The 121,054-nt window shown below is 44.0% G+C and overlaps 2 protein-coding genes and 1 long non-coding RNA gene across 4 annotated transcripts; 2 read left to right on the forward strand and 1 right to left on the reverse strand.

Moving 5' to 3' along the window:
* The first annotated feature begins 10,710 nt into the window (after nucleotides 1-10,710).
* On the forward strand, nucleotides 10,711-46,831 carry UBXN4 (UBX domain protein 4). Of its 2 annotated transcripts, XM_040971507.1 has the most exons (14): nucleotides 10,711-10,967; nucleotides 17,575-17,677; nucleotides 18,452-18,480; nucleotides 19,306-19,424; nucleotides 20,134-20,308; nucleotides 24,656-24,749; nucleotides 29,090-29,092; nucleotides 30,941-30,995; nucleotides 32,309-32,473; nucleotides 34,320-34,447; nucleotides 37,387-37,489; nucleotides 41,535-41,666; nucleotides 42,285-42,484; nucleotides 44,648-46,831. In XM_040971507.1, exons 1-14 carry the CDS (start codon nucleotides 10,886-10,888, stop codon nucleotides 44,784-44,786), a joined length of 1,527 nt encoding a protein of 508 aa, XP_040827441.1. In that variant the 5' UTR covers nucleotides 10,711-10,885; the 3' UTR covers nucleotides 44,787-46,831. The 2 variants fall into 2 exon arrangements, with proteins under 2 accessions (XP_040827441.1, XP_040827440.1); XM_040971506.1 differs by lacking the exon at nucleotides 29,090-29,092.
* Nucleotides 46,832-47,193: 362 nt separating this feature from the next.
* On the forward strand, nucleotides 47,194-51,989 carry LOC121150569. The gene is made up of 2 exons (XR_005882992.1): nucleotides 47,194-48,385; nucleotides 51,931-51,989. It is a non-coding gene; the product is annotated as an uncharacterized LOC121150569 (long non-coding RNA).
* Nucleotides 49,545-101,514, reverse strand: LOC121150568 (lactase-phlorizin hydrolase-like). Its single transcript, XM_040971509.1, has 17 exons — nucleotides 100,875-101,514; nucleotides 90,578-90,657; nucleotides 88,380-88,463; nucleotides 85,742-85,844; nucleotides 84,519-84,597; nucleotides 79,895-80,621; nucleotides 70,686-71,331; nucleotides 66,573-68,123; nucleotides 65,691-65,959; nucleotides 63,697-63,987; nucleotides 63,170-63,368; nucleotides 57,442-57,644; nucleotides 55,919-56,028; nucleotides 53,870-54,004; nucleotides 51,204-51,427; nucleotides 50,403-50,633; nucleotides 49,545-49,792 (listed from the first exon to the last, which is right to left on the reverse strand). The coding sequence occupies exons 1-17, from the start codon at nucleotides 101,512-101,514 to the stop codon at nucleotides 49,572-49,574; spliced, it is 5,793 nt and encodes a 1,930-aa protein (XP_040827443.1). The 3' UTR covers nucleotides 49,545-49,571.
* Between the last annotated feature and the right edge of the window lie 19,540 nt (nucleotides 101,515-121,054).

Genomic DNA, 121,054 nt, shown 5'->3' on the forward strand with positions numbered 1-121,054 from the left:
CTTGCTTCCAGCCAAAATTAAGGATTGTCTTTGAGAACTAGAGCACCAGATATTGCCATACTCTGCTGCAGATGTGCAGTTGCTCTGGGGCATTTGCAAAGCCCTGCTTGGTCCTCAGTGACCTCTGGACCTGCTCACAAAGTGATGAGTATTTGCCCCAGAATCAGAAGTTAGAACTTGCTGAAAACCATGGCCAAGTGAAGTTATAGACTGTGAAACCCCCTCCCTTCCAAGGCCTGTTGAGTTTTGCTGCAGGGATTTTGAGCTCCAGAGGACATGTATTTAGAGTCATGTTACAGCAACAGTTCTTCCCTGATGCATGGGAGTAGCACAAACCACAGCCTCCTGGTCCTTTCAATTAATTTCTCTGAATACTCCTGCAAGAGGAATCTTAGTAAACCCAAGTTTTTTCTAGACTTCTGATTTACACTATAGGAGTTGAATACCACAAATAAGAAACTGGAACTGAGATGGATCAGAGACTTGTGGAATCAGTCAGCTCTTTGCCTCCACACCCCATTCATTCTCTATCAATTGCTGGGACTAATTCCCACCACCACCATTTTACAAAAATATTTACACACTTCCTAGTCTACTTTCTGCTCTTTTGATCCCCTAGTCTGATTTTAGGTCTGTAAGAATGCTAGGTACCTGTAAGAACTAAAGAAATATTCACGAGATGAACTTTTGAACTTCCTGAATTACACAGCTTTAGACATTATGCAGCACTTGCAAGAACCCAATATTTTGGATTTTCCCCAAGTATTAACCAAAGCTAAGGGCAGTGTGACCATGGAACCTGCCATCACTGTCGGGTACAGGGACTGATAACAGTCTGGACAGGTCCAGACTGTAGCACTCGCATGTGCATCCTAAAACAGGGTGTGGGGCAGGCCAGTCAGAAAAGTTCACCAGCTCATACAAGGCAAAGATGAAAGGGCATACTATGAGGCACTGGCCTAACATCCACTGGCATCTGTAAGATCTGGGTCTGGTAGTGGATCAAGTGGAGGAATGTGGGAAATCCCTACTGGGTCATAACTCCTGCTGGTGATCATATGGTCCAGGCCTAGGAGTTGGGCTGGCTGGGCAAAGTATCTCCGAAACTGTTGGCTAATGTGTGGGTTGGTTATGGAAGGGCGTGGACCAGGCAAGGCCAAGCAAATCTTAGCTCACCAGCAAAACAGAAATCGGGCTGGAGTACAGGTCATGTGGAGCTAGGATCTTACACTTACTGGTTTACATGAACCAGAGGAGAATAGGCTGAGAAGGGCCAGGTTCCATCACCCGCTAGTGATTATCAAGATGGGAGCAGGCTGGGTTAGGCCAGGCTACAGCATCTGAGGCAAAGGTCAAGACAGATGAGGGGCTATGCTAAGCTGGGTCACAGCAAACACTGGCATGCGCACAATCTATAGCTGGGAACAGGTCTGGTTGGGGAATTAAGGGGACCCCTGGCTGGGTTGGGGTTCCCACAGGTGAGCTGGGGTGCCAGAGTATGAGCCACATTCTGTTCTGAATATGGCTGCAGTGTTCCTTGGCCCCAATCATGAAGAGATTTGCAGATTCCATAGTATGATCATGGACTGCATGTGTCAAAGCTAAGCTTCCTCAGTGGCTCAGAGCAGTGGCTCAGAGCAGTGGACAGCATATTCAAGTGCACATGGAGGATATGGCAGTACGGCAGAACCTGCAGAGAACACCTGGTACCACAACAGAGGATGAAAAACAACAAATTGATCAACTACCCCAGCCTTGTGTTGGCAGTGAAAATCTGGGCAAAGGGAGACTCTAAGGTGGACTATGTCAGCCAGCAGATTCTAGAGAGATTTCATCATGCTTGGAATGGCAAGAGGGGCAGCAATTTAGAACTGTTGAACTATCAAAACCAGTTGAGCAGTGTCCTTGGACTATGCCCCACGTCAGGGACCCTGGGATGAGTGGGAGACTGGATGGGGCTTCTCACTTTATCTCCTCCCTTACCCTAGTAAGAGAAAAAAAACGAGAGAGAGAGAGTGTAGAAACAATTTACCCACATTCCTGGAGCCCTTGACCATTTGCACCCTAATCAACTATGTAAAGATTATAAAAAATAATATAATAATTTTTTTTAAAAAAAAAAACCCTAGGAGTCAAGAATTTGGGTGAGACTCAAAAAAAGTGGCTTAGTCTTCCCCAATTAGTAACCTACCCTCTTGCTCAAGAGCCTGGCTCCAGCCCGGCCCAGCACTGTTATAGCTATTTGAGGAGTGAATAAGTGTGTAGGGTATCTATCCACTTCCCTTAGTAACTGTCAAGTAAGTTTTTAAAAGGGAGACAGACAGACACACCCAATGTAATGGCCTTTTAACACTTGGTTTTGGAAGTCCCAGAATGTCATTTCTGTTGCCTTCCACTGGTCAAAATAATGCTTAGTCTATGGTCAAGAAAAAACCGCCTTGGTGAGGGAAGTTGTGAAAAAGGGGTTCAGGATAACAAAATAATGATTGTCCCTATCTTTGGGAATAATTTACTAAAGCACAAATGCACAATAAACTATCTCTGACTCTACCTTTAAGCCAAACCACATTGGCGATCTCTTCATCTCCATTGCCACCACCTCACTCGATGCTGTCAGTGTCGTTAACCATAAACCATATATGCTGGAATACCTTTCCTTACCAGCTACTCATGTCTTCACAATAACCTAAATGATCTAAGAGATAACCATTCATGTCATTCCATTGTCAAAAATCTCCAATGGCTTTCTGCTACTACAATAGCAAGCTTATTTAATCTACTGCAAGGCCAAGTGACAAAGAGATCTTCTATCCACTGACTCCCTGAGTGCTACAACTGCCAAGGCTCATGGATGGCAAGGGCCCTACCACTTAATTATTTTTGGCTGCTTTCCAGGATGCATCAGCAGGAAACTGGATTGAAAGAGGAAGCAAGGACCCAAACTGGAAATGTAAAAGGAGATACAGGCATCCCAGATGGCAGCTTGACCTGACATGTGACAATGCCTACCTGCATCCAAACTTTTTATCTTGGCTCCTGGTGGGGAGTTCACATATGAGAAAATCTAAGAAGCAACAGAGAATTTGCTGTGCAGTTTCAAGAGATTTCAAAATCGCTTACTTACCCCTCCCCAGAAGTCATGAATAAATGTCCTTGAATGAATTTACTCTTCTGCTTACACTAGCTAGAGGTAAGTTCTGTCTGCAATTAAGCTCTCCTATGCACAGCTGTTATCGTCCAACCAGAGACTCCATTATGTTTTCCAAAATTTGGGACTCCTGTTCCCCTTGGGTCTTTTCTAAATACCATCTGTAATTCGAGTCTTTTCTTAAAGATTGATTTTTGACTGGAAAGGCAACTTTACAGAGAGGATCTTCCATCCACTGTTTAACTCTCCAAATGGCTAAAATGTCCAGAATTGAGCAGATCCTAAGCCAGGAGCCTCCTCCGGGCCTTCCATGCAGGTGCAGGGTCCCAAGGCTTTGGGCTAATCTTTACTACTTCCCCAGGACCATGATCTGATATGTTGCAAAGTCCTAAACCTAAATTAGGAATGCTTCCAGGATTAGTTAATACTAATAGCAAGGACTCCCTTTCTTCCTCCCCCACCAACCTATGTATGCCAACTTATCCTGATGGACTAATTCTCATGATACCTACTGCAGTTCTGGGTGTCAGCTTGCCAGTGAAAGCAGTCAGAAGCCAGAAGGAGAATATCTGTCCTGTGGTTTTCCCAGAAGATTGCTTTTCATCTCTTGTTGGTTAGAATTGTACCATATTCCTCTACCTAAAATATTACTAGATTGAAGGAGTATTATAATTCATGAAAACCATCAGGATATGCCCCTCTTAAGGTAGATACTCAGGCCCTTCTGTAGGATAAGGCTTCCTGTTAGGGCAGAACCAACAGAAAAAGTTGGCAGGGAAAAAAAGTGGTAGGTAGTGGTAAGCAGTCAAGACTGTTATAATCACTTTCTAGTTTAAAAGGCAGAGAGATCTGTCATGTACTGGTTCACTCTCCAAATGCCTACAACATCTGGGAGCTGGGTTAGGCCAAAGCCATGTGACAGGGACACAGCCACTTGAGCCATCACCTACTGCTGTCTCCCACAGTGTACATTAGTCAGAAATTGAACGTGGGAGTGCAGCCTGGGCTCAAACCCAGGCATTCTGATTCCGGATACAAATATTTCAAGCAGTGTATCAAACATCTGTTCTGTCACAATGACTTCCATGCCTTTGGTGTTAGTGCCTGAAATGTGACTAGTGTTTCACAAATGTTTATAAAATGGGTGAGTGAAGCATAAATGGATTATATCATGGCCTCTTAATTTCTTAAACTGTTCCTTTATATTCTGATTGCCGTTCTTGGTTTCTATCTCCTGTCATTCAGTCCTTAATAACTTCCATAGTTTCTTAACTAGTAAACTTGGTTTATTTTCTTTCCCTCTCTTGCACTCCCTCTCTACATATCCTATGTATGCTTTATCCATGAAGATTTCTCTAACTACTCAAGTCTACTGGGATGAAAATCATAATGCCAAATGCTTAGTAAATAGACATATACTAGGCATTGTACTTTAGGAATTAATGTTTTTAGTTAGAACAATCCAGCTCACAGGGGCTACAATGTTCAACTGAAAAGACCAGTGGCAGAGGCTTCAGGCCTAACTGAAACCAATATCTGCCACAATAGAGGTGATTCTCTCTCTTCATGTATAGGCTCTTCTTTCCTCTCTGCTGGCCTTATTTAGACAGACTCTCTCCTCCAGCTGACAAGATATCATCAGTATTTTATTTCCTATTTCCTGAGAAACTGCAGGGGGTTCCTCCGGAGACCCCGAGATCCTGGGGCAATCTCCCATACCCCTCATGGTCCAGAGGACAAAAAAATAGCTGTCTACCATTTACAGTCTTTTATAAAGTAGTGCTTGGGGCTTCAGCATGGGTGTAGCCAGCTGGGAAGTTTGTGATACCTTTGTAAACCTCATGTGGAGCTTAAAATCCCTGTATCTTCATGGATTCTCACTTTTTTTGGTCAGATGGAACAGGTACATCCTGGGACACAGGGTGTTTTGACAGGTAAAGCGATAGCATTAAATTTGGGGGCTTGCAGGGACTTCCAACTCACTCAGAACTAAACTGGCTGCCAAGTACCACCACGTCAAGTAGAATGAACATGAAGTGTGGCAAGCCGCTGAAACTTGAGAATTGCTTTCACATGTAACTTACCACCTGCCCTAGACATTTATTCCTCCCACCTCTAATGCTTCACTTCTTGGTTAATTTTGTACTCATTCTTTGGCTCTCAGATCAATTATTAATTCCCTCAGGTAGGGTGCTTTACCTCCACGGATTCCTATTTCAGACCTCCAGAGGAGATAATTTCTTCCAGTAATAAACTCTAATAACCTGCATTTGGACTTCAAAGTATTAATCACAATGATAATTAAAGTAGTAATTGGCTAATTAGGTTGCTTCATGTTTCTTTATCCATCAGGCTCAGGACCAAGAAATCATCTATGGCACTTCTCTAATACATGCACCCCTCCTGCACCCCCCGTGCTTTTCTCATCCATATCTGTTCAGGGATTCAGTGACAAAATGACTTGGCCCAGACCAGTCAAATGCTTTGAATCTCGAAAGGTGCTTAGATATCCTTACTTGGCATGATTTTGGCCCTCAGCGTTATCTTCAGGGAAGGAACACAGTGCTTTCTCACAAATGCCTACCAAGTTCTCTAAAATTGAATGTCACCAATGTATCTTGGGTCAAGAATCTTCATGGACCCCAGCAGTGGTCAGAAAAAATAGGTTGGCCAATTTGGATCAAATGGTTCCCTCTGGGGAGGATAGTATTTTTTTATTATTATTAATTGCATTGCATTATGTGACACAGTGTTATGGGCACTGGGATTCCCCCCAACCCTCCTCGAACCCTCTCCCTATGGTGGATTTCTCCACCTTGCTGCATTACCATAGTTCAAATTCAGTTAAGGTTCTTTCATTGGAAGTATTTATCAAGCGTAAGGTCCAGCATCATCTTATCCTGGTGGGTTCAACGATTTCTTGGTGAGACCATCTCTGGTCTGAAAGTAAAGCCGGCAAAGTATCATCCCAATCAATTAAAAGCCCCGACATAACATCAACAACCATTTACAACCTTATGGCATTAATTGACATGGTATTGATTAACAATAGGTTAATAGGAAAATGTGGGTCCTTAACTATATCCTGTGACTTCTTCATAGACATTTCAATTTTGGTTTATATTCAACTGGATTCCATACACCTCAAAATGGCTATAGATTACTATTCAGCTGTCTTGTCTGTTTTTATTTTAGTATTTAGTTGTTTATAGTGTTGAAACATGATTTTGCTGAACTTAATTGTTTTTCAGATGGTCTGAATTGGCTTATAACTATAGCAAGATATGTGTCATCATGTTTAGGTAAAAAGCATTTTTTTTTGGAGGGGTGTGCGGAGAAATCCCCAATACTCCAGTGAGGCGTAACTAATCTTTGTGTCCCACCTAGTGAGGTATAAGTGAATCCATGCTGACCCTTTCATGTCTGATTCTAAGCTTTCCTTGGTGTTGTCTGTCCATTCTAGGTTTTTTTGGTTGTTTGTATGTTTGTTCGTTTGTTTTGAGGGGTTTCTGGAGTGATCCTAATGATGATCGCAAGAGAGGGTGGGGACCCAGAGCCAGAGCTAGGTGAGGACCAGAGAAAGCTCCCCTCCCTAGTCCCGAAGAAAGTTTATTATTCTTCTGTTTCTGCAGACTGCTTAGGGTCCCTGGTTGTCGTTCCGATGACGCTGGTTTCTACACGGCAGAGTTTGGACTTCTTCCATCCCCTGTGGAGGCTCTAGATGGGGATGAGTGACCTCAGAGTTCTCGGCCTCCGAAGGCACTCCTATTCCCCATGGTCTCCTTGGCAGTTGGGATGTAGTCCTTGGTGTCTGTACTGATAGTCCTTGGTGAGCATCTGGGAGTCTTCAGGGTTGGGATACGAGCCTCCTCCTGTCCACCCGCTCCACTCTGGGGTCCCACCCCTGCTCCATACGCACGACCTCCTGTTAAGAGGCTGTCAGGATCGCTCCCGATTCCCCCCTTATGCCTGTGTAGCTTTACTATTGTCTAGTGCCGACTCGAGTCTGTTGTCTATGAGTTATCAGGTTTGATTCTGATAGCCTATATTTCACGTCTTCCTCTCACTTTTTAGGGAGATGGAAGATTTTTCTGCATTCCCTCCCCATTACAGAATAACATAAGGTGTTAAGAGTGTTTTAGGTTTTACAGTTCTTTGATGTAGATCATAAGCAGTCTTACTCACATTAATTGTTGTTTTATAGATTACAATGCATTATCTTATTGCATTGGCTACAGGCTGTCAGAGATTGCAATAATATTACAATATACAGGTATTATTTTCCAGATTAACAACTTTTCATCTCAGATGAAGGCAAACGTGGTATTTAAGCTTTTAGTACTCCACAGACCACAGCTACTGAGAGTGACGACTTGGAGGAGGACGGCAGTGCTGTGATCATAAAGTGAAGGACCCCACACCAGACAGCAGAAACACTACATGTCCATAATTCACACCTGAGCGCATCACGTGTTTAAAATCTTGCATTGGTATCAGTAGCACTAGCTGCATTATAGCGATGCTTGGAGAAATTAAACAACCAGCATCAGGTTTCGATCTGCAGAAACTGCTCTAAACTTAGTACCCCTTTCATAATTGCATGTAACACAGTTTACAATGCACTATGTGCCTAAAAAGGTCTGCTATTCTTTCATGCAGGCATTTTATTAGAATTCCTGAAGCTATCCAAATGGTAGCCATTAGCTATGTGCAACTAAATTAACTAAAACTGAGTAAAACAGAAATTTGGTTTCTCTGTTACACTAGCCATGTTTCAAGGACTTAATAACCACAAGTGGCTTTGCTGAGAATTCTATCAGCACTTTCCTAGAAAACTAGGATTAGATTGTGTATGTTTGCTGTCCAATAGAATCTTATTGCAGTAGACACTACTGAATACGTGCCAGCATTGAGTTCAGTTCAGGACCTGGCTTTTCAACTAGGAATTTAACCCTGTCCTAATGCCCTGTGCTCCCTGACCTTCCAGGGTCATAATGTCCTTCTACACCTGGTCTCTTCATATCCATCCAGTTTGCCACCAGCCAACCCATGTGTGATGCTGTCATGGAGAAACATGTTTTAGATGCCACTCTTCTGTTTACAATTCTTTGGGGACTATACACTATCTTGACAAATATCTGTAATCCTGAACATGACTTCCCAAGCCCTGGATTATTTGATGCTTTCCTATCTTTGTGGCCTCATTTGCACCACACTCTTTCTTGTCACCTGAGCATTTGTTTCAAGTTCAAGTGCCCAGTGTGTGCTTGCTTTGGAGCCTCCACAGTACTGCTGCTTCTGTCTGGAATGGCCTTCCACCTGGTTAGATTTCCCCTCATGTCATTTCCTCCTGAAGGCCTTTTGTGACCTGGCTGCTCCACGTTTGAATTCATGATCACACGCTTCTACAACACTGATCCCATGACCACATGCCTATGCTTTCCTTCCTGTGGCGTTCATGGTCACTCACAATCACTGCTTCAATGTTTACTTTCAACTGTGTAGTCACAAAGGTGGGGAGGACCCCATATGCCTCACCACAGCACTGCCAGGCACAGTGCCTAGTGCCTAGGGGCAACATTTGATGAGTGAAGGGTTACAAATGATTCTTTCAACACTTCATTGTTCTCCCTTCTCAAAAAAAACTCTTAGATTTGATATAGTTTTTAGATACAATTGTAAGAATTTAATTCCTTCCTTTTTCTCTCTTTGTCTGCAACCCCTTCCTCCCCAGTTTTAGTTTTTGAGATAACAACCTTTAATTTTACAATATAAAGTGCTTCAATCAATAAGAAATTCAACTAAAGGGCCCAGCGCTGTAGTGTAACAGTTAAAGTCCTCGCCTTGAATATGCGAGGATCCCATATGGGCGCCGGTTCTAATCCTGACAGCCCTGCTTTCCATTGAGCTCCCTGCCTGTGGCCTGGGAAAGCAGTCGAGGATGGCCCAAAGTTTTGTGACCCTACACCCATGTGGGAGACCCAGAAGAGCTGCTGGCTCCTGGCTTCGGATGGGCTCAACTCCAGCCATTGGGGCCACTTGGGGAGTGAATCATCGGACGAAAGATCTTCCTCTCTGTCTCTCCTCTCCTCTTTGTATATCTGCTTTTCCAATAAAAATAAAGAAATCTAAAAAATTCAACTAAAAACAAAAGGACCCTAGTTTAGTGGAAATATAGACAACACCTGTGAACAACTGATTCACAAAATGAGCATTTCACCCACTTATATTCTTTTTATTTTTTTTAAATGATCTTATTTTATTTTTATTGGAAAGTCCGATATTAAGAGAAGAGGAGAGACAAAGAGGAAAATCTTCCTTCTACTGCTTCACTCCCCAAATGGCTACAATGACTGGAGCTGAGTCAATCCGAAGCCAGGAGCCAGGAGGAGCCTCTTCCAGGTGTCCCTCGTGGGTGCAGGGTCCCACGGCTTTGGGCCATCCTCAGCTGCTTTCCCAGGCCACAGGCAGGGAGCTGGATGGGAAGTGGGGCTGCCAGGATTAGAACCGGTGCCCATATGGGATTGTGAAGCAAGGCAAGGACTTCCAAGGCAAGGACTTCAGCTACTAGGCTGCTATTGCACCGGGCTAATTGGAAAGTTATATATACAGAGAGGAGAGCAGAGAGGAAGATCTTCCATCTGATGATTCACTCCCCAAGCAGCCACAATGGCCAGAGCTGGGCTGATTGGAAGCTGGAAACCAAGGAGCCTCTTCTGGGTCTCCCATGCAGTATAGGATCCCCAGGCCTGGGACCATCCTCTACCACTTTCCCAGGCCACAAGCAGGGAGCTGGATGGGAAGTGCAGCAGCTGAGATAGGAACCTGTGTCCACATGGGATCTCAGCACACACAAAGTGGGGATTTAGTCACTGAGCCATTGTGCCAGGCCCTACTTTGCTTTTACATTAACATGAAAAATGGCTGGAAATGGAATCATGATTTTTTTGCCTTGTTTTTACTTTAGAAAACACCTGTAAAATTCATTCGGGAATGATCTATACTCAGTGTCTAGGAAACTGAAAGCCTGCATTTTACCAGCATCTGCCATCAATGCACGTGGTCTGTAGGGTAATCCAGAAAGGAACTGTGGCTGGTTTTATTCTGTCTTTTCTACAGGATTGGGCTCAGTTCAATAAAAACCAAAGCCTGTAAATAAATTCCTAAAATGCCCATTTAGTTTCAAGTGGGGACGAAATCCTCCCCTTTCTAGGACTCCAGTGAGGCCAAGAACACAGATGGCGTTTCCCTTCCTCCAGCCCTTCTTCATGGATCGCCATCGTGACTGTCCGTAATGCCCTGCTTTCCACAATACGAAGCCAAACAAGCCTGAGAAGACTACAATATCCATCATGCCTCTTGCCAGCAGCACCAAGCGTGCCGAGGCGGTTACTCATCCTTCCACTTCCCGGTAGGCGGGGCTTCCGGTCGGGAGCGCGCACGCACCGACTTGCCGACGAGACAAGGGGCTGGGTCCCCGAGCGGCCTGGACGCGTTGGCGTCACGTCGCTCGGCGCGGCCCTCACGCGCTTGCGCACGTCTCAGCGAGCGGCTGGCGGGCGGCGCGCCGCTGCGGAGCCGGAGCCGGAGCCGGAGCCGGATCCCGAGGCGCGGGCCGGTCCAGCCGGGCTTGGCGGTGTCGACGGGGCCTCAGGGCCCGGCGAAGAGGGAGCGCGGGGCCAGCTCCCGGACCGCGACGGCTGACTGTGACCGAGCGTCCGGGGTCCAACCGAAGCGATGTTGTGGTTCCAGGGCGCCATTCCGGCCGCCATCGCGTCGGCAAAGAGGAGCGGCGCGGTGTTCGTGGTGTTCGTGGCAGGTGAAGGCGGCGGGAGTCCGGGGTGCGGCTGGCTGGGACGACGGCCTCTCGGAACTGCCTCGCCCCGTGTTTACCTCAGCCCCGCGGTCGGCCGGCTCCGCGTCCCCGGGCGCGGACGGCCGCCGCTTCCCCGTAGCCGGACGGGCGGACGCCCCGACGACCGGCCCCTCCAGGCCTCGGGCGGCCGCGGCCTTGGCTTCTCGGCGCCGGCCGGGCCTGCAGCGGCCCGCCGGGCTCGGTCCCCGGCACGCCGTGGCCTGCCTCCCTCCCCACCCCCACCCGAGGACCGACCTAACGCCCGTGGATTCCTCCCGGGTGGGTGCGGGGTGGGAACGGGCCCTCGGCCTAGCGGTTGGACTTCGTGATTAGTCAGGAAGAAAGCTGTGTCATCGGGGAACCACAAAGAGAAACCACCTGATGGTTGCGGTGGCAGCTGTTAGAGCGTTTGTAAACTTCAGGATGGGGTGGGGAGGTTAGGGAGTGTGAGTGTGTGAGTGTGCAGGAATTACTTTGTTCCAAGTAGGTTTGTCTCCTTCATCGGTCTAAAAGTAGTAGACTTTCAGCTGAAGTCCATGTAGTTTCGAGAACGCGTGCCAACTCATTTGCCCCTGTGTTGCTCCGTGTTTTAACTGGCCTTAAGAAAAACTTTCCGTCTCTGCTGCGGCTGTGGTTGCTGTTAATGGGAGGTGTGCGTCTTCAGCTGTTTGTGTTTAATCTCGGCTTAGTTAGAACGCGTTTCACGAGGTGAAAATGGCTCTCTTAATTTTATACGATGGCAGTGGAATACAAGTTGCTGAGATGTTTAACATTGAACTTGAAATTTACAGTTAAGCTGACTTTTTGGCTAAGTGCTGTGTAATCGCACGGTTTGAGTAGCTTCATGTTCTGAGGTGCTGTTTTGGTGCTGTAGTCTCCTTAAAGAAAAAAATCCCTGCTGCCGTGTAAGAGGAAATGAATTGGTTAAAAGTGAAGGCTAAATGATGTTATGCGGTTAAAATTTGCAGTAATGGGTTGATAATATTTAAATGACATTGCTCACATATAATCTGAATTGATCCTGCTGTATTTCTTAAGGGATAGCGAAACAGTCTCCTTACATAGTCATTTAAGTTGGTGAAGAAATCAGAAAATCTAAGATTGTGGTAGTTTTTTGGTTTTTGATGTTAATATTTGATGGTGCCCAGACATGATTAAAACGTATTTTGGGGCTAATCATTTGGAAAGAAGAAATGCCAGATTTAATTATCAAATATTTGGAAAGCAGCAGGATGAGTTTATTAAAATAATTAAAACTTAGAGGTCTTACACCTTGTATTTTGGACTTTTTGTGTGTGAGTTCTTAAGTTGACTTTTTATTGGTGGGCATGTGTTACTTGTATTTAGAATTAATTAATAAATGACAGTTAAATGTTTACAGGAGACTGTTAGCCATAGAACAAAGGAGTCTGTCCCGGAACTTGTTCCTGAAAACAGCTTTTCTAGAGTTGTAGCTAGTTAATCTCCCAAGACCAGGTAGGGTTAATGCCACTGTAGGAATCTACATTATACTCCTAAAACTGTAATACAGACCATTTAGAGCTTTATGATTTTCTTCCTACCTTTTTTTGTTGCTTTCTTGAAAGAGAGGCACACAGAGACCGGCAGTCTGCTGGTTTACTCCCCACAGGGCTGCAGCAACTGGGCGGGCGGTGCAAAGCCAAGGGCTCCTTCCAGGGCTCAGTACATGGGTGTAGGACTCAAGCACATGGGCTGTCAATATTTGCCTTGCTCATAACTTTGAAGCATATAAGAGAACATAGTTGCATGTGGTTTTTATTTTTATGTGTTTATGTTCTTAAAGATTTAGTTATTTAAAGGCATTAAAAAGAGGGAGGAAGGGAGGGAAGGAGATAGCTCATATGCTGGTTCACTCCTCAAATGTCTAATGGCCAGGTGGAACCCAGTAGCCTGAAACTCCATCCAGTCTGCCATGTGGGTGGCAGGGGACCAAGTGCTTGGGGACCTGATTGTGTAAACCAGAAGTCTGGAGTCCTCTTGGTCTCTTTACTCTTTAGTCTTGTCTTGGCTCCCGTAGATCACACAGATCCTTCCCTCACACAGATTCCTTCTGCTTGGTGATGTCCTCTGGTTGCTGTATGTATGCATTAGCTTTTTCATCCTTCATGACTTGCTTTCAGTGTCATTTCAGAGAGGACTTCCCTGATCGTTGTAAAGATACCCCGTCATTATTTTTCATGTTTCCCACCAGAACCGTTTTTGTGTCATTGGATTTTAAGCGACATTGAAAGTAGACAGTGTCTCATTTATTCGGTATTTAGTATCTAGCCCAGTCCTAGAAAATGAGTGTGAAATAGAGACTATATGAAAGGATGAATAAAAAGGGTTTTCATTCTTCACAGCTATGATTGTAGTAATGTTGTTCCTGTGTGGAATGATAGCTGGCTCATTTACTTGGAATTTTATATCTGTCCCTACTGTATGGGCTCTGAAGAAACATTTAGAATGATCTCATTGCAAGTGACAGTTTTCCCTCACTTTGTATTTCTCAGTATTATTTTTTTTAATGATCACTGAATTATTTAAGATTTGATTTATTATTTATTAGAAAGTCAGATATACAGAGAGGAAGGTCTCTTGTCTGCTGATTCCTTCCCCAAGTGGCCATAATGGCAGGAGCTAAACCAATCCAGAGCCAGGAGCCTCTTCTGAGTTGTGCATGTGGGTGCAGGGTCCCTAGGTTTTGGGCCATCCTCAGCTGCTTTCCCAGGCCACAGGCAGGGTGCTGGATGGGAAGTGAAGTGCTGGGATTAGGACTGGCATCCATATGGGATCCTGGCTCGTGCAAGGCAAGGACTTTAGCCTCTAGGCCAGCCTGCTGGGCACTGTGTTTGTCAATATGTGGGCATCTGTTAATGGGGAACCCTTTTGATTTTCGTCTGTGGATGCACTGTAGTTCTGTTTTCCTGTGACCAAATTTATAAAACTCGTATTCATGAGTCTCGTCTCATGAAAAGTATATATATTCAGCATTACAGTCAAGTATTGTCAGAAAATTATATGAGACATTTAGCTTTTCTTTCCACAAAGTAAGAAGTGCCTACTATATGCAGAGAGCTATTGTGGAAATTTCAGTCTTAGTAGTAGATAAAATGACACAGTCCTTGCATTGTGAGAGCTTCGTTGACGTTGATGGAGACAGAGTGAACACAGTTAAAAACCATAGTAGAATAAAAGATACAAGTAGTACAGGAAAAAAAAAAGGGAGGTGGGAGATAGGGGGGTATCTACAGGATATCAGTATACAGTAGGTGGTTAGGGAAAACTTCCTGAGAAGATGTTTTCTGAGCAAAGAGTTAAGGGAATTTAAACTAAGCCATATTGATAACTGTGGAAGGACATTCCAGACAGAGCAAACAATTATTTTTTAAAAAAGATTTATTTATTTTATTGAAAAGGCAGATATACAGAGATGAGGAGAGATAGGAAGACCTTCCTTCCAATGATTCACACTCCAAATGACCACAGTGGCCGGTGCTGTGCCAATCCAAAGCCAGGAGCCAGGAACTTCTTTCCAGGTCTCCCACGCAGGTACAGGGTCTCAAGGTGTTGGGGGGCCATCCTCAACTGCTTTCCCAGGCCACAAACAGGGAGCTGGATGGGAAGTGGAGCTGCCGGAATTAGAACCGGCGCCCATATAGGATCCCGGGGCATTCAAGGTGAGGACCTTAACCATTGTGCTGTCATGCCAGGCCCCGAGGGAACAATTATTACAGAGACCTTACAGGTGGATTGTGTTTAGTAGTGTAGGAATAAAAACGAACAGTGGAAAAATTCAAAATAGGTGATAAACTGCCTATAGCCATGTAAATTTTGCTCTTAAAGATTTATTTTATTGGAAAGTTAGATATACATAGAGGAGGAGAGATGGAGAGGAAAATCTTTTGCTTGCTGATTCACGCCAAGGTGGCTGCAGTTGCTGGCATTCAGCTGATCCGAAGCCAGGAGCTTCTTTCAGGTCTCCCACGTGGGTACAGGGTCCCAAGGCTTTGGGCAGTCCTTGACTGCTTTCCTAGGCCGCAAACAGGAAGCTAGATGGGAAACCTGGCAGCTGGCACACAAACTGGTGCCCAAATCAAATCCCAGCATGTGCAAGGCGAGGACTTTAGCCGTTAGGCTGTATTGTGCTGGCCGACAATGTAGATTCTTTTTTTTTTTTTTAATCTTTACATAATTGATTAGGGCACATAGGGTCAAGGGCTACAGGCAAGTGGGTAAGACCATTGTTTCCACATTATTATTTTTTTTTTTCTAGACCTGGGGTAATAGAATAAAAGGAGGAGCCCCACCCAGCCTCCCAGCCATCCCATGTGTAGATTCTTACAAGTGACTTGTTTTGAGGAATCAGGGAGAACAGGGTTTTTAAGGGTGCTGCTATGTTAAGAAAATATTCAGCAGCAACACCATTTAGGAAATATTTGAATCATCTTGGTGAGATATGGTAGTTTGGATCGGGTTGGTAACGTTGGAAATACAGTAAATAGTTATATTTTTAATGCATTATGGAGATAAGCCAACTGAGAACAAGAATAACAGGTTTTTGGTCTGAAAATAGAAAGAATGATATACAGTAAGCAGATATCCGGGGTAGGAAAGTAAAGCCTGTATTGAACTGAGGGAAACAAGGTGCCTGCTGGTACCTGTTATGGCTTTTTTGCTTCTGATCCACCCGCCTGCCAACACCACAGAAAAAGCTGCAACAGAAAAGGCCTGTTTGAGCGCTTGCCACCAACATTGAGGCCAAATGAAGTTCTTGGTTTGGCTTGGCCCAGCACTGCCTGGTATCACTATTTGGGGAATGAATTTATGGAAGTTAGATCTCTTACTGTTTTCTTTAAGAATTATTTATTTTTATTTGAAAGGTAGATTTCACAGAGATAATACAAGACGAAGAAAATCCTCTATCCAATGGTTCATTTCCTAAATGGCTGCAATGGTCAAAGCTGAGCTGATCTGAAGCTGGGAGCCAGGAACCTCCTCTAGGTCCTCCATGTGGGTGCAGGATCCCAAGGCCCCGGGCTATCCTCTGCTGCTTTCCTAGGCATTAAGCAGAAACCTGGATAGGAAGTGGTACAGTCAGGCACAAACCTGCACCCATCTGGGATGCCAGCACCACAGTGTAGAAGATTAGCTTGTTGTAACGCTGTATTGCCCCCGTTTTTATAAATGTATGTTGCTTGAAAGTCAGATCTTCCATCCACTGGTTTACTTCCTAAATATTCACAGCAGCCACAGCTGGGCTAGTCTAAAGCTGGGAGTTAGGAGCTTCTTCTAGATCTTCCACGTGGGAGACCTGGAAGATGCTTCTGGCTTTAGCTTGACCAGCCCCATCTGTTGCAGTCATTCGGACAGTTAACCAGTGAATAGAAGACACCTCTCTGTCTCCCTCTCTCTGTCACTAGATTTATTTGAAAGGTAGAGTAATAGAGAGGGACTGACATATCTTCCATCTACTGTTTCACTGCCTATGTACCTGCAAAAGCCAGGGCTGGCCCTCGTTGAAGCCAGAAGCCAGGAACTTCAGTTGGCTCTCATAAATGGGTGGCAGTTGTGTTAACAGAATGCTGAATTGGAAGTATGGAGTAGCCAGGACTTGAAATGGCACTCTGATTGAAGATGTGGGCATTCCAGTTGGTGGATTAGCCTGCTGTTCTACAGTGCCTGCCTCTGATTTCATAAAACAAAAAAATGTGTCCTGAAACCATCTTTGAAAATTTGTAAACTAGCTTGGGTTGTTCATTTCTGAGAGAACATGTGTCTCTGCTAACCTCAGAAATACTTCTCAGTGACTTAGTCACATTTCCTTTTGCCTACCAGTAAGTGCTTATGCAAAGTCGCATGGCTCTAAATTTGAAGCAGTGCCTTCATAGAATTTTTTCAACATTTTTGTTTGTTGTGGAATAATGTACAGTGTATGAAATGACCGCATGTGAAATGACAACTTGATGACTTTTTACATATGGAAATTACTGTATATCTGCAATCTAGATCACCGTACAGGACATTTTAGCACTGTAGAAAATATTCCCTTTCCCAGTCAGTAACATTGTTCTCCTTCAGCAAGTTAGCCACTAAGCTAAATTCTTTCACCACAACTTTTAAAATTAGCACTCTACAGTAAAGATGAGGCCAAAACTAAAGTCAGGGTTATACCTGCCTTATTCTACCCCGGAGAAATTTTGGAAAATGAATTACATTGTGGAGACATTGAATTTAAAACCAAGATGGCACATTAAGGAAGAGTATACTACTTTATTTCCTAAACTTATGTGTGCAAAAGCCAAAATAGATGCTACGCATTCCTTCCCATCATTTCTTATTTTAACATTTTTGTACCATAATTTAAAAATCATCTTTCAGAAAATATGTGCTATCATCTAACTAGTACTTTTTTTTACTTCTATTATGTGAAAAGTGTATGCGGTTATATTTCATTTTGTGCAAAATTTAGTTTTAAAAATTGATAGAAAATAGTGTTTGTGGGATTGAGCCTTACTGGAAGTTTCAGCTTTTAGGGAAGAGAATCAACAGTCTTTGAAATATTTTACAGGTGATGATGAGCAGTCTACACAGATGGCTGAAAGTTGGGAAGATGAGAAAGTGACAGAAGCATCTTCAAACCGTTTTGTTGCTATTAAAATTGATACCAAAAGGTTTGCTTATGTTTTAACACTCATTGCTTTGTATTTCTGTAATCATGATCTTTGTCTGTAGAATTACTCAATTTTTATTAGTAGGCATTTTGAATTCTTTTATAAAAGTATATTACATTATTGCAGGCATAGGAAGTTGCAGTCATTGTATGTTATTAGGGGATAAGATTATATTCAGGCATATTTAATGTTCTGTTGAGAAAGCAACGTGACAGATTTTTAACTCCTTTTAAAGGTCCTAAATGCAGACACCAAAGGCTGTGGGTTGTGATTGCAAAAGGTTCTTTTAGATACAAATTGTTATAAAACAGTGAAAAAGAAAATTCTTTTTTCTTCTCCCAGTTGATTGCTGCATATGAACTGGGAATTTCAGAATAATATTTCTTTATTAGTAAATTTTTTACTCATTTGTTTAAAAGGCAGAGGAAGAAAGAGGGAAAGAGAGATCTTCCATCTGCTGGTTCACTCCCCAGATGGCCACAATGGCTAGGGCTGGGCCAGACTGAAGCCACGAGCCTCATCAGGTTCTCATGTGGGTAGGGGCCCCATGCACTTGGCCCAGCCTCTGTTGCTTTCCTGGGTTCATTAGCAGGGAGCTAAATCAGAAGTGGAGCAACCTGGGGTTAAACTGGTATCCCTATATGATGCTGATGCTATAGACTGAGACTTCACCCACTGTGCCAAGCCCCCAGTACAGAAAATTGTATACATTTAGCTTAGTATGTGGGAAGCAGTTGGATTCACCTAATAATTCTGTTTAATTTTGTTTTACAGTGAAGCCTGCCTGCAGTTCTCACAAATCTGTATCCTTTCAATGAAGAACTGGCTGTTTATGTGAGAGAGTGTGTGTGTGTGTGTGTTTACTGCTTATTTCCCTTCTGGTTAACTCATGAAGTTTAGATGTGTATTCATTTTTCTTTAGGAAGTCATGTTTTCTTGCTAATGGATACTTGATACTGCTGTTGGTTTTTGAGTTGATGTTTTGTAAATCATGAGGGGATAAGGAAATGTATCTAATGAGCAATATGTTGGAACAGTTTGGTTAGAATGTTAGAAAGTAGATGCCAGGGCCCTGCGCTGTGGCCTAGTGACTAAAGTCCACACTTTGAACCCATATGGGCACTGGTTCTAATCCTGGCAGCCCTGCTTCCCATCCACCTCCCTGCTTGTGGCCTGAGAAAGCAGTCAAGGATGGCCCAAAGCTTGGGACCATGCACCCATGTGGGAGACCTGGAGGAGGTTCCTGGCTCCTGGCTTCAGATCAGTGTAGCACCAGCCGTTGCAATCATTTGGAGTGAATCATCGGACAGAAGATCTTCCTCTCTGTCTCTCCCTGTCTCTGTATATCTGACTTTCCAATAAAATAAATAAATCTTTTAAAAAGGAAAAAAAAAGTAGTAGATGCCAAGTGGCAGCTTGTAGCAAGATGGATATTAAAGAAAGTTATGATCAGAATGTGTTCTTTACTCAAGGGTGGTATGCAATAGGATTATTTTACATAGACTACAGCCATGTTAGGGTAGTATGAATTATTTTATAAACATTAACAGATTACATTATGAAAGGGATAATTTTTAAAATTTTCCTTCTGCTTTGCATGGATTGTTAACCTTAATTAAACTGTGCAGATCCAGTGGTCTGTGTTCCATCCAGTTTTTTTATTGGAGACAGTGGGATTCCCTTGGAAGTAATTGCAGGAAGCATTTCTGCAGACGAGCTTGTTACAAGAATTCACAAAGTCCTACAGGTGAGAAGGAACAGAACTGCTCTTTGCATAATTAAGGAAATATGGGATGTCAAGAATTTAATGGTAGAGTGTTTTTAGAGAATTTCTATAGTGTTATGCTGTTATAGTAAATACCATCTTCCTGAACTAAAAAATTGCATTATGAAGTTGCACAGATGCCTATACCTAATAGGAGATACTTGAAGATGTTTATGAAGAGTAAAATTAAAGACAAGTTTATTTTGCTGCAAACACCTCTGACATTTTTAATTTTCTACAAACTTTTAGAAGCATCTCATACCTGAGTGATCCACAGCTCTTACCTCTTGCCTTACTCTATTAATACACTTCACCATTGCTCTGTTGTAGGAGTGTAACTGTCATATCAAGTCCCTAACTTTAAATGCTTTAAAATCTTTACACAATAATTTCTTATTTCTATCCATTTTTAGCAGATGGCTGTTATATAGCCTTTTAACTTTTTCTTTATATTCTGATTTGAAGAGAAATCAGTACTGTGCGTAAACTTTTTATTGCACTTGTTAGCTTTAGTTGAATGCTACAATACAGTTCTGATATTTATTGCATTTCTTAGATTCCTGTACTTGTGACAGTTTAATACTTTTCTTACAGCTTATAAAATGGGCTTAACTCTTTATTTTGATCTTATATGCCATGATAGATTTAGATTCCTGTCTTTTCGTGAAGCTCTGGTTTGTTTCCTTCCTAGATGCACTCACTGAAAGGTGAAGCATCGATGGCTAACAGCAGCCAGTCAGAAGGCTCAGTCTCTGCTCCGTCTGCCTCGTGTGAACCTGGTAACACTTTGGATAACTCTCAGTCCAGAAATGCGGAGCATTGTGAAACATCATCCAGTTCTAATACAAACTCAGATACGGCAGCAGGTACTGTAAAATACGGCTTTTTGGCTGCAAGAGAAATATTCCCAGGGTGGGAGTTTGGCACAGTCGTTAGGATGCTGTTGGGAATGCTTGCATCTTGTTTCGGAGACACTGAATTTGGTATCCCAGCACTGCTTCTTACATAGCTTCTTACTAGTGAGCAGAGTGACAGGAGGCAGGTGATAGCTTAAAAACTTGGGTCCCTGCAGTCCGTATGGCAGCTGCTCTGAGCTCTGCTCTGCTGACTTTTGCCATATCCACTTCAGCCACTGTGGAATTTGAAGCTGTGCATTAATGATCACTGTCACTCTTCGCATGATTTTCACTTAAAATTGGATAATTTTTTAAATGAAAAAGGCCTTTCTTCTTTTCACTGTAAACGTTTTCTATCAGTATTTTTCTAGGATAAATATTTTGTGGTTCTTTTCTCATTTAACTTATTATTTAGATTTTTTAAAAATGCATTTATTTTTATTGGAAAGTCAGATATACAGAGAGGAGGAGAGACAGGAAGATCTTCCATCTGATAGTTCACACACAAATGGCTGCAACGGCTGGAGCTGAGCAAATCCAGAGCCAGAAGCCAGGTGCCTCCTCCAGTTCTCCTATGCCGGTACAGGGTCTCAAAGCTTTGGGCCGTCCTCGACTGCTTTTCCAGGCCACAAGCAGGAAGCTGGATGGAAGTAGTGCAGCTGGGACACAAACTGGTACCCAGATGGGATCCTGGTGTGTCCGTGGTGATGACTTTACCCACTATGCTACTGCACTGGGCCCAATTTAATGTGAATTTTAAAGGTTATCTCCAAAGTGTTAGTGGCAAAGAGGATAAAGTGACTGTACCCTTCATTACCAAGTAATCAAAACCACAAGAGTTGATTTATAATTTCTGCTAATGTACTGTTTTTCAAATATCAAGACAGTGATTTTGTAAGTCTCTCCAAGTTTAGAGTTGTGAACAATTTTTCTTTCAAAAATTTGTGTATTCAAGACACTGGGCCCAGCGCGGTAGCCTAGCAGCTAAAGTCCTCTCCTTGCATGCACCAGGATCCCATATGTGCACCAGTTCTAATCCTGGCAGCCCCACTTCCCTCTGGCTGGTACAGTAGCAGAGGACATCCCACAGCCTTGACCCTGCACCCACATGGGAGACCCGGAAGAAACTCCCAGTTCTTGGCTTTGGATGGCTGAGCTCGGGGCCACTTGGGGACTGAATCAGCAGATGGAAGATTCTTACCTCTGTGTCCTTTCCTTCTGTATATCTGACTTTCAAATAAAAATAAATTAAAAAGAGAGTGATGGAGAGGGAGGGAGGGAGATCACCTGCTGCCTCTTGGGGTGTACATCTGTACAAAGTTGGAATCCAGACAGAGGTAGAACTTAAGCGCATGCGCTCTGATTGGGATGTGGGTGTTGCAAAAGGGGTCACAACACCTGAGCCACATACTCAAGATAAGTAAAAAAAGGCAAAACCCCCACAAATCCGTAGTCCCTTATCAAAGCTAGACAGTTTTACTGTATCTGTTATTCTGTTTGAATTATGGCTTTATGTATTGCTATTGGTTGATAAAGGACTGTTAGGAGTAGGTTTTTGTTTTTTAAAATAATTTTATCTGGTAATCTTTAAATAGTTTTTTAGGGCACAAGGGTCGAGGGCTACAGGCAAGTGGGTAAGACCATTGTTTCCACATTATTTTTTTTCCTGTATCTGGGGTAAGGGAGGAGATAAAGGCAAAAGTTCCACCCAGCCTTTCACCCATCCCGGGGTCCCCAGTGTGGGCATGCTCTGAGGTCAGGAGTAGGCTTTTTTTGTGTTGTGTGTGATTTCCAATAGTATGAAGGTTTCACATCCTCATAGTATTATGTAAATATTCCTCTCTTCCTTTTATTTTCATTAAATATTTTAGCAAGAATTCCTTTAAAAATGCGTACGTCATGATGCATATTTCCGTTAGGAGACGCATTCTACCTAATAATCCAGCTGACTCTTTAAACCTAGAGACAGAATTTTCCCTGATTTTCATTATGTTTGGATTTTATATTATTAAGTTTTCTGGAAGGCAAAGTTACAGAGAGATCGGGAAAGACACATTTTTCTGCTAGTCTGCTCCCCACATGACCGAAGCGGCCAGGGCTGGGCCAGCCCATAGCTAAGAGACAGAAGCCTCTCCTTTCTTCTCGTATTGTTGCAGGGGTCCGAACGCTTAGAGGCACAAGCAGGGAGCTGGATCAATAGTGGTGCCTCTGGGCCTCAAATCTGTATCCGTATGGAATGCAGGCAGCACTGGTGCAAGTTTTGCCAGCCAGCCATGCTAAAAAGCTAGTCCCTGGTTAAGATTTTATCAATTGTTTGGGGTTTATTGAGATTTTTTTTCTTACTCTAGAACTTCCCATTTGGTAATTATCAATTAAATATGACTACAATAAGCTGTTTCACTCAGTTGTGGGTTACCCATAAAGTTAGGAATGTATAGTGTATACTTTTGAGTCATTTATAAAGTACCAGAGAGACAAATCTGTTATAGAAATAGAAAGCTTCCTTTTTGACGTATGTTAATTTGTTTTTATCACTCAGTGATCCACTTCATTCTGCTATCCATATTTTGTTCCCTTGTAGATATCTGCAGAAGTTTTATTTATACCAGGTGGTTGATTTCCTCCCTAATGCACAGTGGCTGCCAGAGGCTATCAGTTGTTATCCAAGAGTTGTAATCAGTGCTGTGCTGGTAAATGTTTTAACAGAAAGTTCTGTGGAAGCTAAAAGCCTTTATATGTAGTATTTGCTGATTTCTATTGTGGCTGTTTTCAAGCTAAGTAAGTGATACACTGGATGCAGACATAGGAATAGATGTGCACCTTTGACTAGAATTATTTCTGCTGCTGGGATAACTAAAGCACTTACTATGTGCTGGTCTGTTGTTGTTTTAAGATTTATTTTTATTGGAAAGGTGGATATACAGAGAGGAAGAACTTAAATCTGATGGTTCACTCCCCAAGTGAGCACAACGCCTGGAGCTCAGCCAATCTAAAGCTAGGAACTGGAGCCTCTTCCCAGATTACAAGCAGGGAGCTGGATGGGAAACAGGGCTGCTGGGATTAGAACTGCTGCCCATATGGGATGCTGGCACGTTCAAAGCAAGGACTTTAACCACTACGCTATCACGCCATGCCCGATATGTGCTGGTCTTACTAGTGTTCTAAATATTTTAATTTTATTAATTGTTTTCCTCATAACAACCAGATGAGGTTTAATTATCCCCATTTTGAAGATGAGGCACAGAGAGATTAAAGAATTTACTGAAGTGGCCAAGCAAATCTTGGACCCAGGCATTGTGGCTCCAAAGTCCTTATTCTTCGATACATGTTAATTTTTGTTTTATTTTTATTGGAAAGGCAGATTTACAGAAAGAAGGGGTGACAGAAAGATCTTCTATCCACTGGTTCACTCCCCAAATGGCTGCAATGTCCAGACTGATCCAAAACCAGGAGCAGGTGCTTCTTCTGGGTGACCTAATGGGTGCAGGGTCTTAAGGTGGTGGTACGTTTTCCACTCCTTTCCCAAGCCATAAGCAGGGAGCTGGAAGGGAAGTGGAACAGCCGGGAGGTGAACTGGTACCCATATGGGATGCTGGTGCTGGAGTTAGAGGATTAGCCAATTGAACCCGTGCTCTGGGCTCCATGCATGTTACTTATAAAGAACAGGTGTCCAAAGTATGTAACAAAGTTTTGAATGAAAATTACCAGGTCTCTTCTATCCTCTTCTATTCTCTTCAGGAATCCTTATTACTGTACAGCTAAAGAAAATATTTTCTCTGAAGAATTACTCTGAGTAGCAGCAATAGATCCCTTCATAGTCCAAGATGATTCTAGAAGCATACCTACATCAGATTTGGCTCTAAGATACAGTAGGCATGGCAACATGTGTTTGTTTCAGTTAGGAGTGAGTACAAGTAGAAATTTAGACCTTTACCCACTGCAGCTTCCTTATAGATGCTCACTAGCTACGTGTAGCTGGTGACTAATATTTTGGACAGTATAGGTAAAGGGCAGTGCTACTCTAGAGGGAAGCTTAGTATTGGCCAAATGTTTTGCCACATAGCTATTTCTGCTTGTTGCGCCATTGACTTTGGGTGGCTGGGGTAACTGCCTTTTTTTCATTCATACACCATTTTGTCTAGATCCTAACTTCAGAAAGCTTAATAATAGCTCATTTCTTATCTGCTGCTCTGTGCTGGGGTAAGCATGTAATATTCAAGAAATAGGATTATTAATAGATGTCATAACCCAGAAGATTTCTATCTTAAAAATTACATTAAATGCAGTATTCTTATTTCTTTTTACTTATTAATTAAGGAGGAGAAAGTTCAGGCCATGCTGCTGCCTCTCGGGAGCCTACTGTATGTTCAAGTCAGAGACCTGCAGAGGATCTCACCGTGAGAGTTGAAAGGTTTGCTCTTACCTTTGCACTTATTTTGTTAAAAAAGTGGTTTTCAGTTTATTTATTTACGTATCAGAATTAAAAAGGGAGAGACAGATCTTCCATTTTTCTGGTTCACTCCCCAGATGGGCACAGTGGCAAAGGATGGGTCAGGCTGAGGCCAGGAACTTCACCAGGTCTCATCTGTGGGGTGGCAGGACCCCAAGTATTTGGGCTGTCTGCCACTGCTTTTTTAGACCATTAATAGGGACTTGGAGCAGAAATGGAGCAGCCAGAATTCGAACTGGCACCCATCTGGGATGCCAGCTTTGCAGGTAATAACTTTACCTGCTACACTGAAGTGCTTATTTTATTAATTAGAATAAAAGCAAGAATAACACAAATGGAGTTTCAGAATTCTGTGTTTTTGATAATTTGACCAAGTTGTTTATATCTATAAAAGTTACTTCTAACAGCAGAGCTTCTCTGTTCGTGTGAAGTGGTCAGTCAGCTTTAAGTCTGATGTAGTTTGGTCTATGTGTTTTTCCGTCTGTTCCTTGTTTTATGTCTCTATGCAGTAAGGATGATACGCTCCAAAAGGCAAGAACTTCAGTTCATTTTATGAATCTTTACTGAGCTTAGGTTTTACTGCATAAATGGGCATCTATTGAGCGTTACTTTTATTTAGTTGAAGTGTCATATACATAGTTTTAATTCTTGGCAGTCTCTAGTTTTTTTTTATAGAGCAGTAATTAATCAGAGAGGTTTGTCGTATGATTATTTTTCCTATTCTCTTTGTTTTTATATACATTTGGAATAAAAGTTTCTCCCTTGATACAAATGCTGACAATCCTGAAACAGCTTGCCACTTCCTTAAGGATAAGGTTCAAATTCCTTTTATCAAAGTTTGTTTAAAAATAAGCTTTTCACTTTCTGGCCCCTGTTCAGTTCTCCAATTCACCTTTCAGTATCATCTCTTTCACAGTCTGAGTTCCAGGACTGACAAGCTTTTTGTTCCTATTTCTGTGTGGGAGGAAGGCAGACCTGTGCTGTACAGCACAAAACAACAGCCTACTGGCTTTTTAACACATTAATCCATTTGCTCAATGGCCTTTCCACCATGAATGCCATCTTGAAACTATGCTGGGATTATTTTTTTTTAATATATTTATATTATATTTTTAATTTGTTTGCTCTCTGTCCTGGGCTCTAAAATAAAAACATACAAAAATGGCAGCAGCATCCACTTGCAGGGCTGCAATCCCATATGGGTGCTGCCTTGGGTTTGGCTGTTCCACTTACAATCCAGCTCCCTGCTAATGGCTAGGAAGGCAGCAAAGGATGGTCTAAGTCCTTGGCCACTGTTCTCTCGTAGGAGGGCTAGAAGTTCCAAGCTCCTAACCAGGAGCAGCCTACCTTCAGTTAATGAAGACATTTAGGGAGTGAACCACCTGATAGAGGACCCCTCTCTGTTTCTGCTTCTTTTTTTTTTCTTTTTACGTTTTATTGTTATTGCTATCATTTTATGATACAGTTCCATATTTCCTTATCCCCTCCCCAATTCCCTCCCCCACCCCCCAGTTCCTTCGTATCATTACTAACATACAGTTCTTCATACTCAGTCATATGTCATGTCCATGCGGGCATGGACAATGGCAGAGAGTCCAGAATCCTATTGTCAAAATATAGTAAACAGTTTCAATGTAAGTCCATCTTTTTCTGGAAACAGAAATGCATACTACATTGTGTCCTCACATCTGGATATGATAGTCTCCATTACACAACTACTGTACATTCCCTTGAATGAAAAGTCATGGTACAACCTCAACAATAGAAAGAAAAATAGAAATTTACAATGCCATGAAGTTAAATGGCATGTTACTAGATATGACAGTCACCATTACACAGCTACTATACATTCCCTTAAATGAAGAGCCACAAAACAAAATCAGCATTGGGGAGAAAAAAGAAATTAACACCGCCAAGAAGTTAAACAACATGCCATTAAATGACTAACGTGTAGCTGAAGAAATGAAAATCAAGAACCTTCTTGAAGAAAATGATGACACTGCATGATCTACAAGTCATTGAATGTTTTAGTCAGAAGAAAGTGTTTTGAAGAGATGAAACCAACAGAAAACAACAAAACCCATGTGATGTAGTTTCTGCTGATCTTTGTTGAAGTGTGTCTCCTCCACACAACAAACAGATGGGTTTTATTTTTTAATCCAGTCTACTAATCTGTGATATATGTTTGAGCTCAAGCCATTTACAGAGTTAAATATACATGGGTGGTACTTCGGTCCTATCATTTTAGGAATGGGTTGCTCATTGGTTTAGTCTTCTGTTGTCATTTTACTGGGATGTTCTTCCCGTCTGCCTTTGGTTTTGGTAGGTGCTATTCCTCTTCTCTGTCAAGAGAACATCTTGAAGTATCGTTTGTAGGACAGGTTTGAAAGAGGCCCCCATGTGGGATCCCGGTGCGTGCAAAGTGAGGACTTTAGCCGCTGGGCTACCATGCCAGGCCCTGTAAACTTTTTGAGACTCTTTAGATGAATGGATTTAGAACTATTGTATGCCAAAATAATTTTTATTTAATCACATTTTCTATAAACTTTTCAAAGTATGTTCATATGTAGTAGTATCAGCTTCCATTTATTTGAAATGTTTCCAACACCTTCCTTTTTTTTCTAATTTGTTTTAAAATTACATTTTATTTCATCCCTAACTAGCTAAGCATGTATCTGCTAAGTGGCTGAAGCTCTGTTCTGAGCAAGAGATCTACCCTGCGCTGTGCTAGTGCCTAGGAAGGTAAAATGACCATTAAGAAATAAATGTCAGATGCCGGAGTGATGAAACAATTAGATGCAATGTAGATTTTCAACTATATTATAATAAAATTACTTGTGGTTTCCTCACAATTCTAGCACTGATATATAATTTTAAAAATAGAGGTAGTCGTGAGTCCAGCGTGATTGTGTAACGGCTAAAGTCCTCGCCTTACACGCGCCACGATCCCATATGGTCACCAGTTCTAATCCTGACAGCCCTGCTTCCCATCCAGCTCCCTGCCTGTGGCCTGGGAAAGCAGTCAGGGACGGCCCAAGCTTTTGGGACTCTGCACCCACGTGGGAGACTTGGAAGAGCTCCTGGTTCTTTGTGTCAGTTTGGTTCAGCTCCAGCTATTGCAGCTGCTTAGGGAGTTAATAATCAGATAGAAGATTTCCCTCTCTGAATATATGCCATTCCAATCAAAATAAATTCATATCTTAAAAAAAATAGGTTGTTTTAGATATTAGCATAGGACTATTATAACAGTAAAAAAAATATGCATTTATGCAGTGAGATTGTGGTCCATATTCAGATTTCCCCAATTGACTCAATAATGTTCTTTATGACATTTCCCCCCTGATTCAAGATCCAGCCAAGGAACAAGCTCCCCATTTTTGTTTGTACTTTTAAATGAGACATTTTGAAACAAACTAGTTTCTAGAATGTTGATTGTCCAGTACTTGTCCCATTATTCAACTTAACTTTTGAAATATCTATGTAATATTTAATATTTTGTCCTTATCCTTACCAACCTTAGGAGATAGCTAGTGTCATATTTATGCATTATTGATGATGTTAATCATTTGATTTGTGTGATTTATAGTGAATATCTTCATTATAAATGTATCTCTTTACTGATTAGTAAGTAAATCTTTGAAATAGCAAATTGGTTTTTTTTTTTGAAGATTTATTTATTTTTATTGGAAAGGCAGATATACAGAGAGGAGGAGAGACAGAGAGGAAGATCTTCCATCTGATGGTTCACTCCTCAAGTGACTGCAATGGCTGGAGCTGAGCCAGTCCGAAGCCAGGAGCTCTCCCAGGTTCTCCCACATGGGTGCAGGATCCCAATTCTCTGGGCTGTCCTCCAATGCTTTCCCAGGCTACAGGCAGGGAGCTGGATAGGAAGCAGGGCTGTCAGGATTAGAACCGGCGACCATATGGGATCCCAGGCATTGAAGGCGAATACCTTCACCACTATGCTATTGCACCAGGCCTTGAAATAGTAAATTTTTTATCACAACTTGTTCCTAGTGTCTTTGGCATCCATTGATTTTTTTTTTTTTTTGGATGAATTATTTCGTTGAGAGATAAAAATGGTTGTGAAAAAATATTTACTTATTTCGAAAGAGAGAGAGGGAGAGAGGGAGGGACAAAGATATTTCATCTCCTGGTTTATTTTTGAGGTGGCTGCAATGGCCAGGGCGAAGCCAGGAGCTTCTCTGAGTCTCCCATGTGGGTGGCACAGGTCCCAAAATTTGTGTCCTCTTCCATAACTTTCCCAAGGCTGTTAGCAGGGAGCTGAGTCACAAGTGGAGCAGGTAGAACATGGCATTGCAAGTGGAAGATTTATCCATTATGGGACAGCCCCTTTCTGGTAATTTTCTAGATTTTAACATTTCAATTACAATTTGAGGTGTAATTCATATACCATGAAAATTGATGTTTCTATTCAGTGACTTTTAGTACATTATCAAAATTCTATGGCTTATGATTGTGTTACTTTAGAATTATTAGCTTCTTTTTCTAGATTCATTTTTATTTATTTGTTTTTTATTTTTTAAAGATTTATTTTTATTATTTTTTTATTGGAAAGGCAGATATACAGAGAGGAGAGAGAGAGGAAGATCTTCCATCCAATGATTCACTCCCCAAGTGAGCACAACGGCCGGTGCTATGCCGATCCGAAGCCAGGAGCCTCTTCCGGGTCTCCCACACGGGTGCAGGGTCCCAAAGCTTTGGGCCATCCTCGACTGTCTTCCCAGGCCACAGGCAGGGAGCTGGAAGGGAAGCAGGGCTGCCGGGATAGAACCGGCGCCCATATGAGATCCCGGGCGTGCAAAGCGAGGACCTTAACCACTTGCGCCACCGCGCCGGGCCCAAGATTAATTTTTATTATATTTTTATTGGAAAGGCGGATATACAGAGAGGAGAGACAGAGAGGAAGAGCTTCTATCTGATGATTCACTCCCCAAGTGAGCGCAACGGCAGGTGCTGTGCCGACCCAAAGCCAGGAGACTCTTCCAGGTCTCCCACGCGGGTGCAGGGTCCCAAAGCTTTGGGCCGTCCTCGACTGCTTTTCCGGGCCACAGGCAGGGAGCCGGAAGGGAAGCACGGCTGCCGGGATTAGAACCAGCGCCTATATGGGATCCTGGGCGTGCAAGGCGAGGACCTTAACCACTGCACCACCGCGCTGGGCCCTAGAATTATTAGCTTTTATTTTTTTCAAAGCCAACAGAAATTTATTTTGTAGTTAGTTTCTGAGATCTGAGTTGGAGTTCCCTTTTTTTCCCCCTCACCAAGAGCTTTAACAGTCCAAAGGAAAAAGACCCTAAATTACCTAACTTAGTGTGAATACAGTGGCTATAAACAGTAGTTGAATGTTGAATGGAAAAAATGACCACTTGATTCATATACAGTAAATTTAAAAGCAATCACAGATCATTAAAACTGTAGAATAACATTCTTAATCATTGGTTTGACAAAGGTAAATAACAGTTTTGTGAAACTTTGCAGCAATAGTGATATAAACAGGCATTTTCCTTTTTTTATTATTTTAGCTTCCACATATAAGGAAGAACATTTAGTATTTGTATTTGAATCTGATTTATTTCATTCAATATGATTTCCTCCAGTTGAGCCCGTTTTGTTGCAGGTGGTAGTTTTTTTTTTTACTTAGTAGTATTCCATTGTATGTGTGTATAGAAACATCTGCCACATTTTTCATCCATCTAATGATTAACACAATACCACTAGTGATGAACTTGTTAAAAGTCAGCTTAATATTAGTACTATAAATGCTAGTCTTAAATCTGTGAATTTTTTTTCAGTCTCATGTTATATGACTGCCTCTGTATTTGCAAGTTATTGTGTATACATATATTTAAATATTGTATACATAGCTTTGAATCTATTTCAGATAAGTTGTGAAAAAGCACAAGTTTAATAGTGAGTAGGTGGTAAAGACCCTAAGAACTAAAGTAGGCCTGAGTCAGAATCCCATCCACTCAGGTTTTTCCAGGGCCGGAGCCCAGCAGTTCCATTTTGTTGTGTCTTCAGGGGTTTTCTTTTCAGTGTCTGTGTTTCACCAGTTGTTTCTATAAAGAAACCTCCTAAATGTATTTTACATTAATACCATGAGTCAGGGTATTTTTTTTCTTTTAATACAGACTTACAAAAAAACTTGAAGAAAGAAGAGAAGAGAAAAGGAAAGAAGAAGAACAGGTAAAGTTAACAGTGTTAGTATGGTTTGTTCTATTTGGAGAGGCAATGTTTTGATTGTTCATCTGGCAGACCAGGAGTGGTTTCCTAGGTGAAACTCAATGTTAAGCTTAGTGAAGGAAATGCTTCTGCACTGGGATCATGGTGTGTTCTTCTGTGTAGTTTTTGTAAAGTGCCAGGAATAAATTGGCCTGTTTTCTGACCTACAGTACTGAGTCCTTTACATGAAGAATAAAGTAGCTTCAGCTAAGCCTGGCTTTAGACAGAGATCAAAATTTTATTTCCTTTTTGTAAAAAAAAGAGGTACGTAGACATTATGGTGAAGTTTATCTTTGTTTTGCTGCATTATAGCACACCATTTTTTTTAAATGTTGTATTCTTTACTCTGAATTGGCTTTTTTTCTACTCTAGGTAGGCATGTTTTCCTTTAAGCCAAATAAATGACCATCATATTGTCCTTGGATGGCAACATGTCTGGCATAGAAATCAAACATCTGAAATGCTGCTTGCCTTATAATTACCTTAACTACCTTGTAGTCTTAACAACACTGCAAGGGATTTTTCAAATCATTAGACATTTGACCATTAACCATACCTTTCAAATTTTCAAAACGAGATTATTTCAAAGGTAGATAGACTGACAGATGAAGACATAGTGACAAGAGGGGAAAGGCGTTGTCTTGGTGTTTTCTGTCCAATGATTGGAACGTCCGGGGCTGGGTGAGGCTTAAGCCAGGGGTCAAGGAATCTATCTAGGTGTCCAACATAAATTGCAGGGCCCCCAAACCTGGGACATGATCCTCTGCTTTCCCAGGTGTACGAACAAGGAAATGTATTGAAAATGGACCATGTGTGGTTCAAAGTAGTGTTCCAGTATGGGATAATCTGCTAACTTGCTATGTAACAATGCTAGGTCCCAAATAAAAACACTTAAAAAAACTTTTTTTCTTAAATTATATTTCGTTTGAAAGAGTAACAGAGAAAGGGAGACAGGGATTTCTTCTTTGTGCAGATGATTCTGCATAGTCATAGTCGACAGCCAGGATCTCCATTCAGGTCCCTCTTGTGGTGGCACTTGTTCCGTCATCTGTTGCCTGCAAGGTGCATTAAAGCTGGATTGGGAGCATGCAGTAGCTCGGACTTGAACCAGACACTGTAATGGAGGATGAGGGTTGCTGACACTATAGTACCATCCCTGAAGTGCAGTTTTTTAAAGTGCATTCTGTACCTGATTGTCTCTACATTTAAAATAATATCTAGGGTAAATTACCAAAATGTGTTTTTGACTGATAAAACTTGATGTCTCTTTAATTCAGAGGGAAATTAAGAAGGAAATTGAAAGGAGAAAAACTGGAAAAGAAATGTTGGATTATAAAAGAAGACAAGAAGAAGAATTAACAAAAAGAATGTTAGAGGAAAGAAATAGAGAAAAAGCAGAGGACAGAGCAGCCCGTGAACGTATAAAACAGCAAATTGCATTGGTGAGTTTTAAGTTATTATTTTTATGGCTTTAAGTTTTCTTTTTTACTTGAGAGACGAGAGTATTCCCACCTACTGAATACTGATTGACTCCCTAAGTGCCCCCAGCAGTCCCTGACTGGTGCTACAGCCAGGGATTAGGAGTTAGTGCAGGCCTCTTATGTGTGTGCTGCCTCCCTGGGGCTGCATTGGCAGGAAGCTAGAGTTTAGTAGTAGTGCCAGGCATTGAACACAGGAGCTGAAATGTAAATGCAGGTGTCTGAGCTAATATCCTAATCTGGACCAAATGTCTGCCCTTCATTTTCTTTTTAAAGATTGACTCTGGGCCTGGCATGATAGCGTAATGGTTAAAGTCTTTGCCTTGAACATGCCGGGATCCCATATGGGCACTGGTCCTAATCCTGGCGGCCCCACTTCCCATCCAGCTCCCTGCTTGTGGCCTGGGAAAGCAGTCGAGGACAGCCCAAGGCCTTGGGAACCTGCACCCACGTGGGAGACTGGGAAGAATTCCTGGCTCCTGGCTTCGGGTGGGCTCAGTTCCAGCTGTTGTGGCCGCTTGGGGAGTGAATCATTGGATGGAAGATCTTCCTCTGTCTCTCCTCCTCTCTGTATATCTGACTTTGCTTCACATTGGCTAATATTTCTCTGTATGTTTAAACGTGTTCTTACCCTATTCTACCACACTGATTCCTCAAATAAGTAAGTTACTCTTATTTTTTAACTTTTTCCATTTTTTTTTTTTTATTATATAAAAAAATGACAATCCTTACATAGTTAATTAGGGTAAAAAGGTTCAAGGGCTACAGGAAAGTGGCTGAGACTATTATTTCCCTATTGTTTCCTTAATGTATCTGAGGTAAAGGGGGATATTAAGGGAGAAGCCCCACCCAGTGTCCTACCCCAACTCCCAGAGGTGGGACATGCTCCAAGTGTCTTGCTCAAGTGGTCTTTTTTTTTAAAAGAAAAAAAAAGATTTATTTATTTTTATTACAAAGTCAGATATACAGAGAGGAGGAGAGACAGAGAGGAAGGTTTTTCCATCTGATGATTCACTCCCAAGTGAGTGCAGCGGCCGGTGCTGTGCCAATCTGAAGCCGGGGACCAGGAACCTCTTCCGGGTCTCCCACGCGGGTGCAGGGTCCTAAAGCTTTGGGACGTCCTCGACTGCTTTCCCGGGCCACAGGCAGGGAGCTGGATTGGAAGTGGAGCTGCCGGGATTAGAACCAGTGCCCAAAATGAGATCCCAGCGTGTTCAAGGCGAGGACTTCAGCCGCTAGGCTACGCCGCCAGGCCCTCAAGTGGTCTTGATAGTTCAACAGTTATGAATTGCTGCCAGTCTCGCCACTCCAGGCGCGATGAGGTCGTTGAAGAATCCACTGATTGACGTAGCTCTTCATGGCGTCTGACATTTGTGCACCTCTTTTCCACGTGGAATGACTCTGGATTATGTTGAAAGATTCCCTAGGAAACAAGCAGAGTGTTGGTTTCCTGGCAGTCCTCAATAGTTTTGCAACTATTGCTTTCAGAATTAAGCAGCTCTAATGCATTTGAAAAACATCCTTATTTTAATATTAATTTATTCAATCAGCAAACATTTATTGATCATCTATTATGTGTGAGACTTTGTCACAGGCTCTGTAGAAAATGTGATAAACAAATTTATGTCTGTTTGCTTATTAATATTCTGCTTCCTGACAGTTGGAAAAACTAAAAATTACCAGATCGAGAAGGATAAGGTTCCCAAATGGATTAAAGATTTTTTTTTATTTAAGCGTTTTCTTAGACAGTTATGTGTGAATAGGTCTTGCAGGCAATGAGAGATAATTACTATGTAATGATGCTTTAAAGGACCGTGCGGAAAGAGCTGCTCGTTTTGCAAAGACAAAGGAGGAAGCAGAGGCTGCCAAAGCTGCTGCCTTGCTGGCCAAGCAGGCAGAGATGGAAGTCAAGAGAGAGTCATATGCAAGAGAAAGAAGGTATTCTATTTTTCTTCATACTGAAATTTCTTTGTGTGCTGGGCGCTGGTTAGTTGTGTTTTTGTTTTGTTTTGTTTTGTTTTCCTCCATACGTTCCTTTATTTCATTATTAAGTATTTGGATCCCTGTTTTGTGTGAGGGAGAATGAATGTAGTCCTGACTCCTTACCGTGACCCAGGCATTCAGGGGGTGAAAATGTCGCTCTCTGTCTCCTTCACTGTAACCCTGACTTTCAAACAAATTAATCTTCAAAAATTGATGTTGGAGGAATCACTTCGAAAGTATTTAAAGCACAGTAAGTACACAAAGAAAACTTGATATTACTGAGAAACAAATGCTTCCCAGACTAATCTAGATTAAACACAGTCCTTGTCAAAAATCTGACTCTTTATGTGACAGAAATTTAAAATTTTTTTTTTGTAAGATTTATGTTTATTATTTTTTTGATTGGAAAGGCGGATATACAGAGAGGAGAGACAGAGAGGAAGAGCTTCCATCCGATGATTCACTCCCCAAGTGAGCGCAACGGCAGGTGCTATGCCGATCCAAAGCCAGGAGCCTCTTCCGGGTCTCCCACGCGGGTGCAGGGTCCCAAAGCTTTGGGCCGTCCTCGACTGCTTTCCAGGGCCACAGGCAGGGAGCTGGAAGGGAAGCAGGGCTGCCGGGATAGAACCAGCACCTATATGGGATCCCGGGCGTGTAAGGCGAGGACCTTAACCACTTGCGCCACTGCACCGGGCCCAGAAATTTTAAATTTAAAAATCCTATGCCACAGTAACCAAGGCATCAAACTGGCATAAAGATATGGATTAATACAATAAAATTGAATCTCCAGAAATGGAAACTGTTACATTTATGATTAGCCCATTGTAAGAAACAATGGTTGAAGAACTGGTTATCTACATGCTGAAATGAATTTGGAACCTTTCCTCATATAACTCAGAGGGCCCGGCACAGTGGCCTAGCGGCTAAAGTCCTCGCCTTGAATGCGCCAGGATCCCATATGGGCGCTGGTTCTAATCCCAGCAGCCCCACTTCCCATTCACCTCCCTGCTTGTGGCCTGAAAAGGCAGTCGAGGACAGCCCAAAGCTTTGGGACCCTGTACCCATGGGGGAGACCTGGAGGAAGTTCCTGGCTCCTAGCTTTGGATTGGCGCAGCTCCAGCCGTTGCAGTCACTTGGGGAGTGAATCATCGGATGGAAGATGATCTTCTCTGTCTCTCCTCCTTTCTGTACATCTGCCTTTCCAATAAAATAAATAAATCTTTTAAAAAAAATTTAACTTGGGGAAAAAAAATTAACTACATGTCTGTACTTAGAGAAGAAAGAGTTAAGATGATTAAGTAGACTCTAAGTTAAGACATGAAGCCAAAACCACAAATAACAAAAGGAAAACAAATTAGACATGAAAATTTACAACTTCGGTGCTTCGTCAGCAAAGTGAGAAGTAACACTGTGACGCAGCTGGTTAAACTGTTGCGTGCAGTGCTTGTGCGCTGTCTTGGGAGGGCTAGCTGGAATCCTAACTACTCAGGTTCCAGTCCAGCTCCCTGCTAATGTGTCCTAGAAGGCAGCAGAAATGGCCCGTGATTGATCTGGCACAGATCTGCCTATTGGAGCCATCAAAGAGGCTATGCACACGGAAGTAGGGGCATGGAAAGAGTCCGTGTTGGTAGTCATTAGGCAAATCAACTCAAAACCACAATAAAATGATATTTCACACTAGCTCTAAAGAAGCAATAAGGAAATAATGACGACAGTATGGAAAATTTGGAACATTACAACTAGGAGTATAAAATGGTAAACTATTTTTGGGAAAGAATTTGGTAGTTCTTAAAATGTTAACCATAGCTTACTTTCTAATCCAGCAGTTCCACTCTTTATTGTTTATTATCTAAGAAAATTGAAAACATTGAAGGTCATCATGCCTTAATTGGCTAATATTACTCTGGCTCTAAGTGCTGGCATCCCCCCGGTTTGTGTCCTCAGTTCCATTTCCCAGCCAGCTGCCTGCTTATGGCCTGGGAAAACAGTAGAGGATGGCCTGGATCCTTAGGATCCTGCACTCGTGGGAGACCAGAAAGAAACTGCTGACTCCTGGCTTCATATTAGCCCAGCACTGGCGAGTGAGGCCGTTTAGGAATAGAACCAACAGATGAAAGACCTTCCTGTCTCTGCTTTCTGTAAATCTGCCTTTTCAATAAATTAGATAGCTTTGCAGCTAAAGTGCTTGCCTTGCACGCGCTGGGATTTCACATAGGCACCGGTTCTAATCCCAGTAGTCCTACTTCCCTGCTTGTGGCCTGGGAAGCAGTGGAGGCTGGCCCAAAACCTTGGGACCCTGCACCTGCTTGGGACACCCAGAAGAAGCTCCTGGCTCTTGGTTTTGGATCGGCTTAGCTCTGGCTGTTGCGGCCACTTGGGGAGTGAATCAGCCAATAGAAGCCTTCACTCTGTTTCTCCTCCTCTCTGTATATCTGACTTTCCAAAAATAATAAATAATAAAAAACTTAAAAAAAAAAAAAAAGAACTGATACATGTATGGATGGGCCTTCGAGCCTTGATGTTACGTGATTGAAGGCAATTCATACATTGTGTGGGATGTGCATATTAGGCAAACGCTGCAGCGAGAGTAGATTCATGGTTACCAAGGATAGAGGGAAGAATGGGAAGTGACTGCTGCTCGGTCCAGGATTCCTTCTGGGGTGATGCCAGTGTTTCTCATGCAGTCTTGATAATTGCACAGCTGGGTGTAGTAAGAATGACTGAATTGTGCTGTTGGTGCATTTTGTGTTGTGTGAGTTGTAGCTCGGTGAAGCTCTGAGAAGACCTGAAATTGTGAAAAACAGCTTGTCATTGCACATTCACATTTCCACCTTTTTTCTTCAATTGGTATTGCTTGACAGCTTTTAAAGGTACGTGATTTTGTTTTTTGATAGCTCGATCGCAAGAATTCAGTTCCGTCTTCCTGATGGGTCTTCCTTCACCAGTCAGTTTCCTTCTGATGCTCCTCTAGAAGAAGCAAGGCAGTTTGCTGCACAGGTAAATTTATGTCTGGAGTCAGAGTGATAAGATAAGGGAGTAGAAACCATCAAGCACAACCTGGAGACTAAGTCATGCTTTCCGTCTCAAACATCCCTGAGGTGTTAGGGAGCTTTGTTGTATATTAGTGCATGTAGGAAAAGAAGATATTAGCCAAATAAAATTACTGCTGTTTATTAGGTTCTGAAAATTTCTCATTTTGGTATATGAAGCTGGGGGGGTGAAAAGCAAGTGATTTCCCAAAGGTCAAAGGTGTTTGTCCCGTTGCCTGGAAAAAAGACCTGAATTTTCTTGGTCTTCTTTTTTGCAGGTTGTTTAGACGTTCTGTATTTCCCACTACCTCTCTGCTAGCTAAGCCAGAGGATCAGGCATCTATACTTTGTCATGTAGTGTTTTCTTCAGAAATTGACTTCTGAAATGTGGCCTTACTCACAATTTGGGATATGATTTTTTTTTAAAGGCCATGGGTCTGGCATGATGGCTCCATTAGCTAATCCTCCTGTAAGCACTGTCATTCTCTGTTGAGCTCCAACTGTCATGGTCATGCTCACTCACTTTGTTGTTGGTCTTTGTCCCTCCTTTTCTATGTAAATCTGCCTTTCCAATAAACATAAATAATTTTTTTCTTATATATTTTTTTTTTTTTAGATTTATTTTTATTATTTTTTATTGGAAAGGCGGATATACAGAGAGGAGATACAGAGAGGAAGATCTTCCGTCCGATGATTCACTCCCCAAGTGAGCCGCAACGGGCCGATACTATGCCGATCCGAAGCCAGGAGCCTCTTCCAGGTCTCCCACACGGGTGCAGGGTCCCAAAGCTTTGGGCCGTCCTCGACTGCTTTCCCGGGCCACAGGCAGGGAGTTGGAAGGGAAGCGGGGCTGCCGGGATTAGAACCGGCACCCATATGGGATCCCGGGCGTGCAAGGCGAGGACTTAACCACTTGCGCCACCGCGCCGGGCCCTCTTATATATTTTTTAATTTTGAATTTTATGGTACAATTCCATAGGGTCTGGTCTTGCTGCGCCCTGCCTACCAAAGAAAAACACAAATCCTAAAAAAAATTTTTGTATAAAAGGTAACACTGTATTTTGTTTTACTTTTTTATTGGAAAGGCATTGAAACAGAGATAGAGCTCTTGAATCCTCTGGCTGATTCTCTAAAAGCCTCTAACAGCCAGAGCTGAGCTAGGCAGGAACCTGGAGCTTGGACTCAGTCTGCATCGTCGTTGTAGGGGCGGAGACCCAGTACTTCGGTCATTACTTGCTGTCTCCGCGGTGCCTATCAATAGGAAGGTAGAATCCCAGGTGCAGTTGGGACCCATAAGCCCTGCTGTGCCCATCCCCAGCCCTAGTACCTTCATGTAAAGGTTTGAATTAGGTGTTAGTTTCCATTTTTAGCCTGATGTCTAAAGTTCTTGCCTTGAATGCACCAGGATCCCATATGGGCACAGGTTCTAATCCCGGCTGCCCCACTTTCCATCCAGCTCCCTGCTTGTGGCCTGTTAAGGCAGCCAAGGACCGCCCAAGGTCTTGGGTCTCTGCACCGGAATAGGGGAGCAAGAAGAAACTTGCTTTGGATCAGTTCTGCTCCGGCCATTGCAGCCACTTAGGGAGTGCATCAGTGGATGGAAGATTTTTCCTTCTGTCTTTTTCTGTGGATCTGAGTTTCCAATAAAAATGGATAAATCTTTAAATATATAAAAATGTAATGTTTCCATAAATTATAACCCTAGATCTGTTATTTCCTTTTTTTTTTTTCAGTTAATGTGTTTATTTATTTGGGGAAATTTATTTAAAAAGTGAGGAAATCAGACACCTGTGGCCTTTATAGAGGAATAGAGAGATATAGAGCACAGGGAGGAGAAAGGTGAGAGATGTTTCTGCTTTCATCTGATGTCTGTGAGAAGAGTGAACGTGCCCCTCTTCATTGCCTGGTTTCTAGTGAGCCTGGAAGATGGAGCGGTTACATGGTAGCACCCCTGAGTGCAAAGGGGATCAGTGATTGACAGATAGGCGGGAGTATATTACGCCAGAAGAGGAGGTATAGTTTTCAATTTGTAACTATGCTAGCTGCCTGCCCGTCCCATTTCATTGCCCTGTCAGATTTCCAACCCTTAAGGGTTGCTGAAGAATGTAGATTCCTCTCATCTATTGTAGCTACTTTGCACAGATTAGGACCACAGGCCTTCCATGTCCCGGGTTTGGAACTCTCTGTATGTCGCCTAAAGGGTTCTGTCTTGGGAGCTGTATAAATTCCAGCCGGTGCCAATAGCTGTGTGCCCCTCGCATTGTTTGTTACTACTCAGAATTTGTTGGTCACTTTGCTTTTTTGAAGCAACATCCAGGATCCATGTCTGGTTCACTGGAGTAGGCCAACTTACTCCTCATGTGCTGTTCATGTGCATGATCCTCTCCCCCTGGCTGACCAGGGGCCATTAGTGAGGCCCCCTCCCAGGACACTGGCCTAGTGCAGTGCTGCGCTGCATGTGCACCTGCCTGTCCTCTCGGTCTGGTGCTGTGGCAGTGTGCACTGTGGCTGAAAAGTGGCCTGCCATAGGACCTAAGGTTCCAAGGTCTTGGAGATTTAACATTAAAAAATAAGCAGCTGTGCTGGCATACTGGTGTCGTTCACACACAGATGGCATGGACCAGGCCAGAATGCCAACAAACTCCTCTTGGCTGCTTTCTTTCTCCCAGCAGTGTAAAGGGCATATGTTCAAGGCAATCTAGGCAGCCTTTTTTTTTTTTTTAAGATTTATTTATTTATTGGAAAGTCAGATATACAGAGAGGAGGAAAGACAGAGGAAGATCTTCCGTCCGATGACTCACTCCCCAAGTGACCGCAACGGCCGATGCTATGCTGATCCGAAGCCAGCATCCAGGAACTTCTGGGTATCCCATTTGGGTGCAGGGTCCCAAGGCTTTGGGCCGTCCTTGACTGCTTTCCCAGGCCACAAGCAGGGAGCTGGATGGGAAGTGGAGCTGCCAGGATTAGAACTGGCACTCATATGGGATCCTAGCGCGTTCAAGGCGAGGACTTTAGCTGCTAGGCCATGCTGCCGGGCCCCCCCCCCCTTTTTTTAAGGACTTATTTACTTCAAAAGTAGAGTTATAGGTTACAGAGAAGGAGAGACAGATATCTTCTGACTGCTGATTTGCTCTCCAAAAAGCTGCAATGGCCACGGGTGGGTCAGACTGAGACCAGAAGTTTCTTCCAGGTCTTCCAGATGGGTGTCGGGCCCAAACAGTTTGGGTCATCTGTTGTTTTTCCCGGGCTATTCGCAGGAAGCTGTATAGGAGCAGCTGGGACAGGAACTGGTACCCATGTGGTGCTGACTTTGCACTGGAGACTTCCTAAATGTTTGCTGTGTCCTTAGTTTGCATAGGTGAATGAAGAGTGGGCTGTGGAAAAAAAAATGTTGTGTTAGAACTCCGCCTTAGTGCATGGACTGCATTTTGTATTTTTGTGTAGGTCTTTATGTTGGGATGAGAAACATGAGGAGTATGTAAATGATGTATAGTTTAAAAAAAAATAAGGATTTTATAAGTAAAAGTGATTTTAAGTTGTGGTGTTGCCCAATATGTGTTTCTGAATGTGAGGTTATATGCAGGGTGAAGGGGCATTGTGTGAAATATTTGTGCCTTGAATTGAGGAAGTGAAAACTGCCAAAAGTTAGATCTATGAGGAAAGACTGATCTGATTTTTAATAGGATATTCCTATAATCTGTATGTATTTTTGACACCACATATCAGTGTACAGCAAAAACTCTAATGATGAATGACAGCCATAAAAACATTTTATTTTAGCAACTGTATTCTATATTTTGTGCTCATTTTTGAGTCGCTGAGGCCTTAAAAACCTTTAGACTTGATAATTTATTTACTTTTTGCAATGCAGTTTTTGTGTTTACATTTACATAAAGTTTTTAAAAATTAAGGCAATTTTTGTTAAAGCATTTGTTTTAGATGCATGTGAGTATCTTAGAATCTTATTTTCAAAACGCAACATTAAGTTTTTGAAACTTTCTATTATGTTACAGACTGTTGGCAACACTTACGGTAATTTTTCACTAGCAACCATGTTTCCCAGAAGAGAATTTACCAAAGAAGACTATAAAAAGAAATTACTGGATTTGGAACTTGCCCCAAGTGCTTCAGTAGTACTATTGCCAGTATGTATATATGTGTGTGTGTGTGTGTGTGTGTGTGTGTGTGTGTGTGTGTGTGTGTGTGTGTGTAACTCTGCATATATATATTTTTCTGCTCTTGAGAATTCTGTTTGCTCCAGTTTTGACCATTTCTTAAAATTAAGAGAAAGGCAAAGAAATTATACCTTTTGGTTATCCTGCATTTTATGTATTTGTTTTGCTGATACTATGAGGTATTAAATGATTTGATTTCTGACTTTTGCTCCATCTATTTTTATGTTGAAAAATGTAGAGTGTCTGAGCTGCCATGCATATTTAATGCTTGTCTTTATATGTGGCTTTGCCATGTTACTTGCTTTTACAAACATAAAAAGATAATAATCTTCAAATGCATCATCCCAAGGTGTCCTCACATTTTAAAATCGAAGATTAAAAAATCCCGGGTGAAGAAATGAGGCTGAGAGCTGAGATGGTTGGCAGTATTCCACCCTAAGTGCCAGAGCTGGCCTGGGAGCTGGTCTTCTGTGCCTTGGTGGGCCCACAACCCTCCCCTCTGAGAAAGCGGGTGCCCTGTGATAGTTGCATTGTGTTTACCAGCAGGAATGATTTTTACCAAAGCTACATTTATTTTAAAATTTCTAGGCGGGGAGACCTACTTCATCCATTGTACATTCTTCCGGTGGAGACATCTGGACGTTATTGGGGACAGTACTTTACCCATTCCTTGCCATTTGGAGATTGATCAGTAATTTCTTGTTCAGTAATCCTCCTGCACAGACTTCAGTGAGAACATCATTACCAGAAACTTCAAACTCTGCATCATCTGGCAAATCAGAAAAAAGGTATCTTTGTTCCCAGTTGTAAACTATCTTAACTATGCTCAGAACCTTTTTCGAAACAATAATTTGTGTTTCTGTGTATGTCCTCACTAGTTTCCAGATTGGAGAGAAACAAATCAGATATTCTCAAACTCTGTTTTTAAACATTTGTTGGGCCTCACATGGTAGCGTAGTAGTTAAAGTCCTTGCCTTGCATGCGCCGGGATCCCATATGGGTGCTGGTTTTAATCTCTGCAGCCCTGCTTCCCATCCAGCTCTCTGCTGTGGCCTGGGAAAGCAGTCAAGGATGGCCCAAAGCCTTGGGACCCTGCCACTCGGGTGGGAGACCCAGAAGAGCTCCTGGCTCCTGGCTTCAGATTGGCTCAGCTCCAGCCGTTGCGGTCACTTGGGGAGTGACTCATCAGACAGAAGATCTTCCTCTCTGTCTCTGCTTTTCTCTGTATATCCTTCTTTCCAATAAAAATAAATAAATCTTCAAACAAACAAAAACACACATTTGTTTTGATTTTTCTAACCATTTTACAAATTTATTTTCATTTTTATTTGAAAAAGAGAGAGATGGAGACAGACTCCCAAGTTGCCTGTAACACCTGGGGCTGGGCTAGACCGCAGCCAAGAGCCTGGAGTTGTATTGTGCCTCACTCGTGGGTAGTTTAGAGCAACATTTGAAGCACACTCTGCTGCTTCCCTGGGTACACATTAGCAGGCAAGTTGGATGGGAAGCCAAGTAACCAGGACTTGCACCAGGCACTTGGAATAGGGGGTGGGCTTCCTGAGTGGTAGCCTAACCACACCAGATGACCGTTCCTGAGACTTTTTTTATTACTTTTTCTTCTGGGAAGTTCACTCCCCTAATTTTTTCAGCCATCTTTCTGTGGAAAGCAAGCTCACCTTGTTTTGTTATTTCACTAAGTTCCCTTTACCCTGTTTACTATTAAAGCAGATTTTCTTACCTAACTATATAGTGTCTGTCTTGCTACCTGTATTTTGCCTCACAAGACAGTCTGTTCCATTAATTGTTGTTGGTCATGTTGCATCATTTATTCAGATGAATCATTCTACTTAGCTTTGTTTAACCCTGCTGGCTCTTTATCTGCTGCATAACAGTTTTACCTATTCAGTTCCAAGAGGGACCAAGTTGAGGAACCTTGCTGTTCTCTTGGAAGTGGCACCTCTGCCCGAGTTATTTTGAACTAATCCCTTAACCACAAGGCCCTGATTTTTCTTCCACAGATACTAGAGGTTAGAGTGGTAATACAAACAACGTTTACAATTTTAGCTCAAGTCTGTCAGTTGAGATTGTGAAAGAGGTGAACAGGAAATGTTTTCCCAAAAGGGTGAACTTGTAAATTGTAATAATTAGGTGTGTGACTAGTCCAGTTGCGTACATTGTAAGGCCTGTAGTAGGCATTATATCAGATCTTCACACCAGTCTTTGATGCCAAGTGCTGGGAATCCCTGCATGCTCTCAAGATGGAGAGCCCTAGATTGCTGTTCTATTGATTGTCATAGTGATGATTTATGTAAATATTTAATCCAGAATTACTAATCTATGGGACAGTGTTCTGTGTGTTTTAAATTTTTTAAAATTTTTTCCCAGAATTAGAATTTTTTTTTTCCAATAATGGAAAAGATTTTAGATTGAAACAAAGGATGTAATAAATACCTAAAAAGGTGGGATACTATGCTGCTCCTCGCCCTGTTGTTACAAAATCCTATTTTCAAATGAGGAAGTCCTGTTTGTCCTTAATTTTATTTTGAACTTTCGTTTTATAAGTCTGTCATTCTTATAGTTTGGAAAGCATTGCTGATTGGCCATTTCTGTCAGCAACTGACTGGAGCTCTGTGTGGTCTGCAGGGGCATCCAAATGTCAGCAGGTGCTGCCTAAGTAATAAAGGAAGGGTCAGTTAATAAGAGGTCATAACTCTGCTGAAGCTTAATAGGTCACCAAGAAACACATGGAAATATGACTTGGCTAGTTTGGTTAAGAAGGTGAAGTTAACTAACAAAGACTAAGAAAGGTCTCATACTTTATTGAGAATTCTCTTCTGTGGATTTTGCTTACTGTGAGGCTAAAATGTAGTTGTTTATAATGGAAGTTTAAAAGAAAGAGATTTGTCTTACTGTTTTTATTTTATATCATCGTCTCTTTTTTCTTATATTAGAGAACCAGTCAGAAAAAGAGTGCTGGAAAAACGTGGGGAAGATTTTAAAAAGGAGGGGAAGATATACAGATTGAGGACTCAAGATGATGGTGAAGATGAAAACAACACTTGGAATGGAAATTCTACTCAGCAGATGTAGTGCCACAAGTATAATATGTGCAATAATCATTGTTGCTCTTACGATTTAATTCAACTAAAATTCTGGAGAAGAGGGACTGCTTGATGCTTTCCAAATGGTCTGAAAAGTGTCTTTATTCCTGCTTAGTGGGTGTGGGTTAGGCTGTTTAATTCAGAAAAGATTGATATTCACTGACTGCTGGGTCCTTGCATACATGGTAACCAAGTTCTCAAGCCTAAAGGGAAATGTCTCGGGTAGGCTGCCTTCATCAGCTTCTCCATCAGTAGCTCCCCTGCCCTGAGGCCTGTGCTCCCTGCTGACTGAGGAGTGCAGTTTGCTCCAAAGACTCCAGTCCCTCAAAGTAAGCAGGATATCACTAAGTAGGCTTGAGACTGAGTCAGAGCAATTTAAGTAACCAGTCAGATGATAGTTTCTTTCCTTTCTGCTTATTAGCTACAAGCAAAATCTTGTAGTTTTTAATCTTAAGAACTGAATAAAAATTATTTTCCCAAAGTCAGAATTATCTTATTTTGCCTTAAGTTTTATTATCTTCTCATCGTCTGATTGCAGAGAGAGCTGTGGAGATTTTATGTCTGATTTTTTCCCCTCTAGTATGGTCCTGAAGCTCCCAGGAAAGTAGCTGGTCACCTACCCTTAAATGTCTCTGAGGCAGGAAACCTTCTGACATATCAATGCCAGATACGCTGTCTCCTAAGCCAGTCAGGCACTGCTTTGCATGGTGTTGTGGTCTTTGTTCTTATCTATTACAGATAGCTGCTAAGTCCATAACCTAGTTCTCTCTCTCCTTCATAGTTGAGTTTTGTCCTTGATAATCACATTTTAAGGTCTTAAAGCACTTGTACAGAACAAGAAACTAGTGAAAGGTCTTTACTCATTTGGCTATTAAGAATGTGACAGATCCTTAATCTGATTTATATGCTACTTTATCCATATGTTCTGGTCATAGAGACCACTCAAAGTAATGATGTTTCAGAAGTAGTCAGCATGATCATTCCTGTTTGGAAATTGAAAGGGATCACTTGTATGTGGACATATAGGACGCTCCTGGCTTGATTTTATAATGGGGGGAAAGAATTTCTTAGAGCTAACTTTGTGTGATTGTCTGTGAAGTAACAATGACTTTCATAAGATGGCAGCAGTCAAAAAAACTGAGACAGCTAGAGGGTTACACTGTGGAAACTCCTAAGATCTTCTGATACAATGTTTATCAGAAACACACATTCAGATCTTTCTTTAAGAAATCAAATGTAAACACAATGTAGGTACTCATATTAAGTATTATTTATTTTATTTAACAACTGGAAGCTAAATGCCTTCTATAGAGCTTTTGATAAAGAAAAATGGTACATGAATTTACCATGTTTATTGAGCACCTGTCATGTGTTATAGAAAAAGTAGCAGGATATAGAGTTATAATTCCAGTAAGATTTCAGCTTTGTATTCACATTTTGTATATAGATAGAACTATGTACTAATATTTATGTAAAGAAAAAATGACTCATTAATGGTAAGCGTTTGTTATATGTGATTTAGTTTTCCTTTTGCACCCTTGTATTTTTCCCATTTTCTGCAGTAATCATATTGCCATAATTTAAAAAGTTAAAAAAAACAGCATCCCAGCATCCCTTTTTAAAGTTTCACCATCGATTAAAATATAGCAATAAGGTGACTTAAAACATTTGTTAAATGGGTATGACTGCACTAATAACTATTAGAAAATAAATTTGCAGAAACAAAGTACCTCATTTCAATTTGCCTTTGACACAATAAAATATAGCCAGACAGTGGTTCACCAAGAAAAGGTTCATGATCTTTGGCGTGGGAGGATCTCTCCTCAACTGTTACGTTTTTAAAAAGTAAGCATGGTAAAAAAAATCTAAATGAGGCTGTAACATAGGAGGTCTGCCTCCCTGGGTCTTAGCTCTCCTGCTGTTCCCTGGAGGAAACCTATTAATAGTTTCTTATGTAATTTTCAGAACACTTTTATGCATATATAAGTAAATATGTAATCTATTTTTTAAATAAATGGGATAATATTATATTTACTACCCTGCATCTTGCTTTTTTCCTTAGAGTCCTGAAGATCTGTGTCAACACATAGCTACCTCATCATACTAGTGGCTGCACACTGTTCGATTTGGGATGAATGTACCACAAACTACTTATCTAAGCTCTGGGGCGTTCAGTGATTTATTATTATTTTTTAAAGATGTCTTTATTTATTTTTTCTTGGAAAGGCAGATACACAGAGAGGAGGAGAGACAGAGAGGAAGATCTTCCGTCTGATGATTCACTCCCCAAGTGGCGGCAACGGCTGGAGCTGAGCCAAAGCCAAAAGCCAGGAGCCAGGAGCTTCTTCCGGGTCTCCCATGCAGGGTGCAAGGTTTCAAAGTCTTGGGGCGTCCTCAGCTGCTTTCCCAGGCCACAAGCAGGAAGCTGGATGGGAAGCGGAGCTGCTGGGATTAGAACCAGCGCCCATACAGAATCCCGGGGTATTCAAGGTAAGTAATTTAGCTGCTATGCTATAGCGCTGGGCCCAATCAGTAATTATTATAAATTGTATTTTCATTAAAAATAATGCCATAGGAACTTCTTTGAGGGGAGATAATTCTCACTGTGAAGGTATGCTACAGGATATATTTGTGTACTTGCCAAGTTGTGACCAATGTGGTCATGATCAAGATGCTGCCAGAGCTTTCTGCCCTTGCTGTGGAATGTAAGTAAGCCGAAGCTGCAGCTCTGAGGGCTGTATGAGCACAAACTTCCCAGCAGGGTGTGAGAACGTGGTGTCCCCACACTGGCCAGCTTGGTCTTACCAAGTTTTCTCTTTCAGCATTGTGTGTAAATTTGGCAGTTCACATCAATCGTGTTATCACTAGTGAAGTTGAGCATCTTTTCATTTTACCTGGTCATCAGAACTATGAAAATTATATTCTTTGCCAATTTTAATTTTCATAACTTTCACAGTGCTTATTCAGATCCTGTGTACATTAGGAAATCCATTGCTAGCATTATGTTGTAAATATTTTTTCCTCCTTTCTTAATGAATACATTTATAATTTTTTGCCCTAACATTTGGGAACTCAGATTTCTCATTTTTATTTATGGCTGTTGGGTCTTGAATGTTGCTTGTAATTTCATTATCCATCTCAAAATACTTCTGTAACCCTTCATTTTCATGGTTTCCATCTCCATCCTACGTCCATCGCTTACAACCTCAAAAATTAATCTGTTGACCCACTACCAGTTGTGCAGTCCTGCATCTTGCCCCTGTTTTCAATGCCCCGTTTTCTTTCATACTCTGTTCTCGTGTGTAATTGATGTATGTTGGGCTCTCTTCACTTATCTTCACATTTTGTTTCTAAGCTATTTTAATGGCCTACATTTCAATATCTACCTCAAATTTATTTCATATGACAATCCTAAAGAATAATGCTCCCCATTGCTACATTGATTTTTAACTTAGTATCTGCCACCCTCATCTGACAGACTTCCTGTATATTGATACAGAAGACAAGCTGGTACCACAAATTTGTAACCTCTAAGTTGGGACTCAAAATGAGATGCTGTGGTAAGAATTACCTGTATTCTACATTCAGGTAAGGAATGCTTATCAAAGAAATTGGAAGCATGAACATGTTTATAAAACCAGGGGAGAGTTATGTTTTTGGAAAATAATTTCTTATCCCCTTAGACAATATTTGAAGAAAGTTTATTTAACCTGAGAGAGTCATCTTCTGCTGTGCTCCCTGATGATTGCAGTAGGGGAGGCTAGACCAACTAAAGCCCAGACTCGATCCAGGTCTCCCTGAGAATGGCAGGGACGCAAGGGCTTGCACCATCCCTGCTGCCCCCAAGTGACTTTTAACTAGCAGAAAGAAGGAATCAAGATTTGAGCCCAGCTGCTCCAGTACAGCATGTAGGCAGCCGAACACAAATAGGTGTGTGCGACATCCACCCTGTCCCAGTGTCTTCACACCACAACTATCTCGGCATGTTCAGGTTTGCTGAAAACACCAGCTCTGCTTTCTACATCTCTGCACTCACGGAGGCAGCGGGTGATGGCACAAGCAGTTGGGTCCCTGCCACCAAATGGGAGGCCGGAATTGAGTTTTGTCTTTCAAGGTCATAACCAGGTCCAGCCCCAGATGTTTTAGGCATTTAGGGAGTGAACCAGTGGATGAAAGATCTCTCTGCCTTTCCCGTAAGTAGAAACAGGAGAGGCAGCAATGATGTAATAGTGGAAATGGGACCATCTGGGGTGGGGAACTGAGCATAGATCAAATGCCACCTCTGCATGCTGATGGTGTCTACCCCAGAGAAAAAGTGTGCAGAAAGCCTGCTCTGACGTGTAGCATGGTAAAGGCCCCAAATGACATGTGTGGGTATCTAGCTCCTGGTGTGCCCACAGGGAGATGAACATAGGAGATCAGATATTGTGCACAGTACCCTTTTTATTTTCTGGAAACAATGTCTGAGGCTTGAAGGGAGCAAGAGATGAAGGTATAGTCCATTTTCGCAGTACACTTGATTTCTTCTTCTTAGGATTTCTGTGGTTTCTTTAACTCAGGATTTCACCTTCTGAAATTCTGAAATTAATGAGGCGGTTCAGAGCCTATCAGTAGCTGCACATGTCCAGAAGGGCCTCCAGCAGGTCCCTCAGAGGCCTCAGAGAGCTCCCAGTACTGGGGCAATGTGCAGACATTCCCATTTCCACCAGAACTCAAAACCCTTGAGATCCAAGTCATCTCACAGTGGTGAGACAGGAAGCAGGCCTGCGTGACTTCAGAATGCAGCAACAGGGCTCATTTCCTGTTGGTTCTGTTGTGCTTTCTTGCTCTTGGACCTCCTGCAGTACATGTATGACAGACATGCCAGGCCACAGACTCCAAGCAGCACGAGAGCAAAGAGGACGTACAAAGCCGTCTCTGCTTCCGTGCGGACGAGCGACAGCCCCAGGAACTGGACCGCATCCTCTCTGCTGGGGCTCTCGGTGGGGCTGGAGTCTAGGACAGGACAACAGAGAGCAGTTAGTGCTCTAGTGCTGAGGCAGGGACCCCTCTCAAGTTCCCTCGAGCACTTGGGGTTCTGAGGGTCAGATCCACACAGATGGGGTGAGGCCTTGCTGAGGTGACGATGCCTGTCCCCTGTTGGCATGTGCCAAGAGCCTCTGAATGAATTTTCAATTCTAATGGCCCATGAAACAGTTGGAATATAATAGAATATCTGAATAGTCATTTACACTTTCCCGCCTCAGCCCATGTTGGGCCCCTCTCTCTCCAGGCCCTCAGTGCACTTTCCCAGTGCTTGTGTTTGCCGCTTCCCACTTCCAGAGGCATCTGCCTAGCTTTTTCCTTAAAGTCACACAGCAAGTCAATGGAGAGGGGGTGCCTGGAACAAGGATCTAGACCTGCTTGTCCCCACTCCAAGGCTCCAGGTTTGGGGCATAACATGAGACCAAGTGTCCACTGTTGCATCCCAGCAGTGTCTCAACATTGGCTGAGGGACTGAAGGCGGTGGAGAGGAAGGTCATCAGTTGGAGAAGAGAGGCTGAAAGAAGCCCTCGGCCAGGCCCCTCAGCCTTGGTCTTTTGTCCCTCCCACAGCCCCTTCTCACCTTCTGGCTGGAGGAGACAAGGGTGGGGCCCTTGTGCAGGGTCAGGGAAGCCGTTGCACCGGACTATAGAGGCATATAACTTGGTCGATTCTCTGGGGATTCTTGGCAGAGAAGGATCGGTGTAGTTCACAAAATGCAGACCAAACTTGTCAGAATAACCCGTAGCCCACTCGAAGTTGTCCATCAGAGTCCAGACTGTGTATCCTCGAAGGTCCACCCCATCCCGCACAGCTGTGCAAACAGAGGCCAGGTGTGAGCTCTCCTTGTCTGCAGTCTCCTCTGCCAGGCCCCGGGTGTCAGCTCAGCCCTGTGCGGTCCGCCTTGTCTGACTGGGTTGAGGTGAACTTTAGCATTAGTTCTTAGTGACCCTCCCTTTTTGGCTTGCATTGATGAATCACATACAAGCTAGCCCCTTTGGGTAATCTAAAAATACCAAGCTTGGTGAGAGTAAGTGAAGATGCCATCCCAAAGGTTCATTTTAACAGGAATAGCAGATTACACTGCAAAGGCCACCACCAATATCCAAAGCAGTGTGAGTTTGAGTCCTGGCTGTTCTTTGTAAACCTAACTCCTTGCTGCCAGACGTGTGACAGCAGATGTCCAGGTGCTGAGTCCTTGACCACATGTGAGACCTAGAGGGAGCGCCACTCCACATGTCCCAGACTGTGTCCAGGTGGTGAATGAATCAGTAGACGCAAGAGTGCTCTCCCTGCTTATCTTTCTCTGCCTCTTTAAATATTTTAAAGGCAGAATGATAAACTTAACAACATGGAGTATAGAGGAAGGGCTGGGCTGGCCTACCTTTGAGCGCCTCGTTGATGTAACTGCGCAGGTAGTAGACCCTGCTGGTGTCGTTGAGGTATGAGTTTCCCCGATGAGACACCCCATTCTCTGTCACATAAATTGGAGGGTTGTTGTATTCCTCCTTTATCCAGTTCAGGATCCTTCTGAAGCCAAAAGGTGTCATCTTCAGCCAGAAGGAGCCAGAGTCTGGCCAAGAGCGATCTGTGATGGAGGCAACTCCCCTTCAAGTTCAAAAACTGAAGATTAGGTTTTGTTCCATTAATCCATCCTAAGACACCCTTCACCCATAACAGGATTTACTCCAGAGGAGTCTCAAGTTTGGTCCAGACTCAGAGTCAGAGCACCAAGTTGCCCCAGAGTCTCCTCTTTCCCCTTCTAGTTGCCCTCCCCAGTGCTGCTGCAGCTTAGGAAGCCCTGGAAGCTCTCTGTTCTGGGAGCTCTCTGCCTGTGCAGAGCAAGGTCTTGACTGTGGTCCCGGTTCACAGGTGACACTTGACACTAGATATGAGTGGCTGTGCGGGTCACCAGCTCCAGTCCTCCTGGGGATGCAAGTGCTGTGTCCTCAGAGAAGCAGCTCCCCTGAGTCACCTGTCTGTGAACACCGCACACAGGCCACAAGTGGGACCCTCACTTGTGTGATGACCAGCTGCATAAAGATTTAAGTGTCCCTAACATTGAACTCTCCCTCCAGTAACACACAAAGCAAGAAACACTTTCACCACAGGAATGCCTGCTGGCCAGGGTGTGTATAAATATGTGATATCCCAAGTCCCACAGCCCCATTAAGAACCAGCCATTCAGCTGCTGCTTACCTCCAAATCACTCAGGAAATGTGTGATCAGTGCCTAGACTGAGCATTCTCAGCTGAACTCAATGAGAAAATGAGAAGCTTTGGTAAGGTCACATGGGGTTCCTGGGGAGGGAGGTCCAGGACTGAGAGGCACCAAGTGTTGTATGGGGAGGAAGATACAGAACAAACAGGGATGTTTGGGGGGGCCTCTCCAGTCTCAGTGAGCCTGACTGGGGTAAGTGTTTTCAGGGTCTAGTGACGCGTGTGGGTATAGAGCCTTATAATCAAAGGATGAACACGGGTAGACTTCAGAGCTACTTATGGGAAGATGCTTTTGAGAAAAACAATATGAACATACATGGAAAATTTTTTTTCAGTTTAGAAGGCAGAAATATCTTCCATCCATATTGTTTTTTTCTTTCACATGCCACCAACACAGTCCTGGACCGGAAGCCAAATGCTTATAACAGTCCAGCTCTCCCCTGCATTTGGCAGGGACCAAGTACTTGACCCACCACCTGCTGCACAGGAAGTTGGCTCTGAAGCAGAGAAGCCGGGATTAGAAGCAGGCACTGGAATAAAGGGGAGGGCCTACTGAGCAACACCTTTGCCACTGCTCATACGCTTACCTCATGCCTGTTTTCTGGTGTTCCCATAGGAACATGCATGATTTGTGTAACACAAAAATACTTTGGCCACTTGTTGACTCACTGTGTCCCAGGAGTCTATGTATTGCATACTTCAAGATTTGCTGAGTAGGATCAGCACTGTGTGGCAAGCTTATGCTCAACCTGCTGCGTTGGCATTCCATCTGGGCACTGGCCTACATCCTGGCTGTTCTAATTCCGATCCAGGTCCTTATTTATGGCCTGGGACAACAGCAGAGGATGGTTAAGTCCTCGGGCCCCTGTGCCCACATTGGGGCCGTGGAGGAGAACCGTCTTGTTGCTAACTTGGGACTAGCTCAGCTCTGGCACTGTGGTCCTCTGCGGAGTGAACCAACTGGTGGAAAAGTGACCTCTCTGGGTGGGTGTGTCTCCTGTTTGTAAGTCTGCCTTTCATTTGACAATTTTTTTAAAGATTTTTTATTGGACAGTCATATATACGGAGAGAAGCAGAGACAGAGAGGACGATCTTCCATCTGTTGGTTCACTCCCCAAGTGACTGCCATGGTTGGAGCCGAGCCAGTCCAAAGTCAGGAGCTCCTTCCGGGTCTCCCACGCAGGTGCAGGCTCCCAAGGCTTTGGGCCGTCCTCAGCTGCTTTCCCAGACCACAAGCAGGGAGCTGGATGGGAAGTTGGGCTGCCTGACCAGAACCAGTGCCCACATGAGATCCTGGTGTGTGCCAAGCAAGGACTTACTGACTGAAACAACATCTAAAGATTCTAGTTATTTTGGCTAAAAGGGAATTCCAGAAACCAAGCACATCTTGGTCCTGGCGCGGTAGCCTAGTGGCTAATGTCCTGGATCCACAGGAGCACTGATTTGTTTCACAGCTATTCTGCTTCCATCCTCCTCTGTGCTTGTGGCCTGGGAGAGTGGTGGAGGATGACCAGGTGTTTTGGGAACCTACACCCACATGGGAGACCTGGAAGAGGTTCCGGCACCTGGCTTCAGATCGGCTCGGCTCTGGCCATTGTGGCTGCTTGGGGAGTGAACAAGTGGATACAAGATCTGTCTTTCCTTTTCTCTGTAAACCTGCCTTTCCAATAAAAATCTTAAAAAAAGAAACATCTGCCTTAAGGTGTTGGAACTCCAGCTCTGGTCAGCTTGTTAGAGACCTTAGCTGATAAGTTCGCTGGCAGGCATCATCATTCCCTTTTTGAGACTAACAAATGGTCCAAGGGACACCTGGCCCTGTTGGCTGACTTACCTGTCTCCGTCATAGGAGGTGAGAATGTTGGGGTAGTTGAGGTTGTAGGCGAGGACAGTGGTGTAGTGGTTGAACCCAAAAAAGTCATAGGTGCCGTTGATCCTCCTCTTCTCTTCCTCTGTGAACTCTGGGAGCCTGGGCAGAAACAGCCAGTAAGTGGGGCTTCAGGAAGAATCAAATGCTTTGAGGAGACAATGTCATGAGTAGGGTAGGGGAGTGACTGGGGGCCCTGGGAGGAACGAGGAGGGACCTTTCAGGTAGTACAGTGTAGCTACAGGAGTGATGAGAGCCTCTTCCTGTTGACAAGTTCAGGCCTCCCACGCCTCCATCCTGAACTTCTTATTTTGCCATTAAGCTCAAGGATCCACAGCTTCCCTCTTCTGGGGTTTCTGAAAAGCTGGAAGGGAACAAAACCACTGTTCATATGCTCCCTACTCCGTGAGGGGTCAACAATGGCACTCAGGGCCTGTGGCTCAAAGGCCCTCTGCCAGGTGTCCAGCTGGTTCTCAGCTGTTGGGCAGCTTGCCCCACGAGAGGCTGAACATGTGCCCCTCACTGTTCCCTCCAGGCTGCACTCCTGTTCACGCCTTAGATGGAATGAACTCCAGTTCTCTTCATGGTTCAGTCTCAGCTCATCTGATGATCTGCTCTGTCCGTGAGGACTTCTGGTCTACCCAGCACCCCCTGATCCCACACTGAGGAAACTGGGGATTGAATTCTGTGGAACAATGTCCTCCCTGTGCATCTGTCCGCAACCTGAAGGAGCCAGACTTGGGCCTGGCTCTGTCCTGGTACACAGTGGGTGCTCAGCAGAGTGATGCAGAGCTATCTACTCACCAGCAAGCTAAAACCAGGGCTGGCACATACTACCTTGACACTGCTTGTTCTCAGCTGGATTTGCCCTAGCCATGTCAGGGTGGGAGCTTAATGTGGGACTAAGAATTTCAAGTCTCATCTCTTGAGTTTCACAGAATCACTCAAAGCTTTAAAAGAAATTCGTACCCTCTTTATGGCTTCAGCTCTCACCTGCTGGGGTTCATATGGCTTTTTCTAGAACCGTATGTGTTATCACAAATCTAGGCCCATGTCTGCACTTGGACCCTTTCATAAAGCAACCATGCCTCGAATGCCAACCTAGGATATTATGAAAGTCAGTGTGGGCCCTGGAGGTGGACAGCCTAGTTTTAAATCCCAGCTTCCTCATTACCTAACTTGATAATCATGTGCCAAATTTTGAGACTCTGTGTACTCAACTTTATGTAAGAATTGTACCAACAGGGCCCGGCGCGGTGGCGCAGTGGTTAAGGTCCTCGCCTTGCACGCCCGGGATCCCATATAGGCGCCAGTTCTAATCCCGGCGGCCCCTCTTCCCATACAGCTCCCTGCCTGTGGCCTGGGAAGACAGTCGAGGACGGCCCAAAGCTTTGGGACCCTGCACCCGTGTGGGAGACCCAGAAGAGGCTCCTGGCTTCGGATCGGCATAGTATCGGCCGTTGCGCTTACTTGGGGAGTGAATCATCGGATGGAAGATCTTCCTCTCTGTCTCTTCTCTCTGTGTATCCTCCTTTCCAATAAAAATAAAATAAATCTTAAAAAAAAAAAAAAAAAAAGAATTGCACGAACAAAAGACCACCTCAACTGTGGATGTTCTCATCTCTTCCTGCACAGGAAGGCCTGGTGAGTCAGGAAGGGGGTGTCCTGATGTACATCATTGCCCCCTGCTGCTGAGTGATCAGAAACACATGCCTGGCACTCCCTGGAGGCTCTTTGGATTCCCTCATGAGGGATGAAACTGCCAAGCATGGACTGGGGAAATCATGCTTGGAGTGAGGTAGTAAGTAAGGCTGCTGAGAGGTGGGTGCTCACAAGACCACTGTCCTGGCTGTTCTGCAGCAAGGTAACAGCAGCTGCCTGTTGTCAGGCACACAGGAGAGCTGGGTGCTGGATACAGCCCTCCACATAGGTGACCCTGTTTACCTTCCATCACACAAACACACACACATCTCTGACCAACAGCCATGCATTCTCCATGTGGCACCAGGACCTTACCGAGACACGTTGCGCCCTGTGGCCGTGCTCCTTTCTAGGATTCGTGTCTTCATTACCTCGGGGTAATCTCCATTCTTATAAATTGGATTTGCAAACCAGCCTCCTAAAAACTGCAAGGTAAAGATTGGGGGACAGTCAGCCATGGCATCCCAACAAAGCCACCAGGGGACAGTGACAGCCCAGTTCACGAGCTGCTGCTCTCACAACCTCCTGCCTTGCTCTTCAACTCGGGAACATGATCTTGCATCTCTTCCGTGGCCCTGTGCAGGTTGCAGCTGAGGTACCAGCAGGTCTTACCACCCAGGTCTGCCCGTAAAGCTGCCATCTCACTGAGGGCCCTGTCCTGGTCTCCATGATTACAGCTGGAGGTGAGATGAACTGGGTACTGGCCCTGCACTGCCGTCCTCCTGGGCCTCTGTCAGAAAGAACCTGAGATGCAGAGGAACAGACTGGAAGCTTCTGGCCCCCTGAGTTGCTCTCTTAATGTAGAGCAGCTGAAGTAACAATAGGGGTCCTTTCTCATCACATTGTCTAGGAAGCAACTGGAATTTTCAGGAAAGGTGAATTGCAATTGTTTCCTGGCTTCTCAGGGAAAGGATGACCCATCAGTGGCTCATAATCGATGCCATCCTTATCCTGTGGTACACAGCACCCGAGCACTACCAGAGAGGCTGGTGCCTAGAATGTGCAGTGAGGAGAGCCTCCATTCTAGGCAGCAGTGAGACCCCAGAGCACACACTGCCTAGCACAAGAGGCTCAAATGCGCTCCAAGGGTTTCTGTGGAAGTGGGTCCTACCAGCAGTCATGTCTGTCATGGTCCTGGACCACACAGTCACAGTCCACCAGATGTGACAAGAGACCCTCCCCTTTCTCTCCTTGTGCTGAAATTGGGTGAAGACCCCTTGCAACCCACGCAGGGCGACACGAACAGGGAAACGCTGTGATTGAGGTCTGTTTCGGCACCGGCCTACCACTGGTGTCTACTTCCTAGGGAAAAATTCCTCATGCTAAACATATTAAGTTTGGTTAAGCATCTTTGTTAAACTCGTGGAATTGGCAGATTAAAAGAACTTTGTGTAGCAGAATATCAAGTCATGGTTAAGGAATTCTGCAAACAGAATCCCTTAAACCATGACTTGATATTCCAAAATCCCAAAATACTTGGTGTTGCATCGTGACACTGCAGCCCAGCTGTATTAGTCGCCAAATCAGAGACTAATGAAATGGAATTCCTGTAAGTTGGCTTCCAACCAATATACAACCACTAAGGACTGCATGAATATATAATTTCTAATGCTTAAATTGAAATTCAACCTCCCAGTTTATCTCCTTTCATTAATAGTAATTAGACTTACAATGCTGTTTCACTGTTTGTAGTTCAAAGAAAACAAGGTATTGTAATTTCACCCAGCTGATAAAAATCACAGCACACCAAATATTTGATTCCCAAGCTAACTCTGTTTGCATGAGACCCTGAAGGAAGAATGGACAAAACTCCAAATGTGTACAAAGGAAAAACATACCTGAACGTATCTCATGGCTGCTTCCACGTCCTCTTGGTTGGTGGGGTCTCTGGGCTCAGCCCAGTCACTGCTGATGGTGATGGAAATCACACCTCCTTGGCTCGCCCGGTACACGTCATTGTACAGATGCCAGGCCTCAGCATGAGCCTTTATTAAGTTGTGGCCAACAATATAGGGGGCAGTGCCAGGCCTAAATGAGATCCCTGGAAGCATAGAAATGAATGTCAACACAGAATGGATGGGGGGTTGAGCGATTCAGCTCCCAATTGACAGATGTGCCCTGACTGCGTGGGAGAGTGAGTTCAGGTTTTGGCATGAGGAAGAGTGGAACTGGAATCCTAGCTCTAGGTCTTACTACTGGCTGTGTGACTTTGGGAGAGTAATTCAGCCTTGCAGTGTCTTCCTCAGTGAAATGGCCACAGAGACTGTATGTAAGAAAAAAATGAAACAGATACTGGATGCCACGTCTTGAAAGCTTTTTCAAGATGGTGGAATAGGGGGAGGACATGTTTCAAAGGATGGAGAATTGGCCAAGGTGAAGCAGAGAGGGTATGATCCAGGGAAAGAGGAGAGGAGAAGCTAACAACAGAGGGACACTTGGAGACCTGTGGACATGGTGAGACGGCAGAGGCAACATAGTGTTGCTACAATGATCAGATACTCTAGTGGCAACTGGAGCTCCACTGGCAGCCAGATGGGAAGGGGAGTTCACCAGAACCTCAGCTTAATCTGATCATGAGCAGAGGCAGAGTGGCAGAGCCCAGGCATTTGGGTGCAGGAGCAGGAGGGATTTAATTGCCCCATCCTCCACCAGTGCCACAGTGGGCTCCATTTTGTGCACTGAGGAAAAGGCTGTTGGAGGGTAGGACAGCAGCGAGCTGTGCATGTGTTAAGCCAGGAGAGGACACATTTCCAGCCCAATGCATTGCACTGGGAAAACAATACCGATTTGGTGTCCCTTAAGTTCCAGCCAGAACAGGTCCAGGTTGTTCCCAGACCTAACTGCCAGCATGTTCCAGCAAGAAGAGAAAAGGAAAATTGTACAGAGGGCATCACTGATAACCTTGTGATCTAGAAAAGCTCGTGTCTCCCTAATCCCAGGTACCACTGGAACCGGGAGTGGCAGAACGGCTGAACAGGCAATGGTGCGGCCACAGCGTGGACTCACAGGACGGGGAGGGTTATAAGCCAGGAGTCAGGGTTACGGAGACCCTAGCACGGGGAACCAGGGACTAAAAGTTGCTGGAAGGAGTGGCACAAGTGATAGCAAATAAAGAAGTCGGTATAAAATGGGATCAGTAGAGTCGATCTATATACCTGTGGACAACAGAGTTAAAACCACACCCAAGGAGAAAAATCCACTAATCAGAGTTGCAGAGACCAAGGGAAAAATGGAGCGACAGAGGCATAATACATAAGATTACTGATGCCTTACCCACAAAGCTGCAGATTTCTATGTTAACCTCAGAATTAACCAAGGATGACATCAAGGAATCTAAAGTTCATTATAGCACTGAGAAACACAACAGTCAAAGGAATTTAAAGACTAGAATACATAGGAAATACCTACATTGATTTTAAAAGATTTTTTAAAGATTTATCTCTATATATAGAGAGAAAAAGAGAGGAGGAGAGACAGATAAGTATCTTCTGTCCAATGATTCACTCTTCAAGTGACTGCAATGGCCAGTGTTGCACCAATCCAAAGCCAGGAGCCAGAAGCTCTTCTGGGTCTCCCACATAGGTGCAGGGTCCTAAGGCTTTGGGCCGTCCTCGACTGCTTTCCCAGGCCACAGGCAGGGAGCTCAATGGAAAGCAGGGCTGTCAGGATTAGAACCGGCGCTCATATGGGATCCTGACACATTCAAGGTGAGGACTTTAGCCTCTAGGCCACTGCGCCAGGCCCAGGAAATACCGACATTGAAACAAAAGCTGAATTGTTAGGAATGAAGAACACAAGACAGCAAATTAAAATTTCAATGGAAAGCCCCAGTAATAGAATGAGGTAATCCTTCCCAAGCTATTCCAAACAACAGGAACGGATGCAATCCTTCCAAACTTTGTATGAAGCCAACATCACCTTAATACCAAAGCCAAGCAGACACACAACAGGGAAGGAGAACTACAGACCTACATCCCTGATAAACACAGATGCAAAAAGCCTAACCAATAAAATCCAACAGTATGTCAGGTCATTCACCTGGACCAGGTGGGATTTATCCCTGGCATGCAGGGATCATTTGACATGTGCAGGTCAATAAATGTGATACACGACATCAGCAAACTGAACGAAAACCAAGAGATCATCTCAATATATGCTGAAAAGGCATTTGATGGAAATCCAGCTGCACTTGATGCTAAAAACCTTAAGACAGACGTAGAAGGAACATTCTACAACACAAAGCAATTTATGAAAAACCCAACTCCGGGGCCCGGCGCGGTGGCGCAAGTGGTTAAGTCCTCGCCCTGCACGCCCGGGATCCCATATGGGTGCCGGTTCTAATCCCTGCAGCCCCGCTTCCCTTCCAGCTCCCTGCCTGTGGCCCGGGAAAGCAGTCGAGGACGGCCCAAAGCTTTGGGATCCTGCACCCGTGTGGGAGACCCGGAAGAGGCTCCTGGCTTCGGATCGGCATAGCATCGGCCGTTGCGGCTCACTTGGGGAGTGAATCATCGGATGGAAGATCTTCCTCTCTGTCTCTCCTCTCTGTATATCCGCCTTTCCAATGAAAAAAAATAATAAAAATAAATCTTTTTAAAAAAAAAAAAAGAAAAACCCAACTCCGACATCATAACAAACAGGGAAAGATCGAAAGTTTTTCTGTTAAGATTCGGAACTAGCCAAGGACACCCACTTTCAACCACTGCCAGTCCTCGTTAGGTATTAGTCAAGAAATAAAAAAAGAATTCAAATTGGAAATATGAAAGGAAAATTATCCCTGTTTTTAGATGATATGATTCTAAATGTAGGATAATTTAAGGACTCAAACTTTTGGAACTTCTAAGAGAATTTGGCAAGGTAACAGGGTACAAAATCAATGAACATAAATTCATGGCCATAGTATACACAAGTAACTCTGACTGAGAAAGACTCAAAATTACAGCCCCCTTTAAAATAGTTGGGAGTGGGCCCAGCAGGGTGGCCTAGTGGCTAAAGTCCTCACCTTGAATGCTCCAGCATCCCATATGGGCGCCGGTTCTAAACCTGGCAGCACTGCTTCCCATCCAGCTCCCTGCTTGTGGTCTGGGAAAGCAGTCCAGGATGGCCTAGCTTCGGATCAGCTCAGCTCCAGCCATTGTGGTCACTTGGGGAGTGAACCATCGGACAAAAGATATTTCTGTGTCTCTCCTCCTGTTTGTATATCTGAATTCCAATAAAAATAAATAAATCTTTTATAAAAAAAGTCAGGGCCCAGAGCCATGGCCTAGCAGCCAAAGTCCTCACCTTGAATGTGCTGGGATCCCATATAGGTGCCAGTTCTAATACCGGTGGCCCCACTTCCCATCTAGTTCCCTGCCTGTGGCCTGGGAAATAGTTGACGACAGCCCAAGGCCTTGGGACCCTGCATCCATGTGGGAGACCCAGAAGAGGTTCCAAGCTCCTGGCTTTGGATTGGCTCAGCTCCAGCTGTTTGTGGCCACTTGGGGAGTTAGTCCTACGGCCTGGAACATGTCCAAAGAAAATGAACTCTGCATATGTGAAAGTGACTTGTAATCCTGCATTTATAGCAGCACAATCTGCAATAGTAAAGACATGGAAACAACCCAGATGACTGTCAAAAGAAGAGTGGATAAAGAAACAGTTGGTCCATCCACTCCACGGAATACTACCTAGCCATTAAAAAGAATGAAACTCTGCCATTTGCAATAAAATGGTCCCAACTAAAGACCATCATGCTTAGTGAAATAAGCCAACCCCAAAAGGACAAATATACCATGTGTTCTGACATAAGGCAACCTTCATTCAAAATACAAGGTCAGTAGATATACAGCTAAATATTTTTACGCCCATATTCATGTAGAGTAACTGTATAAGGGAAATCATCAAACCAAGAAGGGAAGAAACATGAAAGTATGCAGCTATACTCCTAAATAAAAAAATGACTCCAAATAAAACTGGTAAGTATGTCCTGACAAAAGGATGCTGGACTCTACCACTGTCTACAGCCACCTTGGTAGGATACACTTAAACAGAAGCATAACATACTTGTGGCTGCTGGTGAAGGACTATACCACTGTAATAATGGGGGGAAAACGGGTGTGTGCAGGGGGGACAAATGAAGACAGTGAAAGGGGAAATCCCTGAGCCTACTGACTGTGTCCTGAAAAATAAAAACGTAGAAAAAGGAAATGAAACAATGTATGTGCATGCAGAGTGCTGCAGGAATAGGTGCTGGATTCTATTCCCCTCACGCATAAGATGATTCGTTTATCTCAGGCAAAATACCTGCGGCCACACACCTAAGGAGTTGAGGTCCTGGAATTGCCGGTGGGCCAATGTGAGAGTGAGGGTTGCAGAACGTAGCTGAGGCCAGGAGCGGACACTGGGAGCGCGAGAGAGGCTACTTTTCATGTATTGAAGAAATGATAACTTGAAGCACCAATTCAGGAGAGGAAATGATGATATAAGCCACATTCCCTGATGTTGGTCAGTTTCTCATGATCCTGAGGAATGACTTGGCTGAACACAAACCTACTCTCAGAAAGCTGAGAGCGAAAGGGGAAAGCAGATGGCCCTTAAGGGACAAAGACAGGTTCACAACACTGCATTCAGAGCATGTCTGGTGTGAGGGGAGTTTGGCCTAGCAGTTTGAATGTCACTTAGGATGGCGATTTCCTTATAGTGTGTCTGGATTTCAGTCCCTGTTCTGCTCACAAATCCAGCTTCCTGCTAATGAGCACCCAGAGAGAGAAGAGCAATGGTTTAAAATAGCTGAGTCTCTGCCACCCATATGAAGATGCAGACTGAGTTCTGACTTCCAACCACTGCAGGCCTATGAAGAGTGATTCAGTGGATCAGAGATTATTTTAGGCCTGTGTCTCTCTGCCTTTTGAATTAAATAAAAATTATAAATGAATAAATGAAAAATTAAAACTACTAAATATCTTTTAAAATCAAAGTAATATTAAAGAGCCTTATAGCCAGATGTATGTTGGAATTAAAGATTTGTTTTGATTTGATTTTGGAAAAGCACTAAATTTCATACTAAATAATACACATCCCAACAAGGACCAGCACAGACTCAGCGTGAAGGCCACCCTTACCTGCAGCAGGCCTTAGTGCAACACTGCATCTTTGCCACCTGGCACACAGGGGATGTGCAGCCTCATGGTGGAACGTCAGGCTTCATGGTCACGCAATGGGCTCAGTTCAGCTAAATCAATTACCGTTACCTTTGGGATTTTTGGAATTAAGAAACGGAATGTGGACTCACACAACTTGACCAATTGTCCTTTCCTACATGGGTTCAGTCACTTTCCTGATTCACAGATCTCAGGGGACTTCTGAAGCAAGTCAGAGTCACACAGCAAAGAAATGAAGACCCCTTGAGGCACTGAGAAGTGAAATCCATGTTTAGCAAACGTGTCAAAGAGGAACACCCCAACCCTGAGCAAGAGGCAGGTTGTCTGAGGTTCTTCCAGGGGGCTTTCTTGGCCTGCCCCTCCCTTGCCACCTAACTTTCATGTCTGTAAGATGCAAAGGACTAAGTAGTCAGGACTGAGACCTTACCTGGCGCTGATACACCATAGCCATAGCCCTGGTTGGCAATGACATAGGGCTCATTGAGTGTGATCCAAAACTTCACCTTGTCTCCCAGCCTCTGGAACAGCACGTTGGCATACTCCCTGAACCGCTGCACAATGGTCTCATTCTCCCAGCCTCCAACATCCTGGAGTGCCTGGGGCAGGTCCCAGTGGTATAGGGTCACCTGTGAATAGGTCAGATCTGCAGTTATCCACTGTGCCTTCCATGGGAAGCACAAACATCTTCTGCCAAAACTGAGAAGGAATTATGAGACAAAAATTCAAAGGCATTTTTTTTTCCTCTTGGGGTGGAACAATGAGAGGCAGAATAAGCTACTTCAAAGGAAGGGAACTGCTCAGGATGGGGAATACAACTATTATGTTTGTTTAATCCCACACCATAAGAATTTGAATGATTAAGTTTGAGAGCAGCATTCGGCTTGCAGAGTAAATGTGCTCCTCAGCCCCACAGCCTGTGGACTTCCCTGAGGCCTGGCCAGCGCCCACCCTCACCTGGGGCTGGATGTTGGCAGCCAGCAGCGCATCAATGAGCCGCACATAGTAGTTCAGGCCTGCTTCATTGATGTAGCTGGGCGTTCCATCAGGCAGGATGCGGGACCAGGAGATGGAAAAGCGGTAGTGGGATACGGCCAGGTTCTGCAGGGCGACCACGTCCTCAGCGATCTTGTGGTAACTGTCACAGGCCACATCTCCATTTTCATCATTCTCAATCCTCAGTGCTGTGTGACTGAATGTGTCCCAAATACTAAGGCTTTTGCCATCTGCTCTCCATGCACCTTCAATCTCCATGATGAGAAGACATAATTGAATTAAATCGTTAGTCCAGCCCTCAAATACCTTTCTGTGGGTGTGTTCAGGAATCCTGTCTTTTAGGTGGCCCAGCCCTGGCTGTTGAGGCATTTGCAGATGGAAGCTCTTTTTTGATCTCTCTTATTCTTTTCCAATGTCTCTGGCTCTGCCATTCAAATAAGAAAAAAAAAAAAAAAAAAGAATCCAAGAAAGCCTATGCCATATGCCCTAGTAAAACTCCTATTTCTTGTGTCTAGTTATGAAACCATGAAGTTCTGACTCAGACTCTTTTTTTGTTCCAATCAGACACCTGGCAACACTAGAGAAGTTTTTGGTCTTACATCTGGGGGAGGTGCCCATGGTGGGTACAAACCAATGAGGCTCCTAAAAATCCCCTAGAGCAAAGAGAGACCCCAGAATGGAACGATCCATCCAAAGCTCCCTCAGGCTAAGGTGCAGACACCGGGCCAGAGAGGAGTCTAGTTTCTGGTACACACAGAGCCCTACTTGACATCTTGCTCTTTGCCTCAAGTGAACCCTTCATGTAAGGTGTTGATCTAAGCGCCCAAGAAGAACCAAGAAGCAGGAGTCTACAGAAAATAACACATGAACAGTATTTATGTTTCATTGCTAACTGATTTTATGTAACTTTCATTACAACCTGGTGGTGTGGTTGTATGGGAGTAGGTAGCCATCACCTACCACAGAAACATATTCAGTACTACGGTCATTGGGAAAAACCCATGTGTGAGGAACACCCAGAGTCAGCTGACTCAGATCACAGCCCTGCCTTGGCATCAGAAGCAGCATACAGATCCCACTGTTGCTGGGTAAATGATAATGATAAATGCAGGTGGGAAGTACACACTAGCATACAGGGCCGCTCAGCCTTTTTTTTTTTTTTTTAGATTTATGTATTTTTATTGGGAATGCAGATGAGGCAATGCAGAGAAAGATCTTTTGTTTGCTTATTCACATTCCAAGTGGCCCCAATGGATAGTGCTGAGCCTATCTGAAGCCAGGAGCCAGGAGCTTCTTTCGGGTTCCCATGCAGGTGCGGAGTTCCAAGGCTTTGGGCCATCCTCCACTGCTAATTTCCTAGGCCACAAGCAGGGAGCTGGATGGGAAGCGGTGCCACTGGAATTAGAACCAGCACCCGAATGTGATCCCAGTGCGTTCAAGCTGAGGACTTTAGCAGCCGCTATTGTGCCGGGCTCATCTCTGCTTTTAATCTAGCCCTTTTTCAGGAAACGATAAAATCATCACATTTTTCTCTTAGAGGTCTCACTGGACATAAGGCCACGGTCTGCTGTTGTAGGGCGTCAGGAATTCCAACTTTTGAGGCAGTATGAACAACTGTCCCGCTGGGAACAGTCTAGAGCAAGGAAATCAACGTCTCCAGTGGAGACTGTTCATGTTTGCAGGCTTTGTCCTTAGTTTTGCCCAGGTCTCACCTGTCCACTAGCACTTACAATTCCCACCTCAGCACAGCAACTTTACCCGCTGGTTGGGTCAAACTTGGGGGATTGGAAGAAGAAAGACTGTACAGACAAAAGAATGCCAAGACTCCATGGCATAGGCAATTCCAAGATTTGCAGGGATGCCAGCTGCTCTTCTGAACCATTTGCAGCAGCAATCTCAGAGCCTGAGACACAGCAGCTATGCAGTAAGCGGCGTGCACACCCTGAATTCCTCACCTGATATGCAGAAGTAGCTGCACTCCAAATGAAGCCCTCAGGAAACTGTCCATACACGAACTCATCCTCACTGGGCAGCGGCATGCCATTGTTGGTAATGAGTTCTGTGTAGTACGCGGCTGAGATTCTTGCTGTGCGAGGCCTGTTCTCATTCTCAAAGTCAACGTGATACAGGCCAAACTTGACCGTGTAGCCTCGGAGCCACTCAAAGTTGTCCATCAGAGACCAGGCAGAATAGCCTTGAAGGTTGACACCATCGAGCCTGTAGGCTGAGAACATTCCAGGGAGCAGAGGAGAGCATTACCCCAGCAGACAAGAAGCCCAAGAAGCCCAGCAATGTGCTGGCTCCTCCACCCAAAGCAATGCTTCTAAACCATCAACTTGCACATTAAGTGACCTATGCTGTAAGAGGACTGGGTCATTTCTGGGATCTCTATGCCTTCTCTGATGAGCTCACAGCAAGCCCACAAATCAACTTTTAACTGAGGAGACAGGTTGCAATCAGGTTGCAAATTCAGGAGCCCATGCTTGTTTGAGAGATTAAGCACAGAGGCATAAGTTAGAGTTCTTTGTTGCTTTTAGTCTACCTGGAACATAAGTTGCATGAAAGCAAAGCTTATGTTTTATCCCCAACACTACATCAGAACATGCTACAAGCATGAAGCAGTATTTATGCGGATTCTATGTTGTATATTCTGTTCTTTCTGTTGGGATGACCACAGCTGTTTAAAGTATTCAAAACAAGTAAAAGCCCAAGGTAAGTAAAGGATATGGGTTTAGGGCGTAATAGTAGAAAGGATAATGGTTCATAGACTATACTGGCATTTCACACATGATACAGAATGTATTAGAATCCGTAGGGGAAACGGAAACCTCACATACCTTTCAAAGCTTCATTGATGTAGGTTTTGTAGTAAAATATCCTCTCAATATCCTGCAGTCTTGAATTTGACAGGCCTGCCCCATTTTCAGTGATATAAATGGGGATGTCACCATACTCTTCCTTGATCCAATTCAGCAGTCTACGCATTCCAAAGGCCGCAGCTCTGGACATGGCTGTGGTAGGCCATGAGGTATCTTCCTCCTCGCTCAACTCCTGATCATCTTGGTAGGACGGTGGGTTCAGTGCAGGTGTCCTGTGCTGTACAATTTTGGAGGAGTAGGTGTTGAGGCAGAAGACGTCAGCTGTACCCCTGATGTAGTTCTTCTCTTCCTCAGTGAAGCTTGGCAGGCGGGATGTGGCTAAGTGCTGGAGTTCACTCCTGTTCCCTACTTTCCACTTCATGGCATCGGGGTAATCTCCAGTTTTAAAAATAGGGTGAGCATACCAGCCCAGGGTGAACTGCATCTTGCGGTCAGTGGCTTCCACATCTCTCGGAACATCCGGTGACTTGGGCTCTGCCCATTCTCCAACAAGACTCAAAGAGATGACCCCGTTCTGGCTCTGCCTGTATTTCTCATCATACGTGTGATAGACTCTAGCATGAGCTTTGATGAGAGCATGGCTGATCCTGTAAGGTGCCCAGCCTGGGTCACTCACCTTTGGGGGAAATTCCCCTGTGCCATAACTCCACCATGCATAGTAGGTGGGCTCATTAAAGGTGATCCAGAACTTGACTCTGTCACCAAAGGTCCGGAAACAAAAGTCTGCATAGCTATCAAACAACTCAATCAGGGAAGCGTTCTCCCAGCCTCCTATATCCTGCAGGGCCTGGGGCAGGTCCCAGTGAAACAGGGTCACCATGGGGAAGATGTTGCTTGCCAGCAAGCCATCAATCAGCCTGTTGTAATAGTCAACACCACGATCGTTGATGGAACTGTTTGTCCCAGTCGGGAAAATCCGAGACCAGGACAGAGAGAAGCGGTAGGCCTGCACCCTCAAAGCTCGAAGCATGTTCAGGTCAGCATCCAGCTGGTTGTAGCTGTCACAGGCAATGTCCCCAGTGGCATTTTCTGCCACGCCGCTCCCTGGTGTGTGAGTAAAGTTATCCCAGATGCTGGGGCCTTTGCCATCAGCATCCCAAGCTCCCTCAATCTGATAGGCTGAAGAGGACACGCCCCAGAGGAAGTCATCCCGGAAGGTGCCATGATAGAAGAAATCTCTTTCAAACTTGGTTTGTTTGGAGAACTTCTCCCAAACCACTTTTGCCTGGGAGGGCACCTCTGATGGCAGAGAGGAGGCTCTGGTTCTGGGAGGCAAGCGCACCAAACTCGGTGGCAGCGGCTGCTTTACTGCCTTGGTGAGGAAACCGTTCTTTTCAATGATGCTTGTGTAAAAGAAAGCCGACTTCCTGGGCGTCCTGGGCTTGCTGCTGTCGCTGAAGTTGACATGGTACAGCCCGAATCTCTGGCTGTAGCCGGCAGGGCCTTCGAAGCCATCAATGAGGGAACGAGCGATGTAAGAACGAACGTCCACTGAGTCCTGCTTGATAGCTGAGAGAGTAAAGTTTCTGTTACTGCTGCTGCTTTTACAGTTTTCCTTTTCATATGAAAGTAGTGGAATGACTTGGCTGAGCCCACATCCAACCCTTTTCCTTCTCAGAACAAGGGAGAAAGCTTCAAGCCTCCCATAGCACATCAGTTTACTTCTAGGACCATATAACTGAACCCAAAGGAGCATCCTGGTCATAAGAGAAGTACTAGAGAGAATGTGCTCCTTCCTTGTGCCTTGATTTCATACAGACTACAGAAAACGAAATCATGTTCTACATTAAAATGAAATAAAGCTCAAGGAAACATATTCCCCAGGTTCATTGGACTGAAATGGTTGTTTCTACCTCTAAAAGATGTGTCTAAGTTCTAAGCCAAAATGCTTGTGAATATAAGCTGACTTGGGAACAGTGACTTCCTCAAGTTACTGAGTGACTGGTCTTAAGATGGGATCATCCTAGCTTTACAGGTAAGCCCCAAGCCCAGTTATCAAGTACCTGCTAGAGGATACAGCCATGTGAACCTGTAGGTAGGAGATGGATAGTCAACCCTAAATGAAAACACACCTGGAGGGCCATGTGGTGGAGGGACTGGCATTATGGCCGAGTGGTTAAGCTGCTAACTGTGGGTTTAACATTCCATGAGAATGCTCATTAAAACCCTGACTTCTCAGCTTTTGATGCATCTCCTTGTTAATGCACCAAGGAAATAAACAGAAGACGACCCAAGTTTCTAAGAACTGTCATCCATGTAAGAACTGGATGAAATTGTAGGCTCTGTAATTCTAACTTTCAAGTAAATGAATCAATCTCAAGGAAAAAAAGGACAGTCCTGACCCATCAGAAACTAGAAGGAACATGTTCTCTGTAATTTAGTAAGGAGATTGGCCCAACAGGTTTGATTTACGGTGTGTAAACTCTAGAAGTGTGTTAGAATAAATTTCTGTTGTAAGTTATCGACGTCTGGTAATTTGTAGTTTTTCTAGGATATGAATATATTTGGTTCTCCTCAGAAAAGTGTCTAATGAATCAACCAAGAACCAGAATGAAAGTAATAGACAAGACTGTGGGCTCCAGAAATGGAACCAGGAAATGAATCAGTCTTGATTTTTTCAGATTATGCAATTATAACAAATATGCTGACTGCATAAGATGTAGGTGAGGCTGCTCACTCATTCAATAAATAAGTTACTAAGCACCTACTTTATCCCAGTGCCATGCAAGGTTCTGGGAATACAAAGATGAATGAAGCATCACAGCTTAGTGAGTAGAGTAATGAACTGAGCCAGAAACAGAAAGGCCTCTGGACCCCTCCTGGTATGGGTGGGTGTGTCACTCCAACTTTGAGTACCCACTTTTCTGTTGTCTGATGAGGATAACATCTGTTCTTTACTTATGGTCCAGGGCTGTTTCGAAAATTGCTTGAGATAATGTCTTCAGGAAATTCCAAGGTTAGGAAGACAATAGGGTTGTAACTGATACTGAGAGGAGAGCAGCTGGAGTATGAAGAGTCTTTTGAGCTCAGCAGCAGAGACAGGCGAGTCACCACCTGTTACTAGTGTTTTCTCTGAATGTAAAGGTGGCCCTGAAGCACCAATACTGCCTTTCAGACAGATGGATGCCACTCACAAGGACTGAGCTGTGAGAACCCACCACTGTAGTTAGTAGATAAAAGCTGGCGTCTGGGATGCCAGCATCCTACATGAGTGCTGGTTTGACACCAGGTGGCTCCACTTCCCATCCCTCTCACTGATACGGTGCCTGGGTGAACAGCTAAAGGGGTCCAAACATTTGGGTTCCTACACTCATATGGGAGACCTGGAGAAGGTTTGGAGTCATGGCTTCAGCCTGGTCATCACCGGCCACTGAAGTCATTTTAGGAGTATTTCAGAGGATGGCAGACTCTGTCTCTCTGTAACTCTCCCTTTCAAAAAAAAATAACTCTTTAAAAAGAAAAAGGCTTAACTTGAGATGAATCCTGTTTGTCATTCTTTTTCATTAGTAATAACATGTACAGGAACAATATACTGCGTAATAATGGGACTGCAGGTATGGATCAATTGGATCAAAATAAAGGATAAGGGTATAAACTTTATATTTTGTCAAGGGAGATAGAAATAAGTGTGACTGGAGCAACGAAGGATAATTTATTGGGTTGGAATCCCATGCGGAATAACCTCATATAGTGTATCAGTCTATATGTCAGTCCTGTGTTCTACAGACTGAGTTCCCTATAAAGGATGATTGAATACTGGAGAACCCCTGCACAACATATACAACATAACTGACACTCAATAAACATTTGCTATAGAGTGAACTGGAAGGCAATGAGGTCTGTTGGAGGCTAGAACTCAGTGGAAACTCATAGGAGACAGTCTAAGGTAGAACATTGCTGAATTAAACACCAGAGTACTTAAGAAAGAGAATTTGGAGGCTAAGTTAGGGATTCCCCATGTCTACTGCTACTATTGCCTTTGTGTCTTCATTTCCCACTAAACCAGTCTCTGAAGACTTGCAGAAACACCATCCACCCTCCCGGCAGCACCAGCAGGTGCACGGTTCTTACCCTTGAGCACCTCATTGATGTACTGGCGGAAGTAGTCTACTCTCAAGGAATCATTGAGGAGATTTTCACTCTCCCCTGTTGGCATGCCATTCCCAGCCAGGTAGATTGGAACTCTCCCCATTGTGTATTCCAGGGATACAAACTGCAACAGTCTCCTCATGCCCCAGGGCACCACGCGAATCCAAGGAGATGAGGTCTGAGGCCATGCAGGGTCCACGTGCTGGGAGAAGCCTCCGATGGTATCATAGCTGGGCATGCAGGTGTCTTCGTGGGCCTTGCTGATGAGGCGCGAGGTGTAATGAGACAGACCCAGAAAATCAGCAGAGCCTTTCAAGAGCTGCTTCTCTGCGTCGGTGAACTCAGGGAGCTGTGCCACAGGACTGTGGCAGCGCTCACGAATTTGTTGGATCTGAGCCCTCATGGTGGCTGGGTAGTCTCCGTCCACAAAGATGGGGTGTGCAAACCAGCCCAGCATGAAGTGCAAGAAGCGCTCAGAGGCTGCCAGGTCCTCAGCACTCTCTGGGGACAGGGGTTCTGCCCAGTCTGAGTTCAGCACAATGCCCACCTGTCCCTGCTGCTGTGGGCGATAGTGGCTGTTGTAGTGGTGCCAAGTCCTGGCATGGGCCTTGAGGACCAAGTGAGCTACCTTGTGTGGAAGAAAGAAGGAAAAACAGTGTTCAGTATCAACAGCAAGGATAGCAACAGGACTAAGAAGCCAATAATAAGTCGACAACAATGTTATCAAATTCATACCAATGTCAACAAGCCAGTGAAGAGGACAACAAAGTCAGACTCAATACCATCAACAGTAATATTAACACCAAGTCATCAATAACTCAATGAGATAAACTAGTCAATCATAATGTCAACAATATAGACAAGACCTGTGCTAACAATGTTAATAAATCAATCGGTCCATATCACTGTCAACAACATCAATAAGTCAATAGCATATCAGCAATGTCAACAATATCAATAACTCAACACTGTTGGCAATAATCGCAGGAAGCCAACACCAACATCCACAAAATCAACAGATCATGAAATCCAAGATGGTGGATTTGGGTAAGGACACAAATCAGGCAGGGAAGGGTAGTGGGGGAGAGGCAAAGAGGGATCAATCTTGGGTGACAGGTGTGGACAGGCTGGTGACAGATAAACTGTTGGAGAGTCCAGGACATGGGGAAGCAGCAGAACCAGCTGAGCAGCGCAGAGGTGTCTGGACTTCCTGGGAGACATGCGGGCAGGGGAAGCCATGGGAGACATGGGAGGTGGTTCAAGTGAGAATCACTGGTTCCTGTGACCCTTTGAACACAAGCTGAGTCAGAGTGGCAACGTCCCTGTGGGTAGGCATGGAAGAGGAGTGGAGTGTGTATCCCAACCCCCCACAATGCTAAAGGCGTCATTTTATGCAGATCCCCTAGGGGCACTGCAAACCCACCTGGAGAAATAATGAACTGGGTATATGCAAGCTAGGAGGGAGAAGGCACAGCCAGCAACCCAAGCAACTTCTGCAGAATCTGATACCATAAAGGCATTAAGCTCCAGTCATTGCAACAATTTGGGGAGTGAACCTGTGGAGGGAAAAATCTCCTCTTTGCCTCAACTTCTCTGTAAAATATACCATTCAATGTGGTAATGCAACAAGGTGGAGGAATCCACCACGGGGGGGGGGGCGGGTTTTGGGGAGCGGAGGTATGAATCCTAGTGCTTATAAAACTGTATCACATAATGCAATTTAATCAATAAAAAAAGAACTTAAAAAATCATAAAGGAGTAGAAACTCAAAAATATATATATACCATTCAAATAAAAATATTTTAAAAAAAGAAACAAAGGGTCTGGTGTGGTAGCCTAGTAGCTAAAGTCCTTGCCTTGAATGTACCAGGATCCCATATGTATGCCCATTCATATCCTGGTGGCCCTGCTTCCCATCTAGCTCCCTGCTTGTGGCCTGAGAAAGTAGTGCAGAATGGCTCAAGCCTTGGGACACTGCACCCACATGGGAGACTTGGAAGAGCTCCTGGCTCCTGACTTCATATTGGCACAGCACTGGCTGTTGTGGCCACTTGGGAAAGAGTGCGACCTTGGACCTGGGGTTGAAACTTCCGGCAGCCTTCTGGCTGCTGGTGGATCTCAGGACAGGGCGTCTCCAAGCTCAGATCTCCACCACACTTGGTGAGCTGTCCCTGGGCAGCCAGTGCACCATTTGGCACCAGGCTCCACCTGCTGGCCGCAAGCTCTGAGGTTTTGGTTCTTTGAATCACTGCTTATGTAGCTCCAGTTTGAACCCACTGTGCTTCTGGGATGTGAATCAATCCTAAAGATTCCCAACGACAGAGTAACTTTTCCTTCAAAGAACTCGTAATCACTGAACAATGCTGACCACTGAACAACAGTCCATGCAAAACCTAAGGCTTGGGGCTTGTCTAGCAGGATATTATCGTATTACCTGACATGATGGTGGGTCAGGAGATGGGTCACATTAGGCAGGGCCATGACATTAACCAGCATGCCAGAGAACCATATCTGAGGGTAGATTCTGTGGGGGATGTGTGGGCCAAACCCTGTGGAAATTCTAGCCCCACTGGTTAGTTCAAGAGTTCAAGAGATGGGGTGGTGATGGACTAATCTAGGTGTGACCAAGGAGCCCGCCATCAATCACAGGTTAAGGAACTGACAACTGTCTGGACTGGTCAAGGCAGCAGCACCCGAATGTGCATCCTGAATAGGGTTTGGGGTGGGCCGGGCTGCAACATACACCAGCTCATACAAGGCCAAATGGAAGGCCAGACTACGCCAGGCACTGGCCTAAAACTCAATGGCATGTATGAGAACTGGGTCTGGGAGTAGAACAAGTGAAGGAACTTGGGAAACTCTCCTGGTGAGTCATAGCTCCCGCTGGTGAACATGTGGTCCAGACCTGGGGGTCAGACAAGCTGGGCAAAGTAGCTCCAACAGCTGGCCAATGTGTGAATTGGTAATGGAACAGGATGTACCGGGCAGGACAGAGCAGACGTTAGCCCATAAATAAAATTAGAAACCAGGAGGGAGCACAGGTCATGCCGAGCTAGGCTCTTGCACCTACTGGTCTGTGTGAGCCAGGGATGCTAAGCCACAGTGTCTAAGGCAGGGGTTGGGACAGGTGAGGGGCTGTGCCAAGCTGAGTCAGAGCAACCACTGGCATGCACATGATCTATGGCTGGGAACAGGCCCAGTTGGGACATCCTAACTGGGTTGAGGTTCCCACCAAGGAGCACATGGGCTGGAATGGGGGCTGTGTTCTGATCAGGATATGGTTGTAGTCTCCCTTGGCACAAATGTGGACTGGGATTGGATGCACCAAGCCGGGCCAGACTCCAAACCTTCTGGTATTCTGGTGGACCAGGATAGATGTGTGATGGACTAGGCAAGGTCTCAACCCCTACTGAGCCATGTGTGAGCCATATGTGGGTATGGACAAACCATGGCTGGGCTGAAACATCCAACAGCAAGAACCAGATTGGGTTGAAGGCCAGTCAGAAAAAGCCACTGTTCCTGCTATGACAGGAGGTGGACTGAGTAGGGCTGGCTCATGGAGCCACTGGTATGCACGAAGTCTGGCATTGGGAGAGGTTCTGATGGAGGAGCCTGGGCAACTCCTCTGGCAGGACACAGCTCCTGTGGGTAAGCGCCAGAAGCATGATAGGAAACAGCCCAGAACAGGTCACAGAAAGTTTCCCACTGGCATACATTTGGCATGGGTGGGAGCAGACCAGGCTGAATCAGTTCACATCATCCACTGGCGAACTCAAGCACCAGAACAGAGTGTGGGTCGAGCCAGGTTTGGCCACAACAAAAACCAGTGCACGTTGCAGAATGCCAAGGTGAGGTTACCTCTAGCAGATGTGACCACAGTGCCCAACAGCACACGTGAGAACCAGGAAGGGAGGGGGCAGAGCCGGCAAGTAGAATATTGGGGGTTCCCTTGCTGGACAGCTACTCCCACTGGAGAGTGTGAGCTGGGATGGGGCAGACCAGACCAGGCAGGGCCACAACATCTGTGGGCCACATGTGGATTATCAGGGAAAAGCCAGGCTGGGCTGATTGTTCTTACTGGTGCAAACAAAAATGAGCGGGTGAGGGTTGGTTGGGCTTAGCCACAGCATCAGCTAGCAAAAGCTGGTTGGAGGCTAATTCTGTCAAGTCAAACCACAGAACTACCTGGAGAGTGCATAATCCAGGAGTAGGAGTGGCCTGGGAGGGAAATAGTGGGCTCCTCCTTCTTGGGTTAGCACTCCTACTGGAGGGCAGGAAAACCAGGACAGGGGTTGGAGTGGCTAGACAGAGAGGCACCCAACAACATCCATGAGGGCTGGGTAGTTGAGCTGGTTAGATGGAACTAAGCTTTAACACCCACTGACATGGATGAGACCTGAATGGGATGTGGGACAGACTGGACTATGGCAAACCAGGGTAGGGGGCAGGCCTGGTGGGGGTTATTGTGGGTTGCTCCGACTAGGCTGCAGCTCCCATTGGTTTGTGCGAGGACCGAGTATGTGCTGGGCAGAACCAGGCTGGACTGCAACACCCATTGGTTCCAGTGGAAGACAGGGCTAGAAACAGAATCAACCCAACAATTGCAACCACCAGCTGATTGGGGTGATGAGCTGTACCGGGCCCTGTATTTGCTAGTATACACAAGAATCTGGTCTGGCAACACCACAAAGTTTCTTTGGGGATCCCGCCCCCCCCCCCCCAATTGAACTGCCAGACTCAGAACCCTAACCAAGAAAAGACAGAAGAAAGAACAAGTGAATCAACCACCTCAGCTATATCTTGGCAGTGAAAAACTAGGCAAACGGAGACTCTATGAAAAACTATGTCAATCAGTGGATTCTTCAATGACCTCATCGTGCTTGGAATGGAGAGGTTGGCAGCAATTCATAACTGTTGAACTATCAAAACCACTTGACCAAGACTCTCAGAGCATGCCCCACATCAGGTACCTGGGATGGGTGGGAGACTGGGTGGGAGACTCCCTTAACCTCCCCCTTTACCTCAGATATATGAAGGAAACAATATGGAAATAATTGTCTTACCCATTTTCCTGTAGCCCTTGAACCTTTTAACCCTAATTAACCATGTAAAGATTGTCAAAAAAGTAATTTAAAAAATTTAAAAAGGCAACCAAAAATAAACAAATAAATATATCTTTTTTTTTTTTTAAAAAAAGCGAGACAGAAGTGGAGAACATTCCAATACAGACAGTAGACATGTAAACACATGCACACACCCTGAGCCAAACAAGAAAATCTGCTAAAATGATAGGCAAAGTAGCCACCTTTCAATAATACCCTGCATGCAAATGGCCTAAACTCTCCAGTCAAAATCCACCTAGCTGCCTCTGTTGTGTTTTTTTCTGGTTTAGGAATAAAGGTGCTGCCAGCCTCATAGACGGATTGGTCCTATAAATCAATACCCCTGATAAATGTAGACGCAAAAAACCTCAACAAAATACTAGCCAATCTAACCTAGTAACACATCAGAAAGATCATTCACCCAGACCAGGTGCGATTTATTCCTGGTATGCAGAGATGCTTCAACATACACAAATCTGTAAATGTGATGCACCACATCAACAAACTGAAGCAAAAACCCCACATGATTAACTCAATAGATGCAGAGAAAACATTTGACAAAATTCAACAGCCCTTCCAAAGAATGGGATCTAATCAATGATGTGTATGTGTACACAATATTCTGTAACTGACACCCAACACCATAAACAGTGTATCTGCATACAATATGATTTTTAATTTTTAATTTTTTCTACCACAAACACCATTTCAATAAATATTTTACAATTAAAACAAACCTTAGCAAATTAGACATAGAAGGATCCTTCTTTAACACAATCAAGTCAATACATGAAAAACCCAATTGCAGCATCATTTTAAACAGAAAAAAATTGAAACCAGAAAAGGAGGCCCATTCTTACCACTGCTATTCAACATATTATTGGAAGTACTAACCAAGCCATGAGTCAAGAAGAAGAAGTTAAAGGAATATATATTGAAAAGGAGGAAGTCAAATTACTCCTGTTTGCATATGACATGTTTCTCTATAGAGAGGAACCAAAAGACTCAACTAAGAGACTCCTGGTACTCTTTAATGAGTTCGGCAAGATCACAGGATATAAAATCAATGCACACGAATCAATGGCCTTGGTATACACAAACAACTCTAAGGCTGAGAAAGAGATTGTAAGATCAGTCCCATTCACAACAGCAGCCAAAAAACTCAACCACAAAACATTAAAGAAAGAAATAGAAGAAAATAGCAAATTACGGAAAAATCTGCCATGTTCCTGGACTGGCAGAATAATAATCAAAAAATCCATTTTGTCTATAGATTAAATGCAATTTCAATTAAAATTCCAATGACATTCTTCTCAGGGCTAGAAAAAAAATGATGCCAAAATTTTATATGGCAGTGCAAGAGACCCCATGAATAGCTAAAGTAATCTTAAACAGTAACATCAAAGCTGGAGGTTCACATACCAGATTTCAAGATGTACGGCAGGGCCGTGGTAATCAAAATAGCCTAATTTTGGCACAAAAGCAGACCTGAAGCTCAGTGGAACAGAACAGAAATCCCAGAAGTGAACCCACACATCTATAACTAACTTATTTTTGACAACTGAATCAAAATCAACCCAGGGAGAAAAAAATAGTTTCTAACAAATGGTGCTGGAAAAACTGGCTGTATACATGCAGAAGTAAACAAACAAGCAAGCAAGACTTCTACCTTTCACCTACTCAAAATTCAGCTCCAAACGATCAATAATATAACATACGACCTGACACTATCAAATTACCAGAGGAAAACATCAGGAACACCACAAATCATAGGTTTAGATAAAGACTTCTTAGAGATGACCTCCAAAGCAGAGGCAATTAAAGCAAAATTAAACAAATGGGACTATATGAAGCTATTATACTCCAAGAAAAACAGTTAAAGTGAAGAGACAACCAACAGAATTGGAGAAAATATTCACAATTACACAACAGTTAGAGGACTAATATCCAGGATTTACAAAGAATTCTAGAAACTTAACAATAGCAAAACAAGTGACCCAGTTAAGAAATGGGCAAACGTCAGGACAGATCGTTTTCAAACAATGAAAATCAAAGGGGTAACAGACATATGAAAAAAATGTAGGTTCTCTAGCAACTGGGGAAATGCAAATCAAAACCATAATGAGATCCCACCAACTCCAGTAATAATGTCCTACACACGATAATTAATACGCGATGACTGCTGGTGAGGATATAGGGAAAGGTACTCTCATCCACCGTTGAAGAGAATACAAATTAGTGCAATCACTATTGAAGTCAGCTTGGAAATTCCTCAGATAACTGAAAATAGATCTGCCATATTACCCAGCATTCCCACTCCTGGGAATGTATCCAAACAAAATAAAATATGCATACAATAGCAGTGCCTGCAACCCAATGCTCATAGAGGCACAATTCAGATATGGAAAAAACCTAGACGCCCATCAACAGATGAGTGGATAAAGAAAATGTGTTTCATTTACTTCATGGAGTATTTTTAGTGAAATAAACCAGTCCCAAAAAGACAAGTATCATGCTCTCTCTGATGCAACAACCAATACACAGTGCACATACACAAACAAAATAAACTATCAGGGAGGTAGTATACCAGAAACAGATGCATACAGCACGCAACTTTACTTCAAAATAACACAATTCCATTAGTTTTAATTACACTTCTATATTACATTATTTCCTACCTTTTCCTACATTTGTACTATCAAGGTACACTTATATATAAGGAGGTTAACCCTATAACAATTGAATGACTCATTGTAATAACTTGAGGACAAATCATAGGGGATTATGGGGAAAGAGAGGAGGGAGGGGCGAGGAGGATGATTGCCCAACCATGCAAATCTGCATGGGGGAAATAAATAAACATATTAAAAAAAAAAGCCCACAATATCAATAAACAACTGCATCAACAGTCACATTAACAAAAACTGTGTATTTGTGCATTTCAAATCACCAAGAAAACAGATTTTAAAAATTAATGGAAGCTTTAACTTACAGGCTAACTTATTGGCATTTCACTGAATCAACTTTTCATGGTGTTCCAGCTCACTCTCACTATGGAGATTCTCAGTTGCTCTCTAATTTTATTACTTGCATAAGCATCATTTCACCTAAAAGGCTATAACATGCGAAGGGCATAGCTAAGCTCCCCTTAACACCTAGCATAAGACTTGAATTTCAGCACAAAAACCCAAATGTGACAGGGGAATGGTGTGGACATGTCTATATTAAAGAATATTGTGTAGACAAAGTGGATAGCTTTTGAGATTTTGAAAAGGGTAAAGTATAGAACCCCAGGTTAACCAATTTTAAATTTTGCCCTCAGCATGACATCTACTCTTGTTCAAGCAATGCCCTGTAGAAAACCAACCCCTCTCTGCTGCTCCACACCCACCTCTCAGCCCGCGTGGTGAGGGAGAGAGCAGACAGAGGTCACCACAGTCCCAAGCTAAGACACAGTATGGTCTCAGGTGTGGGCATGCAGCCTAGGCAGAGATCAGCAACCAGGCAGACGCGCTGGAGTGCAGGCGACAGACATGCTTTCCTTCACACTGGTCATGAACTACAGGCATGGCTCACATCAATGAGGGGGACAGGGAAGGAGAGCCCAGCATTGCTTGGGTCCTGGTGACACTGCCTGAGCTCTGATCAAACTAAAATCAATACTTGTCAGTTTCCTGAAGCAATCACTTCTCTCCTTGCTGAGAATCAATTAGGACTGTTGAGTTGTTTTGTCACTTGCCACTAAGAGTCCCAACTGACATGTGACTCCTGCTTCAGGGCCGAGAAGTCTTAGGTTTGGATGCTTGGCTTCCAACTGGTGACCTGCTAATGCTGTCTCTATCATCACATGGTTTATGCTCTCTGAGCCCCGCCCTTCAGAGCTGTTTTGAGGATGTAAGAACTGTTTCTCAAGGCAAGCATGGCGTCAGGACAAAATAATGTGACCAACAACTTGTGGTTCTTCCCCTCCCTCCGACTGCTTTAAAAACAAGTAAAGACTTGTGGATGGGAAGGGGAAACAGATAACTGACTTTCTTCCAGCCATATACCCCCTCTCCTTGCATGAGTGAACAGCAGAGATGGAAATACCTGGAATGAGGCGTGTCCTGGGTCCGAGATGCCCGGTGCGTGCTGGCCAGTGCCATAGCCTGCGTAGCTCATCACCCACGGCTCGTGGAAGGTCACCCACAGCTTCACACGGTCTCCAAAGGCAGAGAAGCAGAAGGCGGCATAGTCCACAAAGGCGTCCACCACACTCTCGTTCTGCCACCCACCCTGATCCTGCAGGGCCTGAGGCAGGTCCCAGTGGAACAGCGTGGCCATGGGCTCAATGTGGGAGTCCAGCAGGCTGTCGATCAGCTTGTTGTAGTAGGCGACACCTTGGGGGCTGGGGCTGCTCCCGCGCCCACTGGGGAAGATCCGCGACCAGGAGATGGAGAACTTGTACACCTGAGCCCGGAGGCCACGCAGCAGGGCCACGTCAGAGGCCCACTTGTAGTAGCTGTCACTGGCCACCTCCGCTGTGGCCCTGTCCTTGGCAGCCTGCTTGAGCCCAAATCCATCCCAGACACTGGGCCCTCTTCCACCTTCAGCCCAGCCTCCTTCCACATTAAAGGCTCCTGTGGACACGCCCCAGAGGAAGCCTTGGGGGAAAGCATCCTGCAGGAACTCATCCCTTTCTGCCCTGGGCTGCTTAGCAAACATTTCCCACACTCTCTGGTAGGCTGAGCCTGCGGGTGAGGGGCCAGCAGATCTCTCCTGGTGCTGATGCTGGTCAGTCTGAAGGGGCAGGCTGTCAGTCAGAGAGCAAGACATGCTGTGGACAGAAGGGACATAAAGGGACATAGTGATGAATGACCTTGTGAGAGACAGATGTCCCTATGCTGATGGAGAGTGGCAATGTGATTAATTAAGAAAGACTGCAGAAAAAAGGAGTCAAAAAACACACCTCAAAATGTCATAGGTGGAAAGTGATTAGTAAATGGAAAATTAGTATTACCCACCTTTTTTGTCACTGCCCTTGCATGAGTTAAAACGGTAACAGTGCTTACTGTTCTATATATCAGATTACCCTTCAATACTATCTTCAGTTCGTGTTCTATTCTTTATTTTTTAATAATGTGTGTTATTTATAAAATGTAGCTACAAATGATTTCACAACCACGTGTTTGCAGCAGCGATTACTCCCCAGATGGGATGTTCAAATCTCACGTTGGAGTGCCTGGTTTGAGAGAGCTCCACTCTCCAATGTCCTGCTAGTGTGCAGCCTGGGAGGCTCTGACCTTTGGGTCCCTGCCTCCCATGTAAGCATTCTACAGAGTTCCTGGATACTGGCTTTGGCCTGTCTCAGTCCTGTTTCAGACCATTTGGGGAGTGGTCTAAATCTCTTCATAGGGATGAGATTCCTGCCTAACCATTTTTTTTTCTTTTTCTATTTTTAAAAAATTTTTGACCTACCTATTTTTATTTTTTTTTAAAGATCCATTTATTTATTTGAAATTCACAGTGACAGAAACAGGAAGAAAGTGAGGAGAGTAAGTAGGAAGAAAGGAGGAGGATGTAAAATAGAAGGAAGAAGAGAAGAAATAAAACAAAGGAAAGGAAAAGGGAAGAAAAAAATCTTCCACCCACTTGCTAACTCGCATCTTTAGCAGCTCAGGAATGGGCCTGGCCAAATCTGGGAGCCAGGACTTTCTTTATTATGTACCGTGTAAATGCAGGGCCCCAACTCCTTGGGTCATCTTCCACAGCTTTTCCCAGGCCATTAGCAGGAGCCTGGATCAGCGGTGGAACATCAGAACATGAGATGGTGACATCACTTGTGGATGCTTTATCTACTGACGGGACATCTGCCCGTCTGCTTTTTAAAACAGTATTCTAAAGCATAATGACAACTTCATCTCATTGAGCTTTGGTTTTGTGCTGTCCACACTGATAAAAATATATGTGCATTATTTAGTGTCCATGGTAATTTATGAGATATTATAACTATCATTTTGGAGAAAACAGATCAAGGAACAAGTAACTTTTGGCTTTATTAGAAAAGCAGCTATTTTATCAGGTGGTGCAGAAATGTTACAATACTGAACCTCTGGTACAATGCTACTGGTATGTGTGCCACCTAAGTACCAGCCTGAGCTATAAACACCTTTCTTTTTTGTGCTTTGTGGACATACTGACAGGATCTAAAAGTCATCCCTCTACAACTACTGTGATAGAGGACTTGACAAGATTTAGAAAAAAAACAGTAAGAATGGAGCCTGGATTCCTGATAACTGTAAGTAAACTCTTCTTGCCCACAAGCTTGAACTTAATGGAGCCAAGAGCTTTCATTCACTATATCATCATGCATTAGATATGATCAGGTTTATGTACAAATGAATGTCTGTTTATATCGACATATTAAAATAATGTACCACACAAAAGTACCATCCTTAAATGCAAGCAGTCTGGTATTTTGTTTTATTCTAGTCTGTTTCTCTCCAGGTGTAATTTCCTTCTTTCCTTTCTTCCTTTTTTAGGGGGAAGGGATGGAGAAATTTTGGTTGTCAGTTTCTAAATTAATTTCACAATCAATCATTCATGTTCTGTGTCAGGTATTTACTGTAGTGCTGGTTATTGAGGGCATTTGAGGAGTGAGTCAGAGGGTAGATCTTTTTGTCTTTCAAATAAAATGAAAATATTTTAAAAGTCCCATTCTGCAGAACTGCTTCGCTGTAAATGACACCCAGTAGAGGGCAGCCTTGAGCAAAAGTTGGCAGAAGTGGATGTGATGGTCAGGAAGAGACAACAGGCACGTGGAAAAGGAGGCTGGGCATCAAAATGGACCATGCAACCCACAGAGGGAGTTACATGCACAGCAGGTCTCCTGGAGTGTAGAAATACTGTCCCAAGAGAGACAGGGACAATACTGAAAGGTCCCCTCTAAGGAGAGAGGTAATGTGAGGCAGCCTTCCAAACCTTTCTGGCTGCTCAGCACCACGACCCACATCTGCTGGGACAATGGCAAAGGGAGAAGCCTGTCTATGGTGTGGCTCATCCAAAATATCCTCACCACCCTGGAGTCCAGCCTGGAGAGCATGTGCTGTCCTGGTGCTCAGCTCCAGCTGTGTGTAACCTCACTCTGGCCTAATCCTCTGGACTCTGTCCTTCTGGCCTGGATGAGTTTCTTTCCTAAGGACAAAGCCCAGCACCCTTAGCTGGCTCTGTGAGGGTCAGGGATCAGCTCCACGTATCTATTTACTGTTCTGCTTGCACTCCCAGCACACAATCTTAAGCCCAGCAGTTGCCCTAGGTGTGTGTGCCAACTAAGTACCAGCCTCAGCTATAAACTCCTTTCTTCTTTGGGAGAGAGTTGAAAGAACTGGAGGAGGGGTGGAGGAGCTTGTGGTATTGGTGTTTATTTATGAAGGGGTGCGCGACAAAAAGCTTTACTTGAAGGGTGGAAACTCAGTGGTCTTTAGCATGTGCCCTACATTTTAAAGACAAGGACCATGTGAAGTCCACATGTGGAACACATGTCTATGGTGTGAAGTTCTGGGGAACCGTATCTCCTTTTTCTTGCCCAGTGAACATTTTAGAATCTGTGTGCTTGAGATTGCTACAACATTTGGCTAACCTCAAATATGCTCTTTTTAAAAGAGTAACATTTACAAACCTTGGGACTCTACTCATTCAGGAAGAAATTATTTGCAACTCACTACTGATTAAAAATCTGTTCCAATGACACTGTGAGACAGCCTTCTCACAGAAGCACAGACCTTGGGGCTGTCACTGCCTGTTACGGCAACTGGCAACTCATGTGGGTGCTACTTGTAAGCCAGCTGCTTCACTTCTCATCTTGCTCCCTGTTAACCTGGGAAAAGTGCCAGAGGGTGGCTTGGCTAAAGTGCTTGGTGCCAAGTCATTCAACTGGGAGACCTGGATTAAGCTGGCTGCTGGCTTTGACCTGACTCAGCCCTGACTGTTGAATGCATCTGCAGATGGAAAGCCTTTCTCTAAATAAATGAACACATAAATAAAAGTAGAACTTCTGTGGGGGTGGCCTGATCTATCTCCAAATTGCCTTACATCAAATACACACACTATATGAACATCTTTCTTCCACATGCTTATACTTGTCTTTTTCATTTTTATTTGAAAGATGAGGGGAAAGAAACAGAAAGAAATGCCCACTCTTTCATTTGCTCCTGTATTCTCCAAATGCTTAAAACAGATATGGCTGAGACAAACAATAATAAATGAATGAACGAACTCAATTGGGGTTTCCCACGTGAGTGGCAGGGATCCAAGCACTTGAACCATCACCTGTGCCACTCAAGGTACGTATCAGCAGCACTCAAACTGGAAGCAGAGCTAATTCTGAAACTCCCAGGACTCAGTTACGGGATGTGTCTTAGCGGCATTTTATGCTGACTAATGCCTGCTCTGCTTTAAGAGGCTTTGAAACTACAAAGTGGAGATTGAAATTCCAGCTGTGTTAGCTGTGTGCAACTTGGCGAATAGGAAGATGAGAAAGCCAGGTTCTACGAGGCCTTGCGTAGGATTCAGTGAGAGACTCATTTTCCTGACTTCCTGACCTTTTCTCTCTCTCCTGTTGAGTGACTACAGTAAGTGCCCTGGCTAACAAGGTGATTACAGCAGTCCCAGAAGATGATACATGTGAAAGAGGAGTAGAGCATTTTACCAACCCATTACTGAGAAGTAACATTACCTTTTCTTGGAAGTTGATGAACAGTTCAGAAATGCATTGAAATCAAACCCAATGGTGAGCACTTGTTCTTTATTTATGGCTGTAAGAGAAGAAGCATCATTTACCTGAGGTCCAAGCAAGAACATGCCTGTCTGAAGTCAACAGATTCCCTCACTTACACAACATAAATACCAGGCAATGGCTCCAAGTGCCCCTGGAAATGATCACAGGCTTAGAGTTTAGGAACTCAGATGTGATTTCTCCTTTGTACAATGTTAAGCAGTGGAGAAGGCTACCTCAAGTCTCCGATGCACCAGGAGTGCAATGGGGCCCAGGAAGATATATTTCTTTCTTTTTTTTTTTTTTAAGATTTATTTATTTATTGGAACGTCAGATATACAGAGAGGAAGAGAGACAGAGAGGAAGATCTTCCGTCGATGTTTCACTCCCCAAGTGACCACAACGGCCGATGCTATGCCAGTCCGAAGCCAGGATCCAGGAACTTCTTCCGGGTCTCCCACACAGGTGCAGGGTCCCAAGGCTTTGGGCCGTCCTCGACTGCTTTCCCAGGCCACAAGCAGGGAGCTGGATGGGAAGTGGAGCTGCCAGGATTAGAACCAGCGCCCATTTGGGATCCTGGCACATTCAAGGCGATGACTTCAGCTGCTAGGCCACACCGCCAGGCCCAGGAAGATATATTTCTAACAAGCTTCCTGGTGATGCTAATGCTGCAGGTGATGCTGGTACACATAACTTGGAGGACAACTGATTTAGAAAAACTCAAACATTAGACAGAAGTGGATGTTTTGAAAAACTTGGGCTAACATATGAACAAAGTAATTTTTGATCCAGAGAAAGGAGTGGGATATAGAAAGAGAACTGTTATATATGACTGGCATCTGTGGATGTAGGCCAGGAGCCCTCTGGTGCCATGCAGCACCAGAAGGGGTTACAGTGTGGGGAAGAACACCACGGACTTCTGCCATAACCTTGCCTGTGAATAGGGTGACAGGTCTGAATATCAGTTTTTGGTCATGCTGGGCATACTTAACAGAAACCTCTCCTCTTTCTTGGTTCCGGTGAGCTGCATCCAAGGCACCATCAACAGGAGGGCAGGAGACACCACAGGAAGTGAGCTCCCACACCAGCCTCCACCCTTAGGACCCTCAGACTGTCAACACTGCTACCTACCAAGCCAGTGCGCCAAATGTCACTCAGCATCTCTCCCCTAGTGGTCCTCTCACCTTCAAGAAGGCTGAAGAGCAGCTTGCCTGGGTCCTTCTTGGTGGAGGGGCAGTCCTGGAGCTTCAGAGTGAAGATGAAAACCTTCACTTTTGGTTCAATGGTCTGAAAAGATAAGGAACAGAAAATGAACCAAACTGCCATGCTTAGGAAGTTCCATGCTGAGAAGAAATACATATTCTTGCTTTGGAAATAACCTCTGATCATAGCAGCTAGTTCAGGGAGCTGACGGCAAAATCCAGAATGATATAAGTTTCAGAAACTCAAGCCACCATCCTCACCCAAGACAGTCCTTCATCACAAGCCTATGAGGTATCTCCCACAGCCAAGAATTATATTAGGGTCATGAACAAGGAAGGCTGTCTACTCTCTTTAGAAACACTTGTTACTCAATAAGCTTAATTAAATACATCTAGCACCTTATTTTTTGGAGGCCTGGGATTGGCATCAAGATAATCATATTTGGGAGAGGGAGAGATGGATGTAGATCAGGCTTGGGCCAAAAGCTTTTGAAGATGGAAATGGCTTCAAAGGGGCTTATTCTTTTTTTTTTTTTTTAATTGGATAGGCAGATTTACAGAAAGGAGGAGAGACAAAGATCTTCCTTTTACTGGTTCATTCTCCGAATGGCCACAATGGTTTGGGCTGGAAGCCAAGAGCCAGGAGCTTGTTCTGTGTCTCCCAAGTGGGTGTAGGGTCCCAAGGCTTCGGGCCATCCTCCACCACTTTCCCAGGATATAAGCAGGGAGCTGGATGGGAAGTTGAGCAGCCAGAGCACAAAAACTGGCACTGATAAGGGAAAGCTGGTGCTTGCAGGCTGAGGATTAGCCAGTAGAGTTACCGTGCCAGAGAGGTAGTGAACCAGTGGATGGAAGACTTTTTGTCTTTCTCTGTATAAAAATCTGCCTTTCCAAACAAAACAACAAAACAAAAAACAAAAAAAAACCCCTGCCTTTCCATTAAAAAAAAAATCTTTAAAAAAAGTCACTGTCATAACACACCTTGGATTTATGCTTGTCCTGGAGAAGCAGAACATTGTCTTAGAATGAGAAGCCCATGGTTCGGATCCCGCCCCCAATGCCCACAGCTCAGAGCCTGAGGTTGGTTAAGTTTCCTGAAAACTGAAACATGCTGTGGGGTAGAAACCACGTGAAGATTAAAAAGTGTTCCACCCAGTGGCGTCTTGAAGCATTACATTCATATAGCTCTTGTGGACGCACTGATGGATGCATAGGTGGGCTCATCTCACCACCTGTAGATAACAAAACCAAAAGTGTCTGCACAGGAGGCTGGAGACACAGACACTGGGATGGGACTGACGCTGGCTTGTCTATTGCAGGCCTCCTGCCTCAGGCGAAATGCAGTTTCAAGTTGCTGAGACACTGGTTGACATCACTGACTTGACTTTCAATGCACAGTCCTTGAATAAGCTGTCCTCCTTGGTGGGATTCCAAACAGGGAGTTGTGTAATAGGAGCTGTCCTGCCTTGCCCCTGGGAGGCACAACGCTAAAGGAGAGGGAAGTAGTTTCTTGCACCAACCTACAAAGGCCAGAGGTCTCGTATGAGGAATCCTGGTGTTCCTACACCTGTGGAGAGGCCTGTGAGAAGGCTGCTCACTCCTCATGCTTACAGGAGTAACAACGAGACTTGAAGGTCCAAGAGAAACCACTGGCTAGTCATTTCCTACCAGGAGATAGGAGCTGGCTGGATTTTACGAATTTAAGGAGTCATATAGCAGGGGCCACACAGCAGTAAGAGGCTCCTAACACAGATCTCTCTAAAAAACCAGCTTTTTTACACTTGAGAGAGATAATAATGAGTATTATAAGCACAAACCTAAGGTTACTGCAATGTGTCCATAATTGGGATCTGATTCAACAGATCTGTGTGATCGTCTATTTACATTTCGGTAAAATAAACATAATATGAATTTTACCATCTTATCAATTACTAGGAGCACAATTTTAGAGGCAGCAAATAGATTTGTACTGTTGGATAATGGGAAACAGTCCTTTAAAACTGAGAATTAACAATGCAATTTTTGGGCCTGGCATGGTAGCCTAGTGGCTAAAGTCCTCGCCTCGCCTTGTATGCACCAGGATCCCAGATGGGCACCGGTTCTAATCCCTGCAGTCTCGCTTCCCATCCAACTCCCTTCTTGTGGCCTGGGAAAGCAGTTGAGGACAGCCCAAAGCCTTGGGACCCTTGCTCCCATGAGGGAAATCCAGAAGACGTTCCTGACTTTGGAATGGCTCAGTTCCGTCTGTTGCAGCCACTTGGGGAGGGGATCATCGGACGGAAGATCCTCCGCTCTGTATATCTGACTTTACACAAATAAATAAGCAAATAAACAAATCTTTCAAAAAACTCAATTTTGATACTCATTATCTCATTATTTTTTGTCTAAGCAGAAGACTCATATGACTGCTTTTCTGTACAAGATAACCCCTATCATCATTTCTAGAAAGACTGTCTGACAGCCCAAAGATGCCTTTAATGGAAACTTCCTTAAATGCTATCCAGTAGGCCTCTGGTTGTGAGTGGAAGTCCAGTTCACGCATCACCCAAAGTGTTAAAAATCTACTGTGTTCTCAGGAAACTTGAACATTAATGATCAATATGAAAAGGTCCTAAGTTACCTGCAATTTAGCCAGCTTCTCTGGCAGACTTGCTTCATCTTGGCATTTGTAAGACAAATCAACAGAGAGGAAATCCACAAAGGCCTACAAATAAACAATTTGTTACAACATAAGCATTTTTAAGACAGATTACTGCTTAAAAGTACTCTTTCTTTGTTTTCCTTCTTACTATCAAAATGAACAGTCCAAAAAGGCACTCTCCACTAGAAGAAAACAAGAGAAAAGATAAGGATTTGTGTACATGTGGGTTTGGGAGTGGGTGGCAGTGTGTTTTTGGGAATAAACCATCCATCTGCTCAGCCCATAAATTCACAAACAAAACATTCAATGGCATGTGTATAATGAAAGGGATGTGCAAATGAATGAACATGCAGAAACGGTGGATTCGCACCAACACAGTGGAGCACCAGGGGAGAATGTTGGAGGTGACAGCTGTCCTAAGAAGCTCCATTCTCCCAGTCCTCAACTTCACCAGGAAGGAGGCAGTACAGCCCCTGAGCACCCATGGCCTCCACAGTGATCTCCACTGACATCCTGGCTTCTGTTTTAATGTTAGGACAAAATTTGAAGCCCACGAAGTTAACCATGATCTGACCCCTTCCACCAGCCAAGAGGAGTTGTCTGTTGTTGCTCCAGTCCTCCACATGCACATCCACACTAAGGACCTCCTCCCTTGCCTTATCACTGGCCTGCACGTGGTCAAAGAACACCAGACTCACAGAATCCAAACATGTGAGGGACAGTGGATAATGGCGTCAGGTGAGAACCAGGTGTACTGTGCTTTAGAACTCATTCCCTGTGGGCTGCCTACTGCTTTCTTAATGAAGTTATCAGTGTTCACTAGAGACTCAAGGCCTTGCTTCATGCTGGAAACTATCACTTGAGTATTCACCTACCCAGCTTCTTGGTTCTTGCTTCTGTGTGTCAGTTTGGTACAACACACAATAATTGAATTCCAATTTCTGAAAGTCACTGTGCTGGGTACAATGGAGGGAGACTTTCACTTAATATCCACCATTCCAATAAAAATAAATCTCTTAAAAAAGAAGATGAATGAGATCCACAGAAGAATACAAGTTAATTTAATAGGGAACATGGTAAAAGTACCAGCTAATATGAAAAAAAAGTACAAAGTCAGAAAAGGCCCACATTAATGATTCCCAAACTTTTATGGGAATTAGGTTCACTTGGGAACCTAGGTTTACTTGCTCCCAAGGTGATGGTTATACACACAGATTCTTGGGAATGTTTGGTCTGACAAATGGCTAAAGGTGGGAAAAAGAGATATCTGAGTGAGAGAAATTATTATTGAGAGGCATCCTAAAGGAAGGCATATTCACATGGACATAAATAATGGGTGGGGTTTTTCTGCAAGATTAGTTTAAGGATGGAAGTCAGCAAAACATTATCAAGTAGAGAGTGCAAGAGAGCAAGAAGCAAACAGCACATACACTGAGAATGATAGCAAGTAGAGGATACACACACACACACACACACACAGAGGGTAAGGCTTCAAGACTGGTACCCATTTGAGAAGAATGGCCTCTAGCAGGGAATGCATCAGCTCTGTGCTGTTGCTATTTGGAAACACTGTGGTATGGACTGGACAGAGACCAGTACAAAGGCTACTGCAGGATAAGCAGTTCTTGTAATCAGTGCTCTGGTCTTCTGAGCACATATCTGATAGTTATTATCACTTGGTATAAAATAATTGCTATGGCATCTGATCATGCGATATGCTTGGCAGTTGCTCACTCAGGCCTTATTGCATGTGAACTAGTGAATCTAAAGGCTTGACCCTGACATGTGGGGGCTCCCAAAAATCCAGGATAGAAAGCAGGACAGCGTTTCTGCCTCTTGTTAGTTTGACACAACTACAGAAACCAGCACTTTTTCTGATGATTTTCCACATTGCCCCACAGCCAAAAGTGAGGCAAAGCTGCTGTGTTTTCATTTTTCTTTTTTTTCCTTTTAAAGCCATAACTCAAGAGGTAGAGTTGGGAGATGTATAACTAGGAAAAGTACTCTAGCAGCGTATTTTCAAAACTCTTCTCTTTCACTGTGGATACATCTCTTCTCTAGAAAACTATTTTGAATTACATTTTAAAAAAATCAGAGCAAGCAGAGGAATCTCTTGCTTTCACTTAAATCATCACTTCCTTTGGTTATCACCAATGCTCCCTGCAGACTAGTCTCACCTTGACAAGTGCAGTCGTGGCTGGTTCTAGCAGCAGCTCCGAGATCTCATCAGCCTGGAGGACGACAGACACCTTTCCTCCTGAAATCAAGCAGAGAAAAGGACAGCAGATGAGGGCAGGAGGCTCTGACTGCGGAGGCCATTGGGGGTTGCATTTCCTTTTCCAGTAGAAGTCCAATACTTTCCCAGGGTTTTCATGAAGAAATCACCCACATGACTTCACTCCAGAGGAGTGATGTAAAGATGACTTACAAAATAATGTTCCTTAGAGGATGTCTTACACCAATCAATACTACAAAATGTAGAGCACTTAGAAAAGTCCCTTAAATGAAGCAGCTGCATTGCTCTGCCACCAGCAAGGCAAGAGAGGCAAAGAGAAATCTTATCTAAACTTCTTTTAAAGGCTCGAGGAAATTGCTGGTCCCTGGTCCCTGTTCTCTTATGGATGCACAAACATCAGTAGAGTCCCTCCTGTGCACCTGGGAGGAGACATTTGAACCAGACATGTGTGGTTCGTACCCATCTGTTTCGGCACTATGTGACATAACAGTCAAACTTCCGTGTGCATCAGAATCAATGCCCTTTTCCAGTTCCTCCCTCAGTGGTTCAGAGTCAGGAGGCAGTGACAGGCCCAGGAATGTGCATTTTCACACACTTCTTGGGTAATTCTGGTGTAGACCATAATCACTGCTAGAAGTTGTAAATCCTCATTTATTCTGTGTTGCTGTTTAGCAGAAATCTTCAGCCCACACTGGATTGTAATGATTCCTGAGGATGAAAAGTTTAGCATTTCTTTAGTTTCTTCAAGTATCCAGCTTAGACTGGATGTATGGAAGAGCCTATGATTTGAACGCGCTAAAACAAAATATAATAAAGTCAGGCTCAAGACTAAGTTTAGAAACTGAAGTAACTGAATTAACTCTCACCTAAATTCTCTACAGGCAGATGATATACCCAGGTAATGAAACCACCACTGTGAGTCACAAGACTGCTCATGCTGAAACCCACAATGGGATTTGGAAATTATCTGGGTAGATGACATTCAGTTTGCATCTTCATATGCTAATATTATTTTAAGTTATTTGGTATCACTTCCATTGGAATCATAGAATCTCTCATACATTTCCAGGCTTCATCCCATCTATCAGAATACACGTCCTCAACCTGTGTTCAACATTACGAAACATACAATTTATCATCTATGAGCAATCTCTAGGCAACAATTAACCCCAAAATGATTCTATTTGACTTTCCAAAGTGGTTTTCAAAATTATAATGAAGAGACATATCTGAAATCTCAAAAATTCTCATAACCTTATAAAATAATCAGTTATAGTTCCCTTCCTATTCCCGGTGAAATCATTAACTATATTTCTTAAAATAATGCAAAATACTTAGTGCTCAACACTGGGTTCTCATTTTAGGCTGGCAGTCATTTTCTTTAGGACTGAGAGTAGGTAACTGTTCTGATCCACTAGAAGTTTTCTCAAAATTTAGAGTGAGTATGGTTACACATAGGTGTTCATGTCTGGAACACTCAAAGTTGGGATTTACTTTTGGTTACAATTTGACCATATCTGGCTTGTTCAGACAATCACTGTACAGCACTGGGACTCTTATCCCTTGGAGGTCTGACTAGACCTTTAGGATCTCACGAAAGGATAAATTCACTTTGCTCACCCAAAAGCAGTCTTTCAAAATCCACACCAGTTGTCAGCATAAAAGAACCCTCTTCCTGGGCCCAGCACGGTGGCCTAGCAGCTAAAGTCCTCCCCTTGCATATGCTGGGATCCCATATGGGTGCCAGTTCTAATCCCGGCAGCTTCACTTCCCATCCAGCACCCTGCTTGTGGCCTGGGAAGCAGTCGAGGACAGCCCAAAGCCGTAGGACCCTGCACCCATGTGGGAGACCTGGAGGTTTGAGGTTCATGGCTCCTGGCTTCAGACTGGCGCTGCACTGGCCATCGTGGTCACTTGGGGCATGAATCATCGGATAGAAGATCTTCTCTGTCTCTCCTCCTCTCTGTGTATCTGCCTTTCCAATAATAATAATAATAATAATAATAATAATAAAGAACCCTCTTTTTCCCTGAATGCTTTGGTAAATTCATTGGCCAACAATGGGGCTGGGCATTTGGTTCAGGGTTAAGTTGACACTGGGATGCTCACATTCCTTATCCAAGTGCCTGTTTCAAGACCCTCTTTCCTCCACTCTGACCCACCTTCTTGCTGGTAAACACGCTGCAAGGCAGCAGATGATGGCCCAACAGTTACTTGGGTCCCTGCAACCCATGTGGGAAAACTGGATCGAGTTCTGGGTCCTGGCTTTGGTCAGGCCTACCTTTGGCAGTTACACTTTTGTAGAAACGGCAGATGGAACATATTTCCCTCTGCCTTTCCCTAACTCTGACTTTCAAATAAACTCAAAATAAAAAAAATTAAATCTGATTAATAGACTGTCAGGATCAAATTACACTGCAGTGAGGAGTGTGGTTCTACCTCTCCAACCTTCTCCTAACCACCCACTCAGCATCAATTGTCCCCTCTTTTTTTAACCTTTCCCAGGGAAGTAAGTATGTTTAATGTATCAACAGCAGATTTGTAATATCAGATAAAAAGTTAAGAATGGCATTTAGCTATATTTTATAATTAACAAGCCTAACAAAATTTACCATTTTAGACATTTTTAACTTTACAACCCTGTGGCATTTTCACTGTTGTGCATCTGTCACAATGGTCCATCTTCATAACTCTTTCCACTCTCCCAAACAGAAAATCCTGCACCCATTAAACAACTCATTATATAATTATTCTTCTACTTGGTCTCTATAAAGTTTACTATTTTAATTAATATATCTAATTTGAGAGGAGTCACACAGCATACATCCTTTGCTGGTCTGGCATATCATTTAGTATGAGGTCTTCAAAATTCATCTATGTTGCAGTACATGTCAGGATTTACTTGTATGTATTTTAAGATTTATTCTTAATTGTATAGACAGATTTATAGAAAGGAGAGACAGATCTTTTATCCATTGGTTCACTCCCCAAATGGCCACGATGGATCTGAGCTGACCCAAAGTCAGGGGCCAGGGGCATGTGCTGGGTCTGTCATGCAGGTGCAGAAACCTTATCAAATACACAATTTTCATATATTTTCTTCTATTGTGTGTATGTATTTCTGATTGGATCATCTGATTAACAAAAGTTTTAAATTACATCTACATCCACTTTGACTTTTTTCTCTTGGGGCATCCATGCTTTTAATGTCATTTCCAAATCTGACATTTAACAGTTAACTTTTCCTAATTTTTCTTCTAACTTTAGCAGTTGATTTAGGTTTTTGATCCACTTTTATCTATGTTTGCCATAAGGTAAGGTCAATTTTATTCTTTTGCCTGTGGATATCTAGTTTTCCTTGTACTATTCGTTAAAATTATTATCCTTTCTATATTGAATTATCTTGGCAGTCTTGCCAAGTATCATTTGGCCATATATAACAAGGGTTTATTTTTGAGCTTTCTATCTTAATAACCTATATGTTTTTATGTCAGTTCTACACTTCATTTTTTAATTTTATTACTTTATGATATAGTTCCATAGTCTCTGGGATTTCCTTTCTTCCCCTCACAAAGTCCTCTCCCCCACTACTGATTTCCCATATATTATTAAAATAGCAATAGTCTTTTCATAATAGTCCTAGGTCTGTCATTCTATTGTTTAAGTGTATAACATTGTAGGAATGGACAATGGCAGAGTCCAGCATCCTATTGTCAAGATAGTTTCATTGGGAGTCCATCTTTGATTTGGAAATAGAGATGCATAATGCACTGCATCTTCACATCTGAATATGATAGTCTATTACAGTTACTATACATTTCTTTAAATGAAAAGCCATAAAAAAAAAACAGGAAGAAAAATAGAAAATTTGAAACAGAAGTTAAATAACAAGCTACTCAATGACCAATGTCACTGAAGAAATGAAAAAAAAAAACCTTGAAAATGATGCTATTGTATGATCTATGAGTCTGAAGAAATAAACTGTTCTGAAGAAACAAAAATAAAAACAAAAATATCAAAAGCTATGAGATGTAGCAAAAACAGTATTGAAAGAGATATTGGTCTTGTATTTTGCAAGGAGGTTGCTTTACCTCAGAGAGAATATATATTTACCTTTGGGAATTGGCTTATTTCACTGAGCATAATGGTCTCTACTTGGGACCATTTTATTGCAAATGGCAGGATTTCATTCTTTCTAATGGCTGAGTAGTATTCTATGGAGTAGGTGGACCACAGTTTCTTTATCCGCTCCTTTGACAGGCATCTGAATTATTTCCATGCTTTCACTGCCATAGATTGTGTATAATTATAGCATTACAGGTCATTTTCGCATATGCAGATTCCATTTCCTTTCGCTATATTCCCAGAAGTGGGATAGCTGGGTCATAAAGCCGATCAACTTTCAGTTCTCTTAGCACTCTCCATCCTGACTCCCATAGTAGTTGTACTAGCTTACACTTTTTGTTTTTTTAAGATTTATTTTATTTTTATTGGAAAGGAGGATATACAAAGAGGAGAGACAGAGAGGAAGATCTTCCGTCTGATGATTCACTCCCCAAGTGAGCGCAACGGCCGATGCTATGCCGATCTGAAGCCAGGAGCCTCTTTCGGGTCTCCCACACGGGTGCAGGGTCCCAAAGCTTTGGGCCGTCCTCGACTGCTTTCCCGGGCCACAGGCAGGGAGCTGGCCATATGGGATCCTGGGACGTGCAAGGCGAGGACCTTAACCACTGCGCCATCGCGCCGGGCCCCACTAGCTTACACTCTTACCAACAGTTTAGGAGGGTACCTTTCTTCCCACATCCACGCCAACAGGTGCTGTTAGTCAAGTTCTGAATGTAGCCCAATCTCACTGGAGTTAAGTGGAACCACAATGTGGTTTTCATTTAAATCTCTGTGATGGCTAGAGAACCTGAATATTTTTTCCGTAAGTCTATTAGCCATTTGACTGATTTGATGACCAGTGCCCTGTGGTATGTCTTGAGGTCTGGAATCGATTCCTCTAGCTCGTTTTTATTCTTCAGGAAGGATAGCTTTGACTACTTGTGGTCTCTTGTTTCCAAATGAACATTTGTATCATCTTCTCTATTTCTGAGAACTTTATTGGGATTTTTGTATGGGAATCTGTATATTACTTTTGGTAATATGGACATTTTGATCATGTTGATCTTGCCGATTGAGGAACAATATAAATTTCTCCATCTTCTAATGTCTTCTATTTTTTTAAAATTTATTTTTGTAGCTTTGTAGTCAGTTTTGAAGTCACGAGATATAAAGCCTCCAACTTTACCTTCCTTTTCCAAGATTATTTTGGCTATTTAGAGTTCTTTGAGAGTTGAATTTCAACGGGTATCTATTATCAATGGATTATAGATAAGGAATTTGTTGTACATTGCTTTGGGTATAATCTTAACAATAGTAAGTTGTTCATTGCATTAACACAATGTATCTTTTCATTCATGCCTTTTTTTAATTTAAACAATTTTCTGTAGTTTTCAGTGTATAAATCTTATGTCGCCCTGATTAAGCTTAGAAAATAACTTCTAAAAATTATCTATTTTAAACACAGATTCAGACTCAGATCTCCACATCTATTTTTTTTCCCCACATACCTACAGCAGTCAGGGCAAAGCCAGGCTGAAGATGGGAGCTAAAAATTCAGTCTGGGTCTCCCATGTAGATGGTAAGGACCCAGATACTTAAGCCATCATCTGTTATCTCCCAGAGCGCACACATTAGCAGTAAGATGAAACTGGGAGCAGAGCAGATCTTGAATCTTCCACCCTAATACAGGATGTAGGTGTTCCTTGACACATCTCAAATATTAAGTCATGGGGGTGGCATAGCAGGTAAAACAAGTTCCCATCCATAATGGTAGCATCCCAGCTGCTCTATTTCTGATCAGTTCCCTGCTACTGATCTGGGAAAAGCAGGGGAAGATGGGCCCTAACATCCACATGGGAATTCCTGAAGACACTCCTGGCTTTGATGTGGGTCAGCCCTGGGGATCTGGGGAGTAAACCAGTAGATGGAAGATATCTGTCTGTCCGTCTCTGTGCAACTGTTTCATTTAGATAAAAAAAATTATTAAAAAATCAAACACTTAACCCCTAGAAAAGAACTTTGTAAAACATTTGTAAGGGCAAGCATAAGTCCCCATTCTTAAGTGAGGACTTTACACGGTGACTTCTTTCCAAGGACTGTAGTACCAGATAGAGAGGAAAAAGTAACAGTGGAGAAACTTGACTAACAGTACCTCTGGCAATTTTTAAAACAGTCATATCAAGGTGACAGTATAAACCCTTGATATGATGAAATGAAAATGGCACTCCATGATCATCAATGATGCAAGTCTGTGGCAGGTGTGTGGCCTAGTCATTAAGGTGCCAGTTAAGATGCCATTTTCTTATGTCAGTGCGCCTGGGTTCAAACTCTGGCTCTGCTCCTGATGCCATGTCAGCTACCTGCTATTGCACACCCTGGGAGGCAGTAGTGATGGTTTAAGTAGTTCGCTCCCTGCTACCCATGTGAGAGACCTGGTTTGCATTCCTGGTTTTGGCCTAGCCCAGTGCCAGCTACTTGGCCATTTGGAGAATGAACCATTAAATGGAAGGTCTTTTATTTCTCTCGGTGCATCTTAATACATGATTTAAGAAATATTTATTTTTATTGGAAAGGCGGATTTACAGAGAGAAGATAAAGATCTTCCATCTGCTGGTTCACTCCCCAAATGGCTACAACAGCTGGAGCTGAGCCAATCTGAAGCCAGGAGCTTCTCCAGGTCTCCAGGGGCCCAAGGATTTGGCCCATCCTCCTCTACTTTCCCAGGCCTTAAGCATAGAGCTGTACCTGAAGTGGAACAGCTGGGAAATGAACAGGTGCTCATATGAGATGCCATGCTTGGAGTTGAAGGATTAGTCAGTCAGTTGAGCTAACATGCTGGCCCTTAAATAAATAAATGTGTAATATTTTAAAAATAAGGAAGCTCTGAGGAACTGTCCCAGCCCAGAGCATTCTAAACAAACAGGATAACTAAATGCAATGTGGTATCCTGGACAAGATTTAGGATGGCAAAAGGGGATTAATGAAAAGTTAAAGAAGTCTGAAAAAATAAAGTCCTCGCCTTGAACGCTCTAGCATCCCATATGGGTGCTGGTTCTAATCTCGGCAGCCCTGCTTCCCATCCAGCTCCCTGCTTGTGGCTGGGAAAGCAGTTGAGGACGGCCCAAAGCCTTGGGACCCTGCACCCACATAGGGACCCAAAGAAGTTCCTGGCTCTTGGCTTTGGATTGGCTCAGCTCCAGCTGTTGCAGTCACTTGGGGAGTGAATCAGCGGATGGAAGAGCTTCCTCTGTCTCTCCTCCTCTCTGTATATTTGCCTTTCCAATAAAAATAAATAAATCTTTAAAAAAAGGCTCTAGTTAATAACAATGCATCAATATTAGTTCAGTAATTCTAACAGATAAAGCATACCATGTAAGCTATCAATTTGGCACAAACTGGGTGTGGCGATAGAGTGGGTTTTTTGGGAATACCATGCCATCTGCTCAAATTTTCTGTAGGTTCAAAACTGTTGTAAAATCTAACATCTACTAACTTTTTGGAGTTTTGATTACAAAGGAAAACTTTGATAAACCAAAAATGTTTTTTGGGACCAGCACCATGGTACAAGATAAAACCTTTGCCTATAGTGCCAGCCTCCCATATGATCACCAGTTCGAATCCCAGCTGCTCCACTATAGATCCTGATTCCTGTTAATGTTCCTAAGAAAGCAGCAAAGCATGATCAAAGGATTCCCACACCATTTGGGAAACGCAGAGGATGCTCCTGCCTCCTGTTAGGACAGGCCCAGTCTGGCCATTGTGGCCATTTTGGGAGTGAGGCAGCAGACAGAAGAGCGTGTGCTCTCTCTCTCTGTCTCCCATATAACTGATATTCAAATAAAAATCTTTAAGGAGTTTTCAATTTTGCAGACTTTTAAAAAAAATTTATTTGAAAGGCAGAGTTACATGGCACAAAGATTTAGAGCCAAAGCCTGAGCTGTCACTTCATTTGCCAAACAGGTCCTTGCCCCACCAGTGCCTGAGATGGAGCTTCCTCTGACATGCTGGCCTGCCACCCTTTCTTTCTTACCCTCTTTGAGTTTCCCAGGCGTGGTCAAAGGTCACCCAGGTACACCATGAATCCTTTTGCCTCTGCTGATAGCAAGTGTAACTATTGCATGAGCCTCACTTTCTGCTCTATCCTGCCTGATCTGCAAGAAGATGCGCATTTGGATGTTGCTGGCAAGACAATCGATAAAAACTGAAGTTAGAAGAGACAGTCACCACCATTCCTACTGGTGGTTTTAATGTGGAGACAACAGAACATTAGAATATTTTCTTCACAGCACTGGATGTTGGTGGTCAGGGAAAATTAGGTCTCTCTGGAGGCTTTACTCCCACAATATCCAAGGATCTTATTTTTGTGGTAGATACCAACAATCATGGAAGAAATCAGGGAGGAGCAGAAGAGCTGCAGAAAATCCTTCAGGAAGATGGACTTCAGGATCCAATACTATCACTTTTCGAAAACAAACAGGATTTGCCAAATGCTATGATCAGCAGTGAAATGACATAAATTAGGACTTCAAGGTTTGAAGGCATGTTGAAACTGCTTGTATTACACAAGGAACTGCTCTCAGAGAGACCTGACTGGCTTTCAAAATTCATCAAGCTCAATGAGTAAGTCTTCTTCATAACCCATTTGGGATTATTCCTAGTAAACTGATAAAATGGAGCGGGGGTGGAGAGAAAGTTGTAAGGAGAGAGACAAGGAGAGATTTAGAGAACTTCCATCTGCTGGTTCACCCCTCAAATGGTCCACAACAGCCAGCATTGGGTCAGGCTGAAGATAGGAACCAAGAGCTTCTTCTGGGTTTCCCACATGAGTGCAGGGACCCAAGAACTTGGGTCATCTGCTGCTACTTTTTCAACTAGCAGGGAATTTGAATAGCCAGGACTTGGACTGGTGTCCATATGAAATGGTAGCACTGCAGAAGGTGGCTTAGCCTGATGTACCACAATGCTGGCCTCCTTATTAGCTTCTAATCATCTATTTATTTGTTGTAAAGTAGAAGTTACATACAAAGCCAGGGAGAGAGAGAGAGAGATCTTCCATCTGCTAGTTACCCCCACTGGACAACAGCAGCCAGGGCTGAGCTAGCCCGAAGCCAAGAGCCAGGAGCCTTATCCATGTCTCCCACATGGCTGGTAGAGGTCCAACCCCTGTGTCTCCTGCTATTTTTCTCAGGCCATTAGCATGGAGCTAGAATGGAAGCAGAGTAGGCAGGTGACAAACCAGTGCCTGTGCTGGATGCTGGCATTACATACAGCAGCCTTAGCAGGTATGCTATAATTTAGTCTTCTATTTGGGCTTGTTAATGATTATCTCTCAATTGCACGTGCCCCCCCCCCCCAAGCATTAACAAATGCCTCTCCAAAGAATGGGGCCAGAGATGTTCAATTACTTAAAAGCCTTCAGGTTCAAAGAGCTAGTGTGAGGTAGCAGAGGTTGTAGGAGAAAGATTTGGAAACTACTCGAAAACATTTGGAAATGGTAAAGAAACAGTTTTAAATAATGGAAACACAGAAAAGTCAAAAGACAAGATTGGTAAATCTGACTACAACAAAGAACTGTACTTCAAAGATTATGAAAATAACATGATGCCTATGTGGTGGCTCAGAAGGCTGCGATGCTGTCTGTGAGCCAGTACACAACATGGGTGCTGCTTTGTGTTCCGGTTCCTCCACTTTCGCTCTGGCTCCTTGCTAATGTGCCTGGAAAAGCAGAGGAGGATGACTCAAGCACGTGGGCTCCTGTCACCCATGTGGGGACCTGGGTACACTTCCTGGCTCCTGACTTTGGGCAGTGAGCGAGCTTAAAGAACTCTCGCTCTCTTGCTCCCTTTCTCTTTGTAACTCAGTATTTCAAATGAATGAATACAAGTTTTTTTAAAAAAAATAAAGTTTGTAAATCAAGAATGGTTTTACTTCTGCAGATTATGTGCCTTCTAATGATTTTCGCTCAGTTGTAAGAATCACAGCATTAAAAGAAAATGACTCCCTCATCAAAACTTGATGCAGAGAAGATACAGAATTACACGACAACTTGGAGATTCATGAAGGGCAGGGTACGCATAGGAGAGGGATGAAAATATTGTAAACTGCTCAGAGGTTTGGAAACTCAGTTTACTCACCCTGCAGAGCATATTTCTGGTGGTAAATCTCATAGGCTTTTTGGTGGGCCTCAGTGATGAGCTGGAGGCGTGCAGCTCTGGATTCCTCATGAGGAAGTTCTATCACCACTGCCTCCAAGTCACTGAAGGTGAGCCAGATTCCCACGAGGTCCCCAAAAGCACGGAAGGCGAAGGCCGCATACTCGGCAAAGAGGTCAGCGAAGCCCTCCCTTCTCGGCCCCAGGCTGGCAGGGAGGGTCCCGTGGTGCAGGATGACCATGGGCTCAAGCTGCGCTGCCCTGAGGGCCTCCAGGAGCTGCCGGTAGCACCGCACCACCTTCTCATCAGGCTCCCTGGAGCTCCCTGCTGGCAGCAGCTGTGCCCATGACAGAAACACCTTATAATGGCTGACCTCACTGGCACGAAGACTGCTGAAATACTCTGGCAGGGAAGCGGGCAGTGGCTGGCAACACACAACAATGTCCTCGTGCCCTGCTGCAGACCCAGAACTCTGCTTTCCCGGTGGACAGTTCAGGCTGGGCAGCAGGTCAGTGGTTAGAGGACCAGCAGCTGAGATGAAACTGCTGTCAGATCCCCAGTCTGACCCCTGGCAGGATAAACTGAGGAGCACGGTAAAGACCGCACTCCAAAACATCTCCATTTCCAAGGAGCTGGCAGAAGGCATGTGGAAGGACCCCTGATTTTATAGCTGCAGCCAGTGTTGTAAAAATACTAAGTGATTATTAGCTCTTAATATTTAACTGGGTTATCTAGGATAAAGAAATCAGTACTTGGTTCACCAAAGTAATATATAGAACTATTGAAGGGCTATAAGAGATAACACAGAAAGTTCAAACTTTACACACAAGCAGATAAAATGGGCGAAATGAGAAAACAGCTGTTCACATTTTTGTATTAAAATATTAAAATGTACCCAAATAATCAATACCTCCAACTATTTTTCTCTTTTAGGATGGGTAACAAACAATATTTTGCAAAATATTACAACAACATGGAAGTGCTTATTAAAAAATTTGCAAATTCTAGCCCACTGCCCTTGCCTCTGTAGGATAAGCACCTGCAACAATGATGATCTTCCAGTTTTCTTTCTCTGTGTGGCTTAATGGTCACTCAGGAGTCAGAAAGCCTTGGTTTAAATATCATCTGGCCAAAGTTACTTCTCTTATTTCCTCATCCACAGAAAAGGACTGCCTGGGGTTGGGGTTGGGGTTTAGTAGGATAAGCCATTGTTTGGGATGTCAACATCCCACATCAAAGTGGGATGTGGTCCAACTCCTCCACTTACAACCCAGCTTCTGGCTACTGTGCTTTAGGAAGGTGGTGGATGATGAGCCAAGTACCTATGTCCCTGCCATGATGTGCAGACCGGAATGGAGTCCTTGTCTATTTCAGGCATTCAGCAATGAACCAGAAGTCACTCGATTTCTGTCTGCGTTTATTTCTCCTGCCCCGCCCCCCCATGCCTTTTTCTATCAATCTGCCTTTCAAGTAAGTAAATCATTTTTTTTAAAACCGATTTATTTGTAAGTCACACATCCAGAAAGATACGTCTTATATCTACTGATTTATTCCTTAGATGGCCAAAACAGCCTGGGCCGGACCAGAACTCAGCTACAAGCCAAGGACTTCTTATAGGTCCCCCACATGGGTACAGGGGCTCAAGCACTTGGGACATTTTCTGCTGCTTCTCTCAGGCCATTAGTACGGGGCTGGACCGTAAGTGGAGCAGCCATGACTCAAACTGGTAACCATATGGGATGGTAGTATCATAGGTGGCAGCTTTACCTGCCATGCCATGATGCTAACCCCACTAAATAAGTCTAATCAGTGATAGGAAGTGGGTCATTCTTATAGCATGTTTAAGACAACGCAACTGAATATCATTACTACTCATATCAGATGCAAATGCGTATATTTACTTTCTATGATATGTCAACCCTAAGGTAAGCTATACAGGAGTATGCTACGTTCGTTATTCCTCAGCTTTTTCTCAATGACTCTAGGAGCCCTGTGTGAGAACATACAGACTCATCTTTTAATAGATAGATAACTTTCCATAAGAATGGCCCATAGTGAACATTTTTGTCCACTTGTTCAGTATTTAAGACATGGTCCTAAAAACTAAGTGGCTGATTCAACAGTCATACTCATTCATATTTTTATCTGAAATGTATATAACTTTCCTGAAATGTAAATAATTTCCCAAAATAGTTTCATGGGGCTGATGCTGTGGCACAGCAAATTTGCTGCTGCCTGAGACCTCAACATTTCATATAGGTGCCAGTTTGTATCCTAGCTGCTCCAACTCTTAACCAGTTCTCTGCTAATGGCCTGGGAAAAGCAGCTCATTTGGGAATGGACCAGCAGATGGATGACCTGTTTTTACTCTGTAAAATCTGCCTTTCAAACAAAAATAATCTTAAAAGAAATAATGGATCTTTCTCTCTCCTTCTCGTCCCACCCATACTCTTTCAAGATCAAAGAAATAAATTTAAAAAAATAAACCTAGAAACAAGAACAAAAACAAGCTCAACTTAAATCCTTTCACCTTAACAAATTAAAGAAATTCACTTTTAAAAAGATTTGTTTTTATTGGAAAGTCAGATATACAGATATACAGAGATAAGGAGAGGCAGACAGGAAGATCTTCCTTCCTTTGATTCACTCCCCAGCCAGCCACAATGGCCAGTGCTGTGCTGATCTAAAGCCAGGAGCTGCAGCCTCTTCCCACACAGGTGCAGGGCCTCAAGGCCTTGGGCCGTCCTCGACTGCTTTCCCAGGCCACAAGCAGGGAGCTGGATGGCAAGTGGAGTTGCTGCGATTAGAACCAGCACCCATATGGGATCCTGGCACTTTTCAAGGCAAGGAATCTAGCCACTAGGTCATCATGCTGGGGGGAAAAAAAATCACTTTTAAAAAATTTCCTTTACTATATTAAATGAAGCTCTTTGTGTTAATTCATCATTTGTCTTCATTCTGATGTTTATGTTTAAATTCTTTCTGCATTCTTATTTTTTAAACAAGTTTAATTTTATCTGGAAGGCAGATTTTACAGAGAAAAAAACCAAAGGTCCTCCATCTGCTGGTTCACTCCCAAATGGCTGCAACAGCTAGAGCTGAGCCAATCCAAAGCCAGAAGCTTCTGGATTTCTCATGTGGGTAAAAGGGGCAGAGAGAGAGAGAGAGAGATAAATCTTCCACCTGTTAGTTCATTCCCCAAATGGCCACAATGGCCGGAGATGAGCTGATCCACAACTGGGAATTTCTTCTGGTTCTCCAAAATGGATGCAGGAGCCTAAGGATTTAGGTTATCCTCTGTGCTTTCCCAGGCAGTAAGCAAGGAGCTGGATTGGAAGTGGAGTACGCAGGACTCAAACCAGCTTCCATACAGGATACTGGTGCGGCAGGCTAAGATTAGCTTACATGTTAGCCTTCCTCCAAATTTTTTAAAGCCTACTACCATCCTAAGAACTTCTAAGAGTTTTGATACCATAAAATATAGAAAAATTTCTCTAAGTTGGTTTATGTCTGTCAAGCTATATGATCTGGTGCCATAATTTTTAAAGCTGCAATGTCACGCTTATTTTTCCATGTCTTAACTTTTACTTCAAATTTATATTTGTTCTTCAACCAGCATGAATTTTGTGTATGTTCTGTGATAGGTCAATTTCTAACATGCTGAACAGACCATTCCTATTTGAAATGCTAAGTTATCAGTAATAAAAAATGTTCACATGTTACTGGACTTTGACTAATTTATCTATTCCGTGCCAGTATCACACAATCTTAATTACCACAGTGCTTTAAGTGCTTTTTGTTTTCTGATTGGACAAGGCCTTTTCTATCTTGCTTTCTTCTCCAGAATTTTTTTGTAATGTGTATGTATTTTCTTTTCCATGTGCCTAGATATACTTCCATGTCAGGACATCTGTATCTACTTCATATTTTGCGTGTAACCCACAATGATTCTGTCACAACTTACATAATTATTTTTTTTTATCAATGGACACCTACTGGGATAGGTAATGTATAATGAAAATGTATTATATTTACAGATCAACTTAAGATATTGAAACCTTTCCGTTCTGGAACATTATGTCTATCTATTTATCTGACATATTTACCTAACAGTCTTCATAAAGATCACATATACATTCGTGAAGACAACCAGCCAGATTTAAGCAGAACCCACAAATATCCAGAACTTTCCATATCCCAACAATTCAGAATCTACAGGGCTGGTAAACTACCATACGGCCAGCCATATCTTCAAGGTGGGAAAAATACCATACTGCCATCCAGGTGGGTATCTTTATCAACTCTAGACTCATAATACTAGCATTGTGGTTTTGCTGCCTCCCACCTCAAAAATCACCATAAGACAACTAAAAGAACCTTACTACAAAGGAAATAGGTGGAACCCTTATTCCTGGAAAGCCTCACATGTTTCAAGAATTTGCCTCCCTTTTCCATAAATATATTTTTTAAAGATTTATTTCATTTTTATTGGAAAGGCAGATATACAGAGAGGAGAGACAGAGAGGAAGATCTTCCATCCGATGATTCACTCCCCAAGTGAGCACAACGGCCCGATGCTATGCCGATCCGAAGCCAGGAGCCTCTTCCGGGTCTCCCACGCGGGTGCAGGGTCCCAAAGCTTTGGTCCGTCCTCGACTGCTTTCCCGGGCCACAGGCAGGGAGCTGGATGTGAAGCAGGGCTGCCGGGATTAGAACCGGCGCCCATATGGGAACCTGGGTGTGCAAGGCAAGGACTTTAACCACTGCGCCATCGCGCTGGGCCCCATCAATATTCTTGTTCCATTTGACAACTTAAAGATAAATGATGACTTCCCTCAGAGCCTCTTGACGGGTGCTACCACAGGCTAAGCCTGTCTGCTTTCCTGCTCTGCAGAATGTATTTTCATTTACAATCAACTCTGCTCAATTGCTCTACTCAACCCTGAGGAGCCCTAGAATCCTATCTTGAGGCAACAACAAGAACCAGACACATCCTCTGGGAATACTTCCTGACCCGTTAATCACTTCACCCTCCTGACAAGTATGTGTGGAAGAAATGCTAGAGCCCTGGTAAAAGTCCTGGCTGCTCCATGTCTAATCTCACTCCCTGTTAATGCTCCTGAGAAGGCATCAGAAGATACTCCAAGTCTTGGATATCTGCCACCCTTTCCGGAGACCCAGATGGAATTCCTGGATCCTGGCTTTGGCCTGGGCTAGCTCTGTCTGTTATAGCCACTTGAGAAGTGAACCAGTGGATGTCAGATCTCTTTCTGGCCCTTTCTGCCATTCATCTTTGAAATAACTGAAGTATATGTGAAAGTTAAGCATATATATTCCAATGTGAAAACTGACTTTACTTGCAGTAACAAGCAGAGTCTCTGCACCTCCACTGACACTAAAGGCAGGACCGGGGAGAGGACAAACTCACCCAAAAGGCAGGAATATTTTCTCGGCTTAAAATTTTCCTTTGGGTAAATACTTAACTGAAGGTTAAGCTTTAGCTGTTTTCTCTTGGGATCACCTTACCCTGTTTTCCTTACAAAGATGGAACCACTGCAGGGAGAAGCTTCTCCTAATGAATGTGAGATACGGCTCCTTTCTGCTTGAGTTTTCCCTCGAATGTTCATGTCTTACACTACAGCCCCACACAGAAAGACTGAGATCCACTGTCTCCGGGTTTCCTTATCCAATGTCAAGGCCTCTCCTCAACCCAGGAATTAGAAAGCTCTGCATTTACTAACTTCTTCATCTGTTTCAGTCCCCCTCAACTAACTGAGCTCTGGGAGAGTGGAGTTACAACCTGGGACTCAGAGTGTAAACATATGCTCTGTACTGGCCCTCAGGCTGCAGCAGGTCCTCACCGGTGACAAGCTGCTGCAGTACGAACAACTGCATCGTGGACTTACGGACTGTAGCCAAGTTTGAGGAACTGTCAGGATCATAAACAGTGCTTTTTTTTTTTTCCTTGGAAGCCACAAAATGTGGGGAAAACTTGTATTATAGAGAAAATTATGTATTTTCCTAAATAAGAAAGCTATCTGAAAACAACCCTTGCACCTTCCTCTTATGGTACAGAAATAATGAACAGTGGTACAATGAAGCAAACTTGATTTCAAATGACAAAAGGAAAAAGCAACCTTCATTTACCCTGGTGGAGAAGTTGGAGGAGCTGGGGACTGGAACCCAGAGAAAGGAGTTTAAAGATGGAAGACTTGTTCTTGTCCAGGAGTAACTAGCTACTGGGGAAGGATAGAAATTGGGTAGAGAAGGCCCCAGGTGCCCGCTGCTTCAGGCATGGATTGAGGCAAGCAGTCTGTGGTAGGCAGCGCAGCCTGGGTTTCATTGGCAGTGATGGGACGGAAGTTCAATTACAGCTGTTGGTTGGGGGCTGAGTAGGAGAGGTAGGCCAGGCACCTGCAGCCAGGACTGGCTCCTTTCAGGGGTTGTTAATTCAAGTGAGGATAGAGAGGAATTTTACTGTCAGTAAAGGTGGCAAGAGTGCCTCCTGCTGCACGATGACAACAAATGGTAGCTGGCTGACTTGGGTGTCAGTCAGGGGCAGCTACCCTGAGGCTGCCTGAGAGAGACCAGAGAGATGGAGTCTTCTTCGCTAAGTAACCAAGGCTTGTGTTCCCCTGCTGGCCGTGAGCCTCTCGCCCAGGCAGCCAAACCCCTGCTGGCTGAGCCTTTATGAAGTCAGCTCACCAAGTCGGCACACCTAGGCCTTTGTCTAGACAGAGCCAGTGCTGGCCTCATTTTTCCTTTAATGCCAATGGTGGAGTACCTTGGGCTGAGTCTGGGAGTCTCTCACCCAGATGTGAAATCTACAGGACTCAGCTGATGTGCCAGATACTTGTTCTACTCCAGTTTTTCCCCCTCCTCTTGTACACCATGTTCCTAGCTTTGACACTGGCATTTTGATCTGTACCTGCATAAGATGGACTGGCATGATAATGAAAGCACATCCAGCCTGACCTGTAGACCAGCCGGAGGTGCTTTAAAATGACTAATGTGTGCTGGCGTGGTAGCCTAGCAGCTAAAGTCCTTGCCATGAACACGCTGGGATCCCACATGGGCACCAGTTCTAATCTCTCAGGCCCTTTTTCCCATCCAACTCCCTGCTTGTGGCCTGGGAAAGCAGTCAAGGACAGCCTAAAGCCTTGGGATCCTGCATCCATGTGGGAGACCTGGAAGAAGCTCCTGGCTTAAGAATGGTTCAGCTCCGGCTGTTGAGACCATCTGGGCAGTGAACCAGTAGATGGAAGATCTCTTATCTCTCTGATCTGCCTCTCCAATAAAATCTTAGAAAAGAATTGGGCCCAATGTGGTGGCCTAGCAGCTGAAGTCCTTGCCTTGAATGCAGTGGGATCCCATATGGGTGCCAGTTCTAATCCATCCAACTCTGCTTCCCATCCAACTCCCTGCTTGTGGCCTGGGAAAACAGTCGAGGAGGGCCCAAAGCCTTGGGACTCTGCACCCGCATGGGAGATCTGGAGGAAGTTTTTGGCTCCTGTCTTTGGATCAGCGTAGCACTGGTCGTTGCGGTCACTTGGGAAGTGAATCAGCAGACGGAGGATCTTCCTCTCTGCCTCTCCTTATCTCTGTGTATCTGACTTTGTAATAAAAATAAATCTTTTAAAAGAAAAAAGAGTAATATCATTTATATTAGCATATGAAAAAGTTATCTGTACCCTCAAGTCACAATAGCTAGGATATGGTATCAATCCAGATGGTCATCAGCTGATGAATGGATAAGGAAATTATGATATATATACACACACACACACACACGTTTATATATGAAGGTATACTACTCAATCATAAAAGAATACTCCATTAAATTTAGTGAAGCAAACCAGTATCAAGGAGACAAATCCTTATGTTATTACAACTATATGTATGAAATACATAAAACCTATTTGCTTTATATAATTAAAAGTTTTAAAAGACCTGTCTATTGGGGGGAGGGAAAGGTTGATAAAGCATAAATGAACACAAAACCACAAGATACCCAACGTATTTTCACATGAGAAGGGAGTGTAATTAAAACCTGTTGTGCAACTCAGCAGCCTCGCTGCTACCTTCTCTTTTCCCACTGATAAGGTTTCCAGTGAACAAATACAAAACTACAAATCTCAGACCTTTAGTAAGCCAAGATAACCTCTATTCACTTTTTCCATAACTGAATGGACTCCATGATGAAAAACTGCGCCCAGAAGCCAGCATAGTTGCCTTTGGAATTTTAAATAAGAATTAAATGATGTTTAACTACAAAACAGAAGTTTCAGTTGCATATAATTCCATTGTTTCATAATTGGTCTTGTGCCTAACTTTAGGGAGATCACCCTCTGAATGGCGTGGTCAAGCAGTGAAGGAGGATGCGTACTCACAGTCACACGCCTCGCTGAGGGACAGACGCTGGGCTTTACCGGTCTGACACAGTCTTTCAGCACTGTTAGCTTCTTGGGCTCCACTGGCCTATGAGGTGTAACTGCTCTGTCGGTCCATGTGGTTGGAATACAACTGTGTGTGTAGTAAATTCATATCTATAAAACAAAAAATTTGCTTGTGTTTCTTTTATATGTTATCAGGTCCTGAACTCTGCCTTAAGGATAATAAAATAGGGCCAGAATGTTAACAAAAATGATTGATAAGCCTTTGTTCGACAATGAGCTTCCAGAAAAATGTTCAGGCCAGCAGGTATGCTGACATTCCATAATTTTACCTTCCTAATGTGAACCTAATCATTTATCATCTCTTGTGATAGAATACAATTGTGTAGCAATCAAAAGCAGCCTATGCAAACACAGCTCATGTCAATGAGCATTTAAGCAATGCAATGAATAGCCTCACCTTCCTCGTCTTCTTGAGGTGAAACAGTGCTTGACAGTACTGAGATGCCTAGTCCTCTTTGCCGCAGACACTGATTCCATTCACAAATTCAGAGCTGTCAGCATGACCTAAATGAAAAAAAGGACCACTTAAATGTTGTTTTAGTGCCTCTGACATTCCCTTATCATGTGTTCATATAGACTCATTCCACTTACACTTAGTACTAATCTCAAATAAATATACAGCTATGCACAGCACATAATTCTATAAGGAAATTAGAGGCCAATTTATCAACTCTACTAATGAAAACTTGGCATGAGTTTTGGGAGTGGGAGGTACAAAGACTTAATGATTTCAAATTTTATTTGTATTACTAGCCACTAAATAAAAATCCTGGCATTTCTCTGCTCTGCTGTGTTTGAAAAATGGTTTCTAATTCCAAGGGAAAAACAAACCATATAAAAAGGGTCTAGATCAGGGAAGCTATGTCTACTACCATTTTGATGTATTTTCTTTTGCCCTTAAGATTTTTTTTCTCTTTTTATTTTGTGGATGATCTTTACATAGTTGATTAAGGCATAATAAAGGGACAAGGGCTAGAGGAAAGTGGATAAGACCATTGTTTCTACATTATCTTTTTTCCTTCTTGTATCTCGGGGAAGGGGAGAGATACGAGGGGGGGAAAGCCACAACCAACCTCCCAACCATACCAAGGCCCCCGATGTGGGGCCTGCTTCCAGGGGCTCCACTCAAGTGGTTTTGATAGTTTAACAGTTCTGAACTGCTGATTTTTCCATACCAAGCCCAATGAAATCTCTCCAGAATCCACTGGCTGACAATAGTTGACCTTAGAGTCTTCATTTGCCTAGCTTTTCACTGCCAACAATTGGCTGGGGTAGTTGATCAATTTGTTCTGTCCTCCATCCTCTGTTCTGGTACCTGGTGTCCTCTGCAAGTTCTAATGTACTATCGTTTCCTCCATGTGCAGCTGGTTATGCTGTCCACTGTTTTGTCTAAGCCACTGAGGAGGTCCAGTTCTGCCACAAGCATTCCACGGTTAGACCACGGACCCTGCAATTCTCTCCATGGTTGAAGTTCTGAGTCCAGCAGTTCAGTTGGAGGGATCCCTAAAGAAACCTCATCTGAGTGGATTCCAGACCTGATTCTTGTGTGTTTGATGATACAGGGTCTGGCACAGTCTGTTACCGCAATCAGCTTGCATGCACACTGGTAGTTGCAACTGCTGCGTCAGTTCTGTCTCCAGCCCTGTCCTCTATGCAAACCAATGGGTGTTTCAGCTTAGCCTGGTCCCAACCACCACATATTCAGCCACGTAAACAGGTGGGAGCTGCAGTCTAGTTGGGGTAACTACTAATAAACCCCACCAGACCTGCCCCTGTCCTGGTTCCCATGCTGGCCAGTATGTACAGCAGACTGGTCTAGTCTATCCTACATTCCATTCAGCTCTCCAACACGTCAATGGGCATTGAAGCCTAGTTCAACCTAACTAGCCCACTATCCAACCCACTCACCTGCTTGTGGGTGTCACTCTGTCAAGCCATGCCTGCCCCAGTCCTGGTTTTCATGCTCACCAGTGACAGTGGCAACCCAAAAGAGAGGCGCCCACTACTTTACTACTGGGCTCACTCCTGGATCTTGCATTCTTCCGGTGCAGATTTTTTTAGATTTATTTTTATTTGAAAGGTGGAGTTACAGAGAGAACAGAGGGATCTTTGATTGGCTTGTTCACTCTCCAAATGGCCACATCAGCCAGAGCTGAGCTGATCTGAAGCCAGTAACTTCCTCCAAATTGCCCATGTGAGTGCAGGGAGGGGCTTAGGAACTTGAGCCACCCCTGCTGCTTTCCCAGGCCATTATCAGGGAGCTGGAGCAGAAGTGGAGCAGCTGGGACTGGAACTCGCATCCATATAGAATGCCAGAGCTGCAGGCAGGGGATTAACTTGCTGAGTCACTGTGCCAGCCCTTTCTATAATCCGTTGAAGCACATACATTCCGTATCAACCATTTAACTCTACTGACTTTCAAGCAACTCAGTTAAAATCCATATTCTTCCTTTTTGCTTCAGTGTAAATAACGAATAACAACCATACTTTAACACATGACATTAACAGAAATTTCTGCTTAATACTCAACAGTCACATGAATACCTCACTGGTGACATCACTTTAACTCATTACTTCTGAGTCTCTTCCTTTTGATCTGGACTGACATCATGTTTCCACAAATATAATTTATTCAATAACCAGGAAACTCCCTCCACATGTTTAGATTCAATCTAACCCCCCAAAGATGAGGTACTTCAGTTGTCACTCTTGATACACCTGACAGGCTCCAGATCACCCCTCCCCCACACACCACACTATAAGACAGCAGAACAAATTCACCAGAATTGGGGAAACATTGCCTAACATCAAGTGTCAACAAGACTTCACCACTTTCCTACACTGCAGGCAACATAAAGAGATACACCTGTTCGGCAGTTTCAATTAAAAACAAGTATAATTAAAAACCTGTTTGGCAATTTTAATTAAAAACAAGTATAAAAACAGGTATAACTAAAAACAAATATAATCCATTCCTTAGTGTATAGTCATGGAAATAATGAACAAGACATGCAGATCTTCTAAGAACCCAAGCTGGAAACTGAGCTGTTTCATTGTACCCCCAGGAAGATCTGGCTCTGGGGGAGCCCCTTCTACTGTCCACACTGAAGTCCTCTGACTCTTGGGAAATGTGCCTCAGAACACCAGGCAAGGCAGAGGAAACACTTCTACCTGCTGAGAGCCACCGTACTAAGTTCACGGGTCCTTTCAGGTGGCCAGCATTCTGCGGAACCCAACCTAGTTGAAACTGAACAGCCAGTGATAGTGAAGCACTGCGAAAAAGCCTTTGGAAGGAAACGAACGCTATTCCGTGTACTACATTTAGGACCACAGGCTTACTGACTAAATAAAGGACCATTTCTGAAAGATGTTTTAATAAGCTGAAGCAAAGGGAATGGGTGTGAGAAGTCAAATTGCATTGAAGAAAGTAATGCTAAACTGGAAGCTCCAGTAACTCCGGCTGTGTCTGGTGGTACAGGGAGGTCAACGCACACATACTTGACAGCAACAAAGCATCCGCAGGTTTCCCTCGCAAGATTCCGGCATCCTAACAAGGCACCGCGAGGCCACAGAGGGGCCTGGTCCAGACAGAGACAGCAGATGGACCTCAATCTCCTCAGGGACTGAGAACCCCAACACCACGTGCGGCGATGGAGTTACCGACAAGGGTCTCTGCTCAGAGTCCGATCAGGCAATAGAGCACGAACCTCCATCAGAACCCAACAATTCTTCCCTGTTCTACTCTGCAAAAAAACGCCAAGCAGCAACAGATGCACCTGACTTGTTTTTAAGGATAATTGGCCAGGTGAGCTCCCTGATCCTTAAGATGGATTCCCCCATTACCTCAGTTACTAAGACAGTAGAAGGGCTTTCAACAATCCAATGTTTTCCTCAGAGAAATGTTCAAGAACATTCGATAGATAAGACGATTACGTTGAAATAAGAATGTCCTAAGCAGCAGCAATCTTACGTTTTCTATATTAAAAAAAAAAAAAAACTGCTGCTAGTCCCTCACAAATAAAATACACGGAATGATTCAGATTAAAATTGGAAAACTCTTCGTCCTCACTCAAGAGACAAGCAGCTTTTGGAAATGGGGACGGAGGCGCCCCAGGCGCGAGGCTGCTCCCCGGCGGAGGATGCTCTCCCGCCTCAGGTCTCCGCCGTCTGCTGCCCAGCGAGCCCGCCCGCCTGCGGGGAGAGCCTCGCCAGCCGAGACGCCCGGACCCACATCCCTCCAGCCCGGGCGTCCTCAGCCGCCGGCCGCCGAGCGCCTCCCTCCCGGCCCACGTCGCCCTTCCCTCTTCCTCCTGGCTTTGCTTCAGCCGCCGCCCGAGACTTGCCGCCGGCCGCGCCTCCCGGGGGGCTCGGTGCGGGGACGCGCAGCCCCAGGCCAGGGACCTGCCGACGCGCTCAGGCAACAGTCCGCTCGCAGCCGCGCTCCTCCGGGGCCCCGAACCGCTTTCTGCCGGGGCTCGGAGGTGGGAGCGCAGGCTTACCTTAAACCTAACTGCTCATCATCCGCTTCTGTTGCTTTTCTTCCCATTTATCCCCTGCCGTTCCCTGTGCCGGGCGCAGAGTTGTTTCCAGGAGGAAATGCGTGAGAACCGGGTGCTCCGGGTCTTCAGGGGTGCAACTGGGTCGCTGCCGCTGAAGCGAGCGTGGGGTGGCCGTGCGCGGTGGAAGCAGGTGGTCTGCGGGACGTGCGAGGAAAACCCGGCACGTTGGCCCCGCGGACGCTCGCGCAATGATACACCGCCTCGTCCCACCCCACCTGGAACCGGGGCGCCCTCGTGGGCAGGTTGCCTGAGAAGTGACGGGCTCATTGCAGGGCTGGGGTCCTGGCATGCCGGATGTTCAACAGGTCCCCGCAGCGCCGGGTGACTGTGGCCGCAGTTCTCCGACAACTTTAGGCAGCAGCGCTAGCAACCGCCTGCGGGTGAAAACGTGGTGGTGATGGGTAATTGGTCAAGCAGCTGCTGCCCCTCAGGACTCCTTAGTGCAACGGTTGGGTCCGTGCCTTGCCCCCCGCCAGGTGTAATCAATAAGAAGCATTGCCCATACGCAGCAACAGAAAAAAAAAAATTTTTTTTTAAGGCAAGTGATTAGGTACAATAACCATGAATTCAGCTGAGTAAAATCCACCTGGATGTTTCCTTTCGTGCCCTAACCTTTTCTTTTTGGTGTTTTGTTTTTTGTCACATATTTGGAAAGAAAGATTCATTTTTTTTCTCTAATCCTTTTTTAATCCGTTTCTTAAAAAGGACGGGGGAGGGTTAAGCAGAGAGTACAGATAGATTTAAAGGTCGGGCCGGAGTCAGCTGTTTTTTATTATACACGTAAATTCTGATTATAAGCTCCTCCTGTCTTCGAAAGCCTTCCTCTCCTCCCCTTTTCAAAGCGATTGAGCCAAATGTGTTTTCCAGAAAGTTAGAGCAAGTATATTTTCCTCTTCTCCCTCACCGCCTTCATACGTAATTCCAAACACAACTAGACAGCTCTTGGGTTTCCTGACCCTGTGACACAACAGTTTGCTAATATTGCCAGGGGGTGCAGTTGTGGGCTTCCAGCTGTGATTTTAACTACCATATAGGCGGGTCTGGCGCAGTGGCCTAGCTGCTAAAGTCCTCACCATGTACATGCCAGGATCCCATTTGGGTGATGGTTCTAATCCCGCAGCCCCACTTCCCATCTAGCTCCCTGCTTGTGGCCTGGGAAAGCAGTCGAGGACAGCCCAAAGCCTTGGGACCCTGCACCTGCGTGGGAGACCTGGAGGAGGTTTCTGGCTCCTGGCTCCGGATTGGCACAGTCCAGCCGTTGCGCTCACTTGGGGAGTGAATCATCGGATGGAAGATCTTCCTCTCTGTCTTTCCTCCTCTCTGTATTTCTGACTTTGCAATAAAAATAAATAAATCTTTAAAAAAAAGAGAAAATTTCTAAAGGTTTTAGTACCACCCATTTTCAGAATAGAGAACCCAAACTCCTGGAAGATACTAGTCCTGAACAGACTATGTGAGGAGCTTAGAAAGAAAAATCGGTCAGGAGTTGGGCCAATTGCATATTACGCGTCACCCACATCCTGCTATGGGCGCTGTTTCTACTTCAAGCTGCTTCACTTTTCGTTCAACTGCCTGCTAATGGCCTTGGAAAGCAGCACCTATGTGGAACATCAGATTGCCGAACCCCAGCTGTGGGGGTGTTTGTTTTTTTGCCATTTCATCCTATCAGCGTTTACAGAAAATGGACCTAGCACAGAACACCATGCCTTTGGAAATTTGATTTTCCTAGATTTTGTTTTGTTTGTTTCTCAGAATTTAAACAAATTAGATGTCTTCCACATGGACTGTATCAGGAGATACTTTGCATATTTTCTGCATTGCATCAGCATCTTACAAAAAATGTGAAATGAAATGATTATTCTACGCTGAATTGCTTACATATATCTGAAAGCACAAGGCGGTACTCACTGTTGGTGGTCTTCCCATCTGTCCTGGTTTTGTCTCTGCCATCTGCCATCAGTGTTTTCTGGGTGAGAAGCAAATATAACAGTTGTAAATAATGTTTTCAAAAACTGAGTAGTTAAGCTATAGTTCCTGTTGTTCCAGAACACTATCAGATTCATTCCAACAACCACAGTGATTGTTCAAAACAATCCTTTTTAAAAAAATCTCACCCATTGCAAACAACTGTTGTCCACAACCTCGTTCTCTCACTGTCATACTGAAATTTTGTCCTTGATAATCACACTTTAAGATGTTAAAGCACTGGGGCCTAGTGCAGTAGCCTAGTGGCAAAATCCTTGTCTTGCACATGCTGGGATCCCATAAGGCATCTCTCCCACTGGTTTTTTTTTTTCCATTTAAAAAAATTTATTTTTGACAACCTTTACATAGTTAATTAGGGCACAAAGGTTCAAAGGTTACAGGAAAGTGGGTAAGACTATCATTTCCACTTTTTTCTTCTTTTTTCTATATCTGGGGTTAAAGGGAAGCTAAAGGGAGAAGCCCCACCCAGTCTCCCACCCATCCCAGGTCCATGGGGCATGCTCCAAGGGTCTTGCTCAAGTGGTTTTGATAGTTCAACAGTTATGAATTGCTGCCAATCTCGCCACTCCAAGCTTGATGAAGTCGCTGAAGAATCCTCTGATTGACAGTCCCTCTTAGAGTCTCTGTTTGCCCAGTTTTTCACTGCCATAATACGGCTGGGGTAGTAGATTGATTTGTTCTATCCTCTGTCTTTTCATGGTTAGAGATCTGAGTCCGACAGTTTGATTGAGGGGAATCCCTAAAGAAACTTTGTCTGAGGTGTTGCCAGACCAGATTCTTGTGTACTTGTAATTACAGGGTCTGGCACCATCTGTCCATTGCCCCAATCAGCTGGTGGTTGCAATTGTTGGGTCGATTCTGTTTTTTGCCCTGTCTTCCACTGGAACCAATGGGTGTTGCAGTCGAGCTTGATTCGGTCCAACAAACGCTCGGCCCTCACATAAACTAGTGGGAGCTGCAGTCTAGTCAGAGCGACCCACAGTAACCCCCACCAGGGGCCCGCCCCCATCCTGGTTCCCGTGCTTGCCATATGTGCAGCAGACTAGTCCAGTCTGTCCCACATCCCATTCAGCTCTCATACATGTTAATGGGCATTGAAGCCTAGTTCAACCCAACCAGCTCCACTACCTAGCCTGCACACATGCGGTTGGGTGCCCTTCTGTCTAGCCACTCCAGCCCCAGTCCTGGTTTTCCTGCCCTCCAGTGGGAGTGGTAACCCAAGAAGGAGGAGCCCACTATTTTGCTTCTAGGCCACTCCCACTCCGGATTATGCACTCTCCAGGTGGTTCTGCACTTTAACTTGACAGAATTTGCCCCCAGTGCCAGTTCTGCCAGCTGATGCTGCAGCTAAGCCCAAACAACCCTCACCCACTCTAATTTCTGTTTGCACCAGTATGAACAATCAGCCCAACCTGTTTTTTTCTTGATCTAATCCACATGTGGCCCACAGTTATTATAACCCTGCCTAGTCTGGTCTGCCCCCATTTGAGCTCACGCTCTCCAGTGGGAGTAGCTGTCCAGCAAGGGAATCCCCCATATTCCCCCTGTTGGTTCTGCACCCTCTCTCCCAGGTTCTCGCCTGTGCTACTGGGCACTGCGGCCACATCCAGCACAGGTCACCTCACCTTGGCATTCCATGACGTGTACTGGTTTTTGTCGCAACCGAACCTGGTTTGACCCACACTCTGTTCTGGGGCTTGATTCACCAGTGGCTGATGTGAACTGGTTCAGCTGGTCTGCCCCAAACCCATGCCAAACGTATGCCAGTGTCTCCCACTGTTTTTAAAAGATTTATTTATTTACTTGAAAAAGTTACAGAGGATGAGGTGGAGCCATAAACAGAGATATTCTATCTGCTGGTTCACTCTCCAGATGGCTACAAAGGACAGGACTGTGCCAGACTTGGAAGAAGCTCCTGGCTCCTGGCTTCAGATTGCCTCAGCTCTGGCCGTTGTGGCCACTTAAGGAGTGAACCAGCAGATAGCGGGTCTTTCTGTCTTTTTCACATTGTCTCTGTAGATTGCCTTTCCAATAAAAATAAATAAATCTTTGAAAAAAAGAGAAAATTTATTTGATATGAGCATGAAGTATTTACAGTTTCCTATAATTTTTTTTAAAAATTTATTTTTATTATGTTTTTATTGGAAAGGCGGATATACAGAGAGGAGAGACAGAGAGGAAGATCTTCCGTCCGATGATTCACTCCCCAAGTGAGCACAACGGCTGATGCTATGCCGGTCCGAAGCCAGGAGCCTCTTCCGGGTCTCCCACACGGGTGCAGGGTCCCAAAGCTTTGGGCCGTCCTCGGGATCCCGGGGCGTGCAAGGCGAGGACTTAACCACTTGCACCACCGCGCCGGGACCCCTATAATTTTTTTTTTCAGGAATATCTTAAGCAGTTTTCAATGTACAAACAAGCTCTTAAGTATGACCGAATGAGCGGCCCGGCAGCATGGCCTAGCTGCTAAAGTTCTCACCTAGAATGTGCCAGGATCCCATATGGGCACAGGTTCTAATCCCGGCAGCTCCACTTCCCATCCAGCTCCCTGCTTGTGGCCTGGGAAAGCAGTTGAGGACGGCCCAAAGCTTTGGGACCCTGCACCCGCGTGGGAGACCCGGAAGAAGCTCCAGGTTCCCGGCTTCAGATTGGCATAGCATCGGCCTGTTGTGCTCACTTGGGGAGTGAATCATCGGACGGAAGATCTTCCTCTCTGTCTCTCCTCCTTGTGTATATCTGACTTTGTAATAAAAATAAATAAGTCTTTAAGAAAAAAAGAATGACTGAATGAGGAAGGTCTGTCTTTATATTAAATTTTTGTCCTGTGGCACAAGTACTTTAACATATTTTTAAAAAAATGTTTTATAGTTTTCACCTTTGAGATTTTCTATGTCTTTGGTTAGGTTTTTTTTTTTAATATTTATTTTTATTGGAAAGTCACATATACAAAAAGGAGAGACAGAGAGGAAGATCTGTCTGCTGATTCACTCTCCAAGTGGAAGCAACAGCCAGAGCTGAGATGATCCAAAGCCAGGAGCCAGGAGCCTCCTCTGGGTCTTCCACGCAGGTGCAGGGGCCCAAGGCTTTGGACTGTTCTCCATACTTTCTCAGGCCACAGGCAAGGAGCTGGATGGGAAGTAGGGCTGCTGGGATTAGAACCAGAGCCTGTATGGGATCTTGGTGCATGCAAGGTGAGAACTTAAGCCACTAGGCTACTCTGCTGGGCCCAAATTTGACAGATTTTTAAAAATAAAATCATCTTATTGCTGCATTTTCAAAGTTGACAAAACTTTAAATGGAATGCTTGCTGAGACTGTCTTTTCCAAACCCATTTTTTAACTTATGGAAATTATGTCACTTCAGAAATTTAAGAAAACAAAGCTGATATCAAATATAGCAACCATTTAAAAATTCATTTTATTTTTGATGATGTTTACATAGTTAAGAGGCATGTATGCCCATTAGGGTGGGGAGGGTCAAGGAATAGGGGAAGGTAGACAATTGCCTCAAATCTCCTTTTTTCTTCCTGTATTTGGGGCAACATGGGGAGAGGGCTGCTCCCAGTAGCCTAACCACATCAGGACCCAGGAATGGAGGATGGCCACCCAGTATCATCCAGAGTCCTCAGTGTGGAGCATGATCCGAGGGTACTGCTGAAGTAATCTAATAGCTCTGAGATGCTGTTGATTTCATTGATCAAAGGTTGAGAAAATTCTTCCAAGGTCCACTATCTGACATATGCCACAGTATAGTTTTTGATTCACTTAGTTACTTGCTGTCAAAGTTTGACCGGGAGAGTTGTGTAATTTGTTCTGCTTTCCATGGTACTGATTGTCCTCTACAGGCCTCAATGAACTGATTGTCATGTCTCCTCCATGAGCATCTGAGTGTGCCATCCACTGCACAGCTCTTAGCAACCATGGAGACCCAGTTCTGACATTTGCACTCCATCTATGATTTTCAACATGGTTGGCGTTCTGAGTCCAGTGATCCAGTTGGGGGGTTCCCCAAAGAAACATTGCCAGAGGTTACTCAACCTGATTCCTGTATGTGCCATCCAGTGTGGGATCCGGCTCAGTCCACATTAGCCTACACATAAAGTGGTGGCTGCAATCACCTGGTTAGTTCTGCCCTCAGTTTCATCTCATACACCCAGTTCTTTGGTGTGCTTGTGGGTGTTACAACCTGGACCAGTCTAGCTGTTCCCAAACCCAGTATCCATGAGTGTTGGGGAATTCTGCTCATGCCTAGCTCAGCTCATCACTACCTCAGCCCTTGGGCAAAGCAGCTGATATGGCAGTCCTGTAGAGTGAGCCCACAATCTCCCTCAAAATCTCCTCCTAGACCCAGTTCTCTCATGAGCTGGTTAGTATCATAGCCTAGCCTAACATGACCCACCCCTACCCCAACACACACTGGTGGGTACTGTGATTGAGCCTTGCCAGGTGGGCCCCAGCCATGGCTTTTGTGTGCACTAATAGGTGGTGGTGAATACCAACCAATCCAGCTCAGGTCTCCCATGTGGGTGGGGTGTATTGGTTTAACTGAAAGGGTCCTCCAGTTTCCTACCTTTAAACTACCCAGACACAGCCTCCTCATTTACCTATAAGTGCAGGAGCCTGGATGATGGAAGTTCCCCAAAAGTCATTCCTCACCTTTCATGTGAGTCTCCCTCAGTAGTCCTTCACCCCGCACATTTTCAGACATGCTTCCCTAAATAATCTATAGCCTCCATGCCTACTAGCCCACAGACCCTCAAGCCCGGTCTTCCAGCAGTGTGCCGTGTGGTAGCCTGAAGCCCTGTTGCTTACCCAGAGCCCACAATGCTTGCATGCATGCCTGCCAGCACCTGCCCCAACATACCTTTAAAAAAATAGAATAGGCAACTATACTGGCACACTGGCACGGGTATAGTTATTACAAATTTTGCATTAACCAGGCCTAGGATGTCCATTAGCTATTGGCTGCTTTTCTCCCAGCAGTGTAATACTTACCTAGGTAGTGTGCAACCTAGGCAGCTGCCTACGGCGGGGGAACAGCACTCATTCTTATCATTATTAGTGTTTTCTTGTGTTTTTCTTTACATAAACATTAATAGATAATTCTATCTGCGCATAAAATGTGTTTACAGAGCTGCAATCATACTGGAACTGCAGCTCTGCAT

Source organism: Ochotona curzoniae, unplaced genomic scaffold (assembly GCF_017591425.1).
Source record: "Ochotona curzoniae isolate NIBS_2020 unplaced genomic scaffold, NIBS_Ocur_1.0 contig_2210, whole genome shotgun sequence".
NCBI classification, from domain to species: Eukaryota; Metazoa; Chordata; class Mammalia; order Lagomorpha; family Ochotonidae; genus Ochotona; species Ochotona curzoniae.

Excerpts from the sequence above, each read along its gene's own strand:
- UBXN4 (XM_040971507.1), top strand. The coding sequence starts at position 10,886 with ATGTTGTGGTTCCAGGGCGCCATTCCGGCCGCCATCGCGTCGGCAAAG. Across the intron at positions 10,968-17,574 it reads GTTCGTGGTGTTCGTGGCAG|GTGATGATGAGCAGTCTACA; the intron begins GTGAAGGCGGCG and ends AATATTTTACAG. Across the intron at positions 30,996-32,308 it reads AAAGGAAAGAAGAAGAACAG|AGGGAAATTAAGAAGGAAAT; the intron begins GTAAAGTTAACA and ends TCTTTAATTCAG.
- LOC121150568 (XM_040971509.1), bottom strand. The coding sequence starts at position 101,514 with ATGGAGATGTTTTGGAGTGCGGTCTTTACCGTGCTCCTCAGTTTATCC. Across the intron at positions 90,658-100,874 it reads CCAGAAATATGCTCTGCAGG|GAGGAAAGGTGTCTGTCGTC; the intron begins GTGAGTAAACTG and ends GCTTGATTTCAG. Across the intron at positions 68,124-70,685 it reads CATCAATGAGGTGCTCAAGG|CTATCAAGCAGGACTCAGTG; the intron begins GTAAGAACCGTG and ends TTACTCTCTCAG.